The sequence below is a fragment of the Chlamydotis macqueenii genome, chromosome 2 (assembly GCF_036417535.1).
Source record: "Chlamydotis macqueenii isolate bChlMac1 chromosome 2, bChlMac1.mat, whole genome shotgun sequence".
NCBI lineage: Eukaryota > Metazoa > Chordata > Aves > Otidiformes > Otididae > Chlamydotis > Chlamydotis macqueenii.
The window spans coordinates 2985194-3129372 of record NC_141557.1 but is presented as its reverse complement, the minus strand read 5'-3'; the positions used below and the strand labels follow the sequence as shown (position 1 = coordinate 3129372).

General features: G+C 43.5%; 1 protein-coding gene across 1 annotated transcript; it reads left to right on the top strand.

Moving 5' to 3' along the window:
• Positions 1-25602: 25602 nt before the first annotated feature.
• VIPR1 (vasoactive intestinal peptide receptor 1) lies at positions 25603-139467 on the top strand. The gene is made up of 13 exons (XM_086741223.1): positions 25603-25772; positions 63714-63810; positions 80794-80901; positions 99578-99681; positions 103501-103601; positions 105515-105647; positions 122424-122577; positions 125215-125275; positions 127666-127735; positions 130734-130825; positions 135875-136004; positions 137345-137386; positions 138809-139467. Exons 1-13 carry the CDS (start codon positions 25716-25718, stop codon positions 138998-139000), a joined length of 1341 nt encoding a protein of 446 aa, XP_086597349.1. The 5' UTR covers positions 25603-25715; the 3' UTR covers positions 139001-139467.
• The last annotated feature ends 4712 nt before the right edge of the window (positions 139468-144179 follow it).

The following is a 144179-nucleotide window of genomic DNA, read 5'->3' as shown; positions in this document are numbered from 1 at the left end:
ACAGCAAGTAGCAGTCAAAAAAGCAAATGAAATTTTAGAAATTCTGAGAAAAGAAAAAAAAAAGGAAAAAATACAAGACATTGCAATGACACTCTGGATAATTTTCTTGCATCTTGAAAATTGTGTGCGGTTCCGGTCACCTTATAGTAACTATGGAAAAGCTACTGGGTTGATCCATCACTTAAAGGATGATCCATCTCTGATTGGATGGCGTCTGAATGAGAAGCAACTGAACAGCTTGATAGCTAGCCTGGCAGTGGGATGACGGAAGAGGCTCTGACGGACACTTATAAAACCAAGAGTGATGCCAGCAGTGGCAAAGAAGATTAAAAGGCAGCAAATGTTCCTTGATTCTCTTGTGTAGTAATTATTCTGTTTCAAATCAAACTAGCAAGTGGCCAGTTCAAAATAAACAAAAGGAGGTGTCAAACAATGTGATGCTGAACTGTGAAACTCTCTGAAGCAGGGTGCGGCTAAAATTTGCATGAGTTCAAAACGCAATTGGAGATATTCAGAAAAGAAAAACTCATAAAACACACAAACACACCATCTCATCTCAGGACATTCTCCAAGCCTCCACCTCATATCCAAGTCTCATACTGCGGGACGCCGAGAGAATACACCAAGGAAACTTGTCATATTCCTGCCATATCCCAGGCAACTGCTTTGGACATATTGAAGACAGGATGCTGAAATAGATGGATATGGAGAATGATCCCATAAGGACATTTTTACAGGTTTTACCTTCTCAGTGCATCTATTTTTAATTTTTTTTTTTCTGCACAAAGCAGCACTAGAGTGGGAAGTGAGCACACGAACATGTTTGGTAGGCTAAATATGTAAGATTGAAGTGCTGGGAGAACAAGTTTATTAATATTCCTTGAATGTGGGTGTGCTATCTGCCCCTATACAGGTTGTAAGACCACCTCAGAGCTGTGTCATTCCAAATAAATAATGACAGGAAAAAAAAACTACCAGAGGTGGTTTGCAATTATACCTTGAAATTAATGAAAAATATAAGAAGCTTCATATTTACAGGAAACAGCGTAACACACTTGGTGAGCTGAAAAGTTTTTGCAGGAATGGTTATATTACTTAAAAAAAATTAATTATATTATCTGAAATATTATATATATGAAAAATATATTTATTATCTATAACAATAAATATAATCAATAAATTATATGTATTGTTATTTTTACATATAAAAAGAATTATATTATCTGAAAAATAAGATAAGTGTGTGCAAGAAGTCTCCTGGAGGCAGAGCGAGCTAGTGGGTGGACCACAGGGCTGGAAGCCAGTGGGGTCCTTTCTTCTCCCTCTAGCTGCTGAGATTTCTCCTGTCAGTTCCCTTGTTGATGCATCCTGTGCTGTTCGTAGCTGACTACCGAATTTTCAGGTTTTTGCAGTGCCAAAAAAAAAACCTGAAAGAAAATGACGGAGATTAGATCTTTTGGGTCAGCCTCAAAAATGTTAATTTCCTAATGAAATAAAAATTTTGTTAATAATTAGCCCCATTTTAAACCATTAATTCTAAATTACCCTTTCATTTTGGCTTTTATAGAGAATATTTATTCAATGACATCACATTCAAAATTAGAAGCAAAATATTTTAAGAAAAGATTATTCAAAATCATCACCTTTTTTGTTTAATTGTTTACTGGACATGAACACCCTCAGTGCTTTAATTGACAGATTTTAAGAAAAATTTTCTTTGTGAAACAACATTAGTGGAAAAAGAAATTTTTCAGCTCTATTGCAAACAATGTAAGCCAGGATTATCTCCCCTAATGAGTTTTTACTAGCATAATTGTGTGCTTGTAACCAGTGCTAATTCTAGAATAACAATAATGGAAATTTTAAGTCTATATCTAAATTTTACCTAAATTTCCCAATTACATTGAGATTATCCACAGAACTGAGATGTTAAATGAGATTCTGACGCAACAGCTGCAGGGATAAAAATAATTTAAACCAACTCATCTTTTCATATTTTTCTGTTTGCCCCAAGAGCTGGTGCCAGACTCAGAAAGTACAGAAAATGCAAGAAAATGAAGGTGGGTTGCACTAAACACCAGCAGCGTATTTCAGCCTCCTCCATGGGCTGGATTCTAACACGGGATAAGACTTTTGAAACAGTGCAGCTGAAAGAAGCTAGCTTGAATAGGCTGAGATTTCGCAGCTCACTTTCCAAAATTCTTTATTTGTATCAGATTTCAGCCAGATCCAAAAACCTAGATCTCACACTCCAGACATTAAAAAGCAGGAAAAAAAACATTCAGCTTTTTAACCTCATCCTGCTGATCTTTACACAGAGGATAACCATTAACCAAGGTCCCTCTCTATTTTCCAGGTTTTCTGCCCTTAAAGCACTAAATCATTTTTTCCTGCTATCCTGGATTCGGGTTTATGTGTTTGTGTTTTGTGTTTGTATGTCTTGGGACTGCAAACTTTCTTAAACAAGTATAATTTGATGGGGAAAGCAGTTGTATGATAGCAAAGCTTTCATGCAGCTTGTATTCCACTTTTCCCTCTACTTTTCACCAGGATTGATGTCCTCAGATTTCTTTGCAACAAATGCAGACTTTTCATAGCTGGGCACGATAATCCAAAAATATCACTCTCATAATTAAGAAGCATATGTGTGTTGCACACTAACAACCATAGTTAAGCTTGCTGGACTAAGCATACCACTTCAGTGTGAGCTGGAGAAACCACACATCTTCATCCACAATGTCTACACGCCCTTTCAGAGTTTCCATAGCTGCTTAGTAGATCCTTTCTTTCACTCAGCTGGTTTCAGGATGTAAATAAAAAAAAAAAAATCCCTCTGCCTCTAAATTTGACGTCATCCTTCTGCTAAACGGCGTTAAGGTCTGCCGTGGGTTATGCCCAGTGTTAGACAAAACCATACAAAAACTGGCTCCTGTACAAAGTCAGTACATTTCAGCATGTGCAAAGCTAAAGGTATTTAAAAAATTTATAGCCTGAAGCAGCATTCCAGCCAAAAAGCTACAGGTCTCGGAATAAAAGAGGACTAAGAGTATAAACAAGAGACTTGTTTCATCTAGTCAACATCCTGTAACGTTCCCAGTAGACTATAAGCGGGACTTCTCTGACTTTCTAAAACCCAAGAATCTCATCCCAGAAGGGAACATTTTAAGGACACTTAAATGACTAATATCCATGGGAATGATGTTTCTTATAGCCCTTTAGAAACACTAGCCCAGACATGCAACTTTAGATTTTATCAGTCAACCCAGCTGACCCATTACAACCCCAAGGCAGATCTGCTCCCCCTAAAGAGACAGAAGGAGTCTTTGGTTGGGTTGCATCTCACCTAAGGTTATATATCCCCATAAGGGCAGTTTCTGCAGGAGTTATCCTCCTTCTCTTTACAGTCATAGAGAGAAACAGGCATTTTGAGGTGTTGTTCATCTGCTCAGATTTAGACAACTGCTTTAGAGAGAAACAGATCATTAACTGCACTCCACAGGCTATACTCACTACATCTCTCTTGTCCAGAAAGGGAGCTGTTGTTCGTCACCTCAGTGGCAAATGTCAGATAAATGTCACTTTCTGCGGCCTAAGTAGTTACTATTCCCAATGTGTGACTCTCATCCTTTCACCATCCAGCCCTTTCCGCTTCTGGTTTGCTTCCCTGGATGCATGCTCTGCCAGGGCTAGCCTCAAGGTTTTTAGATTTTTCAGCAACGATTGCAATGATTCTCTCCTGTCATCCAAAATCTCTAACCCAGCAGCTCCCAACCTTTTCTCACTTCTCTCTTCCATAATCATAATATTCCCTCCCTTTACACTTTCAGGCTCGCCACTCAGTTTGGTCCCCTGGTTATAACGAAGTAAAATATACGCTATTTTGGATAAGGACAGCAATAATCCTCCCCATCTGCTAAATATCTTCAGTTGAGCCCTGAGCTTCCCCTTCCCTGGTAGTCCTTTTCATGACCAGCTCCCTCATTAAAGCTCACCCTGCAATTACGTCGCCTCGTTTCTTTGGAGGGGTTTGAATTTCCATTCGCGATAAGAACACACTGGAGCTAATAAAAAGCAAGTGGCTCTCTGCCAAAGCTTACTGGTACCCTAGTTCTGCTTGTTGCTAAATATGTTTCTCCGAACAGTTACTAAGCAGATTGCTTTCCCTTCCAACTAGTTGGAAATGTGAATTTCCTCTGCCCGGTAGTGCCTCCTTCCACCCTGTGGACTTCTCTTTTTGGAGTCATTTCTCTGTAACGATGACACATCTGATGAGCATTGTCCTCCCTCTTCTTCCCAGAGGGGAGCTGGCACAGACTTCAAACAGCATCTCTAACTGCATTTTTTAACAAGCCAACCCTCACCGCTGATATTAATATGTGTCTGCAAAACATCTCGCTCAGGTCATCATCACCATTAACTCCTACCTTGTGCTTTCCTTTGGAGAGCACAAAATGCTTTGCAAAAGAGAGAGGACTATTAGCACTGCTCAGCAGATGGGAAAATCTGAGTTGTCAGTTCAGCCAAGCTCTAACCTGAGGTTCAAGCAGTTACCAGCCAGATGGCCAGCTCTGTCACTCTGCTGGGGGTTATCTTCACAGCAGAGCTGCTGGAAATGAGTCTATGAGCTCTCATAAATCACCTCAGGGTGAAGTTCAGGAGCTGAGCTCTCATAAATCTCTTCAGGGTGAAGTTCAGGAGCTGAGCTTAAGCTCTTTCCAATTCTTGAGCACCTTGAGCATGTGCACACAGACCCTAAGTGCCACCAAGGCAGCAGAGACAGACCTGGGGTTGGTGGAATAGTCAAGAGAAATTGAAGGGCTGCTGCTTGCCCTTTTCTCATCCTCCTGAAAAACCACACGGACCCAACAAGGCCGCATCCCATACCTGTTGCATCTATCCCACACCTACTGCATCTATCCCATCCCGTATCTATCCTGCTGTTGTCTATTCACCACACACAGGGCTTTGCTAAAAGCTTCACAGGTCATTCAAAGGGACACAGCTCAGTTGTTTTACTGTGTCCCTGACTTATAAATTGTTGAGACTACATCTTCCATTCACTTCCTATCCGAAACCGTCATCAGCAGAAATCTTTCATGCCAGATAAGGTATGAGGCTGCTCAAGTGTGACTCATCTGCCATATTTCAGGATTAATTGAACCACAGCCTAAGGGGTCCCTAGGGAAACCAAGTCAGACGTTGGTGTCTAGAGCTGTGTGGAATGAATCTCATCTTTATGCTGACTGTTTCCATATTTCATCTTCTCAGTGGCTCCACTGTTGTTTCACCAACCCTCCATTCTCACTCTGAGGAGCATAAAAATGCCTGTTTACATCTTGATAGTGCATGCATCTATGAGCCCTCTATGCAGAGTTAACTCCCATGTGCATCTGATGGTTTGGGAGCATAACCTCCATATGGCTTTGTGCTCCTCACACCTTTAATCCCATTCGAATATTTTTTCCTAAAGCAATGAAAACCTCAGTCCTGGGAAGACTGAAGTTAAAACACGTTCAAGGGAGATCACCATGCACAAAACAGGGAAGAGGCAGAGATTGGTCATTGTAAGAGCAGCTGCGGACATGGAAATTACTTACCAACTTCTCACAGCCATTGGCCAGGACAAGAGCAGGAAGAGGTATTTAAATAAAGACACCAAGGCTCTCCATAAACATTTTGGTAATTCCCTTTGGTTAAACTTGGTCCAAAGTGTCTCATTGGAACCATTGACTTTGGCTGCCAATTAAAAGCATCCAAACAGATACATTTAATTTACCTTTATGTTATGTTGCAGTGTTAAAAGAGACCTAAGGCAGACAACATCAGAGAAGATTACTCATGTATCCAGAAGCAAATACATTCCTTAAAAGGAATAAAAAAAATCTCTTTGTGACTACCTTTTAGAAAATTCCTGAGAGGTTATTCAAGGGATCATGAGACCAGACCACTATTACAAATAATCCAAATACTTTTTTTTTTTTAAATCCGAGTCAGAGTGTATGAGGAATGACCCAAAGCTAGCAGCTGTACTTTTACGAAAGGGGCTGAAGGAATCCTGTGTCTTTTAACCTCCTTCCTCAGTCTTTGACCCATCAATACTTCTAATTTAGAGCTTCACTACATTCATTGAATTCACCTGTGTCAAGCTGGCATCCCAGAATGATGAAGCAAATGCTGAATTCCTAAGGAACCAGACATCAGTGCTCAGGATCGATTTTGTGCACTTGCTGTTTCTTCTCTTGCTACTCGACAGGTGAATCCATGAATGTGAACAAGACTCAAATGGGGTTGTAGAGCATCATTTTGAAAACATAAAGTCCACAGGCAGAAATGGTAACTCTTAATGAATCTTCATGTTTCAACTGCATTTACTTTAGCTTAATAAGTCAATAGTGCCTTCTGTGACAGTTGGAGGATTGCTGCCCAAGCACATACACCCAAGCTAAATAAAAAATGTCAAGACAAGTGCTCAGGATGCAGAATCATACAAAATCAGCCTAGAAGGGACCTCAAGAAGTGATTTAGTCTATTCCTTCTCCATGCTAGCCAGGCCCAGGCCTAAGAAATATTTCTTTAACCTGTGCAGAGATCTTCATTCCACACTCTAAAGATAATGAATATGACTCATATAACTCAACATAACCATACAATCAATACAAACTGATTTGGGATATAACCATAATCTCATATCTTTTTTTTCCCCACCCTCTGTAGAGGGTGCGTCAGCATGGGGAAGTACAAAGCTCTGCGAGTGGGTGTGGGAAAATCCCATGGATCAGTACAGGCTGGGAACACTCTGGCTCATAGCTGCCCTGCTAAATGGGGTCTGGGTGTCATGGTGTGTCCTTCAGCACGTTTGTATGAGACATATGCTTTGGGCCCCTGACAATTTTGATAGCCCTTTTCTCAATCCATTTTAGTTTCTTCACATCCCTCTTGAGCTAGAACGGGTGAGGGAGAGCAGAACTGCCTACAAGGTTTCAGGAGTGACCTCAGAAGTACTGAAGGGTAACAGCTTGACTTGATCTGCCAGCCATGCTGACCCTCATGAATGATGATATGGGCTTTGCCTTAATCTCAGTTGGAGCACACTGTTGGGTTTATATTAGGTCTGACATCCACCATAACACCCAGACACTGTTAGCAGGGCAGCTACTCAGATATAGACAGGGACCTATCAACATCAGAGTTAATTGAAGCACACACGTAAGAGTTATCAGACTGGACTGGGTATTATATCTCATTCTATATCCAAAAAGGCAGCTTGGACCAGGGATTAGTGTTTAGGACCAGGAATTAACTGCATTGTCCTTTACAAACCTCTTAGATTATTTCAGAAAAATCCTTAAAGTCTCTAATCAGACCATCTGTTACAGATACTCAACATTCTAATTACAAATCCCATGACCTTTTTGTCCAAGAGAGCAAATAAATGACTCAAGGTTTAGGGTTTCTATTTCCATGTAATTGTACGGTCAATGAAAAGAGTTAGGCATGGTATCTGAATTGATCTATATCAGGACATATGAGTGTATTCCTTACCTTTTCCATGGATTTTCTGCATCCATGTGGTTATCCTACTCTGAAACGGTGTCATAAATTAACATTCTTTAACACTGTAGTATGCTCACGTAATGTTGCAGAGAAGAACATCTGTTCCACAGGCAGATCTGTTTCAAGCACTGACCTATACTACATATTTCAGAAGAAGCTGCCAGTAAAAGTATGGATCCTGCTACTTTTTTGTTGGTTTGTACCATGTCATTGCCATTAGCTTGTACTCTGAAGCATGAGTTATTTGCTCTATTTAATGCTGTGGCAGATATATCCTATTATCCACTGATTTTCAGTGGAACACAGTCATCCATAAGTGCCACCTACAGATATGTGTTCTCCCTCTTAACCCTGCATTTGGCTTTAAATTTTTCCAACGGCAATGAATTCCTGAAGTTATTTATTGTCTCTGTAATTAAATAAGCTTTCTTTTACTAATTTTAAATTAGTTACCATTCACTTTAATCAGTCTTCCGGTTTTAGTATCAGAGTGTGCCTGATTTTTATCAACGCACATTTTCTTAATACTCATTTTGTATTCTTCTGTCACATCCCTTCACATTCATCTCCTTGCTCCCTGTCTTCCCTCTGCCTCTTGCAGAAATCTTTCCCTGTCAACAGTCATTGCCATCACCTACCACTGAAGATCTCTCACTGTCTAGTCAATCTTTTGGGAGATGAGGCAGCCAGAAACAGGGAATGGAAATGGATTCATCATACCGGAAGGCACATAGCTCCCCTTGAGCTATTTACACAAGGTTCCCTTTATAGTCAACATCAATCCAGTTAACAATACCATTGAAGTTTGATTTCTAATAAAAAGTATGAGAAACCAGTAGCACAAGAAAGGATAGTAGTGGATTCTCCATCTCTTGACTCGTTCAGGCACAAACTGCTCACCTTCCTTGGAGCTATGCCTCAACCAAAGACTGTTTAGTGAACTCACTGTAAGAAGCCCACAGTCCCAGCAATTTTTAGACTCAAAATCTATCATAGAGAAGAATGAGTTACCCTATGCAGGGAATAATCCTTTTCTATTTACTGTAAAAGGAGTAGAGGGAAACCAGCTCATTTTAGAGCAGGTAGTTTATCTCTAACTCCACTCTTTAAATAATGGTGAGGTGAATCCCATCCCACATACCATATAAAAGACCAGAGTGAATGAGCTAATGATCCCATCTGGCCTTTAAATCCATGAAGATGTCTAAAATACAAGCTGATTCCAGGGACTACTTTCCCACACAATCAGTCAACGTAACCAATTTCTGCAAGATAGAACTGAAGCCAGCCAAGATTTTAAAAAGCATATGCAGAGTTAAATACTATTATTTAAAAATGCTGGTGAGTTTTCAGAGAAGGATTTACATTCTCTGCTTCACAGATAAAACAACCAAGAAAGAAGGATTAGGAAGAAACTACTCATGTGACTAAATTTTCTCAGAACTGACTGCTTCATGACTCCTTCCTACCTGCAATCAAACCAGACCTGTCCCATTTTACACTCTAATCATAAGACACATTTTTAAACGTCCTATGTTTCACCCACTCACTTTGTCCCAGGATGTCATGGATTTGTGGCAAAGTAACGCTGCTCTGCTCCCACTGGAAGATCCCATGCATCAGGCACTGATATCAGCAGATCAGCCAACTGTTCCTTCCATTTGAGGTCTCAGCAGAAGAAATAGAACACGGTTTGCTAGATGGCAAGGAATACGACATTAAAAAGCTCAGTCCACAATAGCAGCCTACTATTATGGGTTTTATCCTTACTACGTGACCTGAGACCATGTCCATCATGTGGGTCCATAGAGAAAGTGTGCAGTCATGACATGAACAGCTGACTGTCTCCATGATACAGCCCAGTGTATGTCTTGTGTCAGTTTTCCAGTGACTTGAAAGGTCTGCCATGTGCTTGGCACTATCAAAGATGGCCTACAGGACCAGATAGACCATGATTTGATCCAGTATAGTAACATCTAATTTACATTTTACTTAGACAGCTATAATTGAAACGGCGCCTTCTTCAGAAGGCAAATTTCCATGTTGGATATTTTTTAAAGTCCAGCATCAAAAGAGAATGTTCAATACAAAGACTACTAAATTAGCCTGAAAAATGAATCTAGGGACACAGCCTTACATTTCTCCTCCCAAATGAGCATGTAATTAAACATTCTTTTTGCATTTGAGTAATTTCAGTGAGCTTCAAGCCTTTGGGCTACATTCTGAAGTGGAAGATTGATTTTATAGAGGTTTTGATGAAAAACTGGCTATATTTTTGAAATTTGTTCAATTTCTGTACCATGTCTCAGTGAGATTCATCCTCCTTATGACTCCAACTACTTCACTGGAGATTAATGTGAATTAAATATGACTGGCAGTGCCTCATAAATTTCTAGATACCCATATGGTAAATGATTCTGCACAGTTACAGGACCCGTGGCTTTGGATGTATCTGCAACTAAAGATATTGCAGCATGCCAGATTGCTATTAGAGGGTATTGTCACTGATGTACCATTAGAGTCCTGACTTTGCAGACGGGATCCTCTGGTCACAACTACGAGATAGCTATCGTAGCTGTTTTGAAATGGCAACAAAACACACCTCAAACCTGAACAGAGATATTCAAAACATTGGCAGACCAGCCAGGTGTGGTACAAGAAGTAAACTAATCACATCAATGTGGTGATGTGCCCAAGTTAATCAGACAATTCATTAATTAATTGGTTATCAGGAGTGTCATGCTTCCCCCATGTTTTCATTTCACTATAAAGGTCTGACCTACTTACCACGTCCCAAAGTAGCTTTGGAGAGTGTATCATAGAATCACAGAATCATAGAATGGTTAGGGTTGGAAGGGACCTTCAAAGGTCATCCAGTCCAACCACCCTGCAAGGAACAGGGACATCCCCGACTAGATCAGGTTGCTCAGAGCCTCATCCAGCCTGGCCTTGAACGTTTCCAGGGATGGGGCTTCTACCACCTTCCTGGGCAACCTGTTCCAGTATAAAATACCACACTTCCTAGGCAAGATAATGGTCTACCATGCTCAGATCAAGACAGGATCATCCTGCAGCAGCTGATTAAACCCTTTGTGGAAAAACACATCCACTTCTTGAGGACACAATCTGTGTTCCCTTAAGTCTGGCCAGAAGGTTGCGTTCTGCTTTGGATTCATTTCTCATCATGCTGCTGTGAGGTTTCCCTGGTGCCTCTACTGTAATCAATCTTTTTGTCTATTGATCTAGCTTATCAATGTGGCATACTCATGAATAATTGCCTGAGGATATAAATAGTGTGCTGATTAGACCCAGCATTTGAATGCTGGCTATACCTGCATGACAGCCCAGCCACCTCTTGAACTCCAGATAACGCTTTCTTTAAACCACCTTCTGTGCAAAAACGAAGGACTTGGAACTTTTCTGCAGTGCTGGAGCCCAGCCCAGTCGGATCGCCTGGCCAGCGTGGGAGAGCAGAGTCCTGGCACTCCTGCCGTGCCACGTGAATCAGCCTGGTAGCCAGAAATCCAGCCCTGAGCAGACACACCTTGTGACGATGTCGAGCAGCTGACCTGGAAGTCACACAGGCACAGTCAAAGCATTTTCCTTCACAGAGCTCACTGCAGTGCACGCAAAGTTCATCTGCCTGAAAATAAAAGCTGTCTCAAAATTGCCATGGTGTATCTATGCAAATATTATCACTGTTATGAGATACATGTGAAAGAGGATCATAAGTACATAGTATGTCAAGATTTTATGGCTTAGCCTCTATAAATATTCTTCAGATTGCTTCCACGAGGTGATTATTAATCCACCACTGGCTAGGTAAGAAAAGGAATATTTTAAAAATCCTTCAAATGACAATCAGGGATTTTTTAGCTATCCGCCACTATTTTTCCCCCTCTTTAAACAACAGAGAAATGGAGAAGTCTTGATAGGCTTTGGAAATTAATGGAAAATAAAGAGTTACATTAATGTATCTACAGTTTTTAAGATAAGTCATAGTATTTAATTATGTACCAAAACCAAAATATCATGCTTGTAGGAGTGGATTTCAAGCTGATGACCATCCTTCAAAGGAGCGCACAGGTAACTGTTTCCCTGTTTCCCAACTCAAAACAGAAGTCAGCCCAAGCAAATAATTTCAGCTCAGACTGTTATTGCTTGTATAACCATTGCACTTATCGGCTTTATGGATTGGACAAATAAGCCTAAAATCTAAGCAAATTGAAGGGATGAAGAGAAGTGTCAGGTTGCTGAAGTAGCTGAAGTGAAGAACGGTACCAGACTCAAACTGAGGGTTCTGGCTCACATGCTCTGCTGTCTCTTGGAATTAAACCCTCAACAACACAGTGTCTGGGAGCATTTCAGCATCAAGATTTCCATTCAGTCCACAATTTTAATGCTTTTAGTGACCTACTACAAGGCCAAAACCAGAGCACAGGGTGCATCTGGAGAAGACATCACTAGCCGTGACCAAGGACTCCTAGATGAGACCATTGCCAAGGAGAAAGGTCTAGACTGCAGTTAAGATGAGTGAGTCCCACATGTGTTTTCTGTTAAGCTAGTCAGAGCCGGGGGCAACAAAATCCCAAATCCCAGTCAAATCTATGTCACCCAGCTTCAGACATCTATGGTCCAGCCTTCTACACCAGAACTAGTCAACCCCGATCTCCACAGGCTAAGGGGATTCAGCTGACCTGTTTCAGATACCTACGCTGGGATGAGCTACATCATCCCCTGGACTGAAGTGACTAAACTCCCATTGATTTTTAAAAGCTTGGGAAGACATGTGAAAACCTGCAACATGATGCCCCGTAGCTCAAGAGCCATAACAACAGTCTGAGCAACACTTCTTCCGACACAACACCCACATCTTGCCCAGCCTTAGTTGTCCATCCAGAAAAGCCCAGATGCATTGCAAATCCCGTAGATCCTGTACCATGTTACCACACTCACATGGCTGTGATGGAGCATCCCAAATGACATTTTCAGCCTATGTTTAAGCAAACAAATTCCACCCAGAAAGCCCAACAAATAGGTTATATAAGGGAGCAATGCTCTTTTTTTATGTACAAAAGACAGAGTGCCTCTAGTAAAGTCAGAAGATTATCTAAAGACGCAGACTGTGGTGCACTTCACTGTTTAAAGGCTGGCTTTTGACAGGGAGTGTGCTTGCTTTTGTGGCCACAATTAAAGAAATACATGTAAATACTGACTTTTATGACAGGGCCCTTTTGCTGTTCAGGAATAGACCAAACCTTGCACAACACGAAAAGCACGGAGATTTCCTTGCTGTGAAACTCATCCTGCTGGGAACTGCCTGAGCAAAGGCTCAAGCTGTACAACCTTGACAAAGACGGTCCCTGAGGGGAGCAAAGGAGGTTATCAGAGGAGGAATAAATGCCATCACTGCTCCTTAAGTTGAAACAGGTTTCACCTTGCTTGCACTAAAGAGTTAAACCCACTAAAGAGTTAAACCGCAGTGCATTTTGCAGCCTGTGGTTTGCAAGTGTGGCATGCACTGGCAGCAGAGAGCAGATAGGAGACAGCCACTCTTGATATCTAAATCTTTATATGATGTTTGACTCCTGTCTGGGCCCGACTAGTTGCTCTGATATACAGTCCTATTTATCTGACCTGGGACACTTTTGACCCAGTTCAAGAAAACCCTGAGTAAGTTCCCAAACGGGAAACCGTCTGAACAGACATTTAGCTTTAAGCACTTACTACAACCCCACCAACTTCAATATGATTTGAGAAACTGAAATTTAGAACAAGTCTACTTTTCTTTTCCCCTGACTGTGAATAATTTCTTAAAATGAAGCCTTAGAATCATAGAATGGTTTGAGTTGGAAGGGACCTTCAAAGGCCATCCAGTCCAATCCCCCTGCAAGGAGCAGGGACATCTTCGACTAGATCAAGTTGCTCAGAGCCTCATCCAACCCGGCTTGGACCTAACTGATTATAACCCCCAATTAAGAGATTCCTTGTTAGCTTTACATTTTTTTTCATTTATTGTTTTCTTCCTTGTAAGCACATTGGAAAATTGGATTTAATTTTGCAGTTGATTATGGTCTCACATGTTATAGTCATTCTTGGTATAGAGGGTAGCAGAGAACCTTAGTTTCACCTGGATGTGGATAAATGGGTAAATCAGAACATCTTTAGATCTGCAAATTGTATCTGCATACTTGATACTGTGTCCTGTGGTCTCCACTCACGCTGCCGACAAACTTTGATGGAAAGTGTGGAGACTCGAAGCAGTAAGTTTCCAGAGCTGCGTGCATCATCAATTACATATGCCTGGAACACACACATAAACAGAGGAAAATTGGTAAGCTGCAGTTCAACAAGACGGGGATGACTCACTGCAGAGCGAGTACAACCCACTCACCTTCCCCAATGCTATGAGATACGGCACAGCTGCCTTTGAATTCCCCCTCGGAGAACTGGTGGCATTAAGGAGGGAAAAGATATTGCAAGTTTTCTAGCACAGCTGCTCCTGTCGGTGGGTTGGTTGATGCAGAAAATACATCCATCACCCTCCATTTGTCCTGGGAATCTTACCTTCTACAAATGCCTAAAGATAGTAGGTTCTCAGCAGGGTCAGTAACAGTATTTGTTTAAAAAGATCAAAAACTTGGGTACCCAAAACAAGAATATCCATGAATGCTTGATGCTGTCCTCAATGTTTGCATTAGAGTATTTCTTCCTTCGCCAACTGCATATAGGCCAGTTTTCAGGCTATCTCCAGCCTGGAATGAAGCAGTACACAGATGCCACTTCTGCCCTGCATGAAATTGTAGAGCATGAGTGATTGCTCTTTGCTATTCCCAGCCAAAGCACTTGTTTGCTGACCAAAACGTGCGTGACGCAGCATGCGACACGAATATGAGAAACTGCTCTGCTCTGAAGGGTTTACAATCCAAGAGGCGGATGCAGAAGAGAAGACACTGTAAAAACACAGAGGGCTGAGCGTAAATAGAGAGATAAGGTAGTGTTTAGGGAGAAGATTGATGTTATAAATGCCAAGGGTTTATTTTTTTGTTGAAGCAAATAAATAAAACTTTGTTGAACCCTAGCAAACCTCACTGGGGCTGTGCTAAGCCTTTAATACACGGGGAGCCAGTCCAAGGCACGGCAATGAAGCACCTCGGAGGCAAGATCCAGTACCAAACTCTTCTGCCCTTGAGAGAGGCCAGTCCTCTCTCTGTGAAATCCCTTTCAGGTAATACAGGAGACATCAGCGCAGAGTCTGCACATCAGGAAAGATTAATAAATTCAATGCCATTATCTTAACTCAAAAACAGTGGAGCCTGATGTTTCACTTCCCTTGACACACATTATGTCATCTTCTTGGATAATGTTTAGCTCTCCATGGGAAGCGTATCTTTATATGCTTGATATTTCCTAGACGGCTACAACAGCATCTGCAGTTTAAAGATCTTTTTCCTTGAAAAAGCCACTGCTAAACCTCCTGGAAGATGGTTGCAATTCACAGGCATCAAAGTAATGCCGTACACTTTAACTCCTTCGCTGTCATTCATCTCTTGATACAGAAAATGAGAACAGGGGCTCTCTGGGGAAATGATTGCATCTGGAATATCATTATGTCATTGGCATTTACACTCAAAAAAAAATGACAGGAATTGTAGAAAGTAGAAAATCTGTTGTTGTCAATCTAGTTAAATCTAAGATGATTTAATCTGCAAATACTCCTGGATGAGAAGAGGGTTTCCCTGTTTTATATAGGCAGCCTGGCAGATTTGGGGCATTAAACTATTTTCTGCTTACAAAGAAAGAAGAGTTGTCTGGAAAGAAAAAAAAAAAAAAAACCAAACCCAAAACCATAATGGTCTGGAAAATTACATTTATATCAGACAAATTCTTCCCAGACAGCATTAATTCAAGAGAATGAACTGCCATTTCTTATTCCCTCCAGAAACTGTTTTATTTTGTGTAGGCATTGAAGGGACTTAGAACATAACAATTCTCTTCTTTAGTAGATGTAATGTTTCACTAACATATAGCAAGGATGCTTAATTTGCTTGCACAAATATACCCTGGAGGCAGCAGACGTATAAGAAATGCATCAGACAAGGGAATCAAGCAAGCAGCATAAACCCTGAACTGTAATATTCAGCAGCTCAACCAAGGGACCGGAGCTGTAGCAGTCAGTAAGTCTTTAAGATCTGATTCATAGTCAGAAGGGATGGAGGAAAAGCTCCCAAATGTAATAGCTGGTTGGACTCTTCCTCTTGAAAAGATTATAACTCTGAGTGAAAAGGGACGAGCAGAGCTGCTCTCATTTCTTTGCTGCACGAAGGATTTTGAATAGCAGGTTAGAGTTGGAAATGAGGGATATCCCAGCTAAACAAACAGAAGAAAAATCAATAGCCTTGCAAAGGGTGTTCATCGACTAACAACAACAAAAAAAAAAAACAAACAAACCCAGGGGGCTGTAGAAATTCATTCTTCACTGATTTGACAGTGGTATCGGTTTGTTTGGAGTGTGAGACAGAGAGCTCATGGAAGAGTCCTCCAAGCAGGAGGGTACCTTCACATTTAATTTTCCTCTTTGGAAACAACCAGATTTCTGAGATGTATGATAGGCAGCAAGTTTCAGACTCAGGCGGTTTCCTACTGAGCTGCAAAAAAACCCCTCTCAATTTGGAGGGAAGGGGCTGTATTCCCCTCTCCCTGTTCTTGATTACGGTGCACAAGCCCCAGGCTCCAGTGAGACCCTGTGATCTCTGTGTCATGTGCCTGACCGATGCCCAGGGCTGATGGGGAAGAGCCTGCATGGCCCAGGTGTACAGAACGGCCAGCCAGCCGCCAGCCAAGCCTACTGCTCTTCTGCAAGCAACGGACTTGAACGCAGCTGAAAATCATAGAATCATAGAATCATAGAATCATAGAATAGTTAGAGTTGGAAGGGACCTTCAACGGTCATCTAGTCCAACCCCCCTGCAAGAAGCAGGGACATCCCTGACTAGATCAGGTTGCTCAGAGCCTCATCCAGCCTGGCCTTGAACGATTCCAGGGATGGGGCTTCCACCACCTCTCTGGGCAACCTGTTCCAGTGCTCTACAACTCTCATTGTAAAAAATTTTTTTCTAATATCTAATCTAAACCTACCTCCTTCTAATTTAAACCCATTACCCCTTGTTCTATCACAACAGGTTCTCCCCATCTTCTGAACAGCTGAACAGCTGAACAGCTTCTCCCTACTGAACAGCTTCTCCCCATCTTTCCTGTAGGCCCCCTTGAGGTATTGGAAGACCGCTATCAGGTCTCCCCGGAGCCTCCTCTTCTCCAGGCTGAACAGCCCCAACTCTCTCAGCCTGTCCTCATAGGAGAGGTGCTCCAGCCCTCTGATCATCTTTGTGGCCCTCCTCTGGACCCTTTCCAACTGGTCCATGTCCTTCTTGTGCTGGGGACTCCAGAACTGGACGCAGTACTCCAGGTGGGGTCTCACCAGGGCAGAGTAGAGGTGCGTTGTCTGCTGAGATGAAAGTGCTCCCTCTTTGCACAGAAAAGAGGGGAATGAAAGCAGCCTGAGTTTGCTGTTCATTTTGGAAGAGCAAACCAACAAAAAAAAAAATGTATTGCAGGAGCTCTTGTGACAGATAAATACCAACGAGTGTCCCAGTGTATATTCAGTGCTTTGGGTGTCAGCTGGGCCTCTCCTTATGCTGGGATTGGACTTCAAAAAGAGAAGTTAACTCAGGCCAGCACGTGTAAGAAAATGGGATGACGCTCTGCAGCATGGCCACAAATGCTTTGCTGGGCACTGACATCTGCTCTCCACCTCCTCCCTGGGGTCTGGCTACCTATAAATCAGAGTCCATTGCCTCCTAGGGCTTTGCCAGACCCCTCAGGGCTCCAGACCAGCTGGATGGACCATGCAGATCTTCATTAACAGTATGAAGGCAGTGCGCAATGCTGACTTTTGAAATATTATCTTTTTTCACTTTAATTCTTGCTGAGACTAATATGGTAGTTCAGACTTCTCAAAACTGGTTTCAGGCTCCCAGTAAGCTCAGGCACATCCAGTCTCAGAGGTTATGGAGGTTTTGTCCACAGCTGGTAAAGCCAGAGGTGGATGAAAGCTGAAATCTTGGAGAACCAGTACAAGCAGACAGTTTGGAAGACCCCTGAATCCATTATTCACTATATATTACACCATGACTTACAACACTTATTTACAACCATAATCCAGCATTTATCACAGAAATTACTCACAGTGTAAAAATTCCTGCTTTCAGCTAGTAAAGTCTTAAAGACAGTTCATTATATTAGACACAGATGTTCTCACCATCCAGTCAGAAGCTGTGTGGGGTTTGATCTATGGACACCAGCAGCAAATACTCTCTGTACAGAGCAGCTCTGTGATGCATTTGTCTAGGCTGTGTAAAACGTTCCATTTCCTGCCTCCTCCACAAAAACATCAGCTGTGTCACATCCTCTAACGATAAGGTGAAGCCTTTATCTCAGTCTCTAGAGCACCGTGTTTTAGCCTGAGCTTTTAGCTTGTATAATCTCTGGTGTCAATCAAGAAGTTGGGTGCCCTGCTTCATGTGGCTTCTGCTGCCAGACTTTTCTTTGTGAGAGTAAAATGCCACGACCTGGGAGGATAGCTACCTCCCCATGACACAGTTTATCTAAAGAAATATGGTTTCAGTGGTGCTGGGTATTCTGCTTCTCAGCTTTTAGCAAACATAACACAGCCACTATTGCCTCTTCTCTCTTCCCTTGCTCCGCAAAGCTCTAAGGAGCAAGGAGGGAGGGAGATGCTGTGTCTTTAGCATGTCATGTGCCCTGGAGTGGTTTTACCATGTTCCCAGAGTAAATAGTGCTGTTTTAAAAATGCATGGTTTTCTACTCGCCTTAATTCATTCTATTTCCAGCAGACTGCCATCTTGAGTTCAGAGAAAGTTCTTGCCTGTTTGTTTGTTTACTTGTATAGGTTTTTTTTTTTTATTTGTCCTTCCTGAGCCCGAAGAGTTTCTCTTTTTCTGCCTAGATATAAATAAGATTTTGTTTTGATTATTTTTAAGAACACTGTTTTATCCAAGTACTCCATGAGTGAATGCTCCCCTGTGGATATGTAATAGTAATTGCAAAGCTTATTTTTTCTGCTCCCAGTGGCATTGATTGTGTGAAAATAAATGTTGAGTACTATGAAGCAATTAATCCTTAACTCTTCTGGGAGTTTGGTAGGTAATTATTACTATCCTTAGCTTACAGAGTGAGGTGAGCAACAGGAGCTGGATAATTTGTCCTTGCCCCGGAGAGCAATGACAAGACTGTAGTCTGCTCGTATCAAGCAGACCCTTTTAACTGAAATATTCCACTCATGCTCTTCAGAAGTTTCACATTCTGCTCTGATGACTTGGTGACTTTATGAGGCTATGTCATTGGACAGATGGAAATTTTGAGAACTTCTCCACTGGGTAACTGCTGGGGACAGTTTGGAACAGAAAAGGAAGAAGATTGAGCCTTTTGCCCTACTGGATGGTGGTCAACTTGCTTTAGATTTCTCCTAGGGCCACACTAGTATCTTCACACATAGACACACCAAACTGACCTGTGCTGCTGTGCTGGCTTTATAAAGTCCCAAAGCAGTCAGCAGAGTGCTGGTCAGTCCAGTCGATGGGGCCTGCAGAGGAATTCAACTCATCTTGCACAGGCATTTGACTTGGTGAATATCTCTTGAGCTTCCATTGATTTGAGGCACTATTCTTCTCCTTGATATAAAACCAAGCAGATAGAGCCCATCATTCATTGCAAGAGGGAAGGAGTCTTCCAATACTCCCTGGCTCTCACAGCTTTTATCTAAACCATTTACATTGCCATAGCAGTGCTCTGGATGGTTGGCCTCACAGCCAGGAATAATGTTTCTGCTCCAAAGGCAGTGATCTTCATGGCTGAAGGTTCACCTTTAAGGAACCTTCAGCCATGTGGTTGATATCTGCTTACGGTGCAAGGTGTTGATACTTGGAGACAACTCAAAGCAGATGGAAAGTGGAAGAAAGATGCTTTACAGAGGAGGTATTTAGAATTTGGATCACAATTAAGGTAGAAGAACAGATAGTATGCGTTCTCAAAAAACATTATTTTTCTTACGGTGGAACTCAGGCATGGCAAATTATGTTTACTGGACTTGTGCATAAACTAAATGTAGTGTGATTATTAGATTCCTCTGTCTTAAACAGAGCTTGCCATTTTTTTCTGTGTCCCTTTCCTTAATGTTCTAATTTACTGAGACCTTAAGGGTTATCTCTTTTGCTCTACTCACAAAAAAAAAAAAAAACAAAAAAAAACCCCAAGAGAATAAATCACAGTGACAGGTTGAAGACCTCAATAAACATTTATACAACAGATTAGAGAATTTAGCTGCACCCATGCTTATGCCCACAGTGCTTCTAGCCAAAGTGTGGTTAGCACCACTCAAAGATCATCAGTTTTAAAAGGACAATACCCTGTTTGTGTATACTTCAGCCAGAAAAATCTGAGAACAGGCCAGGAAACAGTGTTGTAAACTATAACCTATCACACCGACAGTACTATCTCACTGAAACTGAGTCCGCCTTCTGTATCTTGTATTTCACGAATACTACGAGCTTGACAGAGCAAAACCTTTTTTTTTTTTTCAATGTTAGTACAGGACAGTATGATCCTGACCCACAACTGGATGCTACAGGCACTAAAAAAAATGCAGATATAAAAATTAACACTGTTAACAATCTCGTAGAGCGATATCACTTAAGGAATAAGTAAGAATGATCTAAAGTCATAGCATTGGATGTCCAGATGGTAAAAAACCCAAGAAAACCCCATGGATGTGATGTGATATGATATGCTTGATTTACACCAGCTGAAAATCTGGCCCTTCTCAGTATTTTCAACTTGTGTAATTGCTCTTGTGGAACCATCAAATCAAATATGGTTTTCTTGTGTTCAGTCTCATCATCCATTCACTGAGACGACTGGTTAGTGTTTCAGCTGATAACTCAGCTCTGATTCTGATAGTTTTATGTAAGTTATAAAAAGGGTTCACAATATGTATTTTATGGACTATTCATAAAGCTGACAACTGCATAAAAATACATTAGACAGCTCATTTCTGTTTTAGCACCTTGTTTATCTTTCTTCACTTTTGAAAGATTTTTCACCATAACATAGTATCCCCCTGTACACATATGAACTGTTTTTAATTGAAGTACCATGGCCATGATTCTTAACTCTTTTTTCTTGGCTTTGTACAGAGTAATCTGAATTGTGAATGGGGAGGACAGAGATAATTCAGATTTGCTTGGATGTCTCAAGCCCTAGCTACACTGAATGAAACCTCATCACCTGTTGACATCTGCCAAGAAAGTCACTCAGCAAAGGGGTTTTAGGTAAACAGGCCAACTTCAGGTGGTGACTGTAGATGTCTACCTATGAACACCTACATTTCGTGCTTGCCACAAGAAATCCCTTTACAGTCAATAGAGATCTAGTCAATGTAGTCAACAGAGTCCAGGGCACAAGTGGCTTTATCCCAAGGGACAAAAAATAGATTAGAGAAAATGTGCTCAGGTGGCAATACTTAAATTCTAAACATCTAGCATTAAATAAACTGAATCCATCAGCTAAACTTAGAAGGGATTGACAAAGCCCATACTCACGCACTTCTCGGGTCATTGTATTTCATTCAGCTGCTCTGTCCCAAGCCCCATCTTCCTTGGGAGGCATCTAGTTGTTACTTAAAAACACAGAGACTGAGAACACTAAACTGAGTGGAGTTTGCTAGGATCACTAATCACCTCCATTAATTTGAGGGAGTGAGAGGTCTTGTTCCTCTTTCAAATTTTCCTGCTTTCAACTAATAGCCATTGCCTCATGCTACTCTTTTTTTTTTTTTAATACTGAAGTGTCATTTAGTACCCAACATCTTCCCACGAAGCTGCTTAAATTTAAATAACTCACCTTCCAAATTTCGCTCATGAATTGGAGAACTAAATATTTCACATTCTCTGTTCCTGGTGTTGTTGGATTTTGCTCTGAATTAAGAAAGATATTAAGATCTCTCTTGTTGCAATTATAGAGTTGGAAAAAAACTTTGGCTAAGTGTCCCAGCAGGTTTACAGACAAGATGTCCTACTGGATCTGATCAGTCAGTCAGATCTGTGGGCACCTGTACTTCTTGGCAGAAATGAGTGCACAGATAAACACAACTTCATTTTGAAAAAAGAGGCTGCTAAATGCATATATTCATTATGACATTGGAGTGGGAGACTGCGCTGGGTAAATATTTGGAGTAAATTGAGAGCTCTCGGTGCATAGCAGTGGAACGCTGCTGGTTTAACCAGCTCAACGCCTGATCCAATGCACGGATGATAAATTAGGGGAGACCTGCAAAAAGAAATCCAGGGAGAGCTGGAATTAAAAAAAAAAAAAAACACCTTAGGTCCACCAAACTTCAAAGCTTTCCTCTACTTATTGATAAAGAGACTTAAAACACAGGAAACCACCCTTTACTCCACATTTTGCAAATAATGAAGTCCTGTAGGTGGATGTAATTGTTGTGCTTGCAAAACAACACAGTGAATGTTTTCTTGTCTCTAATCCCAATGCAAATAATACATAGAAATAAATTTCACAGTTTGTTTGTGGAACGCGATGCTATTACTTTATTTAAACAAAGCCACAAAGTGGAAAGTAGAACAGATGCAATGTGTTGGGTCTGGAGAGAAAGCGAAATGGAGAACATAACCCCAAGGGCACAGAACAGTAAAGCCAGCCTTCAGCGAACTGACGCATGAGCCAGCTCTCCAATATTGTCCTTCTAGACGCTACTGTTAATAGTCTTTGTATTTCTGATTGCCAGGGGCAGAGAGGAAGGAAAACACAGACAGGAAAAAACTCAGTTGCTGTTATTTACCTCTACTGTTACCGTCCACCAAAATTTCTTACATTCATATTATATTTTCCCAAGCAATATTCAGAAGGATAAGCCATTTTATGATGGACGCCTCAGAACAGATGTTAATTACCTTTAAGGAAGAGGATTAAATGATGGAAATGAGGTAAGGCAGCCATGGAGAACATGCATCTTTCACAGAGATATGTCAAATGGAAACACAGCGGGGCAAGTACCAGCCTCCCAGCAGCACAGCAGAATGGAAGCTGAACTTCAGTGTAGCTTCACGGAAAGTGAAGCAAACGAGCAAAATCTCATACAACTTATCAAATCGATTTACAGAGAGGTAGGCTCAAAACAGAGCCATCCTTTGGGGGAAATACATCTTGGTATTGTACTACATCAGTAAGTCAGCTTAATTCTTATAAATGCTCTTGTCCCCACACACCTAAGGCAAAAATAATGTTTCAGCTGTGACCATCGCTATACTACTCCACGAAACCACAGCGCACCAATGTTTTTAATCCTTCTGGCTCCCATCCTTGTCCCAGAGAGGATACACAGGGTCAAGAATGGGTACAGACAAAGGCAAAAAGCTCCAGGTCAGAGAGCATGGGGTTTTTCAGCCTGCAAAAGAGGGACAGATACAAAATCTAAAACCACTTGGAGAAGGGAATGCATGTTCACTGGCGGCGTAAGATTTGGGTCATGGGATGAATTGAGCAGGGGGTGGGGTCAGATCAAATGCAAGGGCTGTTCCCAGCACCTTGGAGTTTGCTTGATGCCTACAGGACATCAGACAAGCTGATCCACCGTCCAGCATGGTCTACGGGGCAAAACGCGTCGTTCGAGAGTGGTTGAGACTTTTCCTGTAAAGTCACTGTCATGAGACATAAAACTTTCAGATTTCCTCCGAAGGAAACTGGAAAGAAACTAAAGAGCAACATCTGCCAATACCTTTGCCTCTTCCCCCCAGGGAAATCTGTCTTAAAAGATTACTTTAAAACATCCAGGCTGCATGAATAAATGAAATAAGCAAACATAAAGTGGCTATTATTAGTGGCAAGATGCAGTGACCAGCTAATCGGCCATTCCCCCGTCATTTTACGATCCGATCTGAGCTTTATATAGCTTTGTTGCTTGTTCAAATTGTTGTATAACTAATTGATGTAATTAACATCTTGTTCTTCTTTTTTTTTTTTTACACTGGCAATTAGAAGCTGTCATCAGGCTTACAATGACAAACAAGAGACAGAACTTGGATTTTTCATATCAATGCACAAGAGAAGAGGAAAAAAATCTTTTGGATACCCACAAAAGCACAGGTCTTTCTGTAAAGGGTAAAGGGAGAAAAAAGACACTGAACTGGCTTTTCTCACCACTTTGTGTTTAAAAAGTGAATGTTTTCACAGTTTCTTAAGGAGAGCTAGAGACTGGATGTAACTTTTGGTTTTTAATGCCTTAAGCCCTTTCCCTAAAAACGGCAGGTTTCCTGGTTGTGTTAGCAAGTTGAACAGCCTGGAATTAGGGAGCTGTCTCCAGGGCTTCCCAAACACAAGGCTTTTGCCTTCTTTTGTTGACAGGTGGGTTAAAAGACAACAACGCTGTCCATCTGTTTGAGCTTAAAAATCTACCAGGATTAGGGAGAAAAGAACAGCAAGGAGGATATTATTTTCTTATTATTACCTTTATTTATGGCACTTGTTTGGGTTTTTGCGCTAAAGCAAACCTACACCCGTGGTTTCTCTTGAGCTGAAAAGAGTATTGCCCTTAATATGAAATGAAATGGTCCACGTCTTGCTGGAGAGGCGACAGATTGCCGCATTTGCATCAAAAATGCAGATCAACTTAGTCTTGAGCTGTTCTTCCAAATGAGAAATCCAGAAATGTTGTGCCACTGACATGCACTTTGGAATTTTTTCCTGGAGAAGGACACAGAGAGGACATACAGATTCACCGAATCGAGCTGGGATTTGCAAACTTTGGGCCATCTAACCCCTCTCAACTAAGCACTGTTCCAGAGGAAGCCAAGTGGCCCAACCAACCCTTCCTCTCCTTTCCCAGCAGTGCCGAGTCGCACTCCCGACACAACTCAACGCACTTGCAGAGCTCATGGCAATGCCTGGGCCATCTCCTGGGCCTCTAACTACCACCCTGACTAACAAGACTATTTCCCATCACCCTCCGCAGTGTCTCGCAGGGCTGAACCCAGCAGGGAGCTGCAGGCTCTGCAAAGAGCAGAGATGCTTTTCCACTGCGGGCTGCGCCTCTGCGAGTTTCTTGCCCTGGAGCTGGAGGAATCCCATAGCGACTGCATCAGCTGGTGGGTGAAAATGGAAAATCAAGCTTTGCTGATTTCCTCAGCCTTGGTTTCTCTACACCCCATTGCAATGTTTTAAAAAAAATAAAAAATATTTTTTAAAAAAGAAAGGTGAAAATTAACAAAGGAAGTAAAGAGGAAAGGAAAGAAAAAAAGGAAAATAAAAAGGGGGAAGGGAAAGCAGAAAAGGGAGGGGAAGGGTGAAAAGATATAAAAAGTGGGCAAGGAGTAAAAAGGGGAAAATGGGGAAAAAGAAGGAAATGGGGAAAAAAGAAAAAGGGGGGAAAGAGAAAAAGGGGAAAAGAAAAATTAACAATAGGAAAAGGGAAACAAAGAAAAAAGGAAGAGAGGAAAACAGTGAAAAGGCGAAATAGGAGAGAAAGGTGGAAGAAAGGGGGAAGAGAAGAAAAGGAGGAAAAGCAAAAGAAAGAAAAAAGTAAAGGATAGGAAAAAAAAGGAAGGAAAAAATGAAAAAGGAGAAAAGGAGGGGAAGGGAAAGAACGAGAAAGGAAGAGGAAAGAAGGAAAAATGAGAGAAAGAGGAGAAAAAAAGGCGGAAGAGGCAAAAGAAGGCGAAATTGATAAAGGGAACAAGAAGTAGGGGTAAAAGGAAGGGGGAAGTGAAAAGCGAGGAGAAAGACGGGGGAGGAGAAGGAACGGTGGGCAGCGCAGCCCCCCGCGGGTCCGCGGCACCTGAGGCGGGTGGGGGGGGCGGGAAGAGGGCGGTGCCGCCCCGCCCCGCACGGGGAGGCGGGCGGGGGCGCGGCCGGCGGAGCGGAGCGGAGCGGAGAGGAGGGCGCGGAGGACGCGGGGGGCGCCGCCTCCCTCCGCCGCTGGATGCGCTGAGCCCGGCGCCGGGAGCGGAGGCACCGTGGCTGCCGGCGGCGGGAGCTTTGCGGTGCGGGACGTCCGGGACCCCGGTACGGGCAGGATGGAGTACGCGGTGCTGGGGATCGTGGTGCCCCTGCTCGGCTGCCTCTTCCCGGCGGTGAGTGCTACCGGTGCGGGACGCGGAGGGGCTGGCATCCGCTGCTTTCTCGGTTTGGCCTCGGGGAAACTTTGGGCAACTTTGAAAGTGCTTTTTTTTTCGGAAGGCAGGTGTCTCTTAGCTGGGTTTCCCTGCCCCTCGATAATCTAGAAAATAGTCGCCTAGTTTTCCCTTTTTTCAAGGTGTGCTGCCTCTTAAAGAGCGAGAGGATCTCTGGAGCGAGAGGAGCGCCCTTTCGGGTTTAGCATTTTTATTTCAAGACTGGCTCTGGGTTTCCTTGTCATTCAGGTTCGCAGCCTGGCTTTCGGTTTGGTTTCTGAGCAGGAGCTTGATCGTTCCCTGCAAAGCTCCCACTCCCCCAAAACTGGGGATAACAGGATGACGTTTCCCAGAGGCAGCTCAGCGGTCGGGCAGGGGGCTCTCAGATGGGACATTCCTTCACTTGAAGAGCAACCACCCATGGGAAGTTCGACAAAGTCCGGCTCCCTGACACTAAAACCTCACGTGGATGCGCTGTTTGAGCAAAGAGCAGAAGCTGGGAGCAAAGGATGTGTTTTCTGGCTGCTGGGTCCCTTCTGCTTATGATTTCCATGCTTGCAGGTCTCTGACTGGGGCAGTGCTGCTTCCTCCCTCACCACAGATGGCTCGTAGCACAGTGTAGAATTAGCAAACGGGATTGTTTCTCCTGGCGATGCGTCTGGGTGCACACACAGACACGTGCGCCTGCATGCGAAAGCTGATTCTCTGTGCAAACAGCGCAGACACGGGATTCCGCACATTTCACTGAAGCTTTGCTCTTGCAGCTTGTTTCCTTGCAATCGTGTAATTTTTAGTGAGACTATTTTTATTTAGCAGGCTGGGGTGGTGGGGAGGGAGACTGGGTGCTGGCTGTGGCTGAGTTTCCCTCTTGCTTCTAATCTCCCACGCTTGTTTTCTCTCTCTGGGAGGGGAGGTCGCCTCACCAGCATCCTGTTGGCTTGGGTGAGGTTGCCCACAGGAACTAGGTTGTGCCATTGGTACTTGGTTGCAATTCACTTCTGTTTGCTCTGCTTGGCTGGTGACGGTGGTCCACTCGATGCTGCTCTGATCACCAGGAAGCAGAGTCTGACCCACCACGCTGAGCCTCAGAGAGCGACAGGTAACCCAGATTTGGCACTGCACCACTCGTCTCTTCTTTCTTCTCCCCTTGTCCCTTAAGAAATGAGACAAAAGGACTTATTTCAATTTGGGGGGGGGGCTGTCCCCATGAGCCACCCAGTCATCTGCATCGCCAAAGACTTTCTTTGAGGGAGAACAGGCTGGGGAAGTGGATTAAAGTATTAAAAAAAAAAATGACTGGGCAATTACTTCCTGGAATTCTACAGTCTTTGCTTTAGGGAAGATCCAAAATAGCTCGTATGTGGGTCTGGAACTGGGGAAATGGGAAGAGGGCAGCAGTCCCATCAGCTGCTGGAGCTGCTCCAACTCTCACTTCCACTGAAGCCCGTGGCAAAAATCCCATTTCTTTAAACATTGTTGGCATGAGGAGGTCCTCTGAGGCCAGGTCCTGCAGAGAGTTAAATCATGCAGTCTGCTGAAGTTCAACATGTGAATGGTGGCAGGATTGGGCCCTCACTCTGGTCCCCTATTGATCGCTGCTATCAATAGGCACAAACCCCGAAAGCTTTGGGACAAAGGCAAGGCACAGCCTGGGTGCAAGCCTGTACTGGTTCCTTTTCTAGTCCTTCTATTATCCTGTTGTTTCACACTTTATCTCGCTTCCTTGCCCTTGGTTTAGCAGAACCGCTGGCTGGTTTCTCATTCTTTCATTGTGTTGATGTTCCTCAGACCTGGTTCATCCTGGTGGCTCAGAGATTCACACGCTCCTTAGCGGTGCTCCTTAGCGGTGCTGATCTGCGAGTTGACTAATGCTGAAGGGCCTCAGTGCTACAGAAAATCCCCATTGTTGTTGTTTCTCGGTTTAAACCTGGGATTCGGAGCTCATTCTTAACACTAAAGTAGCTCTGCAATTGTAACAAGCTGGCTCTGGGACCTACCATGGCTCAGCAGTTTTTTTCCGTATAATTGATTGTGATAATTTTTATTGGTATGTCCTTGGAAAAAACTTTGAATGAGAACAATTGGCTGATCGAGAAGTTCAGTGCTATAAAACTGTTGCAGCCATGTGGTTTCTAATTGCTGTTATAAACTTTCACCTCGGCCTTTCATGATCTACAAGTGTGGAAAAAAAAAAAGGAAATTGAGCAAATCTCATTTGCTGTCGTTCATCAGACCATGCTCACCAGAGACCTGCCTCCTCCAACTATCAGCTTTTAATATTTTGAAGAAAAATGCTGAAGTTGGTGGAGGTGGGGGCATAGTGTAGATCCAAAATAATCCCTATTGGGTTCTCATGGGTCAATTTACCTTTTTAGGGGTGTAACTAAGATAATCTGGCCCAGAGAGCTGTAAGTTGGGCTATATTTTTTCCAGTGTGTGTCCAGTAAATGAGATGTGGATAATTGAAAGCAGTTGATGGATTCCACGTGCCTTCAGACTTCAAGCTTGTTGAACTAGCCAAATCTGTCCAGCTGGTGTAATTTGTGCTTTTCTTCAGAGTTTTATTCTGCTCCAGCCGTGAAGTAGACGCATGACGGAAAGGAATAAAAACTCTGATCTGATGCTTTAGCAGTCCAAGTGTAAATGCCAGGAACAGGATCATTGTAAAAAATCAGCTAAATTTAAACTCACAGGACGGCCGCTTCAGTGATATCCACATCTCTTTCATCCTGTAATTGACTGAGAAGTTAGATAAACACATTTAAACCAAAATAATCAGTGTTTTTGGCAAAGGGGCAAGGTACTCGCTAGAATCCTCTAGCCTGATTCCTGCATCCAGCACAAAGATCCCTTAGGAATGACAACGTGTGTTTAATAAAACCTCAATGCATTACCAGTTGTGTGATTTATTAAATTTATATGTTCAATGCATGACTGACTTTATTTAGGAGAACCAGTTGCCCAGCCCTGTGTCTGGGTAGCCCTGGAAGTCTCATTGCCTCTCTGTAACGCTGAAAGTTTTCAGAGTACGTATTTTCAGCCATACATATATTTTAGATGCTGTTATTTAGGGCATAACAAGGCAAAAGAGAAAAATAGATGAAAACACAGTATCTGAGGAAAAAAAAATCTCATGTGGAATATTTAAGGCTGTTTCCAATGGTGTGTTACGCCAGCCCACAGCATGCCAGTGAGGGGATTCACACTATAATTTTCACACCCTCCCCTCAGCCAAGGGGTCTGTCTCCAGCAGGAAAACTCTGGAGAACCAGACAGGAGGAGAACGGCGATGTATCGTGAAAGGAGATGAATCCACCGGCGTGTTTTTGGGGGGAGCAGTTGCCAAATATTCAGCATCAGGGGGCAGATGGGACCACGGACAGGGAAGGCTGCCTGGCTGGTGAACTGGGGTGCGTGGAGTCCGTTGTTTCCTTTTCCATTTTTTTTTTCAGTGCTTTAAAAATACTCTGCTTCAAGCTCCTTCCCTTTGTAGTATCAGCAGTGGTGTGACAGCCAGAGGGCTGCACCAGATAAAAATGCAAAGCGGGGTGTGCTGCGTTTTACTCTGAGTCTGGCCAACGCCAAATTGTGAGGCTGCCGCTCTGTTTTCTTCTCGTTTTCATTATTTGAAGAGTGGCGTGACTTTGCTGGGCGATGTTTGTCTCTTCTCACATGGATATCCAAGGAGGGGCATGGTAGTTGAGGGATGCAAAGCAGGGAGGTGCCCTGCACGGTTTGCAAATGGGCAACTGGGGCATTGAGTGGTGGGGCCGGCGTCGTGAAAGAGGTGTTTCAGCTCTCCCGAGGCACCGGCTGCCTTGAAAATTGCAAACAGACAGAGTTTCTATTATTTTTAATGGGGAAAAAAAATCCCTGCTTTTTCCCTTTACCAGATGGTCTCCAGAAGAAGCAACTGGAAAGACGCACAGAAATCAATCTTTCACTTGCCCCAGCCCACGCTGATTTAATCTGGTAGCGCTGGGAAGTTACCCGGTATATGGGCTAGCTTGTAGGCTTGTAGGCACAAATCTTTGTTGGAAATGGAGAAGAGAAGGAAGAGGGACAGGAAGGGTATCTCCCTGTTCAGCATCACATGTCCCATATATTGGCATCTGAGGAAGGGCATCAGATCAATGAGACCTAACACAAGATGATTTTTTTTTTTTTTTAAGTCAGACCTGAGCGCACTTGGAGGAGATTTGTCACTCTGCGTGGCATCCATGGCTCAGATTCAGAAAAGGAGTCCAATTATCTGTGCAAAATAAAAACTGTTACTCATGCTTTGGTAAGGAGCAGGGCTTAGCTTAGTTTTTTGAACACAGCAGGTCACGTCCTGCTCTCAGGCCAGGTCAGCGGAAGTGTGGCAGTGTCATTTCACTGCTGCAAATGGGATTGCTGCTGCGTCGTGCTGGCTCAGTGGAAACGGTTATGGGGTTTTCTGATGCCTAGGAAAGGTGGTGTGATTCAGTATAGCCTCCTCCTCTGATCTCACCGACTTTCTTCTGTATTGGAAATAAGAGGAAAGTCCTTTGTAAGAACCAAAATCTAGGAAATGCCACCAAGGAAAATCCTCAGCCATGGGCCAAAACCAGACAAACTGGTCTAGAGGTTCCTGGAGACCCCAGAGTGGGAAGGAGCTGGAGTCCTGGCCCAGCAGACGGAATGGGGAGCATGGACAGATGGACAGACAGGTCTAAAGCTCCGCTCCCTCCATGAGGCTTGCTGAGCCTGCAGGTGCCATGACACTGATTTGTCCTCCTGCCCCAGGGAGCCGGGCAGTGTTTCCCTCAATGAGTGCTGGGCGCTTGCCCTTTCACTGCTCCCAGATGTTTTCCAGAAGCCATGAGCTCTTGCAGCTTCGTGTGGGTGGGAACTGAGCCAAGTGCAGAGATATTTTTGCTGCTGGATCCCAATGGAAGAAAAATTGGACCCTTCATCAGGAGGTGTGAGAGGAGCGGGGAAGCGATGCCAGCTGTCAGACTGGCCTCCGTCCAGAGCTAACACAGCTCATGCCGTGGTGGGGAAGGTCCTCTGCGTCGCTGGGGAAGGCTGCTCACCACCATTCTTGTCACCCTTCCCTTTCAGAGCAACCTGCAGCTTGCTTGGCATTGTGCCTGACCGCCAGGCATTTCTCCGGGATGATTCATTTCTCTGGGCACGAGCTTCACCTTTCACATGACAAGACCCGTAACACGGGGAGAGTTCATTCATTAGCACTCAGAAAGTGCCCTGGGGAAGGTCTGAGAAGAAGGTGGGCTTCCTGAAGCCACCGGTTGCTGGATGGATTTTTGTGAAAAGGGCAACACCACTTCTTCAGCACTACGTTTTTGGAAAACCTGAAGGCTGCTGGAGATGTAAATAAAAGCGCAAAGTTTACACCTGATAAGGATGCTGTTAATAAAGTACCAAGATTTTCAGTCTGGAAACTTCAGCTTTATTAGAGGCATCAACTGGCTACAAATTAGCTTTGCTACAAATCACTCTTAAACTGCTCATCCTCATGCATAAACCCTAATGAGGGAAGAGCTACAAGAGCAAGAGCACTTATGTTTAATAATTGCCAATCTGCACAAATATGAATAGCCCATGTGAACACGGCTTGACCTGCTGGAAGCGAGTGGGTAAGGTTAAGAGGCGGAAGCAGACGCGATATTTCTTTGCTGTTTGCGGTCTTTGCTTTCAGTATTCTTTCCCTGACTCATCTGCCAGTTGTGCGGATGCAAGGCAGATGTGGTGCCCCTGCTATGAAGTTAGCGTTGGTGGAGACCAGAACTCACTTTGTTAATTTTTAGGTGGTTGGCTTGTGAAGTGAGTTTAGGGAGATTTGGGTGCACAGGGATATGTGCTTAAGGCTGGAAAACGTGCATTAGTGCTGCTTTGTTGGTGGTTTATTTTGCCAGATTTTATCTACAGCGCTAATTATATCTATCTATCTATCTATATATACATATATATATTTTAAAAAATCGTAGAATCGTAGAATGGTTAGGGTTGGAAGGGACCTTTAAAGGCCATCCAGTTCAACCCCCCTGCAAGGAGCAGGGATATCTCCAACCAGATCAGGTTGCTCAGAACCCCATCCAAGCCAGCCTTGAACGTTTCCAGGGATGGGGCATCCACCACCTCTCCGGGCAACCTGTTCCAGTGTTCTACAACTCTCATTGAAAAAAAAAATTTTCCTAATATCCAATCTAAATTTACCTCTCTCTATTTTAAAGCCATTACCCCTCATCCTATCACAACAGGCCCTACTGAACAGCCTCTCCCCATCTTTCTTGCAGGCCCCCTTGAGGTACTGGAAGACCACTATCAGGTCTCCCCGGAGCCTTCTCTTCTCCAGGCTGAACAGCCCCAACTCTCAGCCTGTCCTCACAGGAGAGGTTCTCCAGCCCTCTGGTCATCTGCATGGCCCTCTTCTGGACCCTGTCCAACTGGTCCATGTCCTTTCCAGAACTTAAAGACCTATTTTAGCTTCTGAGCTGTACATAGATTTTAGAGACCCTGATGTACATCAAGAAATTCACTTTTCCAGACATCTGAAGCCATGTTTGCTAACAGCCTTAAACTACTCCTCCATGATTTATGTTAGGTGGATTTCTCACTCTCAGGCCAGTCACTGACCACCCGTTTCACTGTTAGCACTGCTGGGAGATGGAGACTTACACTTCTGTCATTTGCGTTTAAATTGAGGTGTTAGAACTGAGTTGGGATTATTTTCTAATTTAGAAGCAAATCAGGATTATTTTCTGATGCATATCAATAGTGGGCTGGACAACAGAGTCGGTGATGCTGTTTTGATAAACTCTTTGGACATCACGACTTGACTTCATTGATTTGCAGTGGTTTAAAGTAGAGAAGAGACAAAAGGAACTGAATATGGAGACCCCATGATCCCCTTCTTGCTTTTGCAATGGGCTCAGGGGTGTTGCTATTCCTGACAGTCAGATGTGAAGCTGAGTATAAGCTCTGCACTTTTTTTAATCTTCATCCCTGTGAAATTTCATCTCATAAAAAGGGAAGGGTAAAAAAAAATCTATTTAAATACAATTCTTGTCTGGAGGGGAAAATATCAATACTTTGCGTCTCCTTTGTAAAGCTGAAATCTATTGGGTGTCTTTTAAAAAGATGTTTCTTTGCATCTCCAACCTTGAATCTGCATTTAACAGATGTTTCGATTAATACCTGGTGATCTGCAGCGTCACAACCAACATCTGCCCAGCGAGTGTCTCCAGGGCCCTTATAAATGTCGTCGTCTGTCACAGCTCATCACCATGTGAGCTCCCTCGCTGGTGACCTCGGGGTGGGATCTATCTTGTAGATTAGGACGCCTCCGTTTCGCCGTTTCCGTGTAGGTGCTGTAGGGTCCGAGCTCCCGTTTGTGGCCAGCGGCGTTGTCAGGTTCAGGTCAACTGCCCGCTCTTGGGAGGCAGGAGAAGATCTCCTTGTCCCCACATCATCACTTTCTGGAGAGTGAAGCACCACATCGATGCCGTGTTACCTGCCAGCCCCACGTGGATGCTGTGAACACGGTAAATGAGGGGATCTTGGATGGCACCGCGTGCCTCCGTTTTGCACCTTTTTGAACCTTCATCGACTGCAGTGACAGTTCAGTCACCCTCAAGTAGACACCTACGTTTAGAGATCTGAAGCTGCAAGCAGAATCTCTCCCCAGGTTTCTCTTGTGTTGTGCAAGAATGAAAAAAAAAAAAGAAGAAAATCTGCTCACGCTGAGCTTTTCCCTGCAGCCTGCTTTGTTCATTACTGAAAAGCAGCTTTTATTTCAACGTTCCTAAGTGGCCGGAGTGCTGCAGTTTGAACTTTAAGGAAGGTATCCCTCAGCAGAGCAAAGAGGAAATGAAATTAAATATCCTGAATGTGATGCCCACCCCTCTAGGAAAAAAAATAAAAAAAGAATAAAAATCTGTAACACCTCTGTACAGTTGCAAAAAAAAAAAAATGAAAAGCTGCTTCAACACTGAGATTCAGCATTTTTATGCATTCAGCTTGGAAACAGCCAGAATCCAAATCCTGCTGGCGATTACACCTCTTCCACCTTTATTTTGCTGTAGCAAACTCCTATTTTAAGTGAATGTAGTGAATACTTTTTTTATAGCTTCTTTCCCATTGCAGACCCCTAGCCATGTATGAGGGGAGGGGTGAACCCCTTTAGGAAGTTCATCCCATTCACAGCTATGTGGGATATATGGGCTTTTTTTCGCAAAATTAGGCTTTTCCAGCTTTTTTTTCCACAACAGAACCAGGTTCTCTTACTGCTTGACATCCTCAAAGGCAGAGGAAAAAAAACCTGCTGCTGAGACACTTCCCAGCTTCACAGGGCAGCGAAAGGAGGCCAAACACTACGTGAAGATACTGACGTGCTCAAGTGTCGACTGCTAGGCTGAGTGCATTTTTTTGGGGGAATGACATTAAACACGGCGGCAGCGCCACGTGGGTCTCAGCTATGCCGTGCACTTAATTCCACTGCTGCGGCAATTCTTCTCCAAGAATTTTCCCAGCTCTTCTGTTTTGCCCTGAACGCTGACTCTTCTTGTACAGTTCCCTTTTTGCATAATCTGTGCAAAGCTTTTTTTTTTGTTTGTTTGCCTTATGGAGCCAGCGCTTCGCAGTCAGGGCATGGGCTGTGTTTTGGGATGCAGGGATTCTCGTTCTTTCATCCTCTCCACACAATTTCTTCTGCCGCGTTTTCGGCAAAATTAAACTTTGTTCCTCCTTGCCCCAGCTCTCTCCTCTCTCCCCTGGGAAGTCGTACATGTTGCAGCAAATCGTATGTCGAAGGCTTATCTTCAGATACGGCAAGGTTTGTCAAGAGAAATAAGAGCTTATATTGGAACAACTGATATATATATATAATATATAGAAAAATACATATTAAAATATATATAAATATAAAATAAAATACTTTCAGGCATTGCAATGCTTCCTGAGGTCTGAAAGAGGCCAAAAAAAAAGCACGGAATAGTAATCGCTCTGGGTCTAGCCTGAAGATGTTTGTCAGTGGGTCAAGATGAGAGGAAAGTGTGCTGGTTGGACACAGTGGCCTGTTGCAAAGCCATTGCTGCTGTCCTCCTGTGTCATAGACCTACAATGAATCTTGGAAAGCCAAGCCCACAAATTAACATTCAAAGTTCTTTTTTCTTTTAAACCTCAAACTCAGTGGAGACACTGATTTTTATGACACACCACTTTGCTTCATGTCTCACTGCCTGCTAATTTCTTGCCATCGCGGAGGTGGTAACTCTTACCCACCCCTGCAGCCCCACAAGGGCTGATGGTCCTACCAGCTCCTCCCTGGCTAAGTGTTATTTGTCTGCTCTGCAGGTGCTAATTAGTCTTTTTTTTTTTTCTGTAATTAATTAACTTCACTAAACTCAGAACAGTTATTTCAGACCTATGCATATCCTGAGGTTTCCTGAGTGTGTTTCAGAGTTACAGAGCTTCAAAAGCTCCTTTTTTTTTTCCCTCTCGCTGTACTAGTCAGTCTAATAAAAAAAAAAAAAAAAAGTCCCATATATCAGTGCTTGGTCATGGCTATAATAGCACTTAATGAAACTGTGGTGTGAGATGTTACTTTCAGAGATCCATTCATCTTAGTACCTTGTTCTTTTGGAGATGCTAGGTTGGATGTCTGTCAGTGGCTGAAGTTGTGTCGCAAGTGTGTAATCTACACTATAATTAAATTTACATGCCATGAGGAAGAGACTTGTAATGTTAGTGTGTGTATTTGTGCCTTCCACCTTGGCTGGTTTTTCTTTTGGTTTTTTTTTTTTTCATTTGGATCTTAAAAGCTTGGGAATATAAAGCAGGAACAACCTTTCTGTCTCCTTGATGTCTCTGCCAACCCAGGGCTTCTGTTGTATTCATCTGGTTATTTACTTTCCACTTAAAGTTCACTTTTTTTGCTGTGCTCCTTTGACTGGGAAACTGTTCGCAGAACCAGACAGCTGTGGTGGTTAAACTGCGTTAGCCAAGCCCTGATGGTTTTGTAGATGGAAAGGAAATTAAAAATTGGAGCTTGCTGCCTTGGGTCTACTTGACCTGAGCCTCAGAAATGTCTTCAGGGACCAATAAGCATCTGGAAATATTTTTAAAGCTAGCTGTAAAACTGAAGCTTCGGCTGTCTACATATTTTTTGCTACGTATTGTTGTTACAGGGAGATAAAACAAAGCTAGATTTATTGAAGGGCCACCTTCCAGAAATGCTAAATTTGGTTGTGGAAGAATAACTTAAGTAAAGGGCTGAGTAAAGGTTGAGGTTTCCTAAAGCAAAGGCACCTGATGCGCTCAGCAGCGCTGTATTTACCCTTCGGAAAAGCAGATACAGAAGGGAAAAGAGTCCAAGTTGTGATGGAGACCTCAGGGACCTGCCAGGACTGGTGATCCCAGCATGGTATTTGCCTGGGGATATGGCGGGGACTGGGATGAGGAGGAGGAGGAGGTTGTGGTACCCTGTGGAAGGGCTGCTGGGAGCAACGGGCGAGAGGAACACGAGGGCAGCAGTGGTGAACTCCAGCTGCAGGGAGGTTAGGAACCACAGCCTTTCGGCACATCGGTTGTGGAAGAATCCCACATCTGAGCTGAATCCCTTATGTAGGTTGGTCACGGGGTCTGCTGATCCCACTTGGATCGCCGCTGTCTAGAAGCATCCCAGAGCTGTAGCACTGCTGGGGATTGGCTGTGCTGAGCTGCCTAGACGCTGTTGTCTCTCCTTTACCACCTTTTCCCTGTCCATTTTTTTTCTCTGCACATCACTCTAATAGCGTATTTCTCCTCCTGCTCTGCTGCGGATCTGACAGGGTTTGTTATTGCACAACTGAAATCATCATTATAATAAAACACCAGCTGTGTCTTTGATTCGGGCTTGCTTTCTTCCCCACTGCAGCACTGTTGGAAAGTCAGGGCTCCGTTTCTAGACGGAGTATTAAAACGCTTGGCAGGTCGGTGCCCCTCTACTTGATAATTATTTCATCTCTACAAGTTCTCCACTCAAGCCTCCTGGGCTATCAGCTCTGGAAACAAGGATTAAATATATATTGCAGCCTCGGGAGGAGAGCCCAGCCAGTCAGAGTACAATGCACCTAAAAATAAATACTGTTTTCCCTTGCAGAGTAGCCTGGGGAGAAGGACAGGCAAGGAGCAGTGTCCACTGGAGTAACCAGGAGAAGGAGGAGATGAACCGATAAATTTGACTGCAGCTGGAGAGGGGTAACAGTTCAGGCACGGGGTGAAGCTGAGCTCTGGGTTCAGTTCCAGGCTCTGGGCGTGAACTTTCTGCTAGGGGTGGGTCTTGCAGCTGAATGCCTAAAACCCAATCTGGAAATGAGAAAAAAATACTTCCTTTACTTGCCCTTTGCTTATTTCTTTTCACTTTTGTCTGCCTACGTCATAAAGACTTCATAGTTAGCATTTGGCTAGATTAGCCCTGCGAATCGATGTCACGGGGATGATGTGGTCCCTACTCATGCGCTCATGATAATGTTGGGGAATGGAAGCGTGTCCTTAAGCAAAGGGCTAGTTCTGCTGTTTGTGCGCTCAGTGGGGTTGAATTTGGCTGGGTGTGGGAAGGTTTGTAGCAGTGAGGGGAGCAAGACGCGAGGACAACCTGCCCAGAGCAGCACTGAGAGCTGGAAAGCCAGCTTCTTTTGTGACGGAGGCTGGCCCATTTCTGAAAGGGATGTGTTGTCTGTCACAGGGAGTCCCTCAGAAGGAGCCTTCCTAGATGGTGCATGTGTTATTCAGCTGCTATGCAGGGAGAGCAATCGGTGCGATCCCGTTCACAATGCTCGCCCTCCTACTCAAGGAAAAACTTAGCAAGGGAAAAACCACCCTTAGCAGGAGCAAGGCATTATTGCAGGATCTATCTGTCAAGGCAGGACCAGGAGGTTGGCTGGGCTTGGAGACACTCATGTTTGACTTTCAGACTGGTGAGAATAGGAGATGGAAACAGATCATCTTGGAAAGCTGCTGGTTTGTTGAGAGATGAGCAGGATCTCTTTAGGGTTTCATACGGTCCCCCCGAGTATCGCAACTTTGACAGTTCTCCAGTGGGAAGGATGATGCCTCTCTTGCCAATCTTCCCCTTGATCTCTTTTTTTTTTTTTTTTTTGAAGGTGTGTGTGAGTGCAATTTGGCATACTGCAGGACACGTTCCTGTTGCAGGAGGCTCAAGGCCAACTGGAGGACTTTGCTCTGCGTGTGACTGGAGGACTTTGCTCTGCCTATGTCACTGCTCTTTCTCACCATTACCCCTTTTTTTGAGGGATCCACAGTGGACTTGGGCCTTCCTGTGCCAGCCAACAGTGTCATCGTTCAGGCTGGCATGGAGATGATGGCCATGAAGGGAAGAAGTATTTTGTTAAGGAGCAGAGATGGGGAAAGGTTTTCATCAGGATGACGTTGGCCATGTGCTCCATGTTCAGCCAGGAGTTGAGTTGACAGTCCCAGTCTGTTGTATTTTGTTTCTTGTAAATATTTTGTTTCAGATAGGAGGGAGAGGAAGATCAATATTTTTGATTGATCTCGTACGAGCCGCAGGGAGTCTCTCCTGGATCTTTCACACTGTATTAAAATAACAACAGCAAGTTTAGGAATGGTGCTTCTCTCCAGGAAAGATGCAGTCAACCATCTCCAACTGCACACGCACAGGGAAGTGAGCTGCTTACAAGGGGTGAGGAGTTGGGTGAGAGAGAGAAAAATTTAAAATCAATGTTGTACATCAACAGCGAGGTCTGAAGTGGGGAAACCATCATACTTCTGCACAGCTCACCCAGGTAGAGGCTGCGGCTGACCTCTGAGTGCGGGGTGCATGGTTACAGTGAAATGAGATTTAATTAATCTTAAGGCCAAGATATAAAGTACCTTGACTGATCTCTTCACATTAAACTTTGCAGACCAGGTGTCTTCCAAATGTGTTTTCCTTAAGAAAAAAAAAACCTAACCTTCTACATGAGGAATATTTTCAGGAAGGTGGGGTTTTTTGCTTGTAAAGTTGCAGGGGATGAGGGAGATATTTATCCTTGGGGATTTTAATTCTTGATTGATGTGGGAGAAAAAATAGAGTAGCTTCTCCCTTTTTTTCTCCTCTTCAAGTAACTGGAAAAGTTCACAAGTTCTGAGTTACTTTTCGTGAACAGAAGAGTGAATGAAGAAAAAAATTTATGGATTGTTTTTAAACTATCTTTTTCAGGCCAGAAAATGGTCAAAATGTGCCACACCTTTACATGATGGCACAGCCATTTCTGGGAAGGAGGAAAATACCACTTTCCTGATTTGCAGGCTGGATGACTGACAGACTCAGAGAAGGGATGATGACTTGTATTTTAGATCATAGATCAGATAGTAGAAGAGTTTCAATTTTACAAGCTGTTTGGTCATAACTATTAGTTTGAAGTGTAATCAGTCTTAGAGTCTGGAGTTCTCTAACTCACTTCAACAGGCACAGAAAGGGGGAAGAAAATTTCCAGGCCTGGAAGTATAATATTGGACTAAATCTAAAGCTTAAAGGTATTTAAGAATCTAAGAAATTCCTGACCAATGAGATCAGGGTTTTAGTGTCTCCTGTGGAGTATATAAGGCTCTGGGGAGACCTGATAGCGGCCTTCCAGTACCTCAAGGGGGCCTACAGGAAAGATGGGGAGAAGCTCTTCAGTAGGGCCTGTTGTGACAGGACAAGCGGTAATGGTTTTAAAATAGAAGGAGGCAGATTCAGACTGGATATAAGGAAGAAATTTTTTACACTGAGGGTTGTGGAACAGTGGCCCAGGTTGCCCAGAGAAGTGGTGGATGTCCCATCCCTGGAAACACTCAAGGCCAGGTTGAACAGGGCTCTGAGCAACCTGGTCTGGTTGGAGATGTCCCTGCTCCTTGCAGGGGGGTTGGACTGGATGGCCTTTAAAGGTCCTTCCAACCCAAACCATTCTATGATTCTATGAATCTGTGTTGGTACATTACCCCTAAGTTATGCTTTTCCTGCAAAAGGGTGACATTTAAATGGTGTGACTGAACACAGCACATCTGGGTGTCAGGAGAGAGAGGGCAGGAGGAACTGCAAGGGTAAGCATGCATTTACTTCATTATATGGGAAATACCTAAAGATCAACACGTCTGTTCTTGGGTTTGTACAGGGGATGGTTATTTCAGCCTCTGTAATCCAGCATCGTGTGGCTACAATGGTCTTACTGGAGCTGAACGTAGAGTAACTTTAGCATCTGATCTCCATTCCGTCTGTAAGGAAAATGCCGCCAACTCCCTGTGACAGTGCTATTCTGAAGAAAAGTCCCATAGGATCATTGCAAACAGTGTGGGTTCAAGACCTCAGTTCTAGCATCTGCCTCAACATCCCTTTCCCTAGCAGGAGCTGGCACTGAAAACAGAAAGATGTTTGCATGAAGGATGAGTGCACGGAGGCACTCAGTCACATATTTGTTCGGCCCTAGGAATTTAACTGATAGTTGTGCCTGGGAAAATCCTACCCTGCAGTTACCATCCTCAGCCAGAATAAATCAGCTTAGCTTCTCTGACGTTCACATTGCTGGGCCATGCTGTCTGAGGATCTGACTGTGAGATTAATGCTCATGAAAATTATTATGGGAGCAACCCTGGAAGGCTAAAACCCCAGTGTAGTACAGGCAACAGCCCCATGGCCCAGAGGCTGTGGCACATGAGATGTTCCTCATGGAACAACACCTCGAGGTGGATGGGTGGCATAGCTTGTATGAACCACCCGTGCCCGTATCATGACCCATGAATTTTGTTGTCACCATATGGAGAGGCCTCTGGCAAAACAAGAGGACTCTGGCAGCAAGCCTGGATGATAGTGCTTGGGCAAAAAAGAAGTCCTTAACCGTTGGAGTGGGATGGTGGGATACATCTGCTAGGAATGGGTTAGATGTATGGTTTCGGCCTTTGGCCTGAAGGTACTTTTGAGACAGTTGTCTATGAAGATAAATAAGAGCACAGCCAAGGAGTTGAAATTAAATTTATAGAGATTCTTTGCTTCCATAGGGAATTTCCAGGAGTCAGCGCATTAAACCAAGAGTGAACTCCAGCAAGTTCATCGAGAGAGAGGTGTTGTGTCTATACTTTTTTATAGAGAATCTGTATGTCCTATATGACTTTTTCTGGTCGATAAATGGGGTGAGGAGAGCTCATTTGGGGCGGTCTCCAAAGGGTTACAGATGGTTCATCAGAGTGAGTTTGCTGCACAGCCTGGCTCGAGAATGGGGAGCAGGATGCCAGAGGTTTCCACGTTTCCTTTGTAATCAGCTAAGTGTTCTCACTCTGATAAGCAAAGTATGATTTTAATTAAAAAGCCATTCCATCTGGATTTAATTTTTATGCCATTGAAGAGGCAAATTACTGTGGATATAAAGAGAAAAAAAATATGATGGTCTTCTCATTCCAAAGAGTTTTAATCTGCAGTGGCTTGGATCCTAGGTCAGGGGTAATTTCCCTACTTCGTGGAAGAATTGTTGGGGTTTTTTTCTCCTAGCTTTCAGGCAGAAGGACCAGTAAGATATCCCTGCTTTGACTCCACACATTAAGGATTGAAGTTAATTGTGCCATCCCAGGGAGCCAGCTTTGACGTTTGTCACCTTTTGAACAATGGCTTTTCAGAGAAGAGCTGTACGTTTTGATGTACTCTGATGCTGAGACAAGCACTTCCCTCTGTTTTCTATCCCTTTCATATGCCACATTTAATTTTGTGGAGCAAAGCCCGTAGCTGGCGCTGGGCTAAATCTAGGGGACATTTAGCCACGTTTGTAGAAAATAAAGTTGTTCTTCTGTTCACTTACATTTTTTGAACTTATCTGGTCATGCTGTTTAGGTGTGGCATGAGATGCTGCTATCAAATAACTCCAGTAACAGCTGTCTGATGGCAGCCTATATCATTGAGGATATAAGTGACACATATCTTTCCCAAAGGCAGCAAGGTGATAAACATAATCCAGAACTCTAAAAAGTCTTGCAGATTTTTTTTTTTAAATTTCATTTGTTCACCCACAATAATATTCCCAGTCCTATAGACTATAATCACAATTATAGTCTAGAGTGTTGCTGTAACTAAATAAGGCAGGATCACTGAGTTTTGTTTTTCCAAAGCACTTTGCAAGGCTCAGTTTTGGATGTGTAGCTGGACAGGCGTGCTGGGAGCGTGCAGCCATGGATGGCTCCTTGCCCAGGTTGGGGAAGCTGTGGAGGAAGAGTGCTCTCGCCTCGCTGGCCGTCTTGTAAGCATGTAGAGCACATTGGTTACAAGGGACAGCAAGTGCAGCTATGATTGCTGAAATAGTAAGCTTTATATTAACATATATGCCTCATAATAAGGTACTAAAATTTTATTTTAGGCTTCGTTGCTTCTTCTCTTCCCTCACCCTTTGCCACTGCTGTATCTTCTGTGTGATTCCCTTGATCCTGGGGCTGGGAATATAGGGATGAAATGAAGGACAAAGGTACACCTCTGCACTTAGAGAAGCCCCTTTCTCTCAGAAATAGTCATAGCTTGATAAACTTACAAGGGATGCAGAAGGCACAGCCATATCTTGTTTCCAGTTTTGCTGTGATTTGAAAGCACTCCAGCTTTGTGCTATGTCAAAGTGCCGTAAATCCTCATCTACAAATAGCATTTTGTGGTAATGCGTACAGGGCTGGGAATGGGATGTTCTGGGCAGGAAGCAACGTTTTAAGGCAGGAAACCCAGTTAAGGGAAGTTAATGGCAAAAACCAAGTGATGGTGAACACAGTTTTTCATTGCGGTGGGCAGACACGGGCTGCTGGACAGAATATCCTCAGTTTTTCACTTGTCTAGGTGGTAGGCTGTGGAGCTGGGAAGAGCTTCTTAAGGACTCCTGTCCTCAAACATGATACCTGTTGGCAATAGCCTGCACTACATTGTCTGGAAGATCTCTAGCTGGAACAACTTCTGCTGTGGCAATATGAGCTTGTGTCACTGAGGTACATTTTCCGTTCAGATGAGTCTCAGGGAAGAGGTTGCACTCTTCGTAGGAAGAGTAAAGCAATTGGGTTGTAAAATCCCAGCACTGCAGATGTGTTCTGGGTCCGTGTTCCCAGATTAACACCCAGATGAGCCTGAAAAGCCATGTACAGCACAACCCTCCTTTATATGGAACGGGGCACCTAAGATAGCAAGTCGATTGAGACACTGTCCCATGGCACATCTGCAGTCTCAGGAATTGCACAATCCATTTGTTTTCATTAGGTAAAGTACATCCAAATAGCTTGCAACTGGCAGATGCAGCCAGAGTTCACTGTGTCCCCGGTTCAGTGCTGCAAGCCTGGGCTTGTAGGGTCCAGCAAACCCAGAATTCACGGCATTGCTTTGCAGACCAGAAGACAGTAAGGAAAAGTAAGAGTGGTGTCGCTTCCCTGGAACAGCGGGACAGCTCCTTTGTTGAGATGGATTTCTTTCTCCAATACTCTGGAACAGAGGAAAACGTTATGCAAAGGACAGCTAGACTCCCACCATCCTTCATACTTTAATAAGAACTAGATGCACACCCTCCTTTTGTCCTGTGAAAATGTCCCCAGAGGTTTGCAGATTAAGGCATCAAACTCTAGTCATTTCATTATGGTTGCTGGAGTTTTGAGGTTTGATGTAGCTGTCCCCCGGGGAGGGCCTTCCACCATTTCAGACAGCTGTGCAGAGGGCACAGGTCTTCCATGCACCCTTCCTCATACCAGCAAGTCCAGGTGCCGTCCCCACTGTGCTCAAGTATTTCACGTGGGAGTGGGCAGCAAACTTCAGACAAATGAATTCTGCCTCGTGTTGCGCTATGTCTGTGTCGATTCGTGTGCGTACAGAGACCAGCTCAACGTCACCAGCCTGCAGTGCTGAAATACCAAGAGCTGCTAGTCACTTTTGGCAATCCCAAAAGCTAAAAAAAGCAAAATCATCATCAAAAATGATTAAACTATTCTGGAAAAGTTGAGTTTCTCATTTATTTGTCTCCTGGATTGCAGATGTCTGATATCTTGCTTTTCTGTGCAATCAAGATGACTAGAAGGCTGCTGCTGCTGCTCATCCATTGGCTTGGATGAACTAACCATGCCAGGACAAAGGGAAAACGCTGCAAATTTCCTGATGAAACCTTGGGTATTGGCAGCACCCGGTGGCTCTGGTGGTATCATGGCTTTGCCTTGTATCCAATGGTACATGGCTTTAGTTTGTTTGTTCTTGCTTCATGACATGGACATTTAGACCTTGATCAGGCTTTTTCTAACAAAAATGTGTTAATCAAACAGCGGTGCCCCTAACGTGGAGTTTGTAAGGACTTCTGTGCAGCATTTCCTCCTCTTGAAGTTCAGAACGTTATTGGAACTTTGTTATTTGGACGTGTTTTTTTTACAAACATACAGCAGCAAGAGCAAGTGAGCTACCATGAGTAGAGGCCAGCAGCTATTTGAGAAAATCTAAATGGAATGTAATGTCTCAGTGCTTGGGCCAAGACCTGACATCAGAAGTCCAGGAAGTCTGTGCAGTTGTAGCTATATTAAGATTAGAGTAATCCCTGGTGGGAATGGTAGATTATTTTATTTGGCCAGTTATTGAAAGCAATTAGTTTTCACCAGTTACCTCCAGTAAGCTGAGTCCAACAACCTATTTCTGCTAAAGCGTAACTTGCACTTTGTTGAACTCTTCATTTCAGGAGCTGAGATGGACAATTCAGCACATTTATTTCCCCTTGCCCTAGCTATTGGCCTAGTTATTCTGGAGAGAGTTACAAATTTGTGTAAGTTTCCACTTTGCATTCCATTGTGCCTTTCTCTGCTGGATTGAAATGCCTTATAGTCAAATACCTCTGAAGGCGTTCAACACCTCATTGAGTTGCCTAAACAGAGGTGCCCAGTGTCTCCTGAGCTAACCTTATAGTGAGGACATCCAAGTTCTTGCTCCAGAAGGATGCGGAGCTCCTCTAATTGCTTTTGTGCTTCCTTTCAACTCCCTCACTTGGTCTTTATTGCCCTTTTAAAATGCCTCTGTCACAGCACAGAGCTTCCCAATACCATGTGGAAGAGGAATAGTATCTTCTTCCTCTTCCTTGCTGTTCAGTTTATACAGCAAACGGTTGTGTTAGCCTTTGCTCTGTAGCACGTACTGGGAGTTCACGCTGAATTATTTACCTCTTTTAATCCCCAAATCCTCCACCGCATTACTTCTTTTTCAGAATTGAATTCTGCCATACTGGAGTACAGTGCTGAATCTGTTCTTCCCTGAGTGCAGCTTTTGCATTTGGCTGTATTCAAATAGACCTCCTCAGCCAGCTCTTGTAAGTGCTCTTAGGTGCAAGTTGTCCAGGCCTGCTGATTTTAAATGTTTATCTCTCATAGAGGTTGTTTAACATCTGCCTTTGTTACTAATGGACTGGAAAAAGCTGCTTCATCATCATCAGAGATATGCACATTGCCCTGCTGCTTTCCAAATACAGATCAAAATCGCACGTTGAACTTTCCTCTACTGGACTGTACCATCTATAAGATTTTGTTTGTTGTAATGCTTTTGTTAAAAAAAAAAAAATTAAAAACCTGCAAAAAGCTCCAACAAAACAAAACCCCAAACCAATCAACTAAACAAAAAGACCTTGAAAATAATAACTTCCCATTAATCTCTTATTCTTACCAGTTGAAGATTTTTCTTTATGTCTTGAGGTTTCCATACAATGCTTCTGAGCTTCATGATATGTAATTTCTATTTCTTCATCTGTATTTCTCTTCTCTTTAGTAAATGTTGCTGGGTTTGAGTTGTTGGTTCACTTATTTTTTTTTCACTTCCAATTCCCTCTTTTAATTCAAGTTGAATTCATAGATTTTACTCAAAGTTAATTGTTCAGATTGGCGGTCATGCTTGGCTTGGTTCGTTATCTTTTTGGCCACCTGGCCTGTCCTTCCAGAAGAACCATGACCTGTCTGACAGCACTGTGTGCAAACAGGGGAACCAGGGACAGGTGGCGAAGGAGGTACCCCATCACTGATCTGGTGCCCAGCTATCAGGAGGAGAAGGTTATGAATCAGGCAGGACACACAGATCACAAGAGGAGTGAAGACAAGTTTTATTATAGAAGCATAATTTTGGGGACAATATTTTAATAGGGTACCACAATGCTTTCTGGAAAGCATGGATGGGAAGTTGGAGGTGGAAAAAAGACAACATCATTGTAAAGACATCCTTCTGAAAGCGTAGGTGTATGTCTCCTGAAAGGGTATGAAGGATCAACAGAGGAGAGTACGAGTGATCCATTTACTGCAGTTGTTTACTCAAAAATCAACTGTTAATAAATATTATAATCAGTGCAGTGAGATTTCCCACAGTTCACAGAGACGATCTGAGAAGAGAACTTCATTCATTTCACGGGGAGATAGTTTTAACATTGTTATGAACAATTTAAGTGCTGTTTCATTAACAATTTTGTGGTTAGTACAATTAATAATACCAGAGAAGAAAAAGAAATGTGCCTTATATCAAACTCAACTTTCAGTAAAATATGTGCAAATGGGGATCTCCTCTTAGGTGTCATTGTTTCTGGAGATATGTCTGTGTTTATAGAATATATTCCTATTCGTGTGACTTGGATGGTAACCTTAAAAACTTGGCTGGGTTTTGTCAGTTAATGTTTTTAGAAAATGCTTGGAATACACTTGTTCTGTGTCCATGCTGGAATTGTTACTGTGGTGAATAGCTTCTGCGGGAAACCTCTGACTTGCAGGAGTTTGTAACGTGATCAAGAAACCTCTACTCAAGATAAAACTTCGGAGGGAAGAAGCACTGGAATTTTTTTTACTTATTATTTTTATTTTTTTAGTGACGCACCTTAATTGATTTAAGACGCCTTGGATTTTGTGGTTATTTCCCATAAGGCATTTTCTATCTAGAAACTTTGCTGACAGCTTGAGCTATTGCAGAGGGATTTTTAATGGGGTTTTAAATCTCCTTGTACAGTTTCATCTCCACATGCATCCAGAGTTTCTTGAAGCTGTGAGATTTATCCTCCTTGGGTAGATACACTTGACTGGACTTGTTGTTAGAGAAACAGCCAGTGCATATGGATGACTTAGCAGGTGACATCTTATTTCCAGTTGCATCTTGAATTAACACCCTAACAAGTGGTGTTGGCTGGGATTGCAGGCAAAAAGGAGAAGGAATATAATGGATCACAAATGAAGTAAAAGCGCCCAGGTAGCTGGATGGGAGGGACACAGCGTGAGGAGCTACAGCCATGTCAGGTGGTGTTGGATGCTTGGAGAAGCTATCAGCAATCTGAGTAGAAAAGCAAGCATTGCGTGTGTGTTTGGAGATGGAGGGCCATGTCTTGGGGCTGTAGGTCCACCACGGCCACTCCAAGGAGATCTTGTACAGCTTTGCTCGCAGCTCCCTGGAGACTTGCACTGCTCACATCGATGCTTAGTGGTGTTGAAATCTCAGAGACAGGTCAAGGTGGAAAACAGAATTTTCAAGAGCAGTAATGTATTGTGTTAACAGTGGCCCCCTCAGACAGATGCTGCCTTCGGGTCTGCTCACCCCAAGAGACAGAGAGGTTCGGATGTCAAAGGTGACTCTGTTCGGGGGATGTCAGGGTCTGTTGGCTGACTGGTCCTGGTCAGCTGTACAAACCCTGGGAAAAAAATAAAACCACCGCAGGTGGAGATGCCTCCTCTGAAGAATAATTTCCCTGGTTACCTCCGTTCTTTCAATGTTAATTTAAGCTTCCTGATGTTTTTAGATATTTCAATCCTTATTTATAACAAGGAAATTCCCAAGTATGCTGTGAAGCCTGCCTGTCTGAGGAGCTCTCAGTGAGGTTCACCTATGTGTGTGTGAGCTGCTGACCTTTATAAATGGAGAGGAACTAAAATGAGGAAATGCTGGGTTTTTTTAAGAAGCTTTTTTTTTTTTTTTTTTTGTCAATTACCATTCATTTTTGCAGGGCGAGGCTGTATTTTTACCCTTCTATTTCAAAATGGATGTATATATCCAAGAGATGCTGGAACCTGTTGAGGCACTTAGGGAGTTGGAGGGTGTGAAGGGGGCCACCCTTTTCAGATAGTGTTTCTGCTTCTCGTCCAGGACAAGGTTATTGCTTGCAGTTTGTTTTTCCTATTCAACTGTGACGTTCACCTGCTTCACTGATTTGGAATTAGGAATTGCTGAAAGATGATTTTGTTACTAAGACTTGGATAAGGAATCTAGAACAGTTACTCTTGATTCCTGCTCCTGATGAAACGTTTTGTCCTCCTCAACTTCGCGAGATTCTCTTCTCCACCTGCAAAATCAGAGTTTCTCAGTTCCTTTTGCCTGTTTTAGTCTATTTTCCACGTCAAGAGTTCAGAGGAGGGGCTGAACACATAGACAACCTCTCTTACATTTGGCTGCTGATTATATTAGGCTGCAAGTAACATAAACCATAAAGTGGAAGCAAACTTTTAGTTTGGTTAAAGAAAAAGAAGCAAGTGATCCCTGATAGAGTTCTAACTGGAGCAGCTATTTTGGGGTAAAAGCCCTTGAAGAAGGTGGGATCCAGGCAGGGCTAGAAGAATGATAAAAGATCTGAAAAATGCTGTCGGGAGGGAAATTGGAAGTGCTAGAGATGTTTATTCTGGAAAACAAAACACTGAAGGTAGACATCACAGCTTGTCTTTATGTGAAAAAACTACTGTAGTAGAAGAGGGAGAAAAAAAAAACTGTTCTCCATAACCAGTCTGGATAGAACTAGAAATTTAGGCCTTAAATTGCAGCCACAGAAATTTTGTGTTTCACAAAATTGCCAAAATCTTTCTGATGGTCAGCAGAGAGAAGCCTAGGAATTGATTAGGGTCTGTAAGGATGTTGTGGAGGCTGTGTCACTGGGGACACTTGACAAAGGATGGGACATCAGAAGCCATTACTGAGACTTCTTATACATCACAGGGGGATAAAATAGTTGGTCCCTTATGGACCCTCTTACTCTTTGTTGGTTTTTCTTTGCCCTCAATCTGTGAACATGATGGCTAGATTGTTAAAAGAAGAATTGCACATACTCCCTTTTCGCTTGGCCAACTTGAAATAATTTTCACACAGAACCATAGGCTGGTTGATCTGGAGCTCATCTGTTTGACTGTGTGAAGTTCAGTCTGACCATCAGCATAGCCCTGCCCATTTCTGGTTTGGACCATTTCTAGTTTCTGCTTTGCACCGGCAGTACAAACAGACTCGAACGGTTTGAAAGGACAGTCCTGAAAGCCTCTCCTCGTAAGTCAAACCAGTCAGTGTTAAACCATTCCAAAGCAATGCTTTACTTCTAATCCTCATTTGTCTCATTACAGAATTCAGTCACAGGAATTTGTTAAGCCTTTTTTTTTCACATTAAATAGATATCCTTGGTAGGAAATCTTCTTATGGTTTAGGCACTTACTGGTTGCTATTGATTAGAATTATTTTTTTTCTCTCTCTCTAAGTTTAGCTGGGATGTTTTGTTTTGGCACTAGCAGGTTTTCCAGACCTTTAATTGTTCTTATAATGCCATTCTCAATGTTTGCTGAGCCGGTTAGCCACGGTGTATATTGTGCCAGCTACTTGGAAACTAGGTGAAGTCCTGACTGTTTCCAACTCAATAGAAATCTATTTGACTGAAGTTTGTGTCTTTCAATTTACCTTGCAAAAAGGCTCCCGCCTCCCATAGCAGATTTCTTGGTTATTATTTTTAAAGGTGAAAAAGTGGACCCTTGACTATGTAGATGACCTTTTGGCATGTAGGAGGTGTTGCTATGGCTCTTGTTTGAGCTCAAGTTATGTTGTCGCCAAGGCTGTATTCAAAAGGTACTTGAAGAGCACTTACAAGTGGGACAGATTTCTACACTACGAGAGAGCTGTGCAGCAGTGAAACAGTCACACAGAGAGGTTGTGCAATCTCCATACTTGGAGGTTTTTAAGACTTGGCTGGAGGAGCTTGTGACTGGGCAAGAGTAGTGTTGGTGCTAATCCAGCTTCCAGCTGAAGGCTGGACCAGCACACTCTGGAGATCCCTTCCAGCCAAGGTTTCTGTAATTGGATGATTAGATAGCACTCAGCACTACCTGATCACCTGTAGTCCCCAGGATGCCTTGCTGAATCCTTCCATTGAGCGATATTGAGATATTCCTTTGGCCAAATTTACTGCTGAACGGGTTGTTGAAACAATAATTAAAAGGGGTAACTCACACCTGTGTTACTTTGCTATTGTGTTGGATGAACTTCCACCAGCTTATAAGTGGAGAGAATTAGTTAATCAGGCCATGATTATGTTATTAGCCGGTGGCATAATACCAGGGTCACTAATAGAGGATTGAGCTTTTTCTGGGGCGCAGGCTCTTACATTCAGCTTGCCAGAGCATCTGACCCTCTCAGATTTGTTTTGTCAAAACCAGAAATCGTTGCTCAGCACCACTGAGAGGTTATCAGTAGATTCCTGGGCTATATTAGCAAAAATGGCCACTCCTGTTATTGACTTTGTGCAGAGCCGTGTTTCTTTGTGCGTGCACAGATGAGCTAAGTGCCAATCTGAAATCACCCCGCTTCATAAGGTCATTTGAGAACCGAAATTCCAGGGAAATCAAAGGGACGCCTGAAAGCCTCCTCTGCTGTTATCACTTACTATATTCAGTGTTTGAAAGGCACAAAAGACAAAGGATGGATAAGCAACAGGTAGGGCTGACTCCTTCACAGCATTTTTCCTTTTCTCCCCTTTTTCACCTTTCTGGAGGTGACTGCTGTGGAAGCAGATGTTCCCTGTGCTCCTCACTGATACTCTCGCTGCTCAACATGCTGCTGCCTGCCTCTCAACTAATTCAATTTACACACTTGAAGGAGTTTTGGGGAGTCATCAGAATGTTTTTTTGCCTTGGTTTCATACTTTCTTCCCCAGAACCAAAGTTGTGTTTAGTTGCTATCTGTTTTTCTCTCTCTTGTTTTTTCCTTCTTTCCTTTCCTTTTTTTTTTTTTTTTTTTCCCTCCTTCTGGCTTTCTAACACTATTGTAGCTAACCTGTCAGACTGCGGTTTCTGGGGCAGCTGTCTGGTATCATTTCTGTCTCTTGATTTGATGTGACCAAGCACACAGCATCAAGGGATGCTGGAGAGGAGCCAGGAAAGATCAGGCTCTGGGTGAGACATTGCCAGGCAGGTGGGGGCTGCTGAGGCATGGAGGAGGTGGCTGTAAAGGTCTGATTAGTCCTAATTAGTACAAAGGCACCATCATCATCATCCTTTAAGTTATCCCTCTCTGTCCCTTTTTAAGGGTCCTTGCCCTCATCTCTAGTTGTAGGCAGATCTGCATCAGCCATTTGCAGGCATGTGTGCACACGTGTGGAGGATTCTGCACCACTCTGCTCACTGAGGCCACCAAGGAGCATTTCCCTCTATGGGGGTGCTCAGAAAATGCCCCAAGAGGTATTTACTGGAGACAGAGACCACGTGGAGAAAAGTATGTTGCCTATAATATTTTAGTTGGGCAGCTTTGGTTTACATGGTCCCGCATCCCGCAAGTTCAGCCAGCTAACAGGTCCTTCTGCTCTGTCGTTTCCAGCAGAGTTTTTGGATTCTCATGGACCTTTTTGTTGGTCGCTCCCTCTTTCCTGTTCTCTTTTTGTCACTGCATTTCATCCCATCTTTAATAAAGCAAATGGATCCTTAACTAATGCCACTTCAGACCTCCCTGTGGCTCTGTATTTCTGCCTTCATCCCAACCTGCATTCTTCATGCTACCACTTCCTTAGTTTCCTTCCAGTTGTTGTATTAATCCCCGTACGTATTGTTAAGGCGGTCATTCCTGTTGGCATGCCATCAGGCTATTTACTGAAGTTAGGAAAGATTAGATCCACTGATTTTTCCTCTCTCTAAGAAAAACCCCAGGAACCTTATCAAGAAAAGCTATCGCTTACATTGCCACGATTTGCTTTTGATAAACCACATTTTGTATTTTATCCAAATCTCCGTTTGCTGCCGTGCTTTCAATTACTCTTTCCTTCAAGCGGTGTTCAAAAGTCTTGTGTACTTTTGTGCTCAGATTAACTTGCTGATAGCTGTCTGGATCTTTTTTTTTCCTCTCCTTCCTACGTATAAAAAAGCATTACATTTGTTGACTTTCAGCCAGATGGTACCACTCCCACCATCCAATCTGAGCATGTTGTTCTCTTTTGAGTGGCTTTCACCTCGTATACAGCAGTTTCCATACCCTTGTTTGCCTTCAGCATCAGCCCTGTTATTGTTCTCAATTATTCAAGCTAAATCGTTTTCACCATGTGTAACTATTGCTCTTTGTATTAGTAAAATTACATTTTTGCCTCTAATTCTTTGCAGAAGCCAGTGAACAGAAGTGAGGAGTGGGGCTGCATGTGACTTCTTTTTTGGGGGGCTATGCTTAGTTTTGTCTTGAATTTCAGAATTTGCATAGCAATCTCACTTTTTTTTTTAAATTGTTGTTGTTCTCATCTTATTCATATTGCTGAAAGACTTTTTTTACTTAGCTGAGTGAGTCTTAACAGCAAAGGCTAGACTTCGAGCAGTGCTCAGAGGTTTCTTGCTCCTTGTACTGCTCTGAACATCATTTTCTTTCCAGAAAATGCCACTCTGCTCAGGTGTTCTGGTCACTCCTAATGTCCATCTCAGGTTTTATCTTCCTAATTATCTAATCTATTATTTTCCTCATATCCAGTATTCCTAAAGTGAGACTTGAAGCCTTTCTCTTGTTCCCATTGAACAGGGGCCAATTCCTTTCCTGCTTTTTTTTCTGTCCAAATTATCTTTTTCTCTGTTGGCTCTTTGCTGGCTGACCAGGGTGTTTTGAGGAGAACATTTAAACATGTCATAGAAAGCAGGACATCTCCAACACAGGTGGACATCAGCATACACTGGCGTATGGAAAGGTCTTTTAGAGACGTGCAAACGTGGGTAACACAAGAGTGTGAAGTATTGAGTGTTTCTTTGTGACTGCTTTTGTCTGTCTTCGGTATAAAGAAGGAGTTTTGAGAGGCAGCCAAACCAACTTGACATTTTTGTTGTGGGTTTTTTTTGTGTGTGGGTTGGGGTTTTTTGGGGGTTGTTTTTTTTCTTTTCTTTTTTTTTTTTTTTTAAGCTACTAACTTGCTGGATGATCTTGGGCTTTCTGCCTTGATTTCTCCGTCTGCCGAAAGAGGCTAGAGATACTGCCTGTGTAAAACATTTTGAGATCTACAGCCAGTGGCTTCACCTGAGAGAGGTCTGGTGATAGTGTATCACTAAGATTTGGTTTTGCCATCTAAGAATTCATTTTCTGTGTCATTTGTGCCTTGTGTATTTTCCCCTTTTAAATAGACAAAGTGGAAATATCTTCCCTTTCAGTGTTTTCCCTCATCTGTGTTATTAGCAGGTAAGGAATGACAAAAGAAAACACCTAATGCAATAAAGTAGAATTAATTATCTGCCTGTCTAGCCGGTTCATCACAACCTGGTTGCACAGTGGAAGGCAGCTGCAAGTTGACTTTGCTTCAGGGACCGGTGGGAAACCAAGCTGTAGCTAGCAGCCAAGCTGGGATGCTGAGGCCGTGCAGGAAGCGTGGGTGAGATTCTTGCTTCCTTAAAGACATCGGTGAACCCTTTCCTGGCCAAGCCTTGCCATGTTGCTTTGATTTATAACGTAGATACATCTACATCTAGCATCTGATGCTTTGCTTTGATTGTCTGTTTCACCTGACACTCAGCTGTGCACCCGGCAGGCGTGATGGTAGTTGAGGTGCAGCCCTGTCACAACATCCTTGCATTCTGGGATCTTGAGTCTTTTCTGAGCGTTATTAAGAGGAAAGGGGTTGGGGCTGTCATAAAAATTAGATGTGGCCCTCAGGCTCCTGGGAAGATATCAATGCTCTCTTCAGGTGGAAGTGTTGCATACATGCCTGGTTTAGACAGCATGTGTGACTATGTGTCACGTCATATTTGTTAAATATCTTTGTGTGTGTCTAAGGCTCTTAGGCTCATGTTACAACCTGTTTAACCTGTAGCTTTCAGGCTTTTTCAGCCAGGAAGAGTGGAACCACATTTTGGATTATTCCCATGTTTTCGTACTGACCCTTCACATAGACCACTCAAAACTGTGCAGGGTGGAGGCTGATAGTTTCAGCTCATGTTTACTGTCTCCTCCAGGAATATAAGTCCCTCCAAAAATCTCCATCTTTAGCCAGTCTGCTAAGTCCTAATGAGAATATGTTCTTCTTTGTCAGTTGCTCAGATATACTATGTTCTGTATGTAGACTAGCCATTGGGCACAGTGAGGGTTATAAAAAACATCATCTGAATCCAGAGCTCCCAAATGTAAATGTAATTAGCAGCTTTCATCTAGGAGAGATCTGAACAACCAAACAGTGATCTGCAGCATGTTCTCTTCCTCTACATCAAGGCTGTGTCTGTGTGTCCATCCTGTGCTCTCTTAGGCAAGGATCTCCTCAGTTGCTCACTGCATGGTTTTCCCATTCCTGTGAATCTTTGTTCATGGCAGCAGTGCTCCTTATGTTTGTCCTAACCTTGCGCTCTCTCTCTCATACATTTTAGCAAGTTACTTATCCTTTTGCTTCCTTCCATCGTCAGCCAAGGAAGGGAAAAGTGGCCCTGTCCTGATGTGTCAAAGATGGCAGTTCTTGTGCTTGGAGTGGCTCCAGATCACGGCGATACCCTTGACTCCCTCGTTATTAAGAACAATGACTTGATCCTTTGTTCTGAAACACAGCCTAGGTAGGCAGCTTGTCCCAGTAGGCTCTTCTTCCTGGAAGACATGCCTGGATGCTGCAGACTGTCCATGAAGAATCTCTTTAGAGTTCTGATGCTTTATAAAGGATACTTTATAAATCCATAAGTAACATCCTCACCCAGAGCCTTGTTGACTGAATCATTTCTTCATTTGAAAGATTCATTTCTTCCTGATCTCTTCCTGATCTCTGAATGAATCAAACTCATCTTTTGCCAACATCTTTTTTTTTTTATTATTTTTTGTACTCTTCTTTGTAGGTAATCAGACTTTTGAAGTGAACTCTTTGAAATGATATGCATTTACAGATTGTTCCAGGCATGTACCTGGTTTTCAATAGAAAGCTTTGAATAGTGGCACATGGAAAAAAAAAAAGAAAAAAGAAAAAAAAACAAAAAACCCTGAGTTTGCAATGAGAAGCTGTGCAGGGGAAGTGCGTGCTCTCCAGACAGCAGCCCTGGAGCTCCAGGTGAGGTTGCTGCTCACGGCAGCTGTGAGGGTATCCTGCACGAATGATGGGCAAGCCCAGTGTCAGTCATGCCAGCCCTTGCTTTACTGATGGTGTAGTAATGCTGGATTAACACCGGATTTACATTCTCAGAACTTTCTGTTCCCCTAAAAGTTAAAAAGAGCTGCCTGTGTTGCTAACCAAAACCATTGTTCCTCAAACCAGACCGCTGCAGTATTTCTGAGAACTAGAGAACATCCAGCTTTCTTTATCCAGCTCCCTGGTTATAAATAATATCCAATAGCCAGCCTTGCAGGAGGCTGGTGGGGTCCTGTTTGCCAAAGTTTTTGTGTACACGGCATGTGTACACAACTCCCATGCAGTGGGAGAGGTCCAGGAGATGACTGAGAACGTGAAGTGCAGGGAAGAAGCCACAGGGACTTCACTGTGGTTTTGGTCAAGCTCTTATTTTGTCACAGCCTCCTGTGAACTTCCCACTTGGCATTGCTCAAACTTCCAGTCTCCACTGCTCTGGATTTGGGAACCCCTTCTGCTCTGCCCCCTACCTTACAACTTTCTGAGGCCATCTGAGCAGATCTGAGCTCAGTCCAAATCTTCAGTGTTGTGGCAGGTGGACCTGGTGGGCAGTAACATCTGGGTTGGCTTCAGGAGTAAAAGGCAGCTCCAGTGCCACAGTTGGAGTGAACTGGAGCAACAGGAGATGCAGTCAAGAGTGGGCAGGACTGGGTGGGGGCCCCTGTGGTTGCCCAGGGCAAGAATTGGCACTGGATGGATGGATGGATGGATGGATGGATGGAGGCTTTGTCAGGAGTCAGGATACAGGAGACAGCAATGAGCACAAGCAACTCTTGGGTTTTGCTGAGACATCCACTCAGAGCTTTCTAATCCCTTCTGAGCCTGTAGTTGAATTAGGGATCAATTCTTCTGTGCACAGCAGTCAAGAGGTGGCTACTCAGGAGATGATTCAGTGCTGGATGAGCAGCAATTCAGGACAGTGTTAACAGTTTACCTGCACGTTCCCCTGAAGCCAAGTACCTTTTTCGAATAGCAAGATTTTTTTTTAATTAGGAAAAACTTCTTTACTGAAAGAGTGGTCAGACACTGGAACAGGCTGCCAAAGAAAGTGGTGAAGTCACCAACCCTGGAGGTGTTCAAAGAACGTGTAGATGGGACACTTTAGAACATGGTTTAGTAGGCATGGTGGTGTTAGGTGGATGATTGGACCTGGTAAACTTGGAAGTCTTTTCCAACCTTAAAGATTCTATGATTCTATGAAAGTTGATTTATCTTGAAAACAAGATAACCTGTGAAGAAATTGGAGCACTCACTAGTTTTCACTCAGCTTCTCTGTAGGGATCCTGACAGGTACCGTCTCACATCTGCTCTTGGAGTACACTGGGGAAGGATAGGGCTGTCTGGAGGGGAATCATTCAGCTTAGAGATGGGCCCAGATCTGTGGGCTTTATGTCATTTAATTGTAGATATTTGCAATGTAGGCTTCCACTCTTCAGCTAGTTGCCTGAGGCTCCTTCGTCGAAGCAGTGTAGCATAAGTTTCCTCTAACCTATTTTAGACAGCTCCTTTGAAGTGGCTCATGTCCTAAAACTGCCTGCTCTCTCTTCAGATGAGGAAGGATGATCAATGTGCGGTAGGCAGATGTACATGTATACATTATAGACATGTATTTTTGGCCTAATGGATCTCCAGATCGTATTTCTGAGTCCTGGGGGTCAAGCAGTTCTGGATTTGCATATCCTTTGTATTTCTGCTGTTCCTCTAATTGGCTGAGCAGAAGCCTTGGAGATTGATTTTCTCCAGAAGGTTTGATGAATTTAGTAGTTAAGATTCTGAACAATCTCTAACAAAAGGAGCAGAAATTTCCTCAACCAGGCTTCTTAGACCCAAAGGTAAAAGGAAATTAAAAGCAGTCAATGACCAGTAGTTCAGGGAAAATTACAAGTTACTTTGCTGCCCTCCAGTTTCTACAGAAGTCAGGTAGAGGAGTCCCCTTTTTTCCTTCCTCTGCTGCCCCTGTGTACTCCTGGGATAATCACTATCATTCTTTCCCTATTTTTTTCTCAATGGTAACAGAGGTATGATAACACTTTGCTCTTTGCTCTGAATTGTAGATCTAAACATCACTGATCTTGGTGTTGCAGCATCACTCTATTTCTGCAATAGCCTGAATTCAAATCCTGAGCTTCCTGAAGAGGAAATTCATTCTTATCTACTCCAGATGATAATTTAAAGCAAGAAGCTAAATGTGCTTCTCCAGCCATCAGAGCTGTCTCCTACTCAGTTGTGAGAATTTACTCAAGTGCTACCTCTCTTTTAATCGCCGTGTGTCATTACTCCAGTGCTAGGTCATCACTTCTTCCTTAAGACTCTGATTCAGCCCTGCTTTCCAAGGCAGACATCTACAAGCTCATCACTAAGGAGTTAAGCAACACAGCTGCTCAGCTTCCCTTTCCTTCTGGTTCTCCCAGCTCTTTGCAACACATTCTGCACATGTTTCCTTGGTGTTCCAACCCCTCACACAGAAAGAGGACAATCAGGATAAATGAAGTCTCCGTGCCTCTGAGCTGCTGGATTGATTTGGCCAGGTTGCCTTTGTTTAACAGGGCCTGCTTAGATGAGTCGAAGAAAACCATCTGCTTTCCTCGTCAAATGATAGATCTGTTATTGGCATGATTATCTTTGGCAGAAACATAAAATGGAGTGGTTTAAAGAGCAAAGTGAGGGTCAGGATACTTGGGTGTTTGCCTGGATCTCTTTTATCTGGAGAAGTCTCCTAGGGACACACGCTGCTACCCGTGCTCTGAGAGCCCCTTACGAATGGCCGGTTGCAGAGTAGTGGATTTACAACATGAGTAGAGGTCATAGCAGAATATAGCTTTCCGCTGCTTAAAAAAGATTATTTTTGCAAGTCCTCCTTTATTGATCCTACAAAGGCCACACAGGGTGTTTGGTATGTTTTGAACTTGGTCTTATCTCTCAGTTTATTTCTGTGTTACTGGTATCTAGCATTTACTATAGCGTATTTGTAACATGGTTTTGGATTGTTAGACAAAGAAGATGCTTCAGTCCTTTAGAAGAGCAAATAATTATAATATTCCATGAATATTTTCTTTTTTTTTTTTCAAGACCACCAGAGTTTTTGCAGCTTTTAAGTTTGACAGCATTATTGTTGGAAATTGTGTCACCCATCAGTATAGATAAAAATCCTGTGTAGGTGTCTTCCTTTGGTCCACTCTCTTTGGTCATTCTTGCACTCGTACATGGTATTTTTTGGCTCACTCAGAGGGTATTTAGGAATAAAACTGCATTTTCCTGAGGATGTTCAAAAGGGAGAAACTAAAAAGAAACTGAAAATCTGGTTTTAAGACAGAGCTAGATGAAGTTATGAAAGAAATCAAAGCCAAGATTGTTGTGTAAGAAGTTCCTTCAGTCCTGTGTTCCTATAAATAACGAGCATAAATGAAAGCCCCTGGACTGAAATTAATAGTGAGTTCTTCTGGCTACTAGCCATAAGTGGCTCCTTCAGATTGTGCTGCTGAGGCTTGAAATAAAACCTGCCTGCTTAAATCTTTAATTTCCTTTGCTGTCCACATGAAAAACGGTTGGGAAGCTCCCATCTCCACCTAGAGCAGTGACTGAAGTCATGTTACAGAAATTGTGGGAAGGCAACTGATGCTTCTGTGCCATTACTACCTTCACAGAAGCTGGGCAAAGGTAGCAATGGTATAAGAAATCACTACTGTGTAGGCTCTGGGAGCCAAACAGAAATGGGTGAGGGATGTGATTTCATCATCTGTAGGCTTTTCAATTCTACTCCTTCCTTGTTTGACTCCAAATCCTGTTATCACTGTGGACACCCTTGTCCCTGTCTGTGCTGGAGTCTCCTTATGCTGAGCTCCAGGTGAGCCCAGAACACTCTGGGATCAGGAGAAAGGGAAATACTGAGGCTCACATCACTTCTTGTGGGCCCATATTCCTGCTTACCTGCAGCTGTGGCTTCGCTGTGAATCCCACCTACCTTTGAGGAGTTGCCATGTGAAGCAAAGGAGTAGACCCGCGGTTTAGCGTGGCCCTACTGATGGCAGACAGCATAGATGAGAGCAAACATTTCTGCAGCTCCTTCGGTCTGTGATGATCTTTTGAACTGTATTTAATGAAGGGATGTACACAAAGGCTTTGTTTGCGGTAGCAGACTGTGCAGTAGTCCTCTAACAATTCTTGGGATCCAGCAGGAAGGAAAACTCTCATTAATTAACACTTTGGGGATAATTCCACATGAGAGTTTGCTGCAGAGTGCAGAGCTACAGGGAATAACATCCAGAAAAACATTGCTTTCCTCTTTCTGCTCAGGGCTTCAGAGCGTGGAAGGAAAAATGGCCCCTGACAAACCCACCACAATTTTTATCTTAAGCATGCCAGGAGGGCTTAGCAATGGAGGATTTACTGAGTTTCAGCTTCACCTACAATGGATATGCCCAGGAAACTGAATTACTGTTCAGTAGCTGATGTGAAGTGAGCTAACCAAATGGGTCGTGTTTCTCCTTTATCTACACTTTTTGGATGGGACATGTGAATTAGTGTAGTCCTCAGCCCCATCTGCATGACCAGTTGCCCACTGCAGTGAAAGATGCCAGAGCCCAAAACCTCTGCCTTTTCCACAGGAAAAAACAACCAACCAAAACAAAACAAAGCAGCAAAAAAAAAGCAGAGCTGGTGAAGAAGTAAAGTGGGTTTGTTCCAAGCTGTCTACAAAGTCTACTTCAAGCTTTTCTAGGAGGAATACACCAAGGAAGGAGGGTTATTTAACCTCTCATCCCAGGGAAGATCCCCCTTGGCAGGCGAGACTCCCAGCTCTTGAGGGGTCTTATTAGCCATGAGGCTTTTGTCAGCTGGGAGACGAATTAAAGCAATTGAACTTGTTGCCCTGCTCACCATCATGCCATCTGAACTGGTGACCTACTAATAAAAAAAGAAGACACACTTTTCTGTTTCCTAATGATACCCAAAACTGTATTGGTGTGGGATTTTGATTTTTTTTTTTTTTTATTCCAGCTGCCTTCGTTAGCCTATAGCAATGACAGCTGTGATATGTGAGGATTATTAGTGTTATCACTAGGGAGGTAGAAGGAGGGTTGCTGTGATTTTTGGATTATCTATTTACTTGTTTAGTTAATGTGGAAAATGAGCCATAAACTAGAAAGCCTCCAAAGTGAGTCTGTTTGTTGACCTTGATGATTCAGTTAAAGGTCTTCAGACATTAAATTCACACATCACTGATCTTCTGCAGCTAAATAGGAAGTATTTTAGTTTGAGCTGGTCCAACTACAGTCAGTGAAGTGGGATGAAAGCCTTCAGGGCTGGTACTCACTAGCTCTCTGTGGACTAGAAGGAATGATAAAAGTCATTTCAGACTAAATATATAGCTTTTACCCAGCTGAAATGAAGGAAGATATGTCCCACTGAGAGAGAAGGTGAGATATCTCCCACTCTTTGTTTGGTTTTTTATTTGTTTGTTTATGGAACCATAGAATCGTAGAATCATTTAGGTTGGAAAGGATCATTGAGTCCAACCTTAGCCTAGCTTTGCCGAGTCCATCGCTAAACCATGTCCCAAAGCACCACACCTACATGTCTTCTAAATACCTCCAGGGATAGTGACTCAACCACCTCCCTGGGCAGCCTGTTCCAATGCTTGACAGCCCTTTAGGTGATGAAATTTTTCCTAATATCCAATCTAAACCTCCCCTGAAACAACTTGAGGCCATTTCCTCTTGTCCTATCACTTGTTACCTAGGAGAAGAGACAGACTCCCAGCCTCCTTTCAGGTGGTTGTAGAGAGCAATGAGGTCTCCCCTCAGCCTCATTTTCTCCAGACTAAGCAACCCCAGTTCCCTCAGCCGCTCCTCATAAGACTTGTGCTCCAGACCCTTCGCCAGCTGTGTCACCCTTCTTTGGACGCACTCCAGGACCTCGATGTCTTTCTTGTAATGACAGCCCCAAAACTGATAAAAGTATGCAAGGTGTGGCCTCACCAGTGCCGAGTACTGGGGCACAATCACTTCCCTCATCCTGCTGGCCACACTATTCCTGACAGAAGCCAGGATGCTGTTGGCCTTCTTGGCCACCTGGGAACACTGCTGGCTCATCTTCAGCCAACTGTCTACCAGAACCCCCAGGTCCCTTTCCACCAGACAGCTTTCCAGACACTCTTCCCCAAGCCTGTAGCATTGCATGGGGTTGTTGTGCCCCAAGCCCAGGACCTAGCACTTGGCCTTGTTGAACCTTGTAGAATTGGCCTCAGCCCATCAGTCCAGCCTGTCCAGATCCCTCTGCAGAGCCTTCCAACCCTCAGGCAGATCAACACACCTGCACAACTTGGTGTTGTCTGCAAACTTACTATTTGTTTGCTTTTGAGTATCTAGTTCTGCTTTAGACAGCTTTATATATATGAGGTACCTGACTTGGGATTGGCAGATCCAAAATATGAGTTACACCAGCACTAGAAAAGCCAAGTTCACCTGTATTTTTGTGTTTTAACTATTGGACACTCTTTTTTTCAGTGGTTTGCCTAATATAGATGTCTTTCCTCTTGTACTAGATGGAAACAAGATGAGATTTTTGAAATTGCATCTATAATCAAGTTTACCTGAATCTATCACGAGCCCACTTTTCAGAATACGAACGATGAATCAGCCTCATTTTTTTTTAAAGGTGATAAAACATTTACTCAAAAGTAAGCAAAGTAAGTCGAGTAAATACGCAATCAACCAATTTAGGCATGCAGTTTTAGTGAAGGGAAGATGTGTCAGTGAAGTACTTGCTAATAAGCTTGGTAGAAAATTTACTGCTTAAAAAAAAATTTAAAATGTGATGTAGACATACACGGCGCTTTGCCAACCCTGATCAAAGTTAGAGCTGTATGAATTAATTTATAAAGTGAAACCTTGTGTTATTTATAGATGTGAGATAAATTTGGCAATAGTTTAAGTCCAAAGAGTTTAAAATTTCCTTTGAAAAAGTCAGAATGTTTTGAAAACATTTCAATCTTTATTTTTACTGCAAGTGTTCTGCAAATCTCTCACGCTTCCCCTCACGCTTTTTTAAGGTTAAAATGAAACGGCAAGAAGCACTGTAAATCAAAACAAAATAAATCTATGGTATTTTAGATGAGCCAAGATAAAATTTCCTAAATCTGTTTCCTTCTGGGAAAAAAAGAAACATTTGAGTATCAAGACAACTCCAAATAATTCTTGGTCTTCTTGTGTTTGGTTTTTGTTTTTAATTTGACTGGAAAGCCACATAAGTAGTTGTTTATATGCTACTAATCAAGGCCCATTCCCAACCTGAAAGAAATTACACTCTGAACAAGACATAGGATAAAACAGGGAAGAAAGCAGGTTGAGTTAATAAGAAACGGTGGGAATAAATTTAATGTGCTACGTTATTTTATAATTTTAATCCAAAGGGCAATTTACATCAAACAATTGTTCCTTCAAAGGATTTCTGGGCCTTCTGTCTTACAAACTTGTCTGGCAAGTATATGGATAGAGAAATAGCTCACACGTTTTGAAACGAGACATGAAAAGATCTTTTTTTTTTCCTTTCTCTGCTCATTTCTGATGAAAATATACACTTTCTCAAAAATCCAGCAAGAGTGAACTCTTAATCAATGACTTCTTACAGGCAAAGGCTTATCCCCTGTCCTCAAACTCTGTCCCTGAAGCTCACTCTACTCATGGTTTTTCTTGCATCGCATTTAGCAGTGACGGTATAAACTCAAGCTGAGTTCATTCCCCTCTCACCATCTCTTTGCAGCTGAGTTTCTGAACAGGTTTCTCCTTGCTAAATGCCCTTTCCAAACTCTTTGAAAGGGATGAGGTTTTGTGCAGCACCATGTGTCGTGCGACTTCCATTTCAGCTTGCAATTGCCGTGGCGATGAAGCAAAGTGTTCCCTCCAAGTTGAGAGCATGTTGGTGACAAGGGGACACTGTGTTATGTGACCTGTTGACAGGCTCCTGGTTCCTTTTTTTTTGGAGCGCAAATTGTCATTTGCACATTTTATGACTGAGGCAGTTCATGGATTACATCTTGTAAGGAGTCCATGATTAATTACCTGAACATTTATAGCCACTGTTGTATTACAAACACAATATAATTAGATCTGACTGAGGAGAAACCACTTGGGGGAAAAAGTCTTGTCATTGGGAATTTCCTGCTTTGTCGCTCCTTGATCTCCTAATCTGCATCAGAGATTTTGTTCTTATTTGATTTGGGTTTTGTTTTGCTTTGAATTAGCATGAGCCAGGAGGCAGGCCATGTGAGAACGGAGGGAATAAACCGTGTAAGCACAGATCCCACTGCTCTTGGCATGAATATTAAAACTGCCATCTTCCTGCCCCAGATAGCTTTTGGTGTTAGGTTAGTTAGGCAGAGATCCTGGAGCACAAAGAAGCAGAATTGCTCCTGATTATCAGAAAAAAAATAAAATAGTTGTTTTTTTTTCTTAAGGAAGGCATGGAGGAAGATACTATTTTTTTTCAGCAGGCTCTGGGTTGTGCTTCCTTCCCTCATGCAAACAGATGGCTATGAACCCCAGGAATGCATCTTTGAGAACAGATGAGTTTTTGCTCACTCTCTTCTTCTCTGCCCTTTCTGCAGGCATCCAGCACACGTCCGGAGTGCAGCATCATGCAGGAGATTGAAGAGGAGCGCAGCCAGTGCTTGGCAGAGCTTCTTGGGGATAACCAGACTTCAGGTATGGGGACGCTCTCTTCTCTTCCTAGTCTACAAGCCAGCATCTCCCTGCCTCATGTCTGCCTTGCTCAGGCCATTTCTCACCCCTTCTGCTGCTGGAGCAGGGCAGTCACTCCAGCTGATGTTGAGCTGGGAGAGAAGTAGATAACTTCCAAAGTATGATTCAGTCAACCAAGACTTCAGATAGCTCGCTGGAGATCACTTGCTGCCTCTCAGCTGGGTAAGCCTAGCTTAGGTGTCTCAGTGTGTTTAATCACAGTCCATCATCCATCTCTCTGAACTGGAAGTGCCTTAATCAATTTTTCCGCAGGATCTGAAAGCCTGAAGTTCTCATAGGCCTTGGTTTGCTTCAGGGGAAGTCATGGTGACCTTCTCCTTCTGTTGAACTGCCCTTCCATCCCCATGCCAAAATTGCTGCTGTCCTGGTGGTGGAGCAGAGGCATGAAGGGTGTGCTCCAAGGTTGCAAGGTGTCTGTGAAGTTGGACCAGATATCTGAGATCCTTTCCTTGTTCAGGTGACATGGAACACCCACCGCATGGGGCAGTCCACCTGAAAGGCTCTCCAGTCCCCTTCACCCACTCCCTGCATCAGTGGTTGGGAGAGGAGGGTCAGGTGAATGACGCCACCTTTGCTCTCCAGCCTCCCAAGATTTCTCCATCCCAACCTCAGGCAACCTCGAGGAGCAGGCATGGCACACCACACGTTGGGCATGTGGGGTTTCAGAGCAGGAGAGAGCCCCAAGACTCAGCCATTGAGTTGGATCTCTCCCCCTCCAAGTGCTTCTATCAAGTTACAGGTCTTGGTTTTGTGAGTAAAGGAGGTGTAGGGACGAGTGGTAGGCTGTCAGGCTCCGAAAACAAGGGATCGAATAGCTGGGTGAGGGGATGGCAAGATTCGTATCCCACTTCATATTTGCATCCCACCTCCTGAAAGAGGAAAAAGTAGAATCATAGAATCATAGAATGGTTAGAGTTGGGAGGGACCTTCAAAGGTCATCTAGTCCAACCCCCCTGCAAGGAGCAGGGACACACCCGACTAGATCAGGTTGCTCAGAGCCTCATCCAGCCTGGCCTTGAACCTTTCCAGGGATGGGGCATCCAGCACCTCTCTGGGCAACCCGTTCCAGTGTTCTACAACTCGCATTGTAAAAAATTTCTTCCTAATATCCAATCTAAATCTTATCATCTTCATGGCCCTCCTCTGGACCTTCTCCAACTGGTCCACATCCTTCTGATGTTGGGGGCTCCAGAACTGGACACAATACTCCAGGTGGGATCTCACCAGGGCACAGTAGAGGGAGAGAATCATCTCCCTCGACCTGCTGGCCACGCTCCTCTTGATGCAGCCCAGGATGCGGTTGGCCTTCTGGGCTGCAAGGGCGCATTGCTGGCTCATGTTGAGCTTCTCGCCCACCAGCACTCCCAAGTCCTTCTCCTCAGGGCTGCTCTCAATCCATTCCCCGCCCAGCCTGTATTTGTGCCTGGGATTGCCATGACCCAGGTGCAGGACCTTGCACTTGGCCTGGTTGAACTCCATGAGGTTCTCACAGTCCCACCTCTCCAGCCTGTCAAGGTCCCTCTGGATGGCATCCCTCCCTTCCAGCGTGTCGACGGCACCACACAACTTGGTGTTGTTGGTGAACTTGCTGAGGGTGCACTCTATCCCACTGTCCATGTCGCCGACAAAGATGTTAAACAGGGCCGGGCCCAGCACGGACCCCTGAGGGACGCCACTCATGATCGGTTTCCACTTGGAAATGGAAGAGGATGTCTTCTCATCCTCACTCCCTTGGCATTGCGTGCAGTTAGGCTACAGACTGAAGGACTGTTTTGCGCAATGCGACTTAACGAGAGAATAGCATCCTGGAGACAAGCTGATCCCTGGAGGAGCTTTACTAAGTGCAAGGATGGCTTTTGGCCCCTGCTTTTATCTACTAAGAGATGTTTTTCTTTGATTCAGAAACTATTTCAAGTGTTCCTGTACGGTTAAATGGAGCCATTTGAAGAAGCATTCTCCTGGAATCTGATAGAGGGAAAAGTCAGAGTAGTTAAAAAACATCCATCTGAAACCCAGCTAAATGCTTCACTTCTTTTTTATGGATGATTAAAAAGATTCAATTAAATATAGTACATTCAAAATAGTAGAATAAATACTTGAAATCTTAATTTTTTTTCTGCTTTTTCAAAATTATTTTTCTCATTTGAAACTTTAACCCAAGTAATTTTTTAATCTCTCTACTGAATTAAACCATTGAAAATATTTTTCCCAATTTTGATGTAAAAACAGTCAGTCATATTGCAAGCCTTTAATGCCCAAGCACTAATAAATATATAAAAATCATTTTGAGTTTATTTTTTGTGATGAAATGCTGAAATATTGGGCTGGCATAATTCTGCGTTTCCACCCATAGTCATTCAATGGGACTGATTCTGACATTGTGGTTGTGAGCACTGTAAAATGGTTTTTGTCAACGGAGACAGTACCTGCTACTCCTGAGTTAAAGTCAGACGTCATTTGTCTGCATGTCCTGGGTAGAAATGGTCATTGATGACATCAGTGTGAGTAGGGACACAGCATGTGTCCAACCAAATTTTACAAAGCAAACTGTGCAGAAAGCAGTTGGTATCAATTTGCCCCAAAACATCAGCAGGTATTTAAGAGCTCAATACTGGACTCTTGTCTAGATGCTCATGGCTGCCCTTGCAATCGTCAGAAAGAAACCCACATCTCTATAAAGTGGTGGCTTTCAGTTGGGTGACTATGGTTGAATGGCCTCATGCAGAAATCTGTTTTGAAAGTGGTGTGGACAGGTAACTTCAAAGTGCCTACATGGGGTGTGTTTCCTCATTGGAGTTCTCAAGGCACAGTATGTGAGCACAAGTAGGTCAAAAAAGACGTTTTTCTGGAGTGGGGCTCCATAACTTGATAAATGTAGCTGAGCACAGCTGCAAAATAAAACTTTGGACTTCGATGGCTGGGAGTGAGGCGAAGTTTTATTGGGGAGAAATCTTGTGAAGGTGATGGTATGAGGTCATATGAAGGTGATCACTGTTTAATCTGGGTATTGATGGAAATAAAAAATCCTAGTAAAACTCACAGGAAAAAATGTAGTTTTAACACAGTTCAGTCCACCAGAGAAGGAGAATGGAAAGCAGTTGAGATTCTCTGGCATCCATAATGTAGTACCTTGATTTATGGCCAGGTAGGTGTGTTGCCTTCTGCACATTCCACATCCTTTCAGCAAAAAGAAAATGACTTGAGGTTTAACAACCGATTTGTTATCTTTTCTAATTAAATGAGTGGAAATAAGGAAACACACCATTTCAGGACAGTCATGAAATAAAGCTTTGTTTAGAAGCCATTATCAATTTTATTGATCAGAGGGGCTTAATCACTGATGTAATTTGATGTGTCAGATAGATTAGTCACTCATTAAGAACACCTGCTGGTCGTGCTGGAATTGATCGCCAGCTGAGGATAAGCAGGTGGATTTCCACTGATAAACAATAACATCTGCCTTAACGCTATTGTATCTTCAAACACCCGTTCCTTATACTGGTTATATGTGCACAGGTGAAATCGATGCTTTCTTTTCAAATTCAACCTCTGTGTTTTCAGTGCTAGTAGCAGGTGCCAATTGCTGTTCCCGGTGTCAGCATCCCGGACCACCTGTTACAGTGGCATGACGGGCATCTCTCTGTTCTCTATGAGGAGGGTGATTCAGTACCTGTGAAGTTACCCCTGTTTGAGGAGATTTTAGGATGGGAGAGATGCAGGGGTCACAAAAGCATGGACCACCTCTGGTAAGAAGGAGTCAGCTTTCCAGCACAGGAAGGGCTGCAGAAGATGCCGTTGGGGAAAAAGCAGCAGGGAAGACCAATTTAAGCTGGCAGTGTGTACACAGGAGAGTAAAACGGCCGTGAGATCAAAGTCTGGACTTTAAAGGAAGTTTGTTACCATTAGAGGATACTGAACAGCCTTTCTGGAGGTCTGCAGGAAGGCGTGTTTTGTTGACTTCATGGCAGAGCTGGCCCAGTTTATGGAAGGGTGTGTAAGATGCAGTTGTGTATTGCAGCACAAGACTGGGTTTCATGAACAGGACAGCCCTTAGAGTCCTCTGCCCTGTTATCCTTTTACCTCGATGCTGAAATAGAATAATAGAATCATAGAATGGTTTGGGTTGGAAGGGACCTTTAAAGGTCATCCAGTCCAACCCCATGCAAGGAGCAGGAACATCTCCAACCAGATCAGGTTGTTCAGAGCCTCATCCAACCTGGCCTTGAGTGTTTCCAGGGATGGGGCATCCACCACCTCTCTGGGCAACCTGGGACAGTGCTCCACCACCCTCAGTGTAAAAATTTTTTTCCTAATATCTAATCTGAATCTGTCTCCCTCTATTTTAAAGCCATTACCCCTAGTCCTGTCACACCAAGCCCTGCTAAAGAGTTTCTCCCCGTCTTTCTTGTAAGCCCCCTTGAGGTACTGGAAGACCACTATATGGTCTTCCCGGAGCCTCCTCTTCTCCGGGCTGAACAGTCCCAGCTCTCTCAGCCTGGCCTCACAGCAGAGCTGCTCCAGCCCTCTGATCATCTTCATGGCCTCCTCTGGACCCTCTTCAACAGGTCCACGTCCTTCTGATGTTGGAGGCTCCAGAGCTGGATGCAGTACTGCAGGTAGGGTCTTACGAGAGTGGAGTGTGACATGAATGGCATGAATGACACAGATCATGTCTGCTTGTAATAATGTCGTGCAAATGTGAATTGTCAGCCATGGGTGCCTTAATTTCCCACCCTAAACATGTTTAATCCCACTCCGTGCTGTTCTCACGGTTGGTCTCTGTGCAAACTTTGCTTCACTTGACATCCATAGATTATCGCAAGTACGGCAGCATTGTTGCTGCAGTTAAGGATCTGAGTCTCTTGGCTTTAGTTTTCCTCCTTTAAAATATAAATATCAATATTTTCCTATCTAGCAGGGGTAAGGTAAGGACACACAAAATGAAAAGTGCCCAGCTGTTTTACAACTGGGACTTGTAAAAGTGCTGTGGGTTGACAGAGGAATAGGAAATGCAGTGTTTTGGCAGCACCCACAATTTAAGTTCACAGGAAGGTGCTATCTATCTGGGTAGAAATAACACCCAAAAAGAGAAAATTCATGTCATCTGAGTGAGGTTGCCTCTTCTTTCTTCTCAATCTCTCTTCTCCCAGGTAGATCTGTATGTAGTATCGTACATCAATCTGCAATGACTCTGGGTACAGATTTTTGTGGTGATGTTTTCCCAGGAGTTGCTTAGGGAGTTCCTTGGGGATGCTCAAGTTGTATCTAACATAAACAGAGCCACATTGCCCTGCATGCCAGTGCCAAGCAATGCGATGGTGCAACAGGCATGCAGAGGCAGGAGCTCAGGTCCTGACGGTGCTCCAGCATCTGGAACAGCTGGGATATTTAGCTCAGCAGCAACTCAGCGCGGTGACACCAGTAGTGACTCTGCAGCACTGCCTTCTGCCAGATCGGTGTATGGTAAGCAACCGGCAGCAGGTCAGGTCTGAGAGTTCAGCTGCATGGTTCAAAAAGTTCCCAGGTCATCCCAAATTTTTGGCAGCCAGTGGCCGCGGGAGCCCTGCCTGGGCAACTGCAGGATCTTGGGCCATCTTCTTTCCCTTTCTTTTTCCTCTCTGGCTGTACAGGGCTGCTTCTCTGGTGGCATCTCACACCGTTGCAATGTAAAACAAATAAGTTCTCCAAGGCACTGAGTAGTTTTAGGAGCTTATAATAAACAGAGTTCCTCAGTCCTCTGCGTTACTTTGCCAACACTTACAAACATGTTCCAAAAGTGAAGAGTGCAATCCCAGACCCACTGAAAACCAGGCTTTCACTCCAGATGCATTTTCAGCCAGGACATCTGTATGCAGTACAGTGACTCCTTAGCTGGTAACACGGTTCGCAGCAGTAGGGAAGCTCTCCCAAGGGTTATGAGAGGATAGCTGAAGGAAGTTTTGCCTTCCAGGCTCACAGATGGTGGCAAATCTCCTGTGTGGCTGAGCTCCGAAAGCCTTGCTGCAAGGCAGGTCTCACCGCTGCATTGCTTCTTGCTGACTTCCACTTGCTTTTTTTTATGTAATGATCCCTGAGCACAGAGGGGTTTTTTGCTTTGTTTTGCTTTTTAAGAAAGCTTCATCTCTCCATGGCTGCAGTTTACAAAGAGTTCAGCTTAACCTGAAGCACCCAAATAAAATTTTAAAAAGGAACACTTTCTTTTTTGTTAAAAAGCCACAAAAAGCAGTCAGGTCTAGGTCAGCTGGCTCAGCTCATTATCTGTTTATCCCATTATCACTAATCAATTTGCTCTGCGATCAGATATTATTTCAGAAGCAGGAGAGTCATTTAGGGATGGCAGTTGAACGAGGTACTGTGATTTGTGTTCAGGTGGGATGAGCAGTTCTGGAGACCATGCCGCTGTGCAGGAAACATGGCATTGTAGAGTAAACATCCTTCGTGGAGAGCGGTGGGAATGTCAGGCAGTACTTGGGCACAGGAATCCAGGCACAGTTTTGGAGTTTTGGAGTTTATTTTAATGGCATGGAAGTTTGAGTAGGAGGGAAAATGTTCAAGAACAGAGAGGAGAACTTTAAATCACAAAGACTCCTGACACCGTAACCTGATGAGTTGAGCAGATGGGATATGATTTTCTGCATTAACATAGTTCCTTGGCTTACTATCACAAAATCACTGAGGTTGGCAGGGACCTCCTGATATCATTGAGTCCAAACCCCTGATTAAAGCATAGTCAACCAAATCAAGTTGCTCAGGGCCATGTCCCGTTGGGTTTTGAATATCTCCAGGGACAGAGATTCCACAACTTCTCTAGACAACCTGTTCCAGTGTTTAAGTGTGTTAACAGGAAAAAAAAAATTCTTATGTTTAAATGGAATTTCCTGTTTTTCAGTTTGTGCCCATTGCCTCTCTGTTTTCTTTGCTTTCCCCTGAACACCATCGGATATTTATACACATTGATAATATCCCCCCTGAGCCGTCTCCTCTCTAGAACAAACAATCCCAGCTCTTCCAGCCTTTCCTCGTATGTGAGATGCTCCAGTCCTTTAATCTTCTTTGCAGCCCTTTGCTGGACTCTCTCCAGTATGTCCATGTCTCTTGTATACTGGGGGACCCAGACCTGGACTGAGCACCCCAGATGAGCCTCACCAGTGCTGGGTAGAGGGGAAGGATCACCTCCCTCGACCTACTGGGAACACTCCTAATTCAGCCCAGGTTACCATTCACCTTTGTAGCGAGGACACGTTGCTGGCTCATGTTCAACTTGATGTCCACCAGCAGGTCCTTCTCTGGAGAGCTACACTCCAACCGTTATGGGTGCACGGCATTATTGCTTCCCAAGGGTAGGACTTTGCATTTCCCTTTGTTGAACTTCTGTCAACTTACAGTTTTTCAAGGCTTTTTTTTTTGGTTTTTTTTTTCCCCAAAAGGGAAGACCTTTGGCTTCATTTGGATCCTAAATTCTTTTAGAAGTGTAAGCAAAACAAGCTCAGAAGTTCACAGCTGGAGGCTGTCAGCATCCCACAGAGTCAGACCAGCGTTTAGTCTCTCTGTTCCCCACAGTTCACTAGGGTGGCAATAGCTGAGGTTATTTTCTATGTGTCAGTGAAAATTGCGAATTGCCATCAAGGAGCTGCTTCTGATACCTAAAATGCTTCAGCCCTGCGCTTTATATTTGCAATCTAGACCTGTCTGTCTTGCAAGCAGGATTTGAAAACCGATCAAAAAGTCAGAAAAGTGGGAAACATGAAAAAAAAAATAGTTAAAATCCCATCTCCCAGTGCCTGTTTATATCTGCCTAACTTGTACATGCTTCACACTTGTTGTGGGCAATAGAGTCCTGCAAGCTCATCACCGGCATTGTCACGTGCAAACAAATCCAGGTGGGAAATGACCCGTGTTGTTTATTCTCTGTAAAGTGCTTTTGCTGTTCCACAGGCCTCTAGCAGAGGCTGGCTTGAAAAGCCAAATTTGGAGCTTCAGTCTCCCTTGAAGAAGTCAAGGCATGTTGATGGGAGAAGAAGCAGTGAACATACGGAAATTAAAAGTCAAGCTGGAAAAACGTTGATGGAGTTTAAATGAGGAGTCTGTTTATTCAGCACCATCTGTTTATAGTGCAATAAGATAAGAACTAATTAATAGTTCCCTGCTTGCGAAAGTTCAAGTAAATTCTCACCTTCCAGTTGCATAAGACCTCCTGGGATAGATGATGTGTCAGTCAGATTTGTATGACAGTCCGGTTATCAGCAGCATTCCAGGTGCTCCATCACTAGAGCAGGCACTACATGGCTGACGGCAACACAAGTGCTCAACGTAGTGCACACAGCAGGGTGGAGAAGAGGGGTGGATGGACCACTCACCCAAGGCTGGGGAGGTGCTGTGTTTTCTGGCTGCATCAGGGTTGTGGGACATCTCTGAGACTTGCTAAGTGCTCATATGGGTGCTCCTTAGACCTTCACATACATGAGGATGGATGTTTCCATGAGCAGAAGGCCACTGGTTTAAACTCAGGGAACGTTCAGATGAGCCACTGAACTAAGAGATTTGAAGGGTGGTAGCTTCCAGGGGAAATATACATCTTGGCAGACGTCCGAGGGGGACTCAGGGTAGTGATGTAAGGTGGTGTAGCTGGAGGGGAGACTTGTCTCCAAACTGAGAAGATCTGCAGAGAGGCCTTGCTTGCAGGGGAAGGAGGCAAGCTTGTCCCCATGGTTCAGAACAGTCAAAGAAAACGTCAAGAAAAATAGTCAGACCCTTGGATAGGGCTTGCCTCTTCTGAGCCTTTAGCCATTTCTCAAAGTTCTTAACAGATGTTCTTGGATAATCAGTGTGGCCTCCAGCTGTCATTTCAGAATTGTGTGGGGTTCTTGTAAGTCTTGTACCATATCCACCAGCCCCTGAAAAAATGATGTGTATCCTGGGACATCGGAAATTGCGTTAAATAACTACTGCTGTCAGCTAAATCAAGCACTGAGGATCTAGGCAATATTCAATGAAGCCTGGAGAAGAGTTTAGCTCAGTCGAAAGTAAATAACTACGTTTGATCTTAATGATCTCTTTAAAGGCAAAGGGACCTGCAGGACTTCTTCCCATGTTGTCTTTCCTTCGTTTTTCATTCACTATACTTTATTATTCTGGTCTAGGTGATACAAAGGGTCTCTTGGTTTCAGTCTTGCTGTGATCAAAAGCATCTGCCAACTTCCAGATAATGACATCAGTCCTCCCCGTTCCTGGGCAACGTGGCCTCTCCTACAACAGCAGAAAATTCAGCCATGTGACATCTAGACCTTAAACCCCAAACTCTTCTTTATCTCTCTTAGAGGATCAGTACCAGATGTCAGGGTACCTTTTATTTAACAGAAATTTTTCTTCCAGTTATTGAACAGTGGCCACGATATTCAGTTGGGACAGGCTACTGTGTGAGACCTGCAAATGGTCTTCCTTCACTGACAGTTTCCCCATCTGCTCTGGGACTCTTCCCAGCTACCAACACTTCATGCTGTGGTTACGGAGGTAGAGCCTGCTCTCTGGAAATTCAAAAGAAAAAAAATATGCCCTGTAGTTTTCAGAGGATAACCTTCCCCTGACCACACTAGGAAAGCTAGCATCTGAAACTGGAGAGGGAAGCATGTGTTGTTGTGATGGTAAGCCCAGCTTCAACCCGTAGATGCAAGGAGCCCCCAGACTTTTGTGTTGGCTGCTCTGATCCAGTCTAAAGCTGATGGCCATTCTTCCAGGCCATGAGGCTCTTTCTGAGGAAGTCGTGCCCAAAGGGGTTTTCCCTACAAAGCTGCTATTTGGCTGTCCATCCTTGCTTGGTAACCCAAGGAGGGTTACCTCACCTCTCCGCTGAGGACTGCCAATTCCCAGTGGTACCTCTTCAGTTGTCTGTCACTGTCTGAGCCTCTCCTGTCACCTGAAGCCCAGACACCTACCAGCAACAGGATGAAATTCAAACGCAGATCTGCGCAGCACCTCGTCGTTCTTCCCTGTAGAGCTAAGAGCTGTTTTTTGCCTTGACCTCACCTTCCCGCAGACACGACCGCAAGACAAGATGTTACAACATCTGGTTTCTGCCTTAATATGTTATAGGGGTGGAGGCTTTGCTTTTGTTTTGCCTGTTGCTGACATGTCCTGGCTGCAAGCTTTCTGACAAACATCAGTGCTGTTTGACTTGGGAACAGCTGTCTCGTGGCTTGTCGGGATTAACAGTGGACATAAGTCTTGTACTGAAAAAGGCATTTTAGTTTGGAGGATATGTAACATTTTTAAATGCCGTCAGACTTGTGGGTTACTATTTTTGTAGCATGGGATAATATATCAATGCACACAGCTTTAGTTATGCAAAGGTCATGAAAATAAGGAGAAAATACCGCTGCTACAGACCAATGGAAAGCAAATTCAAAGGATTTTCAAAGCTCTGGATAATTGCTCAGATGCAATTCATCTATGCAGAGCTTTTGTTTCTGACAAGAGCTTGTATTTTATCCCCTCACATCCCGTCAGATTTCTGGTTGAGAAATCTCTCATTCCTCATCTTCTTTTTAATTTTTCTTTTCCTACTGGCTGTATCAGAGTACTTTCATGATAGTATCATAGAATTACAGAATAGTTAGGGTTGGAAGGGACTTTTAAAGGCCATCCAGTCCAACCCCCCTGCAAAGAGCAGGGACATCTCCAACCAGAGCAGGTTGCTCAGAGCCCTGTCCAACCTGGCCTTGAACGTTTCCAGGTATCCACCCTTTTTACGTAGGATAAGTGCATTGGAAAATGTTGCATATGTCATAAGTTATGTCAAACACCCATTACAATATGTGGCTGAGATCCAAAACCTGCTGTAGCCAGCCAGTGGAGATTTTTCCAATGACTTTACTATGCACTGGACTAACCTAAGTGCCTTCATTTTTTGATATTCACACCTTTCAACATAGGAAAGTGAAATTGTGGAGAACACGAGAACCTGAGGTCAGAGGTACCACACTTTACATCAACCAGGCCTTTAGTTTGTTGGTTAAAGAAATGCTGAAAGATTAGAAACTTTTTTTTTAACTTGTTTCTTAGTAGATGTTGATGATGGAAAAACTCCTACGATTTTCGTGCTTAAAAATAATACTCCAGAAATAGCCTCTGGTGATTTCTTTCACGCTGTTTAGAATGACTCAGTCTGGGGGCTTAAGGTGAGATTTCCTTCATATGTCTTTGAGTCAAATTTCTGCAAACATTTACGAATAAAGATATCTTTTAACATTTCCTGTTGAGAGCTTGGACATCTTCTACTGGAAGCCACTGCCAAAGTGCAAACCAGTTTTTGCAGCAAGTAATGGTGTTCTTGTTACTCTCCGGCTTGTTCACCGAGCAGGAAGAATGAAATCAATATCTCAGTCTTGCCACAAATACTGAGACAAAGTCTAAGATAAACTCATTTCGCTTATCCTCAGTCTGGGGATCCTTTTTGCTTTCTGTGATTGCCCAAGTCAATTTTCTCCTGAGCTGGGACTGCAGATCCCTCGCTGAGAGAAGAATAGCATCGGTGCACCATGAAGAGCACATCAGCAGTGGGAAGGAAATGCGGTAGTGTCAGGGTTTTGCATGTCCTGGCAGGATTGTGGTTTTCCTTCAGCTGAGTGTTTTCTCCGTTGCATCCTGCCTACAGCGCTGGGGCGAGAGCGGGCGGCACGACAGGCAAAAAAATATCCAAATCGAATGCAAAGCCATGGAAAGTTCAAAGCTCTGAGGGGATGGGAGTGCTTCAGAGCAGGCTGTCAGTGTTGATGAAAATTAAAAGGTGATGAGATGGAGCTGGAGGGAGAGAGATGCCCTCAGGATGCTCGAGTGAGCGGGGCTGGGAGGGAGGAGGGCACAGCAGTGAATACGGGAAGGAAAGGGTTGAATTTTGCAAGGAAGAGTGGGAGGATTGATTTAGTGAAACCTTGGAGGCAGGCTAGCCCTGGTAAAACCCAATCTGTCACATAAAAATAAGGTAAAACTCTATTCTGCAAATCCAGGGCAGGGTGGGATGGGGTAGAATTAAAAACACAAAAGGTACAAGGGAGAAATGATGGGGAACTGCTTCCATGCCAGAAGCAACTAAGTAGGCTGGGACACTTCAGCCTCAAAAAGAGATGCCTGAGGAGGGATATGAAAGATGATTTTATGGTTTTTTCTCCTCAGGGAGAGGGATATTGTGGTTAGGTTGTGAATATTTCTGCCTTTGTAAAAGAAGTAGGCAATTCCTAATGAAACAAACGACGTGCAGGTTCAAAGCAAATGCAGAAAAGGATGTATTTTTTTGTTTCAGTGGACACTTAAACTGTGAAACTCATCGGCCCAGAAGGTTGTGAATTTTCAAAATTTCCATGGATTCAGAAGCAAAATCAAATTGCTTTTATCCTAAAAGATTTATGGAAGGTATATTTTTATTATGACATACAACCTTTAAGATTTAAATAGAAGATTATCCCTGATTCAGGAAGTCTCTTCTCGTTGGAGTCTGGAGCAGTAGTAGCAACCTGAGGGTCATGGTGGCTTTTCATAGCCTCTACTGCCACTGAATTCAAGCTGCTTGTCTGGAACCAAGTTACTAGATTGTTGCAGAGGCTGTGTTTTGGAGTCTGTTTTCTTCAGTCAGGCAAAAGCTTGAGTGGGTCAAGAAGGTCGATGCAGTGATAACTGGTTGTAATGAGACCAAACTGGGAAAAACAGGAGAGAGCACCTAGGCTGTGCTTCTGTGTGCAGTCAGTGGGAGAATAAATGTCACCTGATGGCTATGTAAAGTCCTACCTCCAGAGAGGTCAGAAACTGCCAGCTGATATCAAATTGGAGTGAGAACGAGTTTCCATTGCAAGCACACCAGCCTGTGATGGTACCCAGTGGTATCTCAGCTTGGCTTAATGAAACTGCACCTTTGCCTTGCCATTGTCTACCTGTGGTGGGCAGAGATCCCAAGATACCCCAGACATCAAATGAGTGTCTTTGCATCCGAACATGGATACAAAGAGTAAAAGTCTTATGTGTGAGTGTCCTTCAGGAGAGACCAGGAGTGACCCCATTCATTAGGGAGACTTTGGTGCGAATGAGGGATGTGCTGAAAGGTGGGGTTTTTTTCTGAATTCAGAGTTCACTTGGGTTAAGAGATTGCCTGGCACCAGCCTACTGCCATTCATTTCCTTCCTCAGCCAGACCTAGACACATCTCAGGGCCATGCCAAAGCTCTGGAAGTCATGTTTATTCATGAAAGAAAGTTATCCTCTGCTGCTTCCTAGATAAGCTTTGACTGTATATTTGCTGTAAGTGTAGATATGACTCAAATAAATGTTTTTTGTGCTCTAGTCTGCTGGTTCTGCAACCCACTGTACACCTGTGCCTCATGACAATTGACCTGTTTTCTATTTATTAACCTTTTAACGGGACAGGAAATGAGGGCCTGAGCTTTGATTCACATTTGGAGAAGAAGATGGGTTTTCCCATGGGTTTTCACCTTCTGCAACTGTGGGTGTGGTTTCCTAACCCACTGCAGCAGGACTGTCAGTGGTCTTCAGCCACTTCTTATGAGTCAAAGCCTCTTAGAGGAGGGCTCTCCAAAGCCCAGCTAATGTTGATGCAGCCCTTGGCTTGCACTTGGGGCACGTGGCTTGCAAAGAGGGAGGCTGAGCTGCTGGATGTGAAGATCTGAGCTCTGGAGTGTGACTGACAGCCTCTGGATTGTTCACTGATGGTCATAGAATCACAGAATGGTTTGGATTGGAAGGGACCTTCAAAGGTCATCCAGTCCAACTCCCCAGCAAGGAGCAGGGACATCTCCAACCAGATCAGGTTGCTCAGAGCCCCATCCAACCTGGCCTTGAATGTTTCCAGGGATGGGGTATCCACCACCTCTCTCGGTAACCTGTTCCAGTGTTCAACCACCCCCAGCATAAAAAAATTTCTTCCTTATATCTAGTCCTCCTTGAGTAAGACTTCAGGACACCATTTCAGGAGAGAGAGACGTGGCTTCCAGTAATTACACTGATTTCATGGCTTACAGTGCAATGATAGGGAGTTTGATGTCCTTGTCTGAAGCAAGGGTAGAAGGCAGCTTCGTTAGAGTTGCGAACGATTTCTCCCTGCAGCCCTCCAGAAGAAGGCTACAGAGAGCACTTCACAGTCTACCAGGCAACAGCAGGACAAAGCTGAGTTTCTGGATGTCACAGTTAAAATAATTGAATAGGAAAAGTCTCTTTTTATGTATGTATGTAGGTGTATATATATGTGTGTGTAAATATATATAATATATATGTGTATATAAATATATATATATATATATATATTTGTAATCTATCCACTTCGGAGAAAGAAAACCCTTTTCTGGATGGCTATTTGATAAAGGCTGTCTGTGTCCTGGTGTGGATGGACAGGCAAAAACTTTGGCCTGATATTGTAATGGGATGACTACACAACGAACGGCAAGAGTTGCATGCCAAATGCAAAGCATCTTGCAGGTGTCAATCTTCATATTGTTCCAATTCATTAAACTCAAGTTATTCATGCAAGCCCTCTCCTAGTCATTGGAGAGAAGAGAACACCTCCAAAGAATGATTCACTTTCTGAGCTGTAGATAACCATCCTACGGTGACATGAACTGCCAGCTGGAGCGCTGACTTCCATTGCCTTCTTCAGATTTACACGTCTGACTTTTAGATGCATAAATCTAGGGATATGAATCCCACCTTTAAAACCTGGACCTTTGCAGGCAGCTGCTCAAATAGCATCAGCCGGTCTTGGGGGGGAAGTAAGGAAGAGTGATGCTGGAATAACTAATAGCCAGATATGAGGTCTTTAACAGAGGCAATATTTTTTAAAGATCCACTTTATATGTTTTGCAAGGCCAGTCTTGTGTATCTTCACTTTGTTTTAATCAAAGAGAGCTTTTGTTACAAAACTGAACACCTGAAAGCTTTTTTTCATGCATCACAGGTGGTGGTGAAAAATGCTAACAAAAGAAAAGATAGGGATCACAAAAATTCTCAAAGTGCCTAATTCAGGGCATTTAAAAACCCATCTGATGCTATCACCTTGGATTTTATTTTGCATTATAACCTGTCCTGAGGTAATGAGTGCGCTGTAATTTATTGAGCTTGATGGAGGAAAGGATTGCAGAATGTGAAAGATCCTGTCATGAAATCATCTATTTTCCATGGGCAGAATATCTAATATCTTAATACTTTTGGAGCTGCTGGCTGCTTGGTGCCAGATAAGTATGAAGCTGTGGAAACTGAGCTTTGCACCTGATATTAGAAACCTGAAAACTGAATTTTAATGAGTGTTAGAGAAGAGCATGCACGAAGAAGATACCATCAGTTATTCGGTTTTTCAGGCTCCAATAAACTCAACTTAGGACTTCATTAGGAAAGTTCTGTTTGCTCATGAAAGAAGGAAGGAAAAACCTGTAAAATAACTTTGAAAGAGAGCTGAGGGGTTTTTTTTTTTCAGCTTCAAAGCATTTTTGTGCACTCTCTTTATTGATCCGAGACAGCACGCTGCCTCGGTCTGCACAGACTGGTGATGACACCGGCCTTTTTCTTAGCTCAGGTGGTAAAAGATGATTTAAAGGAGGAATTTCAGATCAGGATATAATTACCAAGAAATGAAACTTGACAGTGGTTTTCATAGTTCCCGTTGCTTGCATGTGAGAAGTATTTTCTCAAAGCTTTCTTCTTCATATTCTGGTTTCTCTTGTTAGGCTGTTGACCTTAACAGCAACATGTTAGTCACATTTAGGGAAGTGTTGCAATCTAATGGGGCATGACAAATAACCGAGAGCAGAGGTGCTATAAAAATGTGAGATCTGGTGACAACCCATCTATCTAACCCATCTAATCTTTCAGCAACTGAAATGCCTGTCTGTTGGAAATTTAAAGGGAAAAAAAAATGTCCTCAAAATTCTAGTAAGAACTGTAATATATGTAGCATTTTGAGATAGAAACAATCTGATTTTTTTTTAATTCAGATCTGCGAACTCCTTTTGGCTTCAGAGCTAATGTTGCGTTATTCAACTGTGCAGCATGTGTGTAATATAATTTTCTTTTGCAAAAGCAGAAACAAAAGGACAAAATCAGAATATTATAACTCTGTAAGAAGGACGTGGGATTTTTTTCTCCCAGAAGGTTTTTACTCAATTCAAAAAATAATCTTCTTAAGCAAAAAATGCTTAATTTTAACAAAATTCTATATTTTATTCCTGAAGTTAGCTCCATTGTTTATACCTTCCTTCCTAGCTTGGGCAGCTGGGGGTGTACTACCTTGCACCACCCTTCCATAGAGAGCATCTCCTGACAACAGCACTGTCCCTCCTCAGCCTCCAGCGATGTTTTGTGACTTCTCCTTTTTTTTAAGGAGCAAAACTGCTTCTTGAGAAGGGATTTGGCTCCTGATCCCTTGATTGTCACCAGCATCCCCTTCCTGCTGAGCACATCCCCTGTGCAGTCATCCCATTGCAAGGGGAAGAAAAGGCTAGCAACGGGAGTTTGGGGCAAGCAGAGGAGGAAGGGGAGCATGTCTCACATGTTCAGACCAGGTGTTTTAATGCAACAGGGAGAGATAAGGGCAAGGCAGAGAGATATTTAATTCGGCATTCCTGCCTTTTAAATCTGAAAATGGACACTGTTCTGTTAACTGATTTGTGCAGTTCTTGCACCAGTCTGCTGTAGTTTCACTGCTAATTTCTAGAAACTTACAGACACTACCAGTGCTGACTTCCAGGGACTGGGATAGCTGAAAACCACATTTAAAAAAAAAAATATTTCTGTGCCTTTCCTTCCGAAAGGTGCCTGCACTGAGGTGGTAGGCTCCGCACGCCTTTGCCCAGCTACCCTGCTCCGTCCCAGTTCCTCTGCTCCATCTCGCAGATACCACCCATCCGTGTTCTACCGTCTGCTTTTCTCCTTTTCCCAGGGTGCAGAAGGCAATGGGACAACATCACATGCTGGCCTGAAGCAGAGGTGGGAGAAGTTGTGGTACGGCCGTGCCCAAAGTACTTCAGATTCCTCACCACTTTTCTCGGTAAGCAAAACCAGACCGCTCGTCTCACTGAAACAGGTTTACGGCTTCACTGCCTGCGGGGTTTCACATCATATCACAGGGGAAGCTTCTTGGTGTAATTAGAGGGAGAAATAACCTCTTTGTGCAAGATAAAGGAGGTCTCCAAGCCATACAAGAATGCCTGAACCATTAGAGCATCCTCTGTATCCTTCTTGCAGCACCACGGACTGCATCACAGGGATGCAGAAATGGCTCCTGGTGAAATCCAATAATATGGATGTTGTGCGGTGAAAATTGAATCAACTGGTCTAATAGTGTGTTTGTTGGGCAAAATGAGCAGTTTAGCACTGTAATTAATTAAGTCTCTGACATAAAATAAACAAGCTGAAACTGTACGTAATAAAGTATTTTTCTGCTGAAGTGACAAATTTGGCCACAGGCCAAGAAATTAACCTGACAAATAGTGGGCAGGGGAGGTTAATGGAGAAAGTAGCTTACCTCACTGTTTGTTATGTTCTGGGAGGCTTTAATTTGAAACTCAGTTCTCAAGGGCCATACAGCAGCAGGACCATTTGTCTCCTGGTAGTTTATAGTAATTATTTACCATTTTTATTATAGCAGCCCTGCAGACGTCCACGGAGAATTTAGCTCTTTTGCGCCAAGCTGATAAGTCTCCACTTCTACAGCCTTACAGTCCAAATACATAGGACAGATTATGAATGGGAGCAAGGATAGAAAATTGTCCCTGTTTAACAGACCAGGGCACTACAGTGATTAACCAGCACACGCTGATTACACGACTTGCCCAAGGCCACACCAAAAGTCTTTCAAAATCCCCAGAGTCCTACCCTAGTACTGTAACCTCCCGATTTCCAAAACTTCCCAGTAGTTCATCACCGCTGTGTCTGCAACCAGGGGAAGCAGGCAGAAGCTTCTGTAATATCACATCTTGCAGGACAAGACTGCTGTGCATTGGTCCAGCCATGTGGAATAATTGCCTGCTGTTGACGGTTTGTACGCTCTCCTCTCCTGAGCACGACGTTCGCTCATGGGGTTTTAGAGACCCAGCAGAGTGAGTTAAACAGGGAGAAAAAAACCCTTTAAGAATTTTTTCTAATACTTCATCCCACCAGAGCAGAGCAATGAGGAAATTATTATATCTATGCATAAAAATTATGTATGAGACCATATATGATATGTGTAATATGTATGATCATATGTATGTCATTGTGGCTGTGTTGAACTTAAGCTAATGAAAGTAGGATGCCTTTAATTGTGTGCTAGGTTGGGCTTAAGACTCACTAAACTTGCCCACTCAGGGGTGTCCACTGCTCTCTGGGATGTCCTAGGACATCTCAACTGGTCGCCAGGTTCACCTGCGGAAAGATGCAGTTCTTCCAGAGTTCATATGTCTTTGGATGTCTCAAAAGACCTATGCTTAGGCAAGCGAATGGTTCCTATTCTGGTAGAAGTCCAGACTCCACTGAGAGCAGTCAGGGCATCACTTGGGCTCTCTATGCACTTATCATAATGTGCAGACCAAGAAAGAGCCTCAAAACACCAGCCAACCCATGACCGTTCCTTGCAAACCCATGTTGTAGCATGGCTGCTGGCATTTGTGCTGTTCTGTGAGCATGGAGCTCAACAAATGTCATCTAGCCTTGCAGCTGGCAATGTCAGCGGCTTTCTAGGGGGATTTCACCTTGCTTTGCATGAGTTTCCTCCAGTTAAATGTAGTTTTCTGTCATCTGGGGATTCCAGTCACTGGAGAGCTGGCTGGTTTGGTCAGTGATGGCTAGGGCATGATTCATCTTGTCATAAACTCGCCACTTAAAGAGGCTGGATGAACAGCGCCGTGAAAATACGTATTTCTCCGCATTTAATATGGTGAAGTACAGACTTGCTTTGTTGGAGAAAGGGGACTCAGCACTCTGAATTTCTGTGTTTTCTAATGTAGATGTGTCTGTGCGAGGAACCCATTAATGGCGACAGTGATCTCGTCAGTGCAGTCAGCAGACAATTGTATGTTGGAACCTGAACAGCTCTTTAGATGTCATTTGCTGTACCGATAAATTTTCGGTTCAGTGTAGTAGAAATGCAGACACTAAGCTCTCTACACTGTAGACACTGAGAGCCCCATTCAGTTTCCTAAACATAAGCATCTGGTGCCATTTGAGATGCCCTGGGGGAATATAAGAAATCCATAAGGATGCCTCAACTGACACTAAGATACCTGTATTTAGGGAACCGATTTTTAACCTGGAATGGCATTCATATCAACTGATTTTAGAGTTTTCCATATGTAAACCTATCTCTGAGCTTGTTTTACAGTCAGTGGTGAGAAATACGTTCTTCAGAGGTGCAGTTCAGCTGACTTTTAGACTTCAAGATAAGTTGAATAATGTTGATAAACTGCGTATTTCTCTCCATTTACAATAAAATTATTTTAGAGTGGCTAATGAATGTTTTACAATATGGGTGAATCGCCGCTTTGCAGAGCGTACGTGCTAGAATTTCCTTCTGTAAACAGAGAAACCGATGCCATTTCCAAAGCAGAAACAACAGCTTTGATTTTCTCTCAGCTATGCACTTTGTATGATCATATGCAGAAGTGGAAAGCAGATATGGTCTTAAATAAAGAGAGGGCAAGATTGTCTCTTGTTTTATAGGATTTATTGCAAAATTAATGCTATTAAAGTTTGTGAAGCTGTTCTTCCTTTGTAGTAGCGAGTATCATTGAACAGCTTTCAAAGAAATCAATCATCTGGTTAATGTTTATGTCTTACTCTTTGATCCCTTTGCGGGAACATGAAAGCTTATACCAAAGTTGTGAACAAGAGAAAATTTCTTTTATATTTATAGCAGGAAAAGGGTGAAATACTGGGAAACAAAGAGTTAATGTGGTTTTCCTGCCTAATGGAGAATATGCTCTTCAAATGACTAATATCCTGTCTCGTGGTAAATAAAGGATAAAATATCTCGTGGCATTTAGAAGCCTTAAAATGCCTGGCATAGTCCTGATGTCATTTGACATTAAATTTTTATGCTCTTCACAAAGCCAGAAGATTTTCATTATTTCATAACATTCATCAGTACCATGTGAAGGAGGCAGATGAAAATACTTTTGGCACCTTTCGTTATTAAACTGCATTGCTTGCTATCCCTTGACCAGAGTGTTCCAGCTTTGTTTCAATACACGGAAGATGACATTTGTAATAGGGATTTGTTTCCCAGAGTTTCTCCAAAAGCAAATTGTCCATTGTGCACAAGTTAAACAGTAAAAATTATCACTGACAGTTTTTAAGCTTTAGCTATGAGATTAATTGACTTAAGGGGGCGGGGGTGGGAAAAACCAGGCTCTGGAATCCCACTCAACGAAGTGAGATCCTTCTGAGTTTGGTCTTGCTAAGCTCATTTTTTCCTCTGGTTTTCTAAATTTACTTCTGCTCTCCTTTCCCCTCCCTCATGAACACATTTTACATCTCTTTCCTGCTCCACTTCCCTTCCTTGTTTTTAGTGGGCCCACTGACTGCAAGAACTGCAGTTCATCATTAATTCTGGGATATTCCTATTTTCAAGCCAGCTAGAACAGAGCTATCTGGATCCTGCCTCTCTGCAGGCGGGTAATGCGTGCTTCTAGAGTCACCCAGGCGTGGCAGCTTCCCTGTGTGGAGCTAAGCACCACAATACATGCACACATCTCCATTGTTCAACTCAAAATCCTTCTTCAGTGTTGATCAAGTGCATTGAAATACCAGATATCAGATACCACTGCCACGTCAGCCATATCTTCCCTCCTCTGCTCCACGAGTTTCTGGATTCCTCCCATCCTCCAATACATAAAATTTTCATCCTCTTACTTTTTTGTTCACCTTCATCATTTTGCACCAAACACCAGCTCTTTCCTGGCATTAGAAATACCCTGCCAAACATTGAGCATGAGTGATACAAGGAAATAGAACTTGTCGGTGTTAATGGATCCCGCACCATGAATTTATATTTTTGCCCAACTAGTGGAGAGTGCACAACTTCACAGGTGTAGCCAAACTGTGACACTTCTGTCAGGAACAAGCATTGTCATCCGTGCTTTTTTATGTGGGTAGGAAGTCATCAGAGAGTCTAGCTGGGATTGCCTTCCAGTACTGGTTCATGTCCTACCATCCTCCTATTGCATTTAGACATAACTTGCTCCAAAGGATTGAAATTCTAAAGCCATATCACAAGAAGACAACAGAAATTCTCTGAGAACTATTGTGATCTTCAGGTACAAATAAAGAAAAAGAGATAATGCTTGGAAGCAGTCAGAAAACTGATAATGGAAATTTGCCCAGTGTGTCACAGATCACAGAGTGTGACAATGCCACTTTGATTGCCCACCCAAAGCGTTTATTAAATTTCCACATGTCCTCTTGAGTCATCATGGACATCATCATTCCTCCATCATGCCTTGTGCCAGTCAGATCCTCGGGCCAGGGTTAGTACTTGGAAGGCTCCTAAGATAAGCTGTAAGGCACTGGAGTAGGGTGGTTTCTCTAAGGCAGCTCTTCTTGTTCCTCCAGAGAACAAAATGGTAGGAGATGTCTACGGTGGTTTCTAAAAATGTTGCGACTGCATTTTAGTCTCCCCCTGTTGCGTGTAAATGACAAATATAAACAAGCTGTGGGAGACAGATATTCTGGTAAATAAAAAGGCCATCATACTAGAAGAGACTGGAAGAATGTGGCTTAATGACACTTGCTTAGTTTGGTAAAACACAAGGTGAGAGTTCCCATTGCAAGAGTGAAATCAAGGAGGAGAAAGAGCAGTTTAAGCCAAAAATCCAACAAAAGCAGAATGTGTGAACTGCCATGAATAGAGTCACAGTAGAAACTGGAGGAAGGCTCCATTGGGGATTTATGTGTGAAGTAGACTAGCTTTGGAGATAGCTTTGATGAGCTTTTATAGTGATGAGAGGATGTTAAGGATTCGGGACATCTCCAGGGCTTCTACTGCATGTTCTTCTGATGGACCCACGGCATTTCATGTGCAGTGAGCTGAAGATACAGAGAGGGTAAGAGACCAGACCATGTCGCTCAGTGACTGCCAGGAGAGTGAGGGACTCAGTTCTGCACCTGTTCATGAATATTCTGATATAATTTGTAAATTATGAGCTATAAAGACAAGCCAAGACTGTAAGTATTAGTCTCAGGTGACTCTTGAGTTGTTCCAGCAAAATTATCTTCCCTCCTTTGAATGTCATTGCTAAAAATGCTGTCCGTTTGGCTCAGGACATTTCTTGGCTTCAAGCTGCTGCTCTTTGTCCTGGTCAGCATTCCCAAATCCTACATGCTGAGAAGCAAATCCTCCAAGTCATATCTGGCTTTGGATCTCCATGGAAGCGATACTTTTACTGGCTACCCGGAGTCTTAGAATAGCATGAAGCTGTCTGTGCTTGTTGTTGACAGCGTTTAGGTGCCCTCGCAGTTTGTTAGACCGATTTCCATGGTGCTCATTCAGAAGGTTTCATGCAGTTCTTCAGGCCAGAAGGGTGGGATGAGAGTCGTGTAAGCAGACTCCTGTGGCTAACACCAGCTACAAAATTTGGCAGTTGTATTGTGTGTCACTCTAAGGTACATGTTTAGTTTTGCAATATTTTCTCTTAAATGGTTGTTTTGAAATGACAAGGAGGTTTATCAGCATTGATTCATTGATTCACTGAAAACAGTGAACTTTTCTTCTTCTACATGGCCATTGGGATCTAAAAGGTCTAGGCTGCACAAGAAAGATGATTCAACCTGATCAAGGGATTTATAAACTCCTGAATTTAAACAGGATCATATGTTAATCAAGATGGATTTTCTACCAATTTCAGCCTTGCTCCTTTCTGTCTACGTGGTACGGGAAATCCGGGTCAATATCATCTAATGTTAGCCATATGAAAACTCAATACTAAATCTAGACAGATAGATGGGTTTTCTCCTGGATTAAACAGAGAGGGACATCCCATATGTCTTGGAGGTGTTTCTCTGTGGTTTGAATCCGCCTGTGATTTCCACACTGTTCATGGAGGGATGTCTATGGAGTAATTCAGAACAGATACTCAGGATCTCAGCTACAGGTGGACCAAATCTGTTCCTCCGTAGGCACATATATCTAAATCACTTGTGTTGTTAATTTCATTGCAAGTTGTATGCAAATATTGTCTTATATTTGAAGAACTGTTAGACAAATTATTCTCTGGGTTTACAATCTTTAAAACCTAGAGTAACTCAAGTTTACACCAGAATTAGCATTCAGAATCTGGCCTAAAGTAATTAAACAAGCCCTTTTCTGCATAAGCACAGCCCCAACACTTACCTGAGAAGTCATGGATCTTATTATGTTATTGTGGATATTTTAAATCATCATCCATCATTAAGATTGTCTTTTTTTATGTCTTTTATAATTTTAAACTTGCACATTAATACTCTTCTGTCAGGTAGCTTTTTCATTTGAATTTAAAGGTATCTTTTTCTCTGTAGTACATTTCAATTAAAGAAATATAAATCAAGAGGTTTTTTGTTGTCTTTTGTCATTCTCTTTTTTGATATTGTGCCTAAAGTTATTTTAGCTACCATTTGATCCTATGTACATCTCGTCTGTTCTGAGCGCTTACACACAAAACATGATTCCTGTCATTCCTGGTCTTTGGCTGACGGCCTTTTGGCAAATTCAGTATGATGGACTGCAATGGTCTGGTTCTGTCATCTCAATTTTACCCTGGGTCATCTGTAGAGAGATTTGGAAATGACACTCTCTCTCCATACCTTCACTTTGACAGACATTGACTAATCTTTTGTAGCATTATCTAACTTTGGTAAGACAGAGGCAGTTGAGTCAAATTCATTGGATGTATGTCATTTACTGTTAATATCCAGGTCCTAAGGGTTCAGGCTGAAACAATATCCTGCTATCAGCACTCCCCATTCCTTCCAGTTCTGGCACACACACACAACTCTACATAACCGCGCAAAGCAAAGGGAAAAGCTCCCAATGACGTTAGAGGAGAATCAGCCCCTCATTGAAACAAGCGGTTAAATAGACTACTGCAGGTAGCTCCACTGATGCCATCTGCGAGCTTGCAAGGTCTCCATGTGGATCTCTCCAAACACACTTGAGTCCCTGTTGGCTCAAAGTGAGTCTTGGAGCAGCCGTATCCTGGGATAGTCAAATGAAATTTGTAAGTACAGCATGGACAGGGACCCTGGGGAGCTAGTATTCTGCTGTCTTTCTTTTCGGTTAGTTAAACATACGGATGAGACTCCTTCCACTGAACTGTGGGCACCTAATATTAAGCATCTACTCTAAACTCCATGTCTAATTTCTCCCTCCAGCACTTTCAGGACATGGATTATCCCATGACATTCCTTAGGAAGGGATGAGATGAACTTTGGATGTCTGATATGGCCTCTACAGGGAACCTGATAGTCTACTTCAGAGTAGACTCCCTATATTTCCATGGCAAATGTTAGGTGAGATAAATTCTAACTTTTTTCTCATGAAAAGGAGATCTGTAACAAGTAGATGAAAACAAACAAAAATGCAGAACAACATTCAATTTCCCTCCTCCAAAAATTATTCTTGTGTACTGGAAAAAACATCTGAATCTGTCTCTTAAGCCAGCTTTCTTTTCCTCAATTTCTCTTCTCCTTTTTTTCTATATTGCTTTTGCAACTGGAATGAAAACTGAATAAAATGAGGAGAGGGATGAGCAGATGGCAGTGGATAAGCAGGAGACATCATCACTACCATCTAGAACCAAAAAAATTAACCAGACTCGCTATTTATTGACTACAATGCTCATTTAAAAGGAAACAAGCAGTTGAGTGCATCTGTTACGGAGGTTTGTTCACTGAGGGCTCTCAACCTGTTCAGGTGCTCAGTCCAAATTTGCCTTTGTATTACAAAGGCAGAATTGCTGGGGAATCTTCTCTTTTTTTTTTTTTTTTTTTTTTGTAGTTGTGCCAGTTGTTTGTACAACCCGCCATGAATTCACAGAAAAGATGAGAGGTCAGCCAGCACTCCTGCTCCCTCTGCCCATCAGGGCAGCCTCCAGCTCTGTTTGGTCTTTATTTTTCTTATTTGTCATGTCACTTGTCCAAGGCAGAAAACAGTGCTAGATTACGCCATTTCCTCAGATCGGTGTTGATTTTATGTTCGTGTTTAAGAGTGCACCTTCATGTTACCCAGCTCCAGCAATGTGCATGGGTGCAAATGAAGAAGCAGGTGGCTTTCCAGATATATGTGTAATTTAAAGTTTGGTTGCAACTGAGGTGTCACAATGTATGTGCCCCTCTGAAGGTTGCTCTGAAGGTACTGAGAAGGTTTTTGTGAGGAGTAGCTGAATCTCCCCACCATCTTACAGAGCACCCCAAGTCATGTCCAGCGATACCAGTGCACACCGTGTTGAGGTCCATAGGTTGAAAGCTCACTGCCAGCCCATGGCTTGTGGAGTTACTCTGCTTACCCAGAAATGTGCATCTCTTTCTTGTAAATATTTCCTGGTATACTATGGTTGCAATATCAAGAGATCTAATGAGAAATTTGTCCTGGAGTTTGACAGCTCTACTTTCAGTATGAGAAAACAGAGTTTACAAAAGATGCCTAGTTAAGAGGAACATGGGATGTTAAGAAAGGAGGAATTATCTGTATTTTATTAAGGACTGAGATCTTCACCCTTAAAAATGTGACATTCACAAAGGGAAAAGGAAGATAAGGGCCAAGGAGGATTTCCCAAAGTCCAGGGTGCAGTAAGCTTCAGGGCAGCAGAGATGTGGCAGTAATAACTGCAGGCCAAGTGATGTGAAAAAGGACCAATGAAGAAACTGAAGGCTGTGTCTGTTGTGTGACATGCTAACACCGTGCCACGGGTTGTACTATGGCATGAAATCATGAAATACTGAAAATATGAAATAGCATGAAACACTAAGCAGAAATTTTAACTGAGGCAGATAAAGCAGGTTTAGAAAATATCTCATAGTGGCTTACCCCACAAGTTTCTCTCACGTCTAACCGCTTCAGCATCCAGTTTAGTGCAAGCTGTAGCTGTCTGAAAGTCGCAGGTGTTTCCCGGTAACAGTAGGACAGATCAATAATAAAAATGGAACTAGAGATGTTCCAGTGGGCTCCGCAGCATCTCAAGAAGAACTGCTATTGCTTTAATAGCTTCTGCTTGAAAAAAAAAATCAATTTCTGACCATGGAGTACGATGACAGAGAAGCAGGACAGATTGCTACTCAGAGCAGACTTTCCCCTTTCCTTTAGAAGCTATTACAGAAAAGGGCAAGAGAAGCAAGAGGGAGACAAAAGTGAACACCCTTTAGCAATGACTGACCTTGTGTCTCTTTGTATGAATTCAGGCTCCCATTAAAAGCCAATAAGAGGTATACTTCCACTAAGATCAAAGAGCTAAAACCTAACCTATGATACAAACTTCCAGACATGTTTTTGAATCTGAAGTGTGTATTTGAAACAGATGAGAGGCAAAAAGAAATTAAGAAAGAGAAGAACCTTAAGAGCTAGACATAGGCAACAAATTGCTTGGAATATGGTTATCTCTGTGTTTATTCAGTTCACTTGTTCAGTGTTTTGCTCTTACTCAGATCAAACACCTTTTATAAAGAAAATTTCCTATTTTTATCTTAGTTCCACTAACTCCTCACTTTTCTTCCTGTGTTCATGTCATTCCTCTACCAGGCCCTTTACTGGTTGGGATAACCCAATCTACAAAATCAATTTGATTCATATCTCTTCCACATCATTCCCAAATACATTTAGAAATCAAAAAATTGCATGTGTTTTGCATGTTTTTGTTCCTGTTCCAGAAAGTCTATCCCAATTAATTAATTGCAGTGTTTTGCTGTAGAACAATGTCTCTCCATTTTTTTTTTCCCAAGGAACAGCAGTGAAAGTAAATATTTGCTGCAGAGCAGAGTTAGACCACTTATATAGGGCTGAGAGGATCCTGGAGACAGAGGAAGAAGATTTGGAGTCAGTCCTCTGAGCTGTTTGTGTGGGCAGCAGAGAGACCAAGATCAAGGCGATGGAAGCGATTGTGCGGCAGGATAACTATGACCTGGTTGCCATTACTGAAACGTGGTGGGACCACTCCCACGACTGGAGTGCTGTGATGGTAGGCTACAAGCTCTTCAGAAGGGATAGACGAGGAAGGAAGGGTGGTGGTGTGGCCCTTTATATTAAAGACTGTTTTGACGTTGAAGAGCTTGGGGTTGGGAATGATACAGTTGAGTGTCTATGGATAAGGATAAGAGGAAAGGCCTGTAGGAGTGACATCGTGGTGGGGGTCTGTTATAGACCACCTAATCAGGATGAAGAGAAGGACAAGGCGTTCTATGGGCAGCTTGAGCGAGTCGCGCAATCGCCAGCACTCGTTCTTGTGGGAGACTTCAACTTCCCTGATATATGCTGGGAATATCATACAGCGCACAGGAAACAGTCCAAAAGGTTCCTAGAGGGTGTGGAAGATAGTTTCCTTATGCAGCTGGTACGAGAGCCTACCAGGGGTGTTGCCCTGATTGACCTACTCTTTACTAACAGAGAAGGTCTGGTGGGAGATGTGAAGGTTGGGCACTGTCTTGGGCAGAGCGACCATGAAATTGTAGAATTCTCTATTCTTGGAGATGTCAGAAGGATCACTAGCAGAACGGCTATCCTGAACTTCAAGAGGGCGGACTTTGACTTGTTCAGGACGCTTGTTGCGAGGGTCCCTTGGGAGTCGCTCCTTAAGGGTAAAGGGGTCCAGGAAGCCTGGACGCTCCTCAAGATGGAGATCTTAAAGGCACAAGAACAGGCTGTTCCTGAATGCTGTAAGGCGAGCCGCAGGGGAAGAAGACCGGTGTGGATGAACCGGGAACTATTGTTGAGGCTCCAGAAGAAAAAGAGAGTCTATGTCCTCTGGAAGAAGGGACAGGCTACTTGGGGAGATTACAAAGAAGTTTCTAAGGTATGCAGGGAGGAAGTTAGGAAGGCAAAAGCTCAGCATGAACTCAGATTGGCCACTGCAGTAAAAGAGAACAAGAAATCCTTTTACAAATACATCAGTGGTAAGAGAAGAAATAAGGAGCATTTACACCCTTTACTTGATGCAGCGGGGAATGTGATCACTGAGGATAAGGAGAAGGCTGAGGTCCTCAACGCCTTCTTTACTTCTGCCTTTAATAGGCAGATCAGTTATCCTCAGGGCACTTTATGCCCTAATCTGGAAGTCTGGGATGCCAGGCTGAGTACACCCCCTGTGGTACAGGTGGAGACAGTTAGAGAGCTCCTTCTCCATCTGGACTGCCACAAGTCCATGGGACCGGACGGGCTCCATCCTAGGGTGCTAAGGGAGTTGGTGGGGGTGATTGCCGAGCCGCTCTCGGCCATCTACCAGCGGTCCTGGTTATCTGGGGAGGTCCCGGAGGACTGGAGGCTTGCCGATGTGACTCCCATCTACAAGAAGGGCTGTAAGGAGGATCCGGGGAACTACAGGCCTGTCAGCCTGACCTCAGTACCTGGGAAAGTTATGGAGCAAATCATCTTGGGTGAGATCACTCGGCATATGAGTGGCATCCAGGGGATCAGGCCCAGCCAGCACAGGTTCACGAAAGGCAGGTCGTGCTTGACCAACCTCATTTCCTTTTACGACTGGGTGACCAGACTGGTGGATGAAGGAAAGGCTGTTGATGTGGTCTACCTGGACTTCAGCAAGGCCTTTGACACGGTCTCTCACAGTATTCTCCTAGGGAAACTGGCTGCCTGTGGACTGGGTAGGTATACCCTTCTTTGGATAAAGAATTGGCTAGGGGGCCGTGCCCAGCGGGTGGTGGTTAATGGAGTCAAGTCCAGCTGGCAGCCTGTTACAAGTGGTGTCCCCCAGGGGTCGGTACTTGGGCCCATCTTGTTCAATATCTTTATTGATGACCTAGACGAGGGGATTGAGTGTACCCTCAGTAAGTTTGCAGATGACACCAAGTTGGGTGGCGGTGTTGATCTGCCTGAGGGTAGGGAGGCCCTACAGAGGGATCTGGATAGGCTGGATCACTGGGCTGAGCTGAATGGCATGAGGTTCAACAAGGCCAAGTGTCGGGTCCTGCACTTTGGCCACAATAACCCCATGCAGCGCTATAGGCTCGGAGCTGAGTGGCTGGAGGACTGTGAAGAGGAAAGGGACCTGGGGGTGTTGGTTGATGCTCAGCTGAACATGAGCCGACAGTGTGCCCAGGTGGCCAAGAGGGCCAACGGCATCCTGGCCTGCATTAGAAATAGTGTGGCCAGCAGGAGCAGGGAGGTAATCATCCCCCTGTATTCGGCACTGGTGAGGCCGCACCTTGAGTATTGTGTTCAGTTTTGGGCCCCTCACTACAAGAAAGACATTGAAGCCCTGGAACGTGTCCAGAGAAGGGCAACAAAGCTGGTGAGGGGTCTGGAGCACAAGTCTTATGAGGAGCGGCTGAGAGAGTTGGGATTGTTTAGTCTGAAGAAGAGGAGGCTCAGGGGAGACCTCATTGCACTCTATAGCTTCCTGAAGGCAGGTTGTGATGAACAGGGGTTTGGCCTCTTCTTCCAGGCAACAAGCAGGACCCGAGGAAATGGCCACAAGTTGTACCAGAGGAGGTTTAGATTGGACTTGAGGAAAAACTTTTTCTCTCAAAGAGTGGTAAGGCACTGGAACGGCCTGCCCGGGGAGGTGGTGGAGTCTCCGTCCCTGGCAGTGTTCAAGAGGCGGCTTGATGAGAAGCTACAGGATATGGTTTAGTAGCTGTGGCAGCAATGGCAGTGGGAAGACGGTTGGACTAGATGATCTTATAGGTCCCATCCAACCATGTGATTCTATGATTCTATGATTCTAAGGCCAGAAGACCTCATGGAAGGTGCAGCTGAGCAGGTCCATAGGTGATAGTGGGAGGTTCGTGTCCAAAGGAGAATAAGGCCACTATCAGTGGAACAATGTGTGAATAAAGGTATGGACAGATACTGTACAAGTAGCTAGATTAGTGCTTTTCTATCTAGAAGAATGTGGATCGAAAGGGTGTAAGTCAGAGGTAAATACAGTCATGAATGTTGTGGAGAAAGTAGGTGGTCCATTATTATTTCATGGTGTGTGAGAGAAGGGATACTAAATGAAATTGTCCATCAGCAGTTCTAAACTAAGCATAGGGAGATATGTTTTCACACAACATATAAAGAAATGGTAAGGCTGATACAAGGTGCAAGTGAAAGCCAAAAGTGTAAAGATCTCTCAGAATTGTTAGAAAGAGGTATGAAAAATTCAGAGTATAGGAATACTAAATTTAAAAAATAAATTCAATGGTTAGATGTGTGGAACACTAGCTCATATGCAACCTCTGTTTGAGAAGGTATTTCCACTATCATCAGAATATGCAAGATGCAAAGCGATGAAGTCATTTAGCTGCTTAACCTGCTCTGCTTCCTAGGAAGATTCAACAGTTCGTCCAGTTGGGGATAAAGACAAAAATGCCCTCCTTGTCTCATGATCAGTATCAATAATGTCAATTCATTATTTGTCAATCCAACTAAAAAAGGTAAGAGTGGCATGGGAGAGGAAGAGGAGAGGAGAATGCTTCTTTCCTCAGAAGAAATTGAATTAAAACAAGCAGTAAAATCTGAATAACCAAGAACTGAATTAAAAACAGGAATACTTGGACATTTCCATCATGAGTTTCCAGGTTTGAGGGGTTTTTTTTTAATGCTAAAAGGAAAAGTGTGGGGTTTCTTAACCAAAATGTTCTTAGAATTCAGCCAGTCCTACTTGTTTTAATTGAGAGAGATTTCCTTCTGTCTTGGCTACCCAGGGCAGAAAGTTTCTTGCAAGCGACAGTTTCTTGCACTCTGCAAGCGAGTAAAAGCATCTTAGGATAGGTGTGAGCCATGTACCAGATTTTGTACAACGACACGAGCTAATCAGAAGGAAAGATGGGAGCATTTGGCTAATTGCTTACAAACATCAATTCCGTTTTCATAATAAGCATGCCATCAAACCATGCAGATTAGGAAATTAGGGAGAGCTTTGCGATCTCTAAAGAAGCATTTGCTTTAACCAGGAGCAGCTGCTGGACCAGATGGCAAAGTCCTGTCCTACAGCAGACGTGATACTAGAACGATGCACAAGTGTACGGAGGAAGTGCAATCTCTCCCTGTGCTTAGTATGCGTGATCGTTAATCGCTGTGGCACACTGCAAGCAGATTTTCAAGGAATCCAGGCAGAAGTAGTGCATAAGGAAGAGCCATTTTTTATTATACATACATATATTATATGTACAGCAGTTTACATTTACTTGGATGGCCCATCCTATCTGCTTAACTCTGTGGCGGGGTAGCGTTTAGCGTGCTGCAGACCGGGTGGTGCTGAGCTTGAGAGAGACCCCGCCAATCTCGCTGGGCCTAGACCCAAAGCCACTAACATGTTTGAACTTCTATGGCCAATACCTCTGCAAGGAGGCAGAGCTCATGTCTCAGACCAGACTAAGAAATCTGGTGATTTGATTAAACAATTACGGGCCGGCATGCTATGTGTGAGCTTTAGAGCAGTAGAACTTCCCGAAAACTGGTTCTTCAGGCCTGTGACTTCACCCCTTGCCTTTCAATAGCGTTCTACAGATTGATTGTCATAAACACTGATATAAATGAGCCAAAGGTCTAGCCTCATGTTTGCACTTGTAATTAGCTTCTGTAAGCAGTGACATTTATACCACAGCATACTTTTGGAAAGCTGACTGCGTAGTTTCCCATCCTGGTTCTCCGGCACTAGCTATAGTTTCTTTACCTTGTGTAAGGATTACCTCTGCACATTAAATTTGCTGGCTCTAGAGAACTAACTTTTTTTTTTTCTTTCATTTCTGCACTGTTATTTTGCTCCCTTTGTACATCCATCCCCTTCTACCTGCCAGGGACACTTATGAAAAGGTCGTCACTTTATTCCCTTTAAAACCTCATCATTAAACTCCTTTATCCCGACATCTGCAAAGAGAGAAGGCAGCAGTGAAAGACCTGGGGTGCTGAGATCCCTCTGATTGTCTCCCTGTGATGTTTTGCTCAGGACGTGGATAGACAATCGAATTATTGCACCTTTGCAATTATTGTGCGACTCCCAAGCCAGGATAGCTCCCAACATGTGTGATTTACACCTTTGGCAGCCGTGGAGAGATTTCACTTAGCTTACACTAGAATGAAAACAGTTTAGCGTAGTTGCTAAATGCAGAGTCGTCGTGGATGAGCTGGAGAGCAGTATGTCACTGCGGCATCAGTATCAGCATCTCATAAACGATATCCCATCCTCATGGGACCATGTGCCTGGTGCTTGTGCAGAGATTGTGCACCCCTAAAAGGGGAACCAGGGATTTTATTCTCTGCTCCTGACAGCACCCAGAAGAGTACTTCTGTTACGCACAAGGCTTCTATTCACAAATGCACTTCTGAAGTAATGAGACCTTCTTGCAGTTTCTAATTGCCTTTGCGTTTTCTAGCCATGGCCAAACTGAAGCACAAGGAGGCTCCATCTGAACATAAGGAAACTCTTTTTTACTGTGAGGGTGACTAGGCACTGGAGTGGGTTGCCCAGAGGGGTTGTGCAGTCTCCATCCCTGGAGTTTCCAAGGATATCCAAAAGGCATCTGGACATGATCTTGAGCAACCTGCTGTAGGTGACTCTGCTTGAGCAGAGGGGATGGATCAGATGACCTCCAGAGATCCCTTCCAACCTCAACCGTTCTGTGAAAGCAGGAAACTAAACTTTTATGTTGTTTGTTTGGGTTTTTTTATGGAAAACCTCATCTCATCAAAATGGATATGGATTTTAGAAGCAGATGCACTGGTTTGACAGTTTTAACATTTCTAATCAAAATGTAGTACAAACCACACAAAAGGCAGATTATTTCATGGCTGTTAACTAATACCACCCTATCGAGAGCACTCTCTTCACACCAGGGACTTGAACTTCCTTTTTCCGCAACATAGAGGAGAGCCTGGAGCACAAACCCGCTGGCAGTAGGATGCTTTCCGTCTCCTCCAGTGTGCATTGCTGATTACGTGTTACTGAATTATAAACCCCTGGTCTCCTTTCTCAGTAATTCTCCAGGAATACAGTTTAAAAAGACAATTGGTGGGGAATCTGAGACCCAGAGAGATCACAAGAACTGGCTGTGGTTTCACTGGAGGTCTGTGGCAGAGCTGGGATTTGACCTTGTAACAAAAAAAAAATCTGAGTTTAATACTTCAATCTAAAGTTTGCTGCCTCTAAATCTCAAAGCAAGAATTAAACTGGCAAGGCACTTTTCCAAATTTTATGTTTGTTTTCAATATAGAAAGTAATCTGGTAAGTAGTAGTAGTTACAAATGTTGTTTGCTCTGAGGGGAGACATCATCCGTCAGTTGAGTCAAAATTGCGTTGTGGTAAAATCTGTGTCTTCTAGACATCTAGTACAGAACATGAGAGCTATTTAAAAAGTTTATTGTATCAGACCGTGTGAGTGAATTTATGCATAAAAAAGTTATATGAGCAGCAAAGGATGGTAGAAGAACCTCTCTGGGAAGTGGATTTCCTTAAAATTTGGGGCATTTTTATTATTATTCTTTAATCCCAGTGATGCTATATCATTGTGCTTCTCTCTACCTTGGTTTCCACAGCTGCTAAAGCATTAAGATGACTTTTGAAAGTATTCTTGAAAGCAATGAGGAGAATTACAAAAGAATCAAACAGTTTTGAGGAAGTGCACTTGAAAAGGAGTAGGAGAAATATGAGGAAATTAAGCTGAAAGAAGCACCCCTTAGTTCACTGAGGATAAAGCAAAGAATCCAAACCACCATGAAAGCTAAAGGCATCCTCCAACAGAGAGGAGTTTTTAGCGGGAAATAAGAAACATAAAAGTTCAGATAATGGCATCCATTGTAATGAAGAAGAAATAACAGAAATTATGTAATACTTAAACAAAAAAAAAGTACTGAACAGTCATGTCCTTGATTTGTTTGCACAAGATCACTTATGATCCCAATATGAACCCTGATAAGAAGAAACACAAACAATGACCACGCAGAAAAAGCCTGGGGATCAGTAACCCTCCGAACTGTGCTAAAGTTAACTGCTTTTGGAGCAGCTGCTTAAAACGAACAAAGGCACCAGAGCCTTCACGGAGTTTAGTTCTGTTGCAAAGACAAATCGCAAGAGCAAGTTTTAGAGTCAAAATCCACCTGTCACAAGGATTCAAGAAGTGGATTAAGCCAGAGGATAGGCTGCTGCTGGTTCCAGTGCCAGACAGGTTTATGGTTAGGAAGATGTTTCAGATGACTCAATTGTCAGAAATTCCTGGAGGTGATGCTTGAATATTTCCATGACTCATCGCTGCATAATTGGTTTGCTCCTGTTTGCAGAAGTTTTATTTTTCCTGTGTGCAAAGAACCCCATTGTTGGAAATGTTTGCAAAGCTCTTGAGTTTCGCTGATGTCATTCTTCATCTCAGAAGCGAGTTTTGGCTACTGTTTGTTTGTTCTGGTTTACTCTATCAGCTTTCCAGTCAGGAATGGCAGGGAGTTTTGTGTGATAAATGACACCAAAGAGTGCCACAGTGATGTGATTCGCAGGAGATGAACAGGGTAGGGACCAGTGGTCAGAGCGGGTGCTGGTGGAATTGGCAATGTACTGTTGGATGTGTTGCTTCTTTCTTATTTCTCTCTGACGAGCACCTATCTTGGCCTTTTAGACTGCAAACCTTTTAGAGTAAGGCCTATCCTGGTCAGATTGTTGGTCCCTCCTTCTTTTGCTTGATTAATGTCTGTACAGCCCTGAGCCAACGTGGGTTTGAGGTCCAGCTGGGATGGGAAGCAGAGAGGTCTTATGAAGTGAGAAATGCTTTGCACTGGACAGCCCCCCTACAGTCCCAGATGGACCAGGAAGTGCAGAGAGGCATCCAAACTTCACAGTTTTGTCAGTTTTGGCTGAAGGAGAAAGATGTCCTTATGTTAATCAAGGGTCTTTTTGGCCAGTTGGAGGCCCCAGGCACTCAACTTGCTTAAGAGTCCGGGAAATCTTCCTGCTTATATACATGTTAAAACAGGCAAGACAGGTTGTCAGTATCTGTTTTTTCTCCCCTCACAGCCAAATTTTGACATGCTTGGTTCTCAAACAAGAGTGCAGTTCATTTCCCAGGAATCACATTTGACCAGGGCTCATCTTGTAGGCAAGGTCTGGGTTTTGAGGACTTCATTCAGTGCCCAGACCTCTGACCTTACCTGCATAATGTGAAATGAGAACTTTATCCCCATCTTGTCTTCTCATGGGCAAAGTGAAAGACGTAAATACTTCACTGCTCTATTTAGAATAAAAAAATTTTCCAGGAACAAATGCAATATGTCAGTAATGCTCTCAAGCAATATTGGTGGAGTGCCAACAACCAAAGCTGGTATTATGGTACCATTAAAAGAGATGTTTTGCAAGCATCTCCGTATTTAAATGTACTTGTTTTTGATGTCTGAACTTTACAACCCAATGAGTCCCTCCATGTATGTGTTCTGTGTAATATGAACACTTTGTAATAGAGGAAAAGTATGAGAATTTTACTCTTAGCATTACAAGAAACATGCTCTGGCATTTGAATCAAGAAAAGGCAGACATTAAACAGTAAGCTGAATGTTTCTTTTTAAATCATCCTTTTTTCTTTTCTTCCAGGTAACGTGACCAGGAATTGTACAAGCCAGGGCTGGACGGATGTGTACCCTGCGCCGTATGCCGTAGCCTGTGGATATGATTCCAACAGTACTCCAGGGGAAGAGGTTGGTAAACCTGGATGGGTAGACATCAAGATTTACCAGGGATCAATATCAGAATCACATGTTCTTCCCATGCCCATTTTCTTCTATTCCCACTCTGATTACTCAAGAAGGATCTTCTTGAGGATCCTTGGAAGCTGAAATCAAATGTCTGGTCAAAGACACGATCCTCCCTTTGATTTCCAGTGGGAGTGGCATGAAATCAGCACCTGAGAAGATCAGACCAGTGTCTGTGATGTCCACACATGACTTCAAATGCTTAATTTTCCACTTTCAAGTTTGAAACAAGCCCTCCACATTTATATTTATCCTTAAGTAGATATGGTGATTCCAACATAAGCATCAAAAGATCAAAAGGAATAAAAGGACATAACTCGCCGTGAGTGCTGCTCTGCTGGTCGCAACCAGATAAAGATCTAGAAAACTATAGGGAATACACAAATTTTCATGCAGTGTTACTGATTTCTGTAAGGAAATCCGCAAGCTTTCTCGGATACTGCCTGTATGTAAATTAGTAGTTACTGACCTAGGCAAAATTAGCTTTATAGAGTATTGTCATTACACAGGAAGGAGTTTGTTATTGTCTTGCCGGATGCTGAGATATGAAGGGTGAAGTCTAAAGAGGGTAACAAATGTTGTTAGAAGCAAGATGACCCTCACCTAAGTAAAAGTTCAATATCTAGTCTAAAATAGTCACCTATAGTTGTCCCGTAGTCAACAAGAAAAAGCTTATACTAGAAAATAATTATATTTCACTGCAACCATGTGTTTATATTAAAGCTGTGGCCATACTTTTTTTCTACTGTCTGACATACATCAATGTTTGTCGATGTTGGGCATAGGAATCTTAATAAATGGCAAGAGATCTTTGCATATGGTCACACATTACCAAGGCACTTAAAGAGTTAACAAAGAATCTGAACAGAACAGAGGCAGCCTTAATAGTGAAAGAATACAGAAAATAGCGAAGGGAAAGTTGCACAACGAATTTCAGGGCTCGTCTGAAGACAGCTTTAGTCTGCCTTCGAGGTCAGCCACCACTTCACATCCTCAAGTGTCTTGTTTCTCAAATCAAGCTGTGTGGCACCAGTTGCGCATTGTGAAAGCTGTTGTTACAGCTCTGAGCCGGGAAGGTCCTCCATCGAGAGCTCTGGTTTATGTTCCAGCTGCAAAGGGGATTTGGGAATTCCTGGGACATGCTTTGGCGACCCAATGGATTGCGGCGTTGCCAGAGTGCCGCGTTACCAAGAGAACATGTATTGTGTTCTTTTAATTCTTTCTTAATTATTTTCTTTTGATTTCCGCTGTTTTGTCATGCTGTTTAAGTCTAATTTGTGTGAAAGGTGGCTGAGGGGGGTGAACATGCAGTACTGGCCTGTGAAGAAGAATAGATTCTTGTTGTTGAATTGACAGTTAGTTTCGGGAGGAAGAAGTGAAGGGAATAGAAAAAAAGGAGAACAGCAGACTGTGTGGGACATGGGGTCCAGAACACACTGATAACCTTCCATGCTTAAAATCTTTCATGCACTTTTAATGCCTACTGGTTTCAAGTTAGAAACCAGAAAAGTAGGAAAAATAAGTAAGGATTGTATGCAAGATTTCAGTTGTGAATTTTGACAGTCTCTAAGAAGCAGATGATGCACCGAAGTAGTGTACTTATGATCTTTGTAGTGATAGTGATAGTTTTTACACCCTCAGTGTAAAAAATTTTTTCCTGATGTCTAATCTGAATCTGCTTCCTTCTGTTTTAAAACCATTACCCCTTGTCCTATCGCAACAGGTCCGGCTAAAGAGTTTCTTCTCATCTTTCTTATCAGCCCCCTTGAGGTACTGGAAGGCCGCTCTAAGGTCTCCCTGGAGCCTTCTTTTGTCCAGGCTGAACAGCCCCAACTCTCTCAGCCTGTCCTCACAGGAGAGGTGCTCCAGCCCTCTAGTCATGTTTGTGGCCTCCTCTGCACCCTCTCCAACTGGTCCATGTCCTCCTTTTTTTTGAGGGCTCCAGAAGTGGACACATTACTGCAGGTAGAATCACCTCCCTTGACCTGCTGGCCATGCTCCCTTTGATGCAGCCCAGGATGTGGTTTGGCGTTCTGAGCTACAAGCGCACATTGCTGGTTTGTGTTGAGCTTCTTATCCACCAGCACTCCCAAGTCCTTATCCTCAGGGCTGCTCTCAATCCGTTCTCCGCCCAGCATGGATTTGTGCTTGGGATTGCCCTGACCCATGTGCAGACCTTGTTGAACTTCATGAGGTTCTCACAGGCCCACCTCTCCAGCCTGTCCAGGTCCCTCTGGATGGCACCCCTTCACTCCAGTGTGTTGACAGCAGCACACAGCATGGTGTCCTTGGCGAGCCTGCTGAGGGTGCACTCTATCCCACTGTCCACATTGCCAACAAAGATGTTAAACAGGGCCAGTCTCAATACCAACCCCTGAGGAATGCTACTCATCACTGGTCTCCACTTGGACATTGAGCCATTGACCACCACACTCTGAGTGCAGCCGTCCAGCCAATTCCTTATCCATCGAGAGGTCCATCCATCAAATCCATGTCTCTCCAGTTTAGAGACAAGGATGTCATGCAGGAGAATGTCAAACGCTCAAGTGCTTTGCACAAGTCCAGGTAGATGACGTCAGTTGCTCGTCCCTTATGTAGATATGATCAGTGTAACCTTTTCACTCTCTGAAAGCTCTGTCTTGTTTTAACACCCCTCCAAGCTGGCTTGTGCAAATGCTAGAGGATACTATTCATTGCAGCCTCATTGGTTCTGTAAAGTGCTTAGTACCTGTCAAGGCCTATGAAAATAGCATATAAAAATGTCAAGCCTCACTGTTATTAAAGAGTGTTTTCCCAAACAAGATTGGGTTGAGATTTTCTGTCTAAACTGCTCTTTGTGGTTTGTTTTTTTGTTTTGTTTTTTTTTAATAGAAAATGATGGCAAGGAGGGCAGAGGAGAGTCAATCAAGGGTTGGAAAAAATAATATTTTCTACAAACTGAGTTAGATTCTCATGAAAACTTGCATTTTTCATTGCTAAAACCAATGCCCAAATACCAGCTGATCTTTTATCAGTTTTTTTAAGCTGCAAATCAAAATATATTGATTTAGAGTGCTGCTGGAGAGTCTTAGGAGAGCTGCAGTTTTGTTGTCTTACTTCCCCATTTTATTTAGACCAAGATTCCCTATTAGATTTAAGTCCTGTGGTGCTCCATGCTCAGAGATTCCCTCTGTGTGCTGTCAAAGAGAAAAGCCATGAACTAATTTCCGACTTAACGTATATTTCTGAATTAGCGTATCTGTGATTTCAGTGAGAACATTTTTAAGTTTTTATTTGCTGAAACACAATATCTAGCTTCCACAAAAGCAAACCAATTTCCAGACCAGTTCTGTCCTCAAACTTCCTTAATAAGACTAAGCTCATCGTATTCACCACCTCAGAGCAGATGTGTCAGTGCGCTGTTTAACTGAACATTAGTCATTCCTGTTCTACGAGATTATAACCTTGTAGTTGTCTCTGCAAGTGTCAAATCAAGCTCCTTCCTGCATCAACTTTTCCCTTGTGTAGCTGTAACCTGGTTTTGGAGTGATCCAACCTCTACTGCAACTGGACACGTCCTTCTTATTCACACTGGTGGTATTTGAGTCGCGTACTCTATTGGATGTGATTTTAAAGGGTGAAGGAGTTCGAGATATTTTAAGGGAATGGAGTAGGATGATTTCATTGTCTCAGAAAGTCAGTAAAAGCTGAGTGATGGTGTATTTAGGAATGCAAGTTGTCAGCTCGTTGAAAGACCTGGTTTTTTTTTTCTTTCCTTCCCATTAGCAAACAGCATTCTATGGCACAGTCAAGACCGGCTACACCATTGGACATACGTTATCGCTCATTTCTCTCACGGCTGCTATGATCATTTTATGTCTCTTCAGGTAAGACCATGAGCAAAAAAGACATAGGTAAGGAGATGACTCAAAGGACACAGCGGCTGTTTAAGTTATAGGCTATGAGTGTTAGAGATGGATGCAAGACTTCTACTAAGTCTCAGTTGAACAGAGGAGGAAAGTTCCTCCGTCTTTTGGTACCGCTGTTTTCTGATATGTGATTTGTGGCGTTTGTGTGAGAGTCGTAAGCCCAATCCAGTTATTTGAGTGGGATTCATCTCACTAAATGTAGATTCTTAAGTGAAGGGTTGTAGTATTAAAGCCTGTTATCCCATAATCTTACTATAGTCCACAGACAGTATAGTGTATATGAATACTACAGAATGATGCATTTCCACTAAAGTAGGTATTCAAAATGGGGCAGGTGAATCACACCCCAAAACTACCTCCCAAAGTCTATTTCAGAAGTGGCTCCTGCTATGGCTCTACGGCAAGACATAGACACCCAGAGCCGTTTTAGACATGCTGGAGCCTGTGAGATGTGCGCAAGGTTAGCAGATGTGATGCGGGACCTTCAGGAAACGCAGGCCCTTAGGAACTGATGGGCAGATACTCTACGCATATCAAATGGCATTAGATGCCTAGATTGCAGCAAATAAATTAATCTTCAGTCTCCATTGTTTGTAATAGATTCAGGCATCTAAGTTTGGGTGCCTCCAGTGAAGAAGTCTGTAAAGTAATTTGTTATAATACTGTTTATGTATAGGGACAACAGCAAAGAGCAGACCTCCATGAGATGATAGAACCTCCTAGATCTCATTCCATCTCCTCAAACTACTCACCAGTGGCATCCCTTAAATATGTTATATGGTTGTCCAATTTATGATAGTCTGGTCCAGACATAACCCCCAAAGAAAGCTGTAGGAAACAGCGTATGTTCGAGGGTAGCTCTCACACTTATACCAAGACTGGCCTCACCCTTCAAGATCTTTACACTTCTCAGCACACGCGCTCTCTCCACTCTTCGTACAAGGGAAGAGTGAATCAGACACACAGGCAATTTATCTCATCTCAGAAAGGTACAAGGTGCCAGCCAAGCTGGTGAAACTGTCGGGATTCATGCTCTTTATTTGTGGGAAACAGTGTAATTCGGCTTGCCTTCACCTGTAAGTAAAGAGGACTCAGCTCGGTTGCGTTATCTTGCCATCATCAGAGATGAGGAGCATCAACTCTACCAATGCACAGTGACTCATTAAGAGGTGGTAATTTGGTCACGTTGCTGAGTGAGGTCTGTTGTGGTTCCGATGACTGTACAAAGTACCCATTTCCAGAGTATTCAGACTTTCACTTTAGGTGATGTAAAGTCTTACTTGAAAAAAAGACCAACTTGATCAAAATTCACCTTCAAAATATTAGTGGGCAAGGGAAAGAAAAACCCTGGTGTTGTTCTCAATATCAATAACAACTAGTTATTTTTAAGTGAAAATATAGTTCGTATTGCTCCAGAAAACCTGTACTATGTGTTAATTTTGACAGGAGCTGCTAAGGATTTATTTCTCTTCCTGAAGAAACATTTCACTTTGAAAAGACTCATTGCAGTACAAACATTCTGCAGAAAACAGACCTTCATCGTGAGCACAGTTTGCTCAGTCAAAAATGTTTATTTTCGAGTGGAGAGCAGTGTGATGGACCTGTTTTCTGTCATTCTGTGTTTTGACCATTTTTTCTGAGAATTAGAAATGCGGCAACACTGCTGCAGATGTATGGATTGCCACATCTTGTGTGGCTTTAAAAAGGCTTAAGTGGATTTGCAATGATTTACATCAGAACATGGTCTGTCTCAGGGTTTCTGATGTTTAATTGTAAGTCTGTATCTTGGCAGAAGAAACATATAAATAGATAAATAATGCTTTTTGAGAAGCCTTGCTATTCAGAAATGTTGTTTCATCTCTTCCCAACAGAAAGCTACACTGTACTCGAAATTATATTCATATGCACCTCTTCATGTCCTTCATAATGAGAGCCATCGCAGTCTTCATAAAAGATGTCATCCTATTCGAAAGTGGAGAATCTGAACACTGCTTTGTGAGTTCAGTAAGTAGCCGTGCACATTGAAGTTTCCGCCTTATTCTGTTGCCTCTCTTAAACAATGCAGCAAGAATCACCTTGCAAATGCATGTGAGACAGTACTCTGGGATGATTTCATTTTTTTTCTGTTTTGAAAGAAAGAAAACTATGATTGCTGCAGTTTGATTTGTATGAAAAATGTGTAAAATAAATTAGCAGGGTCAAAAGTCTATAAGAATCTCATCCCTTCTGAGGTCAAACCCACAACTGGGACTCTACAAGATTTTGGGGCTCCTGTCAATCCTGTGTCCATCTCCCAGTCTTGGATATCCTGGTCAAAGGAGACTTGCAGTCCTGTGTTTAGGGATTCAATTAAACCTTTCCCTTCGGTGAGGATGGGAGTCAGACCTAACCTCAGGTATCTATGGGATGAGTACCTATACATGAGTTACATGTGTCAAGTACAACCATGGTCAGTCAAGCTCTAATTGATAAAGCTCCAGCTCACTGGAGTCTGGAGACCTGTTCACCTCGCTTTGAAGAAGGTACCTGGGTTTGGATGGCTCTCTGGGCTCCACTGATTGCATCAACCATATCACTGTAGGAGTTTGGGTAGGAAATCTGTGTGTAGACGTCATTGTTGATATTTCATCTGGATCTGTATCCAACGCTAGCTGTCTGCAACTGTGAGATTTCCCCACTGGAATGATAAATGAGGGCAATAACGGAGTTCTTGGGATATTTTCTTCACTTTCAAACTCCATGAAGCAAACATTGAGGAGAGAGAAGAACTGTTTATCTGAAGGCCATATGGGTGCAAGAGGACACTAGTCTTTTAGGCAGGAAATTGAAATCACAAAAATAAAGGGATGTAATCAGATGTCATCTAACAAAAAAAAAAGCCCTCCATAATAAATTCATAATGTTAGATGAGCTATCTGCTGCTAATAGCAGGGGAGTGGGCACAGCACTCCAGCAGAACCCTTCTGGACCCGTTTTTTCACATCATACAGCACTGGAAAAAAGATTCTCTTTTCCCTCCCATCCACCCGATTTCTTCCTTGCATTCGGGCTTTTCTATGTCTTTAGCCTGCGTCCTGTCCCTGCTGTTATAGTGGTCTTTCTGCTTGACCACCTCCCAGCTTTTCCCCGAGAACTGTCTGCAGCACAACGCGTTCCCATTGCAGTGACCCTCTGGGTTTTCTTCCCTCTGTGGTTCACTGGGATCTGTGCTCTTTAGCAGTGGGATTTTATTGTGAAGGTCCATGAATGGTTAGAATGACACATAAACTGGAATAAACAATTACCTGATGTCTGCTGCCTCAGATAACTGCCAATGCTAATTGTCAGAGGAGCCAGGAACCCAATGAGCCATGAAGTTTGAACTAACCTCGCACCCCTGCGGGAGTTTGCACTAGGTCATGACTGAGGCACGACTGCATAAAGCTGTGTAAGAAGTGTTTGCTTCAACTGTCCATCCAGAAACACTTCTGTCTATAAATACAGGACTTTGTCCTGCAGAATCCGCAGCTCCTGGAAGCCAATGTGCTTTCAGGCAGACCCATGGCTACCACCATTGTGTGTGTTTCTCCCCATCAGAGGATTTTCATGTTGCATGCCAGCTCAGGGTGAATGGCTGAAGGACACACAAGGGTTATAAAAAAATGTGGAACAATTCTGTCTCCACCACATTAGACTGAGCATATCCCTTGCAATATCTGCACCCATCTTGACCCAAGATTTTGGACAACTTTTGAGGTCATAGGGAAAAAATACCTACATGAAATGCAGTCAAAATGCTTCTCCTAATATTTATCTGTTTGCAGAAATAGTTATAAAATCCATTGTGTTTATGTGGGTTTGGTTCATTTAGGTAGGCTTGAGTTAGGTTTAATAATTGATTTGTTTGTGCTTTGAACTTGCAGGATAAAGCTTTGACTTGGGAGGCCTGGGTACTAATTCATATATCGAGAGCCCGATACGCAATTTACTGACGTTTTTGTGTATAATGGCTAGATATGGCCTTCAGCTCATTCAGTCTGAGGAGGCATTTGAACAAATAGTTCAATTTACTGAATGCTCTGCTGTTTTAAAAGAGGGCAAACCCAAAGCAGTAGCAATGTTTTATTCAAAGAGAAAGTATTGCACTTAGATTCTTTAAGGAAAAAAAAAAGGATAAAGGCACGCCCTTTTCAGAACAGATTCAGAGATATAAAATCCAAATAAACAGAGACATCTCCCAGCGTTCTTGATGGAGCAACGAAATTCCTGAATTTGGCATTATCTATTGCAATAAGAAGACTTAAATTGGTATTTTATGCACCAGCCACACAAAAATATTTTAAGCTCTCCACCAACATATGTGTCAATGCTCCAATCAAGGAGGAGTTCCACTACATGTAGGTGTGTATGTCATTAAAAAAACTTGTTCAAAGTCTTTGCCGCAATAGCATTTTTACCTCATTTTACCTAATGTGGGAAACCTCTGTTACAGTGCTAACTCTATGGCATTTTAAACTCAAATAGTTTTGGATTACCATCGAGTTCAGCATGAACACCCTGAATAAATAAGTTTACTGAGCATTTCCGTGGGCCACGGAGCCTAAGACTGCAGCAATAAGCATTTCAGGGCCAATGCACCTGAAATACATGTGCTGAGTGTCAGCAGGCCATCATGTGAGCCAGAACATGCATCATGCACCAAGTGGTGTTTACAGAGTGATGTGTAGCCTTCTTGAATTCTTTGTCCCTTTCTTGATGAAACCCACTCTTGGAGGAAAGGAAAGTCTTGCTGCTTGGGTGAAAAATTCAACCTGTTTTAATGGGGCAGAAACTTTGAGTTGACAAGCAAGGGTTGTTTTCATAACAAAATGTGGCAGGTTTGAACGATCATTGATCCCAGGACCTGCACAAGGTGGCCCAGACCCTTTGTCCCACACCAAGGAAACTCAGCAGCAGTAGCTTTAGAAATGTCCTTCATGCCTTCTCCTCTCCCTGGCTGTCCAAATGAATTATGCTTGTTCTTACGCACAATGGGGATCCCTTGGCTCATGTAGAAATGTGTAGAGTGACCTTCAGAGAAGGTCCCAGCTCATTGTGGGATTTTCAAGTGAGAAATAGAGCACTGCTAGGGACCTTGAATTTTCTAGAGGGGTAGAAACAGCAGAGGAGTCTGATGGCCACATATACACAAAGCATATTGTCCAAGGTACCAACAGTCATTAGTAGACCAAAACCACTTTCTCTCTCTTTGTCATTCCTTCAGTCATAAAGTATGTCTGTAATTATGTGTAGCTGAATCATCCTGTTGCCTTAAATTGCTTAAAAATAGGCATATAATCAAGTGTGTTAGTCAAGCTGGGCTTTATGCACTCTGCTGTAGAGATGATCAGGCTGGGAGGGGTCTGTGAAGTCACCCACTCCGACTTCTTCAATAACTTCAGTTTGATTTGTTCAGAATATGTTCAGTCTCAGTAATCAGTCATTTCTGATGGAAAACTCACTGCACGTGACTTCGTTGCATCCAACAATTACTCACACTGCATGAAAAATTGCGCCACTTTCCCGCATTCTTCTGGGTTTTTGGTTTTGTTTTTTTTTCACTGCCAGACTCAAGAGGCCTCCTTACAAGTTTTAGTTTTTCACATTCGTTTTCTTAGGCATAGTGACCTTCTGCCTTGGCATTCCCACGCTTTGTCTTCCTCTTTCCTTCTTTCTCTGGAGAACACCCTGTGAACCACAATAGCCAAAACAGAAAACCTGGTAGAAAGATTGAACTGAACACTTCAATTGTCATTTCATTTGATTTTTTGCAGTTTTATGGATGGGTTTTGATATAGTTTCATTACTGCAATATCTGGATAGCATAATGATAAACCACTTACATTTCCAGCCTAGCTGCGGACAAAGAAGCCGACAGTTTGATATAAACAAAGATTGAGTTCTACAGATTGAATTCAGATTGACTTTTTCTGAGTTCTTCAAATTTGCCTTTGCTGAGAATTCAGCCAAAGCAGACTAGATCATTTCTCTTTTTGCTTTTGCATTCCAGTAAAACAACCAAATTCCAACAAAAAAAAAAATATTCTTTGCAGAGGACAGTGGGACTTTTAGCAATTGCGAACATATACTTATATCTCATATTTTCAGTGTAAAAAATTAGGTTTTTTCATGTGAGTTTCCTCAGGTCAAATTGATAACAGCTATGGGCCCCTAAATGAATTTTGTATATGGAAGTTGAAGACAGATACATTTTCTTTTCCAGCACACCCCCAGCTACTCAGATCCATATTCTCTGCCTCGTGTGGGACTGCCCTGATATACAGGCTATTGGAGAGGTGGAAGAGTATAAGCCTTTTTGTGCACTTGTGTAAAAATGAAATTACTATTAGAGACCCAGCCCTTTCACTGGGCTACATCCTCTGGGAAAGACATCTATTTCCACCTACACAGAGTAGGGTGAGCTCTTCCTAGCAGCACAGAGGGACATCAGCTGAACTTTGGCTGACTGGCTTGGGGAAAGAGCCTGGCAGAACTCTGTCTGGAGACAATGTGAATCTTTTGCTTGACTTTAATTGGAGTTGGTTCAGTCCCCAAAATGTGTAAATACATCAGCTGACACTTCTTCAGTAGCTCAGCCCATTGCTTCAGGATTGCACCCCATCCACTGAGTTCAATGGGACCATCCAGGCGCAAAGATGCTGCCTGAGATAAGGAAGTGCTTTACAGTCTGTCTTGCTGTGGAGATGATGCCCATTTTGAAATTAGGTCCACCTTGTTTTGCTCAGTTGTGTAGAGTGAAGGAGACCTTCATTCTTCCCTCCTAGTAGGGAACAGCCTCATTTGGTTTTCATCCCAAGGAGCAGCACAAGGAGCAAAGGAAAAATCACGGCTCATGTGAAGTAGAAGTTTCTCATTGTGCTCTTCCACTCATGTCTGACCTGATCCACCTCACCTTGTCCACAAATTCCTGTGAAACCCAGCCAAATGGTTCCTGTTGGCTTCCAGAGATAGGCATTGCAGTGGACTAGCTTCAGTTCTTTCTGAGCTTTTTGACAGCGGTATGTTTCTCCTTAGGATTCTGCTGAAGATCTCTGTGATGTTGCTGTCACAACACAAACCTAATACACTCGTCTCCTTGGGCTACTTGCTGTCAGGTTTGATAAACAGATTTGCATCTGTCAAAAACTTTTGAAGAATATTATCCCCACATTTGCTGATATACCCCTATCTGCTGCTATCTCTGTGTCTGCTGATCACTGCTACAATCTAAATTTTACAGCAAACAGATGACAGAGGAGAAGGAAAGAAAAACAAACCCTAGAGAAAGGCCCTGCAAATGATAGAAAGAAGTAAAAAACAGCAGAAAGAAAGCAGGGGGAAGGAATGGAGGTATTGTATGTTTGCCAGTTGTCTTTCAAATCTCACACCAGAACGTTAAGGTTCACTTCACCAAAGGTATTGAGACACTTCTAGAAAGGATCACAAAATGGAGATGAGTTGGGGAGAGAAGAGACAAAGAGGCTACAGCTGCTTTCATTAATTAGCAGAGTCTAGTGGTCAAAATATTACTCAAAAGTAAAACATAAAAATAAAAAATAGTGCCTCAAGTATGCTTTCAAAAAACAGTGCCAGAGTTACATTAAGGATTTATCAGCAGGTTCCATGAATGAAGGGTATGTGAAGTAATGAGAAGCTATAAATAAGAGGTTTGCCAGTAGCAGCCATGAGCATGGGAGAGTCCACCTAGACTGTTTTAATGTTCTTGGTTGGATTTTGAAATTATTCAGAGATATTCCATCCAGGGACATACTTTCTCATCATCTCTTCTAAAGCAAAAGCGGTTTTGACCTGCCTAAGTGCTCACTGACATTTATGAAGTAGGCCTAAGTCATCTCATACAAGCCATGGGGAGAGGACCTAAACACAGGTAATTGCTGTGGAGCTAATGGCAAAAAGTTAACAGCCAACAGTGACAGTGAGATAGCAGTTTACAGCTTCCACGCTTGAAGCCTTGGTTGTTTCACCATATTCTTCATGAGGACTCAACCACAGTCAGGGCTGGCAGTAGCAAGTAAAGAATAAAAGGGATTGGAAAGAAGGGTTGTTGTGTTGGGAGCTGAAGCTCTGCTAAAAAGATGTAAGAGAATAAGGAAACCTAGGCTTCGGGTCTGAGTTTGGGGAGAAGGGAACATTCAGTGATGGAGAATGAAGGAAACCTTGAGAGTCAGAGAAGCTCAAGGAAATACATCATCATTTTGAGACAGGGAGGCAATGAATAGTGGCAGGGGATAAAGTCTGGCACTTGATGTGTGGCACTGGAGACATGCCAGGCTAGCAAGTGAGGAAGGTCTGTGCCACAGGATTGGCAGGATTGTGCTTTAGAGAGATGGGGTTTGCAGTAGAAGGTGGACAAAGCAGCATTGATTTTCAGCTATAAGTTGACCAACATGGACATCCCTACCCAGAAGAGGAACAAGTATTGACCAGCTGATCTCACAACAGAATCAACAGGAACCAATATGAGAACTTGGTGGGAGCTCTTGCTGGGTCCCCTCCCTGGCAGCTGGCCACAGGCCAGGCCCACAAAGGATGGATGAAGTGATCCTTTCCTTCAAGGAGAAAGTATCAGATTCTGGGTTATACCCCTTCTCCTCCTTGGTCTGTTCGTATCAGGCAGCCCTTGAGAGGGTTTAGACCATGGAGACCGAGTTCTGACATGTTTTTTAAATAGTTTTGCTTGGATGAGTTATCCTCTTGCCTTCTCCTTTGCTTCTGGAAATAACCCAGGAGTGAAGGCAGAAAGGCAGACTGTGAAAGAGCTCTAGAGCAAGAACTTTCTTTGCATGGATGACTCTATCATGCCTGACACAGCGGTGCCCCAGTCACAGGCTGGCACCTTAAAGCAATGCATTATTGCCAATAATGAGAGAAAATGTGATAAGTGCCGGGAAGAGCATTATTAAAACTCTAATCACCTCTTTAGTGGCTGCCTTGTGGTTAACTTGCCTTATTACCGAAGATGTGTTCAGGCCTGCCGTTATTGTGCTATTGATGAGCATGAAATAGGGACAGTTACCTCATTTACCAAGATAATTCTATTTTTATGTCTAAACTCAACTCTGAGTCATCTGACGCAGAGGTTAGACCAGCTAGAGCTAATCACCAGCTTAGAAATACTCGCAAATCTGCCCTCAAAAATCAAATGAGTATTCCTAAGAGACAAAATAGAAAGGCTGGGTCCCTCAAAGACTGGCAGTTACATAACCCGTGTTAAAATCAGCGGAAGAGAAATGTTTAAATAGCCTTGAGGAACACAGTCATCGGGCTTAAATTTGCTTCTTACGTGAGGAAAAGCAGACATAAGAGCTTCCTACTGAATTCAACAGCTTTCAGCTGGTATTAAAGAGGTGAAAGCACAAAGGTAGGCCAAGGTTATCTCATGGGACTTTGGGGTCTATATGGGTTGAGCTAATGCTAGACAAATGATACTCTAACCACAGAAATAATACCTTATCCAGATTCGGTAGTGGCCCAGCCTTGGTGCAAGTGGAAGTGGTGGCACAGGAAAGAGAGATGGAGATGGAGTCCAATAGCTTCTTCCTAATGTCTCCATCCTTCCACAGTCTTGATGGGAGAAGGGAAGACTTAGCTTGCTGAAGCTGTGTGTGTGTGTGTGTGTGCGTGTGTATGGCTGTTCAGCACAACTCCTCAGTCTAGAAATAGTATTTCTGCTTGATGAAAGTGGTAACAAATCAACAAGCTCAGACACAAATCCAGGTTATAATGGCTTAATAAATTGCCTGCTGACAGCTGACATGGAGTAAGTATTCCAGTGTGTGCTCTCAGGCAATGACGGGAGCATGAAAATGTAATGTCTTGTGGCCTAGAGGAAAGCAGGTTAAGATAAATTGAATTAATTTCCTATTGCCAAGGCTTAGGAGCACTCTTGCATAATGTTTCTGGGGCACCATAGATGCAGAGCAGCATATTAACAGGGAAAATGTGTGTTTGAGGCTTCTTATCCCTGTGCCTGAGATGAATGGTCACCATGTGTTTAGTGACATTGATCTATCTGCCATACTTTTTATAGGGTTGACTTCCAGTTGAAGCCACTAAGGGCAGCAGGAGCTGAAGGGTCTGTCATCAAGACAGAAAATTATTATTCCCATGAAGGTCTTTTCTTTGTTATAATTCCTGATAGATGAGAAATTGCTTTAACTGAGGCTTTGAACTTGACGACTTAAGCCCTCACAAACTGAAGGCTACGCGTCTCAATCACAAGCCACTTTATTCTATCAAGGTGGCATCTGAAGAATTTCTTTAGTCAAATTTCTTTATTCATAGATACTGTTAAGTCCTCAACACCCAAAATTTTCGTGCATCTTCCAGAAAAAAATTTGCAGAGCCACCCACTAGTGTACCAATTTATCATTTAGAATTACTTGCTTGTCAGACTCCGTGGTAGGGAAAGAAGGAAGGAGTCAAAGGCATCCAATTGATTTAGGAGGAGATTTCTTGTTTGAATAGACCTCAGTTCTCTTTCATGGTAGAACATAAACCTTGTGGAGCTTCTCTGTTGCTAGCCTGTTTGAATCTGCAGTTAAAATAAGGGAATTTAAAAAAGTGATGGCTTTTTGCCAGGCACTCTTGTTTGTTTGTTTTTAATTTCTTTTTTTCTGTTGTTACACAAAAGGTTGAATGTGCTAAGGGTAAGTTAACACTTTTGCTTTTTTCTTTTCCTTTTCTTTTTTTCCCTTTTTTTTTTTTTTTTTTTTTTGGTGGCTCAGCAAATTGGTTTGACCTAAGGGCTCATTTTTTGGAAGAACAGAATCACCCAGTAAGAAGCTGTTTTATTTCTGTCAACAATTTCCATTGACATCATGCCGAATTTCTGCAAATTAGGCCTCCAGCACAAAGCCCTGTTGAAGTTGGCAGGGGCTTTGACATTGGCCTCTGTAGGGTCAAACCATTACCCTGTGTAGCCAAATTGTCTCTGCAGAAGTCTAGGCACAGTAGCAGAAGGCTGAGATGACAAATTGATGTTCCCATTTTTGGTTTGTCAAGTTAGCTCCTGGAAATGTCTCCTCTACTGCAGTTTCTCTTGCAGGAGCATGGTTGTGGAATGCTTGTCCACTCTTCTGTCAAAGCCAACTAAGTAGTGAAAAGATTCTATGTGAAATCCAGTAGCCTTGGGAATGGGAATGAGACAAGAAAAAGCCTGAGGCTATAAAGATACAACATTATGTCTTAGCCACCTCCTCAGGAGAAGTCCAAGCCAGTCACTACTGAAAAACCACCTCCCTTCTCTCTGTGAAAGTGACTTGTAAAAGAAGGTTGCTCTAGCCTCTAGTTGGAACAAAAATACCCACTTCAATGGGCAAGATAGGTTTTCTTTTTGTTTCCAATAAACAAAACTAGCTTGGGCAACATCTTGCTAGGGCAAAGCTCATTAAATATCCTCACCCTTCCTTTCTTAACAGAGACAAGAATACCTAGGCCAGTACAGTATACCCACTCCTCTCATCAAGTTTTTTCTCTCAGAGTAACCAACCTTTTAGGAGATAAGTCTTATTCCTTATACAAATAAGTCTTATGAAAGACGTTGAGGTGCTGGAGTGCATCCAAAGAAGAGCAACAAAGCTGGTGAAAGGTCTAGAGAATAAATCCTCTGAGGAGCAGCTGAGGGAACTGGGGTTGTTTAGTTTGGAGAAAAGGAGGCTGAGGGGAGACCTTATCACTCTCTACAACTACCTGAAAGGAGGTTGTAGCGAGTTGGAGGTTGGTCTCTTCTCCCAAGTAACAAGTGATAGGACAAGAGGAAATGGCCTCAAGTTGCACCAGGGGAGGTTTAAATTGAATATCAGGAAAAAAAATTGTTCACTGAAAGGGTTGTTGAGCATCAGAACAGGCTGCTCAGGGAAGTGATTGAGTCACCATCCCTGGAGGGATTTAAAAGACGTGTAGATGTGGAGCTTAGAGACATGGTTTAGTGGTGGCCTTGGCAATGCTAGGTTAACAGTTGGATTTTATGGTCTTAAAGGTCTTTTCCAACCTAAATGATTCTGAGATTCTGTAAAATAAAAATGAAGTTAAAAGCACAGAAAAATAACTCATGAAAACAAAAACGTGTATCTGGAAACTAAGTCTATCCTGACATCTCCATGCAACATGCACAAAAAGTAATGGATGATGCATAGCTCTGAACAGTGCTGTACAATATTTAGGTTATAAAATGATTGGGAATTTGTCAGTTGTATGAATTCTAGTGCCATGATAGTGAGATGGGGATTTAATCATACCATGTAATCTTACAAGCAGAGCAATTATGTGGTTATTGTATCATCATTACAGGTTACATTATACTTTGGCTAAGGTGGACATCTCAACAGAAGAAGAGCTGGGATGGGATTCAATCTGATTTATGCATGTGAGGCGGGGATCAGCTCCAGACTGAGACTCCTGAATTTAGTTATGATTATGAGATGAGTGTCTAAAATAGCACTATAGTTATGGAGATGTACAGTTAGGCCAGTCCCTGTGCTTGAAGACCTTAATTTCATCATCTCCAAAGCAGACGGTGCTTGCTGAGTGCAACTCCATCTTCCAAGTGTGCCCTAGCAACAGGATCATGAATGGGATCTATAAAAAGCTTTTAAATAAGATCGAGGAAGCCCCCTTGACCAGGCTGGGGAGAAGAACAGCTGTTGCTGTGGGCAAATTCAGCATGAGTCACTCAGCATGTAGCCCTTCAGATAGGTCGTGTCTTCTGGGCAGCATAAAAGAAAAGTCATGGATAAATCTGTCACTGAGAAAATGTGGTTTTGTCTGTCTTCTGTTGAAGAGCCCTGCAAAAATCTCTGAGTAAATCTCTTCCTCCAGCATCAGTGGTGGTAGCCCGGGTAGAAGGACCTAAGTACCTTAAAAAGGATTTTGAGGCTTCCAGGTTTCGTGATTGATTGAGGCAAATCTGAGCCCACACTTTCTCTGAAGGCACTGGGGACTGGGCTGAAGGCACTGTCCCAAATTCATGATAACGCCGGGAGCTGCAGCATTGCCCAGCATTGCGTGTGATGTCTTAAATATATCTTTAAGCTGACTTAAATATGTCTTGGTGCCCTGCCACAAACCTTCCACACCACAGGAAGCCCAGAGTTTAAGGGTATGAGGAGGGAATACGGGGTCTACACAGGGATCGCTTCCATGTACAGGAGAGGTCATACATGGGGAGGGACAGGTCCGGTCTCGTCATGGGGATTCCCACCGTTAGTGCAACGAGACACAGGCAGGCTGTTTACATTGGGATGTGTTCCCAGGCCAGCTATGATAGGTCAGGTGGAAATATGAGCAATCACTCAAGTGCCCCTTTATACTTCTTCTTTGACCCTAGTCCGAAACCTATAATACACCATATTCCCAGTAAAGAAGAAAAGGGAGACTTGTGTTAGTGCAGTGATGCTCTGTGATGCACTGCAGCCTTTCTGTGGAGTTGATTGACCTTTTTTTTTGCAGAGTTTTCTTGCATCCACAGGAGGCTGATCCATGCACGTGTGCTGGTTGTGTGTGTGTACCTCCCTCAAAACCTCAGACCAACTCCTGTCTAACTAAGCTGCTTATGTTGAGCTAGAGAAATTCGGCAGCTGGTCGAGACTGACAGTCCTTAGCAGTTATTCATGAGTAGGGATACCTCGAGCAGAGTTCCTATCACTGAGGGGTATGGCATATGTGTATTTAATGCAATGACAGATTCAGCTCTGAGTTAATTACTGCCTCCAGCATCTGAACTGCATTTTTCTAGGTGGGTCACTACATCAATTTTAGGAGAAAGATGTTTTTCTCAAGGCTAACATTATTCAAAGCATAAAGTGCTACTAGGTACAGGGAGGAAGCCTGGTGGGGTTATTGCTCAGTCTTGGGAGTTGCCAATACTGAGAGAAGAGGTGATGGGTTTGGGCACCCAGATCTGGGGCTTCTGCTGCCAAAGCCTGAGTTCAGCACAGCTTCCTCTCTGTGACAGCAGTAGCTCTGCAGACTCAGGCTGGAGGTCCTTGCCTGAGAGCATCTGTTATGCAGAAATCACGTGCACTTTTTGTGAGCAGCCTTTCCTGGTCCCATAATGTATTGCAGTTCCTTGTGATGAGCTCCAGCCTCCTGCCTCTGTCGTAGCTTCGTTGCAACCATCCAGAAAGGGTTCCTCAATATTCAGTCCCCGGAACCAAATCCGTATTCGAGAAGCGTGTGGTTGAGATGCACCAAAACTGCGCCCTTAAACCTCGTGTCTCACCTGTGAGGTGCAGAATTAGGGAGAAATGCCTCTGAGTACACTCATACCACCAAACCCCGACTGGCTGCAGACACACCAAGCAGGCACTGGACAAAAGAAATGAAGTGTGCCGGTGTTACACAGCCATATGCACACAATAGCGGGGAGAAACAAAGAGCAGAGGGGTGCCACAGGGAGGACGCTGCTGCATCCCGAGTCCTTGTCAGCTCAGCTCTGTGTCACCTTTTCTCCCTGGGCATTAACTGCCTACTCTGCCTCCACCTTCCCCCATCACCAGCCTGCGGCAAGTCTGTGCTTATGCCGTCTGCCTCATAGGAAGGAGCTGATGTACGTATAAACTGATTAGTAGGAGCCCCTGAGGGTCCTCAGAGTCACATACTGGTGGGTGCTAGAATCATAGAACCATAGAATTGTTTAGGTTGGAAAAGACTATTGATCATCAAATCCAACTGTTAACACGACACTGCCAACTCCCACTAAACCCTGTCCCTGAGCATATCTACACGTCTTTTAAATCCCTTGAGGGATCGTGACTCAACCAGTTCCCTGGGCAGCCTGTTCCAATGCTTGACAACCCTTTCGGTGAACAATTTTTTTCTAATATCCTATCTAAACCTCCTCTTGGAGGCACAACTTGAGGCTATTTCCTCTTGTCATATCACTTGTTACCTGGGAGAAGAGACGAACACCCGCCTGGCTGCACCCTCCTTTCAGGCAGTTCTAGAGAGACATAAGGTCTCCCCTCAACCTCTTTTTCTCCAGACTAAACAACCCCAATTCTCTCAGCTGCTCTTCGTAAGGCTCGTGCTCCAGACCCTTCACCAGCTTCGTTGCCCTGCTGTGGACACACTCCAGCAACTCAACGTCCTTCTTGTATTGAAGGGCCCAAAACTCAACACAGTATTCGAGGTGCAGCCTCACCAGTGCCGAGTACAGGGAGAAAATAATTTCCCTCATCCTGCTCTCCACACTGTTCCTGATACAAGCCAGGATGCTGTTGGCCTTCTTGGCCACCTGGGCACACTGCTGGCTCATGTTCAGCCAGCTGTTGACCAGCACCCCCAGATCCTTTTCTACCAGGCAGCTTTCCAGCCACTCTTCCCCAAGCCTGTAGCGTTGCATGGGGTTGTTGTGACCAAAGTGCAGGACGTAGCACTTGGCCTTGTTGAACCTCATAGAACTGGCCTCAGCCCATAGATCCAGCCTGTCCAAATCCCCCTGTAAAGCCTTCCTTTCCTCAAGCAGATCGATGCTGCCTAATTTGGTGTGGTCTGCAAACTTACTGAGGGTGCACTTGATCACCTCATCCAGATCATTAATAAAGATATTAAACAGAACTGTCCCCAATACTGAGCCCTGGGGAACACCGCTTGTGACCAGCTGCCAACTGAATTTAACTCCATTCACCACAACTCTTGGGGCCAGGCTGTATTTTTTATGCAGCAAAGAGTGCATCCATCCAAGCCATGAGCAGTCAGTTTCTTCAGGAGAATACTGTGGGAAACAGTGTCAAAGGCTTCACTGAAGTCTAGGTAGACAACATCCACAGCCTTTTCCTCATATAGTAAGTGGGTCACCTTGTCATAGAAGGAGATCAGGTTGGCCAAGCAGGACTTGCCTTTCACAAACCCATACTGACTGGGCTTGGTCACCTAGTTGTACTGTATGTGCCACATGATACCACTCAAGATGGTCTGCTCCATAGCTTCCCTGGCACCAAGGTCAGACTGACAAGCCTGTAGTTCTCCGGATCCTCCTTCTGGCCCTTCTTGTAGATGAATGTCACATTTGCTAACTTCCGGTCAACTGAGACCTCCACGGTTAGCCAGGACTGCTGATAAATGATTGAAAGTGGCTTGGTGAGCACTTCTGACAGGTGCCTCAGTACCGTTGCATCCCATCCAGCTCCATAAACTTGTGTGAGTCTAAGTGGTGTAGCAGGCCGCTAACCATTTCCCCTTGGATTATGGGTCTTCATTCTCCCCATCTCTATCTTCCAGCTCAAGGGGTTGAGTATCTCAACAACAACTGGTCTTACTATTGAAGAATGAGGCAAAGAAGGCATTAAGTACCTCACCCTTTTCCTCATCCTTTGTGGCTATGTTTCCCTCCACATGCAATAAAAGATGTGCCCTCCTTTTAATGCTAATATATTTATAGAAACTTTTGTTATTGTCTTTTACAGCAGTAGCCTGATTAAGTTCTAGCTGGGCTTTGGCCCTTCTAATTTTCTCCCTGCATAACCTCATGACATCTTTGTGGTCCTCCGGAGTTGCCTGCCCCTTCTTCCAAAGGTTGTAAACTCATCTTTTTCCTGAGTTCCAGCCAACGCTCTCTGTTCAGCCAGGCCAGTCTTCTTCCCCACCAGCTTGTCTTTGGGCACATGGGGACAGCATGCTCCTGTGCCTTTAAGTTTTCTTTCTTGAAGAATGTCCAGCCTTCCTGGACTCCTTTGCCCTTCAGAACTGCCTCCCAAAGGACTCCGTCAACCAATCTCCTAAACAGGCCAAAGTCTGCCCTTCAGAAGTCCAAGGTAGCAGTTCTGCTGACCCTCCTCGTTACTTCTCCAAGAATCAAAAACTCTGTCATTTTGTGATCGCTATGCCCAAGAGGTCCTCCATCAGTCGCATCACCCAGAAGTCCTTCTCTGTTTGCAAACAACTGGTCCAGTGAGGCACCTTCCCCAGCTGGCTCCCTCATCAACTGTGTCAAGAAGTTATCTTCCACACACTTCGGGAACCTCCTAGACTATTTCCTCTCTGCTGTATTGTATTTCCAGCAGACATCTGGTAAGTTGAAATCCCTCCCGAGAACAAGGGCTGGCGATTGTGAGACTTCTCCTAGCTGCTCATAAAGTATTTCATCTGCCTCTTCAGCTAGGGGAGGGTTGGATTAATTTTGAGCAATCAGTGGGGACAAGTCCCTCTCCAAAACATGTGGCATCAATAAAACACTTTCCACAGTTCTTTTTTTTTAACCAGTGTGTTTCATAGCAACTGTTTTCAGGAGACAAGGGGAATGGGGAGGGAAGTGTGAGCCTATGACTGGTGCAAATCAATTATTCCTCTAAATTCAACATGTTGCACATGCAGAGCACCAGGGAAGAGCTGCTAACCAGCGCGTGCTGGCAGACAGATTCTCGTGTCCTTGCCCTGATAAGTGCAGGGTATTGCCAAAGCAGACTCACTGAAGGCAACGAGGCTGTTGCCAGTGCAACATCTCAAGGATGCTTCGACAGAGTGGGTGTGTGTAATGATGGAACCAATGGTCTCCTGTAAAGCTGTGACTGGACCTGGGTACATCACGTGCTGGGGCAGTGGCCAGGGCTGACATACTTCTTTGGGCAGCTGGTTTCTACCTTCACGTGCTTTGCAGTGGGTTTGGCCCCTAAGTATCAGAGAGACATTTCCCTTTTTTTTTTTTCTTTTGTAAGATGACTGTTCCTGTTACCTGTGCTGCAGTGAAATCTTCACACAGCAAGTTACTGTGTTTAATTATTTATTTCCTGAAGAAAAGCAACACTCCTTCCCTTTTCAAGTCTCTCCCCCTCCAGTGCAGTCAAATCCATCCGTGCTCATTAGTGTTTACCCTCCTTCTCCTCCTTTTCCTTTTCCTTATTTTAAAAATATATATCCCAGTCCTTTTTTTCCTTAACTGAGTACCCACAAATCTTTGTAGACTTGACTTTCTTCAAACTGCTGTCTCCAGCTCCTTTAGTTTTTTTCAATATCTACCAGGCCATGGAGTGATTGCATTTGGACTTTGTTTTCCAGGGCTAATCCACACAGGTTTTGGGGTTTTTGTTTGTTTATTTGGGGGTTTTTTTGTTGGTTTTTTGTTGGTTTTTTTTTTTTTACCCTGAGATGTCACTTTATTCAATTCAGAGGCTTCATTTCTTTGGATTCAGGGAGCCAGGTAATACCAGGAGGCAATCCCACTTAGAATGATGGAGGGGACTGTGATGCCCAGGTCATTCAGGGTGTTGTTCATCAAGATATTGGCAATAGTGCCAAAAATAGCATAAGAAACTCTCATCCATTCTCATCTACTTTCCGGTGCAGATCACTTCCATCATGCTGAACAAAAGTTTGGTGGACTGCAGTGTAAACCAGTCATTGGGCTGGTCTCAGTTCAAAGTAGTGCTTTTTTTGGAGGGTTTTTCTGAACCAGTGCAATGGTGTTCTTCAAAGCGCAGCCCCACAAATCCACCCCTGGCAGACCAGAAAGGCTGGTGACTGTACATCAGGGTAGGACCTTCTGGCATCATCTTCTCTCCCACTAAGCCAACTTCCCACAGATGTACACCCAAAACCTACAGAGAGCAGCACCATGGTGGTAGGGATCATGGTCCAGTGTATCAGCCTGTCACTGCTCGGCAGGATTTCCAAGCTTGAGTACATCTCTAAGCTCACACAGTCAAATGGCATCCAGTTACACACAGAGCAAGGTTTACTGGTAATTCGGTGTGTTTACTATGGAAACATGCTGCAGTTCACCACTCTTCATTTCTTCTCTTCCAGGTAGGCTGCAAAGCCATGATGGTCTTCTTCCAGTACTGCGTCATGGCCAACTTCTTCTGGCTCCTGGTGGAGGGGTTGTATCTTCACACTCTGTTGGTCATCTCCTTCTTTTCAGAGAGGAAGTACTTTTGGTGGTACATCTTGATTGGCTGGGGTATGCATCTTCTCAAAAGCTGTCTGGCATTTTTAACAGCAATTTAATCTCCAAATTTAGGGGCTTAGATGGGACGGAGATGTAATATATATGTTACCTTACTGCTAAGAATTGTTAGTGGAACCAGGAGCAAAATCAAGTGATGGCCTGAGGAATTTAACAGCATTAGCCTAAGTCTTCAAAGGTATTTAAGAACTTAGCTCATGCTAGGTTCATTGATAGTTGAGCACTTCAATGTCTTTGAGGGCTGTGGGCCTGAAAGGAAAATGATCAGAGGACTGGAGCACCTCTTCTATGAGGACAGGCTGAGAGAGTTGGGGCTGTTCAGCCTGGAGAAGAGGAGGCTCTGGGGAGACCTTAGAGCAGCCTTCCAGTACCTAACGGGGGCTTACAGGAAAGATGGGGAGAAACTCTTCAGCAGGGCCTGTTATGATAGGACAAGGGGTAAGGGTTTTAAAATAGAGGGAGGTAGATTCAGACTGAACACGAGGAAGACAATTTTTACACGGAGGGTGGTGGAACACTGGCAGAGGTTGCCCAGAGAGGCGGTGGATGCCCCATCCCTGGAAACATTCCAGGCCAGGTTGGACGGGGCTCTGGGCAACCTGATCTGGTTGGAGATGTCCCCACCTCTTGCAGGGGGGTTGGACTGGATGGGCTTTAAAAGTCCCTTCCAACCCAAACCATTCTGTGATTCTATGAAAAACTCCTCATCGTCTTTACAGTAATTTAGTCCTTTGATCCTGACTGAGATCCCAACGTTGTATCATGCATTGACCTCAAATTCTAAGAATGGATCCCAGCAAAGCAGGACTTCTAGATGGAACCAGGCAGTGCGGTCCCTCACTCTCTCCTTGTCTTACAGAATTCAGGCTGGCTAGCTATCCTGTGATCCCATCACCTGTGTGCTAATGCTGATAATCTTCTGCTTAACTGCGTTTGTGATTTCTTTAATGTGAATCCACTCTCACACACGTAAAATAAAATAAAACCAAATTAAACTAATAAAATAAAATAAGAAAATGCCAAGGGAGACAGAATTGAACTCTTCACAAAGTAACTCAGAGATGAATTGCTAACTTATGCAAAATAATCCTACCAGATCAATTTCTCTTCTTTCTCCAAAGAGGAAACTGAGATACCTTTTCCCCTTTAAGCCATTGAGCTGAAGATTTATGTATAAGTAAGCAAAATGGCTTTCTATTCCATGTTCTCGATAGCTGAAACTGGGAAATAATTAGAGCAAGGAAGAATCTTGAAAAGAAAAAAAAATAAATGGTGTCATTTACAGGGGTATGCCTGGACTCAGGATTTGATCGGTTAGCCATAGAGTAACTTCCATTGAAAGTGACAGGAGTTACGCCTGGGTTCACACTGCAGAAGAGAGACAGTTCTCCGTGCTCTAAGCATAAGAGATGATGTTAGCAGGCCTTGTTTCAGATGCAGTTATTCAGGTCAGACCTTCTTTAAACCAGCCTTGCGCATAGATACCCTTTCTTTCAGCACGGCAGAGCTGGCAGATTTTAAAGAAAAATGGATGAAGCTAATGATTTTAAATCAAAAGAAATCTCATCATATATTCTGAGATTGCTTGGGTGAGGAAGGGCAGTTCAAGAAAATGACAGGTACTTGAGGAATGTTTTGGCCTTTCAGTCATCCATCATTTGCAAGAGCAGCAGTGATGGATCTGAAATGGATCATGCAGGAATTAATAATTTGGATACACTCATTACAGTTCTTACTGTAAAAATTATTTTTTCATTGCCCAACAAAATGTACCCAGTCATTTCTGATTTTCCTTCTTCAGTTATCATATAAATCTATCACAAAGGAAAGACATAATAGCCGCTATCTGGTGAACAGCAGATTTCTTCAGGGAAACATGCAACATTTTCTCCATAACCATAGGAATAAAGCACTTGGAAATCACTGGTAGTAAACAGTATGCAATACTGTGACTGATGCAGAACAAAGCGACATGTCCTTCCTGAAGTATTTCCAATCTAAATCTAATCAAACACAAGAGACAGAGAGAAGAGGCTCCGCAAGGATGGAACAAGACCACCCTAGTCAGGCAGAAGATAGTGGAGTGAAGAGCAGAGGCAGGTTCACCTGGCCAACTGCAGACATCTACATGTGATTTTGTCACTTCAGGCTCCCTTTGTAGTCAGTGGAGATCCAGGCAATTCAGTCGAGGGAGTCCAAGGGCGTATTTCTTGTCCTAAAGCAAACATCTAAAGTAGCTCAAATGACCCGTGTGTTGGAAGTACATATTTCTCCCCGTTGATGCTAAAGAGAGCCTGTGGTGACTGGCTTAGATACCGGCATCCACAATGTAGATGTCTAAAGCAATTCCTATTCCTTGCATTTCACCATTGGAAGTGTTTTCGTAGGCACTGCAACAGGAAGGTAAATCTGCTAGGGAGCAGTTACAGGAAATTCCTCTTACATGGCCAGTGGGAGAGAAAGGCAACATGTCACTTCTTTGGCATGTGAGCGTTGACAATGTGAGGCGTTTGCCCACTTTTGAGGGAAGGCATCACTTCAGTCACTCAGGAGAGATGGAAAGTGGGGGAGAACAGCCCTGAAAAGATTGATAATGATTTCTGACAGTAACACCATCTCTTCTCTTGTCAGGTGCCCCCTCCGTGTTCATCACCGCTTGGACTATTGTCAGGATTTACTTTTTCGATGTTGGGTAAGCCTATGGATTCCATTCTCTTCCCTGTACAATTCTTCCTTCCTTTATCTCCAAGGAAGGACAAGGAAAGCCCTGCAGTTTTAGTAACCCAGCCATCCTGCCCTAACCCTAACGACAGTCAGAGCAGAGCAGAGGCTTTCCTCTACCACCACGAACCGTGAAACTCTCCAAGGTCTATGCAAAGACACGCACTTTATGTGAACTTAGGCCAGTCACTCACCCTCTTTGTTTTCCAACCCCTTGGTCGGGATATTTGCAGGGAACTGGTAAACAGACCCTGATGGATGTGTTTGGCCCTGTGATCCTCTGTACAACAAAGATACCAGCTGAGCAGCTGAGCAGAGCAGAGCTTTGCGTCCCGCAAAATCAACCCTAAATATGTTGGTGCAGCAGATACTTAAAACACATCCATTAGCTCTGCCACAGAAAAACTCTTAAAACTCTTAAAACTCTTTTTATTTTCCCCTAGATTTCAGGATCTATTTTTCATCCTCTTTAACCTAACAGCTGCCTTTGATAGTTTATATAAGAAGCAGGTATAATACAGCTAAATAAATGAGGCAGATATTAGAGCTGTCCAAGGATATCTGCAAGTAAATAGGCTCTGATCCTTCAATCCTCCTTCGTGCTTTTACTGAAACAGTCAAACTTTAGTAATTGGAAAGGCTTTTATGAGAAAACACTCCAGAGTTACAGAATGAGGTCCTTATTATGTACTCCCTGTGCATGCCCTCTCTTCTTGCCTTTACAGCATACGGTTAATTCCATTTTCTCTCACACATTCTCTCTCACCAAGTGTGCCGTGATTTGTCCTTATTTCAGTAGGAGAGGCAGCTCAGATTTCTCATTGCATTTTTGATGTATAGTCATGCTAACACATTTCCTGAGGGCTACTGCCTTTTTTTTATAGTTTCGCGCTATCTGCATAAAACTGACCTTATTTACTCTGTTAATAAATAACCTCTGCAATGAGACAAGAGACTGCAGGATTTAACCAGTCTGGAGAGCAATTCTTCTTACTATATATTCCCACCCTGCTCCAGCAATTCTTAATAAAAATACGGACTTCTTTGCATTTTCTGGAGGCTTTAAACTCTACATTTTTGTAGCAAGTAAAACAAGGTGTGAATTTACAGGATATGCTAATAACTAACATAGATTTTTTTTTTGGCATACCAATATTACCTACAGAGAAAAATTACAGGAAATTAATCCAGTTTAAATAAAACCTAATTATGTAAGATTGGTTAAATAACATTAAGCCTCTATTTAAACATTCTAACTCCAAATTAAAGTGACCTTCATTCAGACTGCCTGAATTTATTTTAAAAATGAAGTGCACTAGATGTAATTAGGGCCACTTTAATTCTAAATGAAAGGGCAGCTGGCTAAGTAAAAGCATCTGTATGTGAGTGATTCACTCTAGCCTCCTTTTGTAGCTAGTGGAGATTTAGTCAGTGTAGTCCATGGAGTGCAATTATTTTCATCCTGAAGTTGATGCCTAAAATAGGTCTCAGGAACTGTGCCCTAGAAGTGCCTCTCTTCATCTACTGTTACTTGCGGTGTCAACGTTTTGAATTAGATGAGCGGAATCGGGGTGAAATTGTCTACGATGGGTCCCACTAATCTATTTCAATCATGAAGGCAGACCAGTTTTTATGAATGGTCTCCTAAAAATGTACCTTCAGTCACCTGACTGTTGTGAGCTCTGCAGGTAAATGTGTCCCAAGCAACATTTCCACTTCATTCTTATTCTGTCATATCCTTGTTGGCTTTAAAATATAATTCCTGGTGACCTAGGTGAGCGGTGTGGTTTGCAGACAACTATGACTTCAGGATGAAAAAAAATGCACCCTGGACAGTATGGACCTGCCTGACTAGGTCCATAGCTCAGATGCAGCTAGCTAGATCTAGTCAGACTAACCCCACCATAGACTGTCTGTCATCTTTTTCAGAAGGGCATGTTGGTTTTTTTTTCTAATGGTGTCAATTTCTCTGTGCTTAACAAAATCTCCATCCATGACGATGGATAGCATTGGAAACCTCATGAATTTGTGATTTTGATAGCATTTCCTTGTAGCAGACCTCAGTGTAGGAGAAATTAAGCGAATCACTGTCCTCCCACACATTGACCCTGACATAACATTCTCCAGCCTATTCCAATACCAAGGGGAAAAGAGCTCACAGCATCCGGGGCAACTGGTACCTACCAGTGCTCAAAGCCACTACAAAGCAAGTCTTCAGCTCTTCCCAGTTCATCCACACCAGATTTAGTCCTCTTCACATAACCTCACATTAGTATTTAGGGAAACCAAGTACCTGAGAAGGTTGCAAAGCTGCTTGCTTGGTTTGCTTAATGTTTTAAGTCTGGTTTTATTTCTTTTTAGGTGCTGGGAGGAAATAGTGGAATCCCCATTCTGGTGGATCATTAAAACTCCTATTTTGGTGTCTATTTTGGTAAAGTATCAGCACATTCTGCTGGCTGCAAAGCCATCTTTAATACTAAGTGTGGGATGTGAAGGGATGTTGAGAAGTGTTCTGTAAATGTCCATGGAAAATGCATTGACAGATAAAATCCAACTGTATACTGAGTCTCTGTCTTAGGATGAGGAAGGTCGTCCTTCAAATAAACATCTTTACCTTTAAGCATTGCCCACGGGAAAAGCTTGAGTGACTAGGCACCAAGGTGGAGCTCATTTGATTGAACTCTGACCATCTCCATCTCCACACTGGTACAATAGCCATGGGTGTGTGTAGCCAGAGGAGGTTAAGGAACATGGTTAGAGATCCAGGAAAGGCTCATCTTGTCTAATGTATCAGTGGATGTCTAAATTAGATCAGATTAATTGTGCCATGAATGTTTTTGTTTCTCTGAGCTGACCGTATGCAGGGCCTAAGATGAATTGTTCAGTTGTAGATGTCAACACATCTACAAATAAGATGAGTCCTACCATAAATTTCTACCTAGCTAAAAAGATATTAGATTAATTCTCCCAGATATTTGCCTCCTGTTGTAGCATCCAGCACAAAGTTGGATTTCAGCTACGTGTTTTTAAAGTAAATTCTTGAGAATCTTGGCTAATTTCCAGATAAATCAACAGAAGTGCTTGACTTCTTACTTCCCTGGGTATGATCAATTCTGACCATAGAAACCATGACAGTTCTGAAAGACTCTTGAGTCCTTCCATCCTTGTTGAATATTATGTGTTTCCTCTGTCAGGTATCAAGCCAAAACTTAAAATCAACTGAACTTGAGTTAAATTTAGCTTTGAGTTTTCTTAAATTAAAACAAGTATGTGGGAAGGAAAAAAAAAAAGAGTGCAACAGAAATCAACCCAAATATATCTCCTTTAAATGGAAATCTTTTCTTAAACATACATTCTTCTTACTCCATGTACATTATGACCTTTACAAGAAGACTTTTTCTGTAGCACTTGTCACACAGGGATTCCAGACTGAAACAGTTTGAATAATTACACCTTACTCTGGCCACCTCACTGAAAAAAAAAAAAAACAATACTTAGATGACACATCTCAAAATATTTATATAATCATAGAAAGCTATAGATAGTATTTTCCCTTTCCTGAGAGAACCTTTTGATAAAGAAATACACTCTGTTCTCCTTAGATCAAGGAGTCTGTATTTTCTTTTGGCCAATAAATTATTTCTTCATTGCCAAACAAAATTTACTCAGCCATTTCTGATTTTCCTTCTGCGGTTATGATCTAAATCTGTCACAAAAGAAGGGCATGATAGCTGCTGTCTGATGAACAGCAGGTTTCTTCAGGGAAAAATGCAACATTTTCTCCATATCCGCAGGAATAAGGCATAGATCTCAATTGAAGGAAGAAACACATATATAAGAGATATGAGATATGTAAGATATGTAAGATACAAGATATTAAGCACTGGGAACAGATCAAGTGCCTTTGGTTATACTCTAGGTTGAAATATAAACCAAACCATTTCTCCAGTAGCCTGATAGCCATATCTTCTACCACGCAATGCTAAGGCAAGACTTAATGCTAAGACATGTACTAAGCGTGTAAGTCACACTCCACATGACTCACCACTGCCCTGTGTCCGTGTTTGCTCTTGACCACTACAAGTCAACACAGTCCATATTTAGCTGCTCGGATCTTACCTTCGGTGCTGCAGTTCGTGTGCTATCAATGCTCATTGGAGTAATTGATCCAGATAACACTGCTTTGAACTGATAAATTTTACTTGCCACCAAGTCAGACACATAACATTTTTATAAGCAAATAAATATGAACAGGTACTATGATAAATGACATGGGATAGATTGGAAGTGGTTAAGCAATACCTCATAAACAAGGAGCACAATTAATTTCCAATCACTCGTAGCCTTTGAAAAAAGAGTGTCTGAATGAGAGATGTGCTTCAGTCTCCTTCGTTCACCTGTTGTTGATATGAATGTAGGAATGGCTGCAGGAAATTTCACAATCTGTTTTTGCAGGAATTCAGATTGGCTGGTTAACACAATCTGTTCCAGCCCTTAAGTCTCTAAAAATCAAGATCATTTGCACATTTGCTAACCATGAAAGGATAAAGAAAGAGGCTATTTGCCAAACTAAAACTAAACTAAGCCCACAGTAGTCTGTCATCACTTTTCTATTGTAGATGTTGCATGAATAACAGCATGATTCAATGGATCAGACCTTAAAAGCAAGGAGATTTGCATTGAACTCATGCTATCTACTATGTAGCATTAGAAAATTGTCATTCCTAGCTCTACATCTTTGCTATTAAGTAGGGTTAACCTTCCTTGAGTATGTTGGTGGAGCACTTTGAGATTTTTTTTGAGTGAAAAGCACCGTCTAAAATCTAAGTGTTAGCTAGACTCCTCTGGTCTAATGCCCTAGGAAAGAATGTTGTCCACTGTGTCGGTGAGGTATATCTCTCGTTATACAAGGTCTCTAGCTTCTCTCCAGAGAAGACATGCCCAACAGCAATAAGTAGAGGCCCTCTTGAGTGGATGCTGCTTTGTGTTTTGTTTTGGTTTCCTTGGCTCACCGCCTCAGTCTTTGACATGCTCAGCAGCCGGTCCCATGTCATCGTTTCCTGAGGGCTTTGACGTCCGTCGCTCCGCTAACTCCCAAGGCTCTTTTCCCACCCTGTCGTCGACACTCCCTCGCGCAGCAGGACGTCGTGCATAGCTGTGCTCTATGGGTTTGACATCATCATACTTGGGATGTATGACACAAAGTCCCAAGCAGGCTGATGTCAGGCCCAAGATGGCTGCCATCCTGTGTCGGTTTACTATGTGCTCCCAGAGTGGGGTTCTCTGCTCATGGCTTTTTAACAACAGCTTGCTCCATGGCAAAAATATTGCAGTGCAAGGAACTACCCTCTAACGATCGGCTCTTTTCTCTGGACAAAAATACTGATTTTTTATTTCTCTCTCTGTTTCCTTTCTACTTATCCCAACAGGTGAACTTCATTCTCTTCATTTGCATCATCCGTATCTTAGTCCAGAAGCTGCATTCCCCAGATGTTGGACACAATGAAACCAGCCAATATTCGTAAGTCCTAGACTTTTTTAACGGTATTGTATGGTTTTGAGGGAAATCTCTTTGGCTGTTAGTTCAGTATTGCATCTGTCTGCACTGATCGGAATCAAGTATTTGTTCATTGATTAAAGCTGATCAGAAATCAGGAAATGGGGCATTTGCTAAAACAACTGGGCATGTTTTATGTCAGTTTGAACGGACAGGCAAAAGGGCTTTCTCCTGGGATTAACAATGAAGAAGTGAGAGCTACAGAAAAGATCATGAAATAAAATAGGCTTTTTCTTTGTGTGTTCAATATGTATTGGATTCTGAAGGCAGAGGGATGCTTATGGAGAACAAAGTATATAGGCTTTTTTTTTCTGAACTAGTTACTCCCAGCTCCCTTTTTTGAAGAAGGAGAGGTCTACAAAATTCATACATTCAGCAGAATCTGTGGCAAATTTTCCTTATCTTAAAGCAGACCCATGACCTAGGTTGGATTAATTCAGTGTATTTCCCTTCACTGTTGAGAAGTAGCACTGTCTCAGAAGTTTTGCTTGACATAATGCTTTTATTCTAGGGATAGAAGGTTGACCTTAATGGAGCTTTTTATAATGAATAACATGCAAGTGGAATCGGGATCTGTCTCAGTGGCCCAGACTGGTCTTAGCTGCAGTGTTTTAAGAGTGCAAAAAGTCTGTCTATGTACATGGATTTATTCTGCCTTCAATGCAAATAAAATAAAAGTTCAGATCAGCTTATTTTTGACTCTTGCCACTGCCCTGGCTCAGTGTATCAGCTGTCCTGGATATTTATTAGATGTTTCCTAGAAAAGAACTGAAAAGAAAAAAGTCCAGTGTCTACATGGTCACTGCTCATAAATCATCTTTGTCTTTGGAGGGAGCTGTGCACTTTGGTACCCTGAAGAATCTGAACTCAGTTCATCTTTTTGTAAGATGGAAGACAATATCAATATGGTCCTTAAATACTGACCAGCCATGACACTGAGTCTTTCTGGTGATGGTAAATTATGCATTTCATCTGCCTGAAGAGGCTCTCAGATTTATGAAAGGAAATTCCAGTATTTGACCTTAACTTCTCCCTGCAGCAGCCAAAGCCAATGACCTCTTTTTCTGTCATCATAATACGACAACATCACCAGACCCCGTGCTTTCTATCACCCCCCTTTATGTATTTCCAGTTGGGCATTGTATCTTTGTACCCCCAGGATTGCAACAGCTCTGGCCAGATACATAGATTAAATCAGCATATTGAAATATGTTCTAGTCCTAAGCAGCAGCCTGGAGCAGTTGGCTCCCATTCATCCCAGTAGAAGCGCTGTCAACGCTCATCGGAAGGGTTATGTCCAGATTACCTTGGAGGTCATGCTGAGCTTTGGGTTCAGCGCTTTTTGATTCATATTTTCCAATGAAACAGGAGCTACCAGGAACACTCTTTACCTTGTAAATATACATAGCACGTCAGGGCAGTAAGTAACACGGTTGTCCCTCCACTGGCCTGCCAAACAGGAGGCACTGCTGAAGTACAAGTGATCTTCAGATCTTCCTCCTCCACCTGGAAAAACATCTCAGTTCCATTAGGGCATGAATCAGTGGCTCACTTATAGGTGGCCAAGCCATCTGAGATGGTTTCAGACATTTGAGATACGTGCCTGGACCTGGTATATAGGACCAGGATCTGTGGGAAATTTGTACCCGTATTCAGTGGCAGCTGGCCACCAGCCAGTTTCTATGGGGCATCTGGATGTCTCCGTTGACTGTATTGACTGCACAATGATGAGACATCACACTCTTATATGAAAATGACTATTAACTGTCCTGATCTGAAGGCTGGATCTCACCAAGGGGGGTTCTCAGCATGGTCCTAAGTTTGTAATGTTTAGACAGCTAACTGTAGAGACATCTGGGGTCCAGATCCTTTTGTAAATGCCATTAGGCATGTGATCTGGAACTGCAGGTACTTGGATTCTTTTACATATCATTCCCTTACTACCTGAAGTGCTACTGCTATCTTCAGCGGTTTAGCCAGTAGGACCCAGGAGATCTTAGCAAAAAAACTGTTGCTAATGATATGTGTGGGTTCCTCCTGCCGAATCTGAAATAAGTATATGTTGAACTAACAGCATCAGGGATCTCTCATGTGCGTTTCTCCCTCCTTCTCTTATTTATTTTATAAATAAATAACATGTTGACATGTTGACAGTATTGTTCAATTCCAGCCGGTTTCAGTTTAGCTGCAGGCTGGAAGTTCAGGTGCGCTGCTGACTCGCTCGTTAATGCTACCGACAGCGAACTGGGCTTTAATGTCTTGGAAACTGTGAAAACAAGTCTGCCAAAACAGTTTGCTGGAAATGACAGAGACATGTGACAGAATGGGACAGCAATATTTCAGGCAGGTAGAAGTTGTTTCCCGCAGCAGAAATCTTGAGCAAAATTCATCTCTTTCTATTCTGCACGTGTTTATAGATCAATATTATCATCAAAGTTTTCTGGGTAACTTTTCCATTATGCATTCAAGGAGCATGAATAAAATGTTGGTTCACTCTTACCCACTCCCAAGGAGAAGAGCAGGTTCAGTGCAGGCTGGTGGAGACGTCTTTTCCCTAAATTACCTGTCACCGCGTATATCTGTCAGAGAAGGAAGGTCTAAGAAGTGCACCCTGTGCTGGGAGCAGAAGTAATGAGTTTTTTGAGAAGCCAGGGCTTCCAGCAGGAAGCTTTAAACAGCTTTGAACAATCTCCCAAGTAGTTCTGCCTCCTCCAGAGCCAGGCTTTCGCTTCCTGGGAGAAATTACACCACGACTGGGGAAGATGATTTTCGTCACTGCAGCATTTAGGCAGGGGGTCTTTTAAACATCACAGGGCTTAGAGCATAGAGCATTGAAACCAAACTGAGATCTAAAACATCCCTCAGTATTTTGGGGAAGCTCAGTGCTGGGAGCAAGAGCGTGATCTGGGGTGTGGTGCGCACTGGAGGAGAGGACTCTTAAGGTTTGGCGTTTACGGCCCATCCATTGCCACAGTCCAGCCAGGAGGGAAAAGTGCTATAACTAGGGACATGATGTTATCTGCAATGAGAAGATTTGCTAATCCATTGGAGGCTGCAAACAGCCTCTCTGTGAATATGGTACATGAAGGTAGCATCATATCCATCTCCTCTAGGTTTACTTGCTCCTGAAAGATTGGGGAGAGAGGAGACATCTCTCCAAAGCCGGTATTAATCATCACTGAACTGTGATCTGCTTAAAAAACGAGTTGCTTTCTCATGTGTCAGGATCTGTGAGCCGTACCCTGATGGTCATCAGAAGCATGGTACCTTGATGAGCAAGACATCCAAGGGATTCAGATTTGGATCTGCTCACTATGAGCAGGGATGTGCTCGCTAGTGAGGGACGTGACAGGAAAGGCAAATTCCTGGAAAGTTCATCAGCTTCCTACAGGCACTCATTTTGCCTGGAATGAGGTGCAGCCAGCTGCTTTTCAGGCACCTCGTATTCCCAAGGAAACCACAGCCTCCAACCACAGCCTTAAAGTTCAACTGTCTTTGGGCCAGGCCCAGGGCAAGCTGGAAGGGTCTGCTGGAAGATACAGTGATGAACATCAGCTGCTTAAAGCTGGCACGTCAGCCTTCCCAGCAGGCTTATGCAGATGGCAAATAAATGAAGATGGTCTGGGGGGACTGAGCCTGATGGAACTTTGGAGGCGAAGGGTTTGCAGATGGAAGAACAAGTGTTTCCAGCATCCCAGCCTTAGCTTCAATTCCTCCAAAAGCCTCTGGGAGAGGGGGACACGAGAGGATGTGGGCGACCAAGGGAGCCAAAATCCCCCCATAAGCATCCTTAAGTCCTTGATTTCATTTTTATCTCTGTCAGCTATATTTTAATAATGGTTAGATTTAATAAATTATCATGTCTTCCTAATTAGACCTCTGATTACCCAGCCTGATGCCATTAAACACTAATACTGTTCATCTCTCTCCTTTGGAGACATTCATTGTGCGATAGCCTGTCATTATTCTGAGCTAAACATACCATTTCTCTCCCAGAAGCTGTAATTTTCGGAAATCCCAAGCAAACAAAGGCAGCGCTAGATGATGATTTAGCTGGTAGAGATGAAAAAAAATCTCCGGTGGGAGGGGAAGAAGAGAGAAGGGAGAAAGAAATACCTCCATTGAAGTTACTGAGAATAAAGATATCGCATTTTGTGTTGTCATCACATCTGAAATCACCAGCTGTCTGCAGGCCAAGGAGAAATAATCCAGGGCTGATCGCTCTGCCTCAGCTGGAGGCACACATGTATTTATATGAGCTGTTAACAAGGAAGAAAACAAGCCTGTGAAAATGATCCCAGCACAATCCTTGGTTAGTGTGAACTGTGTCCAGCCAAGGGCCTGGCTCCACATGTCGTTGCATGCCAGCCCAGCTCATCAGAGGGATCCTGGGGAGATAAGGTTGTGAGGAGCTATCTCAGCTCCCTCCCTTTCCATGTACCCCAGACATCTCTCCTCTGGGTGAGGACAACCTCACTCAAGGCTGCTGTTGAAAGGCTGGATGTTGCTAGGACCTCAGGGTAAGTGGCCCTTATCGCATCTCCTAAGGGCAAACAAAGCTACTTAAATGCATGATACAGGCTACACCATCAGATATTAGGAAAAAATTTATTACAATGAGGGTGGTGGAACACTGGAACATGTTGCCCAGAGAGGTGGTGGATGTCCCATCCCTGGAAACATCAGGGGTTGGACTAGATGACCTTCCAACCCTAACCATTCTATGATTCTGTGATTCTATGATTCAAGGCCAGGTTGGATGGGGGTCTGAGCAACCTGATCTGATTGGAGATGTCCCTGCTTCTTGCAGGGGGGTTGGACTGGATGGGCTATAAAGGTCCCTTCCAACCCTAACAATTCTGTGATTCTGTGATTCTATGATCCAGGCAATCAGCAAATATATACTGCAGCAAATTAAAGTTTTGATGTTGCGTAGAGCTCAGCTGCAGGATTTCTCATCAGCTTACCCTTTAGCTCCTCTCCCATTGTGACTCATGTTTGTCTTTCCAACAGGAGACTGGCCAAGTCCACCTTGCTGCTGATCCCTCTCTTTGGCATTCACTACATCATGTTTGCTTTCTTCCCGGACAATTTCAAAGCAGAAGTTAAGCTGGTGTTTGAGCTCGTGGTTGGGTCGTTCCAGGTAAGCCATCCTATGGGCCACCAGTCAGTCAGCAGGTCCGCCAACAGGGAGAAGTGTAACAAGCATGACAAGGACAACAAGCAAACATGTGAGCTGGGTTTTTCCTGAACATGCCCAATACTGCTCTTATACCTTTGGGGAAAATGCTACTTACTTCAGCTTGGCCAGGATGGAAGATAATTTTATATTTTACCTCCTGGAATTTCAGGAGATTGTCTCTCCTCATCCTAGGCACTTGAAAAGAAAATGTGCCTCTGTAAGACAGTCACCCTGGGTGTTTTTTGTACTTAAGGGAGAAAAATGAGCACCTCAATTCAGTTTATGTATTATTGACATTTGCTTTGTGGAGAATATCTTTCTGGCCATTAAAAAAGAGCCTCATCTGTCTTCCGCCAGTTGACTTGTGTGAACTTTCTCCACTGTTAATAAGTCAAGTCCTGCTCAAGCAATATTCCCCACAAAGATGGATAATGGGGCCGTCCTCTGCATTAATCTTCAGGAAGCCCTGATGAAGTTTACTCCTAAGACCCTCCTACACTCTTCACTTCAGTCAGTCTCCGTACTGGGCTGTTAACCCTGGCTCTATTGTTGCGTGAAAATAAGCACTTATTTATGTCTTACATCCCATTACATCCATCAACTGTGGTCACTTTGTGTTCTTAACAGCCTGCAAGCAGGATCTGTCTGTCACCATGTACCACAGACATGTCAGTGACAAGCTTTGTTTGGTGGTGAATGGGTTAACGTCCCTGTCCACATCGTTATCACTTCACATCTGGCACCTCTCCTTTGAGACATAAATTGACTTACTTCTTTTCTTTAGTGTTTGCAGCCATAAGGGCTAGAGATAAGTTTGGTGTATTTTTTTTCAGTGAAAGCTGAGATTCTCAGAAATGAGATGGGAAAGAAACAGTTTAGCCCTATACTGTGTCTAAGATCATTCTGTCCTTGATGATGTATTAGAGAGCATGGTTACATCTCCCCAGTTTCAGCTGCCAAGAGCAAGCAGGAAAATTGGCTCTAGCATCCTGTCCAGTTGCCTCTTAACACCTGAGTCTGAATGACCAAGTGCCTCTGTTAGAGCTGAGTTGGCTGCTGGTGGCTTTAAACACCAGTCGGGAGCAATCTTTGAACTCACATCTGTACATCTGCTGCAAGGTACCTTAACCAATCTTCCCATGCTCCTTTTATAGGGAAAACGCAATCAAGTCGTTACTCGGGGGCACCTTAGGAGTCCCCCAGCAGTGTGCCCTTTCTCCAAGACTGCAGTGAGTTTGGGTTGTGATCTAGGGGAATATCAGCTATGAGGTGCTAAAAGCCCGTTCTCTTCTTTTCCCTAGGGATTTGTGGTGGCTGTTCTGTACTGTTTTCTCAATGGGGAGGTAAGATCAACAGTATTGTTTGGTTATTGTTTGCAGCTAAGACAACTTGAATGCTTGTGGAGAGTGGATTGAGAAGTGTCCCATTCCTGATGTTAGCATGTTGGCGGGAAGCTTGTACATCAAATAGCTCATCCCAGAAAAACAAGTCAACCATTTGCCTGATGGTTTCCAGCACAATTAATAAATGACCTTTCATAAAACCTGATCTGAAGGGACCACCTTCAGCAGGGAAGGATAAAGCACATCTTCTAAGCCTTACTCATGCTTAGCACCTCAATGAACTCTCCACAGAATCAAGTGCACTGCCAAGATGGAGGCTTATTAGTGCAGTGATGTTGTTGTACCTTGCTCCATCTGCCCGTAAGAAATTCACCGGAGACTGATCAAACTCATATCATGAAGGCTACCAAGTAGGTGTGAGCAGCTAAAAACTTGGATCTGCTGTCAGCTGGAGCATCTTCAGCTCAATAAACTGAGCATGGACAAGAAAGAAACAACTGTGATGTGGGTTTGTGTTCCAGCTTCCTGGGGAGAGGAAGAGTGTCCAGAATCACAATTTGCTCCCTTACAGCTCTGATGCTTCTTTCAGCCATGCTAATGCCATGTGTACATCACGCAGTGGCACGCAGGGCGGACAGCCCAGCTCCAGTGGAGATCTTTTCCAGTAAGCCTGTGCAGAGCAGGGCAGAACTACACAAACTCATTAATGATCCAAAACCCATAGAGGCACTGACATTAGGCACAGACCAGTGCCAGGTAAACATCCTTCTGCCTTATAGGCACTGATCTTGCCTTTCCCATGTTTCCAATCCTGGAGTTTGCATCCTGGTGCTGTATTATTCCTGTGCTTGCTGATCCCAGAGACCCTCAGACACAGCTGGTTTATCTAACTCATACTGTTATCTACAAATTTGCACTGGAAGGCTGCAGGAGGGGACAGGGACGGCGGCCAGATTTGTTCAGGGTTTGAATGTGGACAGTATAAAGCAGATGATGTATGTAAACTCCCTGAGCAGGAACAAGTAGCTTCTATCAAAAAAGCACAGATTTACAAACAAGCTCTAGTTAAATCATTTTGTATTTGGACAAAAACAAAGCAGTGAAAAAAAAAAACTCCACTATACTCACAAAGCACAGAATATGTTGCCATCAAAGTTAAGTAGTCTTCAGCGTATCAGCTAAGCAATTCCCAGGGCTCACCTTTCTGCTGAAGCTCAGGGATTTCAGCTCTAGTAGATCACTGGCTGGAGCGTGACCTCTCCACTACATGGCTAAAAGTTCTGGCCAGGTTGAGTTTTGTGACTTTTATAAAGTCATTATTGGCCCCTTGGTACGTGGGTCACACATTGCTACTCACACAACCAATTCAGAGCAATGGAAAATGCTCCCCTCCGCTGAAATGCTTGTCTTTCCACCGCCTAGGTTCAAGCTGAGCTCAAGCGAAAGTGGCGGAGGTGGCATCTGGAGCGGTTCCTGGGCTCGGATATGAAGTATCACCACCCTTCCTTAGGCAGCAACGGCACCAACTTCAGCACCCAGATCTCCATGCTGACCAAGTGCTCACCAAAGACACGCCGGTGCTCCGGCTTCCAGGCTGAATTCTCTCTGGTGTGACCGGGAGAGGCTCTGTGAGCACTGAGCATCCAAGAGAGAAGCTGAGAGACAGAGGGATACCCAGGAATCAGCGATACGATGACAAACCCCTGTGAAATGACATGCTCCACATGAGCCAACAGAGGACACAAAACTGGAAAAGCCGCTGGCATCCAGAACAAGATCAGACAAGCCAAGAGGCAGAGAAATTCTTTTCCTCTCCCTCTTTTCAGACCTTTCACTCTTGAGTTTCAAGCCCTTGGGGTTGATAACTGTGAGTAAAGGTCCCACTCGCTTGAGGAGAGCCTGGGAGATCCTGATGTGTCATAAAATAATGAAGTATGGGGGGTAAGGGAGGGGAGAGCCTGAGTCCTTGGTGGTTTTACCAGAACCGGCGTCTCTGAAACAGAGAAATTGCACTTTTTAAAAAATGAGCCAGTAAATGAGCAAGGGAGGCAAGAAGCAGGAAAATAAAAGTGCCAAACATACGAATGTGCCAAAAGTCCCATTGGTAAGAGGTGGTGGTAAGGCACTGAAGGCAGAGTCGGGGACACCATGGGCAGGGACAGGAGGAACGTGAGCAGGAAGGGGAGAGGCCAGCACATGGCCCCCACCTCTGCGTTTTACATAAATGTGAAGACAAAGCTGCAGCACCAGGAAAGCCCCGCGGAGGATGCCCCAGTGCTGCGGTGTGTTCTGCTGATTGCCCACCATCCTTGTTAGCAAAAGCCTTCCAGCGCCCTTGGGTGCCCTCTGGAAAAGGAGGTCGCCGAGAAGGAATGGTGGGAATGCCCTTCTCTGCGCTAGGTTCGTGACATCGTGTTTCGTTTGGGTGTTTCCAATGAACAGGAAACTTGATTTGCATGTATAAACACCAGGTACAGATGCCAAAAGCAGAGCACGGCTGTGTTTTTCATTCTTTTTTAGTTCACCCATAGATCTTGGTGCATTAACGCACACAGGATCATTAGGGATCAGGGAAAACAATTGGCCTGTAATTCATTTGCACTTGCTTAGCACACGCTGCCAGGAAAGGGAGATGTAGAACTCTGTAATTCTTAATTGAATGAGACCCGCCATAAGGAGCCACTCTCCAGATGAAAAAAATTAGTGTCACGGCAGCAAGTAAAATTGCTTTCATCAGGACAAGGTTGTCTCAGCATGTAACTGGCACTCTAGGAGTCCAGAAGGAGTGAGGGAGCTATTAAATTCATTTCTTCTTCAGCTTTTGCGGGGAGCCTTCATCCTATGATGAAGGCATTGTTAGATCTTTAAGATGTGCATGTGTATTTTACCTCTTTTCTGAAGGCCTGTTAGTTTCCCTATAGGGACAATCCCTATTTGAAGAACGCACATAGATCCCATTAAAACCAAGGGAATGGTTTTGGTTTTTTTTCTTTTCTTCTCTTGGTGGTTGGGCAAAGGAGAGGGGTGAAAGTGGATCCTGCTCAAACATGCCGGGCTGGCGGCTTGCAGGGCATCATGAGCAGCTCACACGCCCAGGCACTGCATTTGAGACAATCCCCGCAATCCCAAACCCGCTCAGAATATAGACAACACAAGGATGCGGATGCTCGTGTTGGTGACCCACCCAACTGCATCGAATGGCGTGGCACCAGTTCTGGAATGGGGTGGGAAATCCCTGCCCAGCTCAGGCATGTGCTTAGTAATTGGGCTGCTGTAATCATAGCATGTCATAGCGTCGTCTTCATGAAGGGGAGTCTGCATCACCAACGAACACACGTGGAAAGGAAGGTGGGCTCCTCTTTCAGAGATCTCCAAAGCAAATCGAGCCCAGGAGGCGAGCTGAAGATCTGAACATCCAATTCCTTTGTCAGTTCTGTGAGGGTGTTTGTTCTGCGCTGTAACCCTCCCCAGAGCTATATCTGTTGTCATCTGAGCTCAGTGCTTCCCAAGTGTTTCCCCACATGTGGGACTGAGAACAGCATGGAGGGCTGAAGTCAGTGAGGGGCATGAGATGTACTCTGATACAACTGCCCTGAAGTTTAGATGCTGTCCAGTGCAGCCATGGCTACCCAGCACACAAAACCTGAGAGCATAGGTAGGTATTTGTGAAGGTAGTCGTAATGAGCTCCATGGTCCTAGAATTAAAGTGCTGACCAGACCCCAGGCTATCCAGGTGCAAGATGTCTTTGTTATGGCTACATTATACTGAAACTATATCGTTATCAGTTAGAACCCAACCCTGGTGCGCCGTAAGATCTTCAAAATCCTCTCTTAGCAGCTCTCCAATTCCCAAAATTCACAGAAACCAAGAGGATGCTTAAAATTTTCCCATGTTGCTTGCACTGAAGCCCTTATGCCCTGACACCCCAGGAACAAGGTCCCCATGAGGTTCTCAGAGGCAAGGACCCTCTTTGTGCCTGGTGCTGGCACTGCTCTGGTGAGTGCTTTCAGACCTTGATTAGGACTCACACAGAAGATGCTGGAGAAGTCCCACCAGTATTTTCTCCTGTGCCTGGTTCAAAGCAAGGATTTGACCCAGCTAGCTGCAAGAAAGCCTAGAAGAAGCAAAGAAAAGCTCGCTCTCAGTTTCCAAGTTGTTCAGCTTGCTGTAAAATGCTTCCTCTCACTGGTTCAGAATTTGGAAGCAACATCCGTGTGGCAAAGATTTAAATCATTAAGCTGCAAACTCATTCACCCTCTTCATCTGTCATGATAGCTATTTATGCCCAGCCAAATTAGTGGGCGGCAGAGGAGCACTGCCTGGTCTTGTTCATGCATCCCCTGAGGTGCCAAAGGTGTGAACTTGAATCCCAGGTCCCAGATAAGCAGAGGAGTTTGAGTACAGAGCTGTTGGGCATAAGTGAGGCACCATTAGCAGCAACCTACACTGGGAGATGTGAGGGAAACCCTTCCCATCTGCTTCAGGCAGCGTTGCTGGAGTAGAAGGTCAAGGTCTGTCAGCCATGAGCAGCAAGACATCTTCACTCTCTTGTTCTTCACCTTCTTTTTCCTCTCTGTGCTTGTAACTCCATTTGACCTTCTACTTTGTATTTACGGCTTCTCTTCCATTTCAGCCCTGTGCCAACCTGTGCCAGCATCAACCATATGCCAAAGGTAGCAGGAATGGGCTTGTCTTTTAGAGATGTGACAGGGAAAAATTTCACTGATTATTTACCCATGCTACAGGGCCTTCTGCAGCCCTTGAGCTGCACCGCCAGGTTATTCTGTGGAAGGACTGTTAAATCATTAAATCACTTGTGGAAGGATCCTTAAATCTTTTTTGAGGGAGAAACTCTTTAGCAGGGTCTGTTGCAATAGGACGAGGGGTAGTGGTTTTAAAATAGAAGGAAGCAGATTCAGACTGGATATAAGGAAAATTTTTTTTCCACTGAGAGTGGTGGAACAGTGGAACAGGTTGTCCAGAGAGGTGGTGGATGCCCCATCCCTGGAAACATTCCAGGCCAGGTTGGACGGGGCTCTGAGCAACCTGATCTGGTTGGAGATGTCCCTGCTCCGTGCAGGGGGGTTGGACTGGATGGCCTTTAAAGGTCCCTTCCAACCTAAACCATTCTATGATTCTACGATTCCGTATGGCAGCCTGAAGATAGGATGTGACTTAAACCAAGATGCTCCTTCAAAAAAATGTTGACTACATTAGCATGCCGGGAACAGTGCCCCCAGGCATCTCACAATGCAATTATTTCATCACCGAACATCCAGCCACATTGCCATTATGCTGTCAAGGGTGTTTGAGAGATTAAATGAATGTGCTGAGTATACCTGCTGTGACAGGCATGGCAATATTAGTGATGCCGGCAGCGCAGAGCTGCCAGCCCAGCTGTGTTGGCCTCGTCTTTCAGGAGAACAGAGGAGTCAGCAGCGAAATCAGAGCTTTTCACCCTGGGGATATGAGCAATCAAGTGAACGCTGACATTCAGATCAGGCCCTCATTTAAGTGGCTTAGTGCAGGAATTTAGCCCAATAACTTGGCCCCTGTACTGTGTTTTCCATCCAGCTCAATAAAATGGAGTTCAAGGGCCTCACTGCAAACCCAGACGGCAACACAAGCTGTGTTGTCCGGAACCTGTGCAGAAGACACGATGCAGTGCTCAGGACTGCTGCTGTTGCTCACAAAGCATCAGTCTGACCTCCTGCCATTGAAGGCAACTACGTTAATTTTCTGCAAAAGATAAAAAGGCATACCTAGATGTGACAGGCTTTTAGATATGTTTGAGGATCATTAATTTGGACTCCAAAACCCTTTGCAGAAATCAGGCCAAATTCTGATCCCACTTGCACCAATCAGTTCACTACAGTGACTCTCACGTTACACCAGCGTTAAACTGGAATTTGCCTTCAGAATAATTTCTTTACCTTCAGCCTGGAACTGTTTACTCCCTTTTTATACCAGTGAGAGATCAAATCCCTCCTGTTAATTAGCCACCTTTTATTTCAGTGATTAAACTATTAAACTATTATTAATAAGTATGGGACAATTAAAATACAGAAATTAAATTATTTTTTTCAAAGTCTAGAGCTTCAATACTAACATTAGACTAGATATTTCTGTTCACCTGGGACCTTTATAAGAATGCTCCTTGGCCTTCTCATAAGGAGCAAGAAATGAGAATATGACCGTGTTTAGGGTTTAAAAAAGAGCAGCAAAGATATTCTAGGCTGTTGCAGAATTTCAGGGCATTAACTTTAAACTAGTTTTTAAAATCAGAGGTATCTATGCAGCAGCATTATTACTGCAGTTATAGAATGAAAAAGGGATCCCATGAACACCCAGGAGATGAAAGACCTCATTTTTCTTTTTTTTTCCTAGAAAGCAGTTATATTTTTCTCAAGGAAGGTGTTACTGGAGAACAAATGTTTTGTAGGTTAACTAATCAGCAGATTTACTTCTTTCTCAGTATTCTGCTTGGGTCCCTTTCGGCTGAGAAGCAGTGGGACAGGGGGGTGTCTGTGTCACAGGGCTATGCGAGCAAAGGGAGTAAAACCAAATCTCTGCTCCAATCTGGTAGAAATACTTTCAGAGAGCGGTCCACCTGCTGATTGATGAAAGACTGCCTGGTGGGTTTGAAAAAGCAAAAGGAAAGAAAGCTCAGGAGTGAACATGGCTTGGCTCTATGGCAGGGATTAAAGGGGTTTGGTGGGATTATTTTGTCTCCATTCCTTCTGCTATCGCTACAGTGTTTATGCAAGGTGATACCCAGTGGGTTTCTGCAGG

Excerpts from the sequence above, each read along its gene's own strand:
- VIPR1 (XM_086741223.1), top strand. The coding sequence starts at position 25,716 with ATGGAGTACGCGGTGCTGGGGATCGTGGTGCCCCTGCTCGGCTGCCTC. Across the intron at positions 25,773-63,713 it reads TCGGCTGCCTCTTCCCGGCG|GCATCCAGCACACGTCCGGA; the intron begins GTGAGTGCTACC and ends CCCTTTCTGCAG. Across the intron at positions 127,736-130,733 it reads CTATTTTGGTGTCTATTTTG|GTGAACTTCATTCTCTTCAT; the intron begins GTAAAGTATCAG and ends TTATCCCAACAG.